Raw genomic sequence first — 120,844 nt, 5'->3', positions numbered from 1 at the left:
ACAGAGTCAAGTTAACTCTATAGCGCCTTTAAGTCATAACCACATTTTCAGTGTTATCCCCATTATCTATGCCCGCTTATCCACGCCGGCTATATATTCGAGCACCAACATCTTGTTGCCTTATTCACCCCCTGTAATTCACTAGTCCAACGTAGTTCGACTGTATACAAGGGAGACGCTGACAGTGTCAACGCAGAGTTGGCTCTCTGCCAGGGTTTTCAACCAGGTCCGATACCTGACCTGAAGGGGGAGGGGCGAACGCGCTGATACCAGTGGTTACAGCCGAAAGCGCCATTGGCTCTGTTGTACCGGGCCGACTCTATTTTCTTTTCACACGGCGGGGTTTTATACGTTCCCCATACGTAATGTCGAGGAACCGACTCGATAAGGGAACGTCTCTGGTTACTCAACGTAACCTTAGTTCCCTGAGAGGAGGGAACGAGACATTACGTAAACTGCCGTGTGAAACGCCTCCTCATTGCCTCAATAGCTCTCGTTCAGTCGAAAGATTCTGAGGTTTTTTTGGCGCCTGACATCGCTTTTATAGTGGCTGGGCCAGCCAATCAGGCGATTGCCAGGACGCCATTGGCTATTGCAAAGCAATAGAGTGATTCAATCAGGCTTCAGCATTTCGAGGAAAAGGGTTTCCCCATACGTAATGTCTCGTTCCCTCCTCTCAGGGAACTAAGGTTACGTTGAGTAACCAGAGACGATTTGTTACACGTGACAATTTAAGACTTTTTATTTCTGTTCTTTGGTTAAAAAAAATGTGTTTTTGTTTCCTTGTTTAACAAAATGAGCAGTGATCATTTATTTATCTATGATTGTACTGTTACACGAGTAAAGGTTTTTGGTAACACTTTACAAAAAGGTTTCATTAGTTAAAATGAACTAAGAATTAACAATATTTCTACTGCATTTATTGGTCTTAGTTAATTTTGTAATGTTGTATTTGTTACCATTAGTTGCACTGTGAAGTAACATGAACAAATAATGAACAACTGTATAACATTCACAAATATTAATAAATACTGCAACAAGTGTATCATTGTTAGTTCCTGTTAGTTAATACATTAACTAATGTTAACAAATTGTAAAGTGTTACAAGGTTTCTCAATGGCAGTGTTGATTTTTGTTAAATAAAATATTGTATTTTGCAGTGGTGTTGATTAGTCTCTGTTCCATTTGTGAGTCGGGTCGAAGCTTCTCGGTCCCCTGACTGTATAATGCACTGGGCCTCTTACCTCTTTTTTCAACAATATGTACGGCAGGGACTTACAATCTGATGAACAGTGATCAATGACAGTACATATAGACATGCAGTGGCCCCAAAAATGATTTGGACCCTTAAGCCACATTAAAAAAAAAAATTGTTTTATGACATTAAGTAAAGTAAATAATATAAAATATGTAAGGGAAAATAATAATAAAATGTACACTTCAAACATAAATGATGCGAACACACTTATTACAATTTTTCTGAACTTTTCCATGAACCCTCTTGTGGCCCGTGATGGACATCAGTTTTAAAATCCCTGAATTATATAATATATAGTTAAAAACGCTTTATTCAACTTATTAACAATAGACTTTTTTTCAAGTATCCAAATACTTTTGGATGCCACTGTTTGCTCATCAAATTAAGGCGTGAAATAAAACGTATTGCATCACAAAACATGGTTTGTGGATTGATTCTTTTTTTGGCTTATTTTACCTGGTTTATATCTGATTATTATATCGGATCATATTGCCCTTTGAAATTATTATATGAACAGTGAGTACAGAAAAGCATTTAACTGTTACCTGTAAAATTACTTCTAATGGACACTTCATGTAATTGACTTTAGGTGATAACGTAATTACCATTTACTACTATAACAGACTGAAAAGATAAAATGATACCGCTTTGAGTCTTTAATCCTAGAATGCCGTTTCGCATATACTTTGATTACATCCTAAATATGAACGTTAGTGAATGTATAATCTGCTTTAGTGAAAGAGGGCGGGTCACAATCTGGCAGCAACCGTCTCTTGTGCGGCGTGTGTGTGTGTCGCGGTCGCGAGGCTCAAGCGCAGTTTAGCTAGCAGCACAGCTAGCGCGAGGCTCCGTTGACTTCATTGAAAGTTAGCCGTTAGCTAGTTTTAGACCGAGTGATCATGGCGGCGGTGCGCAGCCTGCGGGTTTCTGTGAAGTCCGAAAGCGCGTCCGATCGGTCAGAGTCTGACTCGGACTCAGAGTCGGATCGAGATGCCCGCGAAGCGGAGCCCATGGAGGTGGAGGAGGGAGAGCTGGAGTCCATCCCTGTTCGCCGAAGTTTAAAGGAGCTGCTGCCGGTGAGTAAGTCTGTAGGCCTCAATTCAAACCACGGTCTCGCGTAGTACAGGAATCCGGCCGTTGGTAAGGCTAGTTCAGAGCGAGGTTTCGTCACCGCTCTTAGCCTGCTTCTGAACAAGATATGATAATGGATTTATGGTGGGTTATACGATATTTGCGTGATGTATAGAGATAGTCTTTTCGTAGGATCTTGTGAAAGTGATGTGAATCTCTGGCCCAAGTTTCCTGAGACTAACAGAATTCATTTGGCGCAGTTATTTCTGTACTAATAAATTATTCTGATTGTAACGTATGTGACCGTGCATAACGGTATTGTAGAAAAAAGTGCCCATCTAGAATCAATAACTGCCAAGTGAAGGCATTCTGCTGTATTTGCTGCTCGCATGCACCTCCGTATGATTAACGTTAACTGTGTTTCCTCAGGACACCAGCCGACGTTATGAAAATAAGGCTGGTACCTTTATTACTGGAATCGATGTCACGTCTAAGGTAAGTGCCAGCTGGAGGTGTGAATATAGAAGCCGACCTAGTAATGTACCTGTTGTTCACCACATTTGTACGTGTTCAGGAGGCCATTGAGAAGAAGGAGAAGCGAGCAAGAAGGTTTCATTTTAGCGCAGAGGAAAATCTGGCGCAGAGGAACGTTGTTCTGGACCGGGATGTGTTGAAGAAAGGTAGGAAATTTTAAACAGCTGTAGCCCAACAATTTGAGTATCTATCTATTTACTAAATGCATATATGTTTTATTGTAAACAATTAATATGTTCCCCTCCCCAAAAAAGCTATTGTATACCTTCAGAAAACTAAAATTATTGTGTGCAAATTGTATGACCTAACGTACTTGACCACTCTATATTTCTAATTTTGGAAAATAGCTGTGGGAATGTTCTTTAAAACATTTTTTGTTCCACCGGGGGGTGGGGGGGAGTCATTCAGGTTTGGAGCGACATGAACATTGTCATTTATGGCTTGTTTCCACCATGTGGTACAGTACTGTTCAGTACGGCATGCAATTTTTGCCGATCCATTGTCAGAAGTTGTGAATGGTACCCTAATTCTGTACCATACCACTTTTTTGACACCCTTCCATTGGGGTACTCAGCACAGTTGTTCGGTACTAAATGGTGGTGAAGCTAGACTCACTGCAGAACGTTGATTGGTAGACAGAATCGTCAATTGCACATGTTTTTCCTTGAAGCCTGCAGCCTTGGTTCAAACAAAGCGTGTTGTGACAACAACCATATGCTAAGAACCAAGAACAAGATCTGCTATATGTCTTCTGTTGTTTACTGTCGCTTTCTTCTTTGCGCAAGAATGATGTTGATTGCTAGCTACACCACGCCTATCAAGTAAGGGTACTGTTGGAGGTGGAAGCGCAAGCCGGATCAGGGTTTACAGTCCCGAATCATACTGTACTGAACCGTACCGCACTGGTCGGTGGAAACAAGCTATTACTCTCTCTAATTTTTTGTAAACTTTTAAACAAAACCTTAAGCTCATCTCTCCCTTTCTTTTGGACTGTGTACTCTCTCTTTAGCAATCCCAAAGGTGCGTCTGGAAGCTCTACACATGAGTGGAGTTGATGACATGAGCACTCAGGATATTTTTGGCTACTTTAAAGAGTATCCACCTGCCCACATCGAATGGATTGATGATGCTTCCTGTAAGTACAGCCTCACTGATATTCTTGCCCTGCTGTCATAATTATGCATGTTGAATGCATACAGATCTTGATTGAAAACAGGTAAAGTTTTGTTTAAGGCTGAGCTGTGGTGCTCATAGTCAAATCACACTGTTTCCAGGCAATGTGGTGTGGCTAGACGACATCACTTCAACCAGAGCTCTCATTAACTTGAGTCGGATGCCAGACAAAGAAGAGGTCACAAACGCAGACAACTCGAAACCCTCTGAAGTTCCAGTCCAGCCGGAGAAAGGTTTGTCTCATTATTTATGTTGTGTTATTTGAAATCGGCTGATTGAAATCGACTGTTCTGTTGCAAAACCAAAAGTGTCACTGTTGCTTAGCAGCTCGACGAAGCCGTGGCTCTGATGATGAAGAGGAGGAGGAGGATGAGGAGGAAGGCGAGGTAGATGATGATGATGATGAAGAGGAGGTGGTGAAAGTGGATAAGAGCAGAAGCAGTGATGGCAGTGAGGGTAAAGCTAGCGACATTGAGGAAGAGACGGAAAAGAAACCGCAGGACACTGCCGAGGTAAACTGGTGTCATAATTTAGTCAGATGGTTGTTTTCATATTTGTTTTTGGGATGTACCTTATATCTCATCTTTTTATCCTAGGCAAGCCTGCTATCCCAAGCAGAGCGAGAATCTCTCCTCCGGAATGATCTGAGACCTACAACCAAGCCCTTTAAAGGAAACAAGCTGTTCTTGCGCTTTGCCAACCATGGTAAGAAACATACGAGAGTGTCACCTATAGCGCCAAATCAAGAAAAGTTGGCACATTTTGTAAAATCAAGAATCTGGGATATGTAAAAGGGTCATGAAATCCCAAAGCACATTTTTTGAGATGTGAACAGATACAGTGAGGAAAAAAAGTATTTGAACACCCCAGGTTTCTGGCCTGTCACTGAGAAACGCATAGTTTGAGCTCCCTCCAAAGATTCTCTATTGGGTTTAGGTCTGGAGACTGGCTAGGCCACGCCAGAACCTTGATATGCTTCTTACAGAGCCACTCCTTGGTTATCCTGGCTGTGTGCTTCAGGTCATTGTCATGTTGGAAGACCCAGCCTCGACCCATCTTCAATGCTCTAACTAAGGGAAGGAGGTTGTTCCCCAAAATCTCACAATACATGGCCCCAGTCATCCTCTCCTTAATACAGTGCAGTCACCCTGTCCCATGTGCAGAAAAATGCCCCCAAAGCATGATGCTACCACCCCCATGCTTCACAGAAGGGATGGTGCTCTTGGGATGGTACTAATCATTCTTCTTACTCCAAACACGTTTAGTGGAATTATGACCAAAAAGTTATATTTTGCTCTCATCTGACCACATGGCTTTCTCCCTTGACTCCTCTGGATCATCCAAATGGTCATTGGCAAACTTAAGACGGGCCTGGAGATGTGCTGGTTTAAGCAGGGGAACCTTCTATGCCATGCATGATTTTAAACCATGACGTCTTAGTGTATTATCAACAGTAACCGTGGAAACTGTGGACATGCCCCTACGATGACAATTTCAGACCCCTCCATGATTTCCATGTGGGAGAACTTGCAAAACAACAGGATGTTCAAATACTTATTTTCCTCACTGTATGTAAAGGCTGCACTAAAAACACTTGTACATTTAACCAAGAAGTGGAAATTGGTTATTTTTGCGTTTTACAAATTTGTTCTTCTGGGTTGAAAAGCAAAATCGAAGCAATGGGTTTCGGTCAAATTCCAAGATCGGAGCCCTCTATCCTCTCGGGCAGCATGTCAACGCTTACTTTTTTAAAACTCAGTAATTCTGAGTTCAGTGTTTTTTTTTTATTGTTGATTTAAAATCTATAATTCAAAATGTGTATGGCAGTTATGAAGGAAAGGTTCAGCACCCAAGGCTCTATTGCCTCAACAGTGTCTTTTGGGAGAATTTCTGTGGCGGATTGTGGCCACATCCATTAGGATTGTTTGTGATTAGGTCTTAGTGAATTAGGAGTCCTCTTGTCTACTCCTAACGTTTCACAGATTTAGGATCTAGTTTTGGTGCTAAAATGCTTTGTGAAATACTCTTAGAGTAAAAATGTAGGAGTCCTAAAATTAGGACTGACACACCCATTATTTATTAAATTGGCAAGTTAGGAGCTACTTTTAGCCTTAAGATGTTTTGTGAATATGGCCCCAGATACATACAGGAGCAAATGTATTTCAAGTTTTAATGGACATATTTAATATACTCTAGTGCTCTAAACTTGGACCAGCACTTTGTATGCGCACATATTTAATCATATCTTCTTCAAATTAAATGTGTGCAAATACGGACACTGATACAGCTCTACGTCTGATCATGACCATGATGACCCAAAGGATTATTATGATACACAGAAGACAATGATGTGTAAATGAAGAGCTCTTGACAATTCCTTTGAAAACTCAATGTCCGTTCTTCCCCCAAAAACAAGCTGAAACATCGACTCATCTGACCACAGTACACATTCAAAGAAGAATGGGCAAAAAAGTAACTCAGCCTTTATTCTTTAATGTTAAACTGACATGAGTCGTTTGTCCAGAGACTGTAGTGCTCTTAAAGGTACTGAAAACATTATTAGACCTTTTAAATATTCTACCACAGTTCTCCCTCGTTTTGGCAGTTTGTTATATAGGGTAATATTTTTAAAGTGCATCAAGGTGCCCTCAACTCTGTTTTATTTCTCTCCATGGTGATATTAATATTAATGTGTCTGTATAATGAGTGTGTTGTAGGTCTGTTTTATTGGTTTGTCTCTCCTCTTGCCCCCTCTACACTCCCACTTTTCCACAGCTTTGCACACCCACTTGAGATACTTTTTTGCAACTACAGTTTTGTTCAAAATAATAGCAGTACAATGTGACTAACCAGAATAATCAAGGTTTTTCGTATATTTTTTTATTGCTACGTGGCAAACAAGTTACCAGTAAGTTCAGTAGATTCTCAGAAAACAAATGAGACCTGGGCAATTAGTTGAATTAGTTGAAAGGGGTGTGTTAAAAAAAATAGCAGTGTGGCATTCAATCACTGAGGTCATAAATTTTGTGAAGAAACAGGTGTGAATCAGGTGGCCCCTATTTAAGGATGAAGCCAACACTTGTTGAACATTCATTTGAAAGCTGAGGAAAATGGGTCGTTCAAGACATTGTTCAGAAGAACAGCGTACTTTGATTAAAAAGTTGATTAGAGAGGGGAAAACCTATAAAGAGGTGCAAAAAATGATAGGCTGTTCAGCTAAAATGATCTCCAATGCCTTAAAATGGAGAGCAAAACCAGAGAGACGTGGAAGAAAACGGAAGACAACCATCAAAATGGATAGAAGAATAACCAGAATGGCAAAGGCTCAGCCAATGATCACCTCCAGGATGATCAAAGACAGTCTGGAGTTACCTGTAAGTACTGTGACAGTTAGAAGACGTCTGTGTGAAGCTAATCTATTTTCAAGAATCCCCCGCAAAGTCCCTCTGTTAAAAAAAAGGCATGTGCAGAAGAGGTTACAATTTGCCAAAGAACACATCAACTGGCCTAAAGAGAAATGGAGGAACATTTTGTGGACTGATGAGAGTAAAATTGTTCTTTTTGGGTCCAAGGGCCACAGGCAGTTTGTGAGACGACCCTCAAACTCTGAATTCAAGCCACAGTACACAGTGAAGACAGTGAAGCATGGAGGTGCAAGCATCATGATATGGGCATGTTTCTCCTACTATGGTGTTGGGCCTATTTATCGCATACCAGGGATCATGGATCAGTTTGCATATGTTAAAATACTTGAAGAGGTCATGTTGCCCTATGCTGAAGAGGACATGCCCTTGAAATGGTTGTTTCAACAAGACAATGACCCAAAACACACTAGTAAACGGGCAAAGTCTTGGTTCCAAACCAACAAAATTAATGTTATGGAGTGGCCAGCCCAATCTCCAGACCTTAATCCAATTGAGAACTTGTGGGGTGATATCAAAAATGCTGTTTCTGAAGCAAAACCAAGAAATGTGAATGAATTGTGGAATGTTGTTAAAGAATCATGGAGTGGAATAACAGCTGAGAGGTGCCACAAGTTGGTTGACTCCATGTCACACAGATGTCAAGCAGTTTTAAAAATCTGTGGTCATACAACTAAATATTAGTTTAGTGATTCACAGGATTGCTAAATCCCAGAAAAAAAAAATGTTTGTACAAAATAGTTTTGAGTTTGTACAGTCAAAGGTAGACACTGCTATTTTTTTGAACACACCCCTTTCAACTAATTGCCCAATTGCACAGCCTTAAGAGCGTGCATATCATGAATGCTGGGTCTTGTTTGTTTTCTGACAATCTACTGAACCTACTGGTAACTTGTTTGCCTCGTAGCAATAAAAAATATACTAAAAACCTTGATTATTCTGGTTAGTCACATTGTACTGCTATTATTTTGAACAATACTGTATGAGGTGTGAACTTTATTTAACTGACAGAAGTACAAAGAAAATATTTCTCTATAAAAAAGTTTTCACTGATCCACTGGATTGAATTTTGTAAATATAAACATTTTGATTCCTGTTACACATTCCCCCAAAAAGTTGGCAGAGGCAAAATAAAAATGAAAAGTTTATAGAATATCCCAGTTAAGCTTTTTTCAGTTCACCACAATTAGGTGAATTGTTAATAGGTGAGGATATCGTGATTGACTCTAAAAGGCCAAATGTCTTAAGAGAATTGTCATACAATTCAAAAATAAAATTTCTCAGTGCAAGATTGCAAAAAAAGTAAGTCTTTCACCATCTAGCATACATAATATTGTGAAAAGATTCAGGGAGTCCAGAGAAATCTCAGTACATGCAGGGCAAGGCAGGAAATCTTTGAGCCCTCAGGCGGGCCCTGTTAAATATAGCCACATGTTCGGGAAAACCGTTATCACTTAACACAGTCTGTTGCTGCATCAAGAAATGCCTCTTGAATCTCTGTTACACAAGGAGAAAGCTATACATCAGTTCTATGCAGAGATGCTGCTGAGTTCTCTGGGTCCAAGCTCGTTTCTGATGTTCCAAAGCACAGTGGAAATGTGTGCTCTGGTCAGATGAGTCCATGTTTATGCTTGTTTTTGGGGAAAAACGGACATCAAGTTCTCAAAGGAATTGTGTCAAGAGCTCTTCATTCACCTATGCTGATTACTTTAATGAAGAACAGTCTGCTCACAACAGGGAAAAAGATCTTTGCATGTTAACACTCTCAACTGTTATTTTCCTTCAGATGACAAAAAGGAGTTGGGTGCAGCCAGGAGAAGTCGGTACTACATGAAATATGGGAATCCTAACTATGGTGGCATGAAAGGCATCTTAAGTAACTCTTGGTAAGAAAAAATAGCCCGCTGCTACATGATAAATAAATGTATTGCCTCCCAAAACAAAGAATCGACTCAACTGCCTTAAATCATTTTTGTTTCAAATCCCACTGTGTGATGGTTCTGCGTCATTAAAAAAAACATTTGTTGTACATTGTCTACCCATGAACAACTTGACACACCCACTGCAAACCCACAAATACCATTTTACTGACAACTGTTTCTCAAATCTCGGAGTTCAACGTGGGATTCGCAAAAAGCTAGTTTTGTGTTTTATATTGTGTAAGCTCCGGCTAATCGCTAACGTTATTACTGTCTTACTAAAATACTTTTGCTAATCAGCTGTGGGCCACTATTACCGTATTTTCCGGACTATAAGTCGCACTTTTTTTCATAGTTTGGCTGGTCCTGCGACTTATAGTCAGGTGCGACTTATATATCAAATTTAATTCATACTGACTGACAAGAATAAACATATAGCCGCGAGAATGCGCTCTATGCTGCTCCTGTAGCCTAATATTTACTTATAGACAACAACTTAGAAAGACTGAACACAAACAAAATGCCCCCATAAAGAAAATCTTATTCTGCAAAATACAAACAGCATGTAGTAAAACATGCAGCGGAGAACGATTCTCACAGCGTTCGTCTCGCGCGGCAGAGCCTCTCCCGGCAGAGAGTTCAAGCCTCTGTGGACTCGTTCCTTCAGCTCTGGCCATCTTGCTTACAGTCCGCAAGTAGATTTCTTTTTCTTCTTCATCACAATTAAAGTAACCTCTGCTTTTCGCCAGTCCTTTACAAGTTTCTCACTCACTTCAAACTTTCTTTCTTCTGCTCGGGTTATGCAGTGAAGCGAGCACGAGCGAGTGCACGCGAGCAGGTGCTCGCATGCGCGCGCGGGTGCTCGCGTGCTCGCATGCGCGCGGCTCCAGCTCTGCCCTAATGCGACTTATAGTCCAGTGCGACTTATATATGTTTTTTTCCGCGTCATGACGCATTTTTTGACTGATGCGACTTATACTCCGGAGCGACTTATAGTCCGGAAAATACGGTACCTAAAACTGTGTCTTTTAAAGCAGATTGTCTGTTCTTCTTAATACTTTGAGTAAAGCTAAAGGATGGAGCAAGATTTGTTTGCATCACTGAAAAACATCCTGCTCAAGTCGTCCTTGTGTTGGACATTCAGGTTCAATAACTAGTTCTTCCAATGTTCTGCACTCAGATTGATATGGTAAAATGGACGTCATCCTTAGTGTCTTTACAGTTTGTTCAATTGTTGAGGACTAAGGAAGCCTCCTGAGCTGAAGTACAGTTATGGTCATGGATGTTAGCTTCCGACAAGCAGTATACCAATTACAACAGATTGTGCTGTCTGGCCAATCAGAGCAGAGTAGGCTTGCGGAAAGGAGGGATTTAGAGAAACTGATTTGTTTGAGAATCATTGAACATTGTGGGCACATTGAGCATGTGCAATGCATATTATGAGAAAATGAGTGTTTTTGAACTTTGATGCATGTAAACCTGTTGTTGGAGACCTCCAAAACTAAATTAGGAAACTTTAAAATGGCAGAATAGGGATTGAATAGAAAGTTGTTGTTTTGTTATTGTAATTTATATTTCACAATGTTACAGGTTTTTGTGCTGTATTTTTGAGACATCTTTCAAAAACATTTAAAAAAAAAACCTTACTGACCCCAAACTTTTGAACAGTATTGTAACCACTTTTCTGAGACATTTTTGCTATTTAGTTGAAGTCCAAATTCAATGTGGGGTTAGTTAACATTTTCTGGAATTATGTCCATTTCTGTAGGAAACGGCGGTATCACACACGGAGAATCCAGCGTGACATTCTGAAGACCAAAAAGCCTCTGATTGGGGACAGTATGGGACACACCCCACCTTACACTCATCGACACTCTGGTAAAACTCTCTTCAATGATAAACATCCTTGTTTTATGTTTTTTTTCTTTGGTCTGTCAGTTGAGCTCTTTCTCTTTTATCAGCTGACCTAGTGAATCTGCCAGAAGAGCCTATTGAGGAAGAGGAAGAAGAGGAGGAGGATGGAGAAGAAGACATGGATGCTGATGATAGAGTGGTGGAGTACCGAGACAAGGAACGGGAAAGGGGGCCACGGCTTGGTGAAGGAGGCGTGCGTAGTCGCTTAGGAAGCCCGTCGCCCGCATCTTCAGATTCAGATGAGATGGACTACGATCTGGAACTGAAAATGATCTCAACGCCTTCACCTAAAAAGAGCATGAAGATGACCATGTATGCTGATGAGGTAGAAACCAACCTTCGCAGTCTCCGGTAAATCTAGGTTTCTTTTTGAGTGGGATTTGAGTTTTGGCCTTCATGTCTTTCAGCCTGGGTCTGCCCTCCTATGTACTTCCGCTCAATTTTCATTTTCCTTCAGTACTACGTCTGGGACTGCGGTGTATTCTTAGGTTTTCTCTTAACAAATTTTTACCAGTCCAGTTAGCAAACGGAGTGGCTGAGAACGATGACGTTGATGTTGTGCGCTAGTTTGAGTTGTAGTTCAGTAATGGCGGCGGAGAAAGATGCGAGCGAAACCATTCAGTCCGTTGTTGCACCTTGTGGTGATGTAATAGCTGTCCGAATCCACATCTCCGTTTTCAAGAATATATCTTTAAAATGCTGGCAAGTATTTATTTACAAGAGCAGTATATTTAATCACCGCTCAAACAAATTAAAATAAAAGCACGTAAACATTTGAATTGGTTCGTTATTTATAGCAGCATTTATTATCCTACCAAGCATATTACATTTTATTTACAGCATACAATCATGTTACGGGCCGCGAGAGCGGCGCGTTCCCGATCACAAAACTCCCTCCTGCACCGTGGCGTGAATAAATAACAATCAAATTGCACGAGTTTTATGTTTTATCCTATGGTTTTAACACTGAGGTCGCCTGCACAAGTGCACATTTATTTTGATGGATTTCCATGTGTGAAACAGGTAAAGGACGTATGACATACGTCACGACCAAACGTTAGCGATTGGTTATGGCAGATCCAATAGTTTTAAACTTCAAAAGAGTTCCCGCCTTCGCAGAAGTAAACACTTGTCAATGGAGAGTGGCCAGACTCTATGTACAAATGAAATGTACGAGAGTCTGGTAAGACCAGGCTACATGTCTTTATCCTTTGGATGTAAATGTTATCTTTATACTAAAAGGATTTCATGATGAGTTTGATTGTCTTGATAGTAATTGCACAATTGCACTTCTGCTTTCCTAGGAACTCTATACGGACCGAAACAAGTAGCAGTGTTAAGAGTCGCATTGGTGCCGGTGGTGGAGGAGGAGGAGGAGAAGAAGGAGCAGGAGCAGGAGGCTCGTCCAAATCTACATCAGACAAAGTGACAGATGTGAGGCAGTTACTGGAGGAGAAGAGGCAGGGACTCTCTCAACAGAGATCACGCCCCCCAGTGGCTACAAGCGGCAAGACTGGTTAGTTATTGAGAGATAAAAACATAAAAATCTTTTTTGTTTTGCGATTCATATTATATATTAAATGTATTTTTTTTTTTAAATGTAAATAATAATAATTAAGTCATTCTGCAGCCCCTTTGGGAGTTTGCTGAGGCCCCCTTTATTGAGAACCACTGATCTGCAGGTTTCAGGTTTGATAAATGGTAAAAACAAAAGTATTAATTATTGTTCTATTATTGCACGTTCAATGTAAAAAATACAGCGCTGTTGCTAGGGTTGGGTACCGTTCACGTTTTAACCTAGACCTTGGTACCTGAAATTTGCTACCGGTACCCAACGGTACTTTTCCAGCTACCACCAGACCAAGCTCAATTTAAAATGGCTGCTATGTATTTTCAACTGCACAAGAAGCGTGATAAACTAGCATAATTCAAATGACTCCTTTGCTTGCATAACTTCAAAGGACTTGGAAAGTCCTTTAACCAATCTTGTAATCCGATTGGTAAAAGGACTATCCAATTGCGTACAGTCATTTAAATTATGCTAGTTTATCACATCTCCTTGTGGTGTTTATCACACCTTGTGGTCTGATTGGCTGAAGGATTAGGCGTGATAAACGGGCAATGACCCATCATTTCTTTATCCGTCATTGCGTTAAATCCGCCAATAATGCACCAGGTGGATAAGCCAGTATGTGATTGGTTCCCGCAAGTGTAACAGAAGCAGTAGAAATGAATGTACATGTTTCCAGACTGAGTTGCAGGGTGAAATCAAATTGACGGCAATCACCATCAATAACTGTAAAGAAACTGTAAGTCATTTATAGAAGTATTATTGACATTATGCCAGAGACGACCTGGTCGCTGTCTGCCATTGTCTGTGATGTTTGTTTACTGTAATAATTACCAGTAAATAATAGGCTACTAGGTACTTGGTTAAATTCTTCAAAACAACCATATACATTTTTTCCCCCCTTTTTTAAATTAATTTCTATGAAAAGATTACCCACAAATTCTGTGTTGTGTATTTGCTGGTAATCAAATGAAGACACAAAACATAAATTCAGTTTATCTTTTTATTTAATTCATCTTTTTTGGCATAAAAAGTGCTGCTCAACTTAGCTTTATACGGTTAAAATGAAAACATGAAGAACATTTTTTATTTATTACTTAAAAAAGAGGTGACTGTTACATGCGTGAGTGAGGTAAATTAAACTGCACGTCTGCGTGATTCATTCGCACAGAGACACAAAGGATTCGTATTTAAATAGTCTTTAAATAGCTGTTTAATATTCACAGACATTAGTCTTTATCAGATGCGTTCTCAGGTACCGAAATTTGGTCCCGATTGATTTCACGTGAATTGGTACTCTGTAATACTGGCGTAATTCGGGCGGTACCTTTAAAAGTAGAATTTGTTACCCAACCCTAGCTGTTGCGCATTCTACAGGCATGCAATCAATGAATACCCACACATTTATGTCAAGCGATTGCTTGAATCATGGTGTTTGTACAGTAATATTTCATAGATGGTTGTAAGAGTGCATATTTTATTTCCCTCATCATTTTGAATAAGATGCTGGAAGTAGTAAAGCAAAGAAATTAAAAAATAAGAGTTCCCATGTGCCACATTACACTTCAAATATAATTTTGATTATGCAAACTGTATCTGGCATTTAATTTAATGTAAACTCTTGTGGCTTCTCTCTGGGCTGCTCTGTCACAGGAAGGAAAGTCTTGAGAAAATTTGAGTTTTGGTGCAACAATTTTGCTTTTGTCTTTCTGTAATCAGTCAACTATATTATTTAAATCCAATATTGAACAACCTATAATTCAGATGCATATATATATTACATATAAATATATATATTAGGGCCGGGACTCGATAAAAAAATTGATCTAATTAATTAGAGGCTTTGTAATTAATTAATCGAAATTAATCACATTTTAATTGCATATAAATATTTGACCTGAGAACAATAAGTAATTTTTCACATGGATTTTTATTATACCATTGAATAATGACTGAATACATAAGCTTAATCAACAAAATATTGTTTATTTATTTCAGCCCAGCAGCGCAATGTTTGCCATTAAGTGTAGCCAAAGCATTTTTGTGATATTTGAGGCTCGATGTGTTGCGGTGATACGCAAATTCCTTGTTGTATAGCTTGCACACAACCATGCTCTTGTCGACGCTTCCATCCTTTGGTTTTTTGAAACAAAATTTCCCATCCACAGGGCCAAGTAAAGCGGTCTCATCAGCTTCTTCGTTCATGTTCACTATGGTTTGTTGTCGTGACTCGTGAACGCTAGTTGGTGTTCCAGAATAATCGGTCCGTCGAAACTCACTCATTGAAAAACGTTCTACAGTGCAAAAATAAGTGTGGTTAAAATTGTTATTTATTTTTTGCGTAATTAATCTTAATTAACGCGTTAAAGTCCCGTAATTAATTAATCTTATTAACGCGTTAAAGTCCCGGCCCATATATATATATTGAATAAAACGTGTTTTTAAGAGTATATTTAATACTATTTAAGTTACCCTTATTTGCAGTTGAATGTGTGCAGGTAAGTAAAAGGATCCTAAGGTGCATGATTTATTTTGAGATGGTTTTGAGTTTGTTCTTTACAGATACAAGCTATGTGTGTTATTTGTGTGGGTTTTAGAAATCTTGTAACATAAGAAACAGATTAATTGAAATCCACAACATTGTTTTATGTTTAGTCATTTAGTCATCGAGCAAATGTGGGCAATGAAAGTATGCATCTGTTTGTTTTACTCTCCATAGATGTGAGGCAAAGATTAGGCAAGAGACCTCACTCTCCGGAGAGACGTCGCTCCGTCTCTCCCATAATCTCTAGAAACGCAGTATCTCGGAGGGAGCCTTTGACCGATGTGCGCAGCCGACTCGGTGTAGCTAAACATGATAGCCGTGGCCTCTACTCCGAGCCCTCCAAAGACAAGAAAACAGGTATTCGTGAAGTCTGCGCTCTTAGTTCTCTTCAGGTTCATTTTCTGATAGTAATAGTATTTGTGTTTTCAGGGGGCTTGTGGAGCCGTCTCGGCCCATCTCACAAGGACAGCAGAGACGACGACAAGACTTCTTCTCGGGCGTCTTCCTCAAGAGGAATAAGGCGACGAGATGACGAGGAATCTGACGGAGTCGATGACAACGAAGAAGATGACTCTCAGCTGCAGAAAGTGTGGGGAGCAATGATCAAGCAAAAGGAGCAGCAGTCCAACAAGATGAAGAAAAGCCGGCTGGACAACCTTCCCTCACTGCAGATCGAGATCAGTCGAGACAGCAGCAACGGCTCGGACAGTGACTCCTGACTGTCTCCTGCTTTGGGAAGTGTGGGAATGGGAGAAATGATGAATGCTGTGGAAGAGAGTTAGAGAACATCTCTAATAGCCTGGGCCAAGAGACCCTGACATGTACCTAAACATTCCCACACTCCCATCTCTTGCCTGTCTACAGACTTTGCAGATGTTCTCTTTAGTCCTCTCTGCAGGAACTGACTTGAGGGTGCTATTTGGAATAAGAGAGGGCAGATTGGATTTTTTGTTTTTGTCATTTCTAAGAAAGGGCAGTGGTTGAGTCCCTTATGTTTTGTTTTTCTTCAAAAGAAAATGAATGGATTGTATTTAACATGCATTAACGGGCCCATTTTAAATATACAGCAATGCACCAGGTTGACAAACAGTCCCATGATTTGATATACTGATTGGAAGCAACGTAATCCGATGTCTATTAGCAATACGTTTTCTTAATTTTGTCAGCGTGGTTGGTTTATGTTCATGTTACATTTATGATGATTGAAATATCACTGTGGATTTAAAGTCGAGAACATGAACATAATGCTGGTCTGGTTTTTATTTTTCCTCTGCTGCAAGCATTGTATAATGACCTGGACATGGATGAATCAGTGCTTCATTGTATACAGTCCTATGATGGGGGCAAATAATGTAGCCAATGTAATGATAATTTTTCCCAAGGGAATGGTCTGCATTCCCTAAATATATGTGGTCAGTGAAACATACAAGAATAAGCATTGTATGTTGAATAAAAGTCATTTTTTTACATTGGATCGGGTCTAGAAATTGATACCTAGCATGTCATTGTTCAGATTTTAAAATAGCACAAAAAAATATATACAATATTTTTGCTTATTACCTCCACTTGTAATATTTAAAATATAATTTGTATTTCTAGTCGGGACTTTGATTTTGAAATCTATCGGCTTCGCGGAACCGGAAGTGTTCGTGAAGTGCGCTAACACGTCCAAAATAGCAGTCAGAGATTGTAGACATTAACAACCTTTTGATCGAATTAAATGATTAACGACTTAAGTAAGTAACGTTACCGTTACTGGTTTGAACGTCGTTTCTTTTAGAGGTCGCCTATTAAACCGATGAGAGCCGGAGGTGAGCGAACGGTCGCTAAGAATGTAACGTTAACTCATTCATGATCCAAAGCCTCTTTTAAATCAGCAACTTCAACTCGGGCTGATAATCGAACAGTTTAGATACGCTGTCAACACATCACTGCTCTAGCAATGGCATGCGTAGCATCGGTTTTTAGCTGTTGACACATCTGGAGCTGTCATTGGTTCGAGGAAGATGCAACAGGTCCCGTACGGATCTGTGGACCGAGACAAGCCTCTCCTCCGTGTGCCTTTTACCTGGTTAGCGGTGATCACAGTGTGTCTGCCGCTGCTCGGCCTCATCGCCTGCGTCGTGCTGGCTCTACTCTACCATTACAATGATGCTACTTACACACACTGCGAGGTGAGAACCAGTACACAACGCTAGACTCAAACTCGATCCTCGTGTGACGTTACATTATCCCTCTTTCCCCCAAAATCGCGTCCTTAGATCATAAATATCAAACTTTCTAATGTCTAACATTAACATGATTTTGTGCTGAAGAAGAAAACATTGAACGGCAAGTTGTTTGTATGTGTATAGGCTATGGGTCATTGACAAATAAAGCATCAAAGTGTGTTTAAGTTTCAGTTGTTGAATAACGTAAATTATTTTTTGCCTGTTTTTATTTTATTTTTTATTATTATTTAGGCGGTACAACCAAATAATTGTATATACTGTAGTTGTACGTTACCACTTGACATGGAAGTGTACCAACCTACTTGAAATTATTATTTTTTTATCCATATTTGAGAGAGATCTAGAAACCTTTTCACTCTGCCTCAAGGATCGGTTTCCCCTGGATGATGCATTATCATATTTACTGTTACCATGTCAATTCATAATGATAGAGCCATGTTTGCAATTATTGTACCACATCTGACCAATTGCCGGACAAAAGTTTTTCAATGATCTCAACAACTTTAAAACAAATTTGTTTCTATGAAGGGTTTCAAACCTAAAATTATGCCATAGTATTTAGTTTGTAGCATTTTATTATTATTGACACCATTTTACAGTTAGTTACTAGCAGAATATAAAATATGTATTATTTACTAAAAATGAGTTCAAACTAAATCAGTTTTTTAAAATAAAGTTATATGTCATGAATTTAAAAATGAAATAAGTACATTTCATTGACCCATATATTTTAAGGTCCCCTTGAAATTAATTGAAGTCTTATATTTGCAATATTTATTATAAATTATTTAATAATTTAATGATATTTAGCCCATCATTATTATTTTTTAAATCTCGTAATCCCTCATAATCTTTCATCAAAATAACTTCCTTCTTGCGATGACTGATGATGTGTTACCGTAGCCTACTGTAGTCTCATTTAATTCATTCAAGCATGCGTTTATAATTATAATAATTAGATGTCACATTCTTTTTGGTCTGATTTGACCCATACTGAGCGAATAAAAAACATGTTGTGCGAATATGGAAAAGGCTGATTTTATCATTTCAGAAGAAAAGCTTCAGAGATCGCAAAAAGAAAATGCAGTGACGTTGCAGTAATGCTCTTTTAAAACCCCTTCACAGGTTGCTAACTACCTCCCGTCCATCAGCGCAGCCATTCGTCTGACTCCAGAGCGCTACATCTGGCGTTTCAGCATCGGCCTTCATTCTGCCCCGCGCTTCCTGGTAGCAGCAGCTTATTTGAGCTTTTACCGTGGACGTTTTCCCAGGAGGCTGACGGAGCAGCTTTTGAGTGGCCTCACATTCCTCTTAGCTTTAAGTGAAAATGTAGGGCTGCTCCTGCTCACCTACGTCTCCTCCACCGAGACCTACAGTAAGTGCCTTTTTGGACTGAAGCCTCGAGTCCTGTTTCAACACGCACGCAGATGCTGAGAGCTCCTGCTGGATCGCCAAAATGCGCTTTTTATTACGTTGTTATTGATTAGTTAAATGGGGTATATTTGTAAATGGGCGGAGATGCAAAAGTGCGTTCAGTTTTTACCTGTTATAATTGTATGATAAGAGTATGACAGAGCGAAAACTGTCAAGAAATGATTCACCTCAAAATCTAAAGGGGAAAAAATAAGAAATTATATTTGGTGTGACCCATATCAAAAATGGTATTGTTCACGCAGGATAGAATTTATTTTTATTTTTTTTCCATCTTGACTTTATTTTCTTTTAAAGCACACTCCTTCCCTCCCAATTCTCTGTATTGTGCATGTATTTTATTGCAAAAAAGATCTCTCTGTATTGTAATGCAAAAAAGTATGAGATATCATTTAGTTTAAAAAGTCGTTTTAAGTCGTTTTTTATAAGTGTACATCATAATATTTTAATTCTCTCACCCAGGCTGCATTTATTTGATCAAAAATACAGTAAAAACAGTAATATTTTGAAATATTATGGCAATGTAATTCCTCAGAAATCATTATATGATCACTTTGATGCTCAAGATTTTTTTTCTTCTAACTATTAATTTATCAATATTGCAAACAGTTGTGCTGCTTAATATTTAGTGGAATTTTATTTTTGTTTGTTTTTTGGATTTCCGATGTATAATATTTAGAAGATTGTAGGTTTCCGATTTATAATATTTATTAAAATATTATAATTGTAATACAAAATTAAAAATGTAATATTGAAATAGCTTTTCAATGTGAAGAATTGTCAAGAAAAACTTACAATACAAAAACACCCTTCTTTTTATTTCATCCAAAATATATTTTCAGGAAAAAAAGACTTTTTTTCTTTGGTCTAGATTAATAAAAGTATTAATTTCTTAAAAAATAAACTTCCTCTTATATTTTCAGAATTTCTTTTCTATTCCCCCTTTGGTCTAGATGATTTTGGTGTGAAATATGACTGGGTAAAACTATTATATTAATTTTACCTAACACAAAAAACACATTTTGCAAATATCTCTTTGGTTTGTAATGCTGTGTGTATGTAAATATTGTCCACAGGTGTCCATAAGAGCGGCTTCATCATGTTTATTGGCAGTTCTCTGTTCCACATGCTGTGCACCTGCAAGCTGTGGTCGATGATTGCGAAGTATTCCCTAAGTGCAGAGGTAATGAGTTTCCTTTATTCTGGACTTGTATACAATAATACACCATATTTGCCAACATCTGTTATAAATAGACCAGCAGGGGGCAATATAAATATCACTTAAGCTCATACATGCATCTGTAGTTCTATGCATAATACTATAAATAAATGTGTAATGTCAGCTACCCTGCCCTGTCCTGGTTTTAAGTTTCATTTCTTGCTTGTCCTTTAAAAAAACAAAATAGTGTATTATTGTAAGCCTTATTGGAAATATGTTGTTAGGTGTGTCATATAAAGAGCATTATCCCTGTGTTTTAATATTCATGGTTCCCTACTATATAGTAGTAGTGATGCCATAGGAAAAATGACAAAGTTTCAAATCAATAGTTAGTCTACATACCGCATGCGGTTTCGGACGCAGCTTAAGTTTAGCTTTTAAACGATCCAAAAACTGATGGGATGAAATTAATGTATGGCAGTTTTGCGATAAGCTGATATATTTACTCGTTGTAATTGTTCAGATAGACTCTTAACACGTGATTGATCTTGACACCACAAACACAGCTCTAATAAAAGGTGTTGCTTGTGCTGATGGGTGAGAATAATGGGAGTTAATGTGTCAGAGACCACAGTGTATCTTCATATATCTATTGCTGTAAGCGTAGCAGTGTTTGTGTGTTTCGGGGGAAGTGGTTGCATTACTGTGCTTTCACAGAACCTCAACCCCACTGCTTGCCCCACATCACGTTGCAGAAGTGAACTGATGCCATTGTGTCTTCTGTCCTCTTTTTTTCTCTTCTGTCTTCTCTCTTTCTTCACTGCATCTGCCCAAACCCTCTTTGACACCAGGAGATGATGTCATACCGACAGAAGCGCCTCCTCTTCCTCTTCAACGGTTGCTTCTGTCTGTTGGCTCTCTATTTCTACAGGCGGCACAACAGCTACTGTGAAGCAGGAAGTGAGTGCAACATCTTGGCCATTCTGTCATTCACCCCACCTTCCTCTCAGCAGTTGTTCCCTTTTGGTGATTTTACATGCTTAGCATGAACTCACAAATTCTTACCAATGATAATTAACAACCTGTGTTTGAGGTTTGATGTTTTTAAATAGTTCACCTAAAAATTGTGATTGTTTAATCACTTTTTGTTCCAAACTGATTATGCTTTTATTTTTCTGTAAATAATATACACCGATCAGGCATAACATTATGACCTAATCTATGTCCTAATATTGTGTGGGTCCCCATTTTGCATAACAGCCCCTGACCTGTCGAGGCATGGACTCCACTAGACCCCTGGAGGTGTGCTGTGGTATCTGGCACCAAGATCTAGCAGCAGATTTTTTAAAGTTCTGTAAGTTGTGAGGTGAGGCCTCCATGGATCAGACTTGTTTGTTCAGCATATCCCACAGATGCTCGATTTGATTGAGATCTGGGAAATTTGGAGGTCAAGTTAACACCTCAAACTCATTGTTGGGTTCCTCAAACCATTCCTGAACCATTTTTGCTTTGTGCCAGCATTATCCTGCTGAAAGAGGCCACAGCCATAAGAGAATACCTTTTTCATGAAAGGGTGTACATATTCTGCAACAACGCTTAGATAGGTGGTACGTGTCCAAGGAACACCTACATGGATGGCAGGACCCAAGGTTTCCCAGCAGAACATTGCCCAAAGCATCACACAGCCTCCGTCGGCTTGCCTTAATCCCATAGTGTATCCTGGTGCCATGTGTTCCCCAGGTAAGCGATGCACATGCATTCAGCTATCCACTTAATGTAATAGAAAGCGTGATTCATCAGACCAGGCCACCTTCTTCCATTGCTCAGTGGTCCATTTCTGATGCTCACGTGCCCACTGTTGTCACTTTCGGCAGTGGACAGGGGTCAGCATGGGCACCTTGACTGGCAGCCCCATACACAACAAACTGCAATGCACTGTGTATTCTGACACCTTTCTACCAGAACCAGCATTAACTTCATGAGTAATTTTAGCTACAGTAGCTTGATTTTTGATCAGACCACACAGGCCAGCCTTCACTCCCCACATGCATCAATGAGCCATGACCCTGTCGCCGGTTCACCACTGTTCCTTCCTTGGACAACTTTTGAAAGAAACACCCAACAAGAGCTGCAGTTTTGGAGATGTTCTGACCCAGTTGTCTAGTCATCACAATTTGGCCCTTGTATAATTTGCTCAAATCCTTATGCTTGCCCATTTTTCCTTCTAACACATCAACTTTATGGACAAAATATTCACTTGCTGCCTAATATATCCCACCCACTAAGAGGTGCTGTAATGAAGAGATAATCAGTATTATTTACTTCACCTCTGTCAGTGGTCATAATGTTATGCCTGATCGATGTTTATATGTGCTTATTTGTGTATGTGTATATATATTTCCATTAATGTATGTTACAGTGAGGAAAATAAGTATTTGAACACCCTGCTATTTTGCAAGTTCTCCCACTTGGAAATCATGGAGGGGTCTGAAATTGTCATCGTAGGTGCATGTCCACTGTGAGAGACATAATCTAAAAAACAATCCAGAAATCACAATGTATTTTTTAACTATTTATTTGTATGATACAGCTGCAAATAAGCAAAAATGCAAATTACAAACAATATGACAAAAATAGTGCTTTATTTTTCAGCTACATTAGGTCTATTTAACAGTAGCAAGTCAAGAAAGAAATTAAATAATCAAATATAAAATTGCTTAGTCTTCACTCTATAATTTAACTATACACTGATTCTTAATAAATATATTATAGTTATTTAGCCAAGCATGTGGTGGTTTTCTATCTTTCATTGGTGTTTTATTAACATTAATCACAGAATATTAGGTCTGGCTTAAGACCTGCACTGATCTAATTACCTCAGCTGTATACGCTCACTAAAGACATATCCGACTGTGTTTACCTGAATACTCTCCAGACCATGCATTTTTACATATGTTTGACAATTTAAACCCAAATAATAATCCGCGAAAGAACTGAATCGCATGTTTGTTGTCTGAAAGGCGCGTGCGCGTGCTTCAGGTCAGAGTCCGGCTCGAGCACGTCCCGCGCCACGCTTTTTCTTCTCATGGGCGCATATTTCTGTTGCTTTCTCTGTTATGTGCTGCGCGTATATAGGCTATTTAACTCTTCTAGTACTTCCAATGTTTATTGGACGGCTGAAGCAGAGCTCTGCACACACGCCCTGACACCTGCTGTCACACATCCACGCACATTCTTGAAGAATAGCTCATATTAGCGCTGTCCTCCTTAAAGTACCGGTACTGATAAAAGTCCATATCGTACCGTTTGTAATAGCAGGGTATCGCAATACTTTTCTAGTACTGGTATATCGTGCAACTAGCCTGGATGCCAGCCGAACCTAGCCCCGCCCACAACATTTTTAGGTTGTGCATTTCGGTCTGGCATCGCTCCATAGAGGAGTAATTATCTCCGAACAGAAACTTCGGACCAATGAAATCCTCAGGGCGGGCTTTAGACGATGACGGACAGATGATAAACAGTAACATAATCATGCACGTCATCAAAGGGGCTTGGATTATATTTATTCGATTGGACAAAAGAAAAAAATGTGATGACGTCGGGCGCTTTTCCGCTCAGAGTTGACTTTCTTTCAACTTCATACGCTCGGAGCGCTCCTTCAAAAACACGAGGCGCAGAGAGCGATTAAAACGCGAGGCGCCCGGGGCGCATAAGCAGTGCGCATAACGCTCTCTGCCAACCGAAATCCATTCATAAAAGGCGCCTCTCGCTGCAAAAACGTGTTCGGTGTGATCGGGGCCTTAGTCTGCCTTTAAAATGTCCACCTCCACTCCATTTATTATCCTAAATTCGATGCACCTGTTTGAGGTCATTAGCTGCATAAAGACACCTGTCCACCCCATACAATCAGTAAGAATCCAACTACTAACATGGCCAAGACCAAAGAGCTGTCCAAAGACACTAGAGACAAAATTGTACACCTCCACAAGGCTGGAAAGGGCTACGGGGAAATTGCCAAGCAGCTTGGTGAAAAAAGGTCCACTGTTGGAGCAATCATTAGAAAATGGAAGAAGCTAAATAAACATGACTGTCATTCTCCCTCGGACTGGGGCTTCATGCAAGATCTCACCTCATGGGTTCTCAATGATCCTAAGAAAGGTGAAAAATCAACCCAGAACTACACAGGGGGAGCTGGTCAATGACCTGAAAAGATCTGAGACCACCGTTTCCAAGGTTACTGTTGGTAATTCACTAAGACTTCATGGTTTGAAATCATGCATGGCACAGAAGGTCCCCCTGCTTAAACCAGCACATGTCCAGGCCCGTCTTAAGTTTGCCAGTGACCATTTGGATGATCCAGAGGAGTCATGGGAGAAAGTCATGTGGTCAGATGAGTACAAAATATAACTTTTTGGTCATTATTCCACTAAATCTGTTTGGAGGAAAAAGAATGATGAGTACCATCCCAAGAACACAATCCCTACTGTGAAGCATCATGCTTTGGTGGTGTTTTTCTGCACATGGGACAGGGCGACTGCACTATATTAAGGAGAGAATGACCGGGCCATGTATTGAGAGATTTTGGGGAACAACCTCCTTCCCTCAGTTAGAGCATTGAAGATGGGTCGAGGCTGGGTCTTCCAACATGACAATGACCTGAAGCACACAGCCAGGATAACCAAGGAGTGACTCTCTAAGAAGCATATCAAGGTTCTGGCGTGGCCTAGCCAGTCTCCAGACCTAAACCCAATAGAGAATCTTTGAAGGGAGCTCAAACTCCGTGCTTCTCAGCGACAGGCCAGAAACCTGACTGATCTAGAGAAGATCTGTGTGGAGAAGTGGGCCAAAATCCCTCCTGCAGTGTATGCAAACCTGGTGAAAAACTACAGGAAATGTTTGACCTCTGTAATTGCAAACAAAAGATACTGTACCAAATATTAACATTGATTTTCTCAGGTGTTCAAATACTTATTTGCAGCTGTATCATACAACAAAAAGTTGAAAAATCATACATTGTGATTTCTTAGAACTTTAAAAATTGTATATATATATATATATATATACATACACACACTACTTTTTAAGATGCATTTCTTTGATCAAAAATACAGTGGATACAGAAACAGTGTGAAATATTATTACCATTTAAAAATAATGTCATTCAATTTTAATATATTTTAAAATGTAATGTATTCATGTGATAGTGGCAAAGCTGTATTTTCAGCATCATTACTGCAGTATTTAGTGTCACTTGACACTTTAGAAATCATTCTAATATGCTGATTTGGTGCTTATGTAATAAACATTTATTGATATATTCTGCAACATTGCAGTCTGTGTCATTATATGGAAAAGATCAACATAAAGTGTTAGTAAGAAATGAATGTAAGGACCCATTACATTTATAAAAATATATTCAATTGTTACACAAAACATCTATTTTTAAATAAATGCTGTTCTTGTATGGGTCAAAATTATAGATATTTCTATCATGTTCCATGAACCATTCTGTAAATGTATTATTATTAGTAATATGCATTGCTACAGACTTCATTTGGACAACTTTAAAAGTGATTTTTTTCAGTATTTAGATTTTTTTTTATACCCTCAGATTCCAGATTTTCAATAGTTGTATCTCAAACAAATATTGTCCTACCGTAACAAACCATACATCAATGGATATTGTATTTATTCAGCTTCCATGTGATGTATTGACCCTTATGACTGGTCACATATCTCTAAATTAATGTCGGTTTATATGTTCAGATGTCTCAATTCACTTGTAGTTTTGTGTTTAATTTATTGAAACAAAATATTGCATGTAATATTATTTAAATAATTATTTGTTTTTCTTTTTCAATGACATTTTCTTCTGTGGCAGTTTACACACTCTTTGCTGTCTTTGAGTATCTGGTGGTGCTGTCCAACATGGCCTTCCACATGACTGCCTACTGGGACTTTGGAGGTAAGGAGGTGATGGTTGCAACACCTCCAGAGGGAAAGCGCTTCTGACACAGGAAGTGAATACTTGCGTCATCTCCTTGAAACTTGAGACATTAGGGCGAGACTGACTGATCAAAGCATGTACGGCAGTTTACATCTTCACATACAGTGTTTTAATTAATACCAGTGTTTGATCAGATCATCATCAGTGGTTTATTTTGAATTATTGCATTTGTTTTATTCAGGTGTAACTGGAAACGGCTGAGTATGTTCTCAAAAACTTTTAGTCATCTGTCCAGTATTTATACTGTCATTATTTTCAAATCTCCTCATAAACCAAAATGGGAAGTGGCTTGTCTATATCTTACTAATTGGTTGTCAGGATCAAACATTGTTAAGTTTGAAATTGATTTATGAAATTTGTGCATATGTAGAAGGGATTGAGGTCTGGAGACTTTGATGTCTTGTCAGATGTTTTTTGCAGCTGCTGTTTCACAAGTGCCACATCAAGTGTATACACATATTCAGTAAAAATGGTGTTCAGTTCAGTCACACCCTGCGTTTTTCTCTTCCTTTGTAAACGCCAGCTTAATTCATGTGAAAAGTCATTGTAAGCTGCCTTTTGCACAGCATTTGATGTCTTTAGTGGCTAAAGAGCATTGTTTACTAGTCTGTACATATTTCTATAGTGCAGTTATTGATCATGAACGACATGTGCCCTTAGTAAACGTGAACGTGTTGAACATGAAAACTGGTAAAGCGCAATATGACATCTCACCCATATCTCGTAGATCACCAGTGGGCGAGTTAAGCGTGATGTTGTGAACATGATTTCATATAAAAGTGCTTTTTACGATGTACCAAAATACTGTTTTAAATCGGTGTCAAATAAATATTTCAATGAGAAGTTAAGTGGATTATTTCTGAAATTAGCACATTCATATTTACTAGATACATTACCATATTGGTTGTTGGCTGATATTATTAGAGATTTTTATTTATTGGTATTGGAATAATAATTGTCTTGTGATCCCTAAATTCATTTTGTAGCATTTATAATAAATATTGTATTATGATATCTTCAATATAAATCTAAATATTTCATTCAATCATAAAGAATTTTTTAATTCAGACAAAAATGTTTTATTATAATTTATAGCAAAATAGTGCTGTCAAAAAGGATTAATCATGATAAATCGCTTCTAACATAAGTGTGTGTGTGTGTGTGTGTGTGTGTGTGTGTGTGTGTGTGTGTGTGTGTGTGTGTGTGTGTTAGAAGCAATTAATCACGATTAATCCTTTAATCGTAGCATAAAAATGTGTAATATATAATTACACATTTTTATGCTACAATTAATCAAATAATATGGTAACGCTACAATAAGGTTTCATTTGTTAACATTAGTTAGCGTATTAACGAACATTAACCAACAATGAGCAATACATTTTATTACTGTATTTAATCATCTTTGTTAATGTTATTTAATAAAAATACAGTTGTTCGTTGTTTATGTAAGTTCAGTGCATTAACTAATGTTAACAAATACAACTTTTGATTTTAATTATGTATTTTAAATCAGGAATTTAACATGAACTAAGATTTAAAAAATGCTGCAGAAGTATTGTTTATTCTTAGTTCATGTTAACTCATATTGAAACCTTATTGTGAAGTGTTAGTCAATGTAAATTTACATTTTTAAAGAGTTAATGCACTGTAAATTCAAATGAACTATTGTATTATTATTAGCTAACATTAATCAAACTTAATAAATGTTGTAAAAAATATAATTTAGATTGTTCACTGTTATTGACTGATGTTAACAAATGAGACTTTATTGGAAAGTGTGATCATTTTATAATCATTTTGTTACATATCCCTTGAGCTCGGATGTTGTAGACTGCTGTTGTGTCGGTTACATTTGTGTAGACAGAAATACAGTGTAATGTTGTTCTTTCTCATTTTTTCACTTCTTCATTCCAAAATAATGTCAGATATGTGAGCGAAAGATGCTCCACATATAACCAAAGTCTCTCTACAGCAGAGTATAGCAGAGAAGCTGTCAGTGAGGCTTGAGTTAAAACTTTACACAGGTACCAGCAAACAAATGAATGGAGCTAATCCGACAAAAGAGTCACTGTTAGCACCTGGAAAACAAACAGAGGTACCAGGAGCTCATTTCACAGTCAAATAAGAGCGGTTAGGCAACAGAGAGCTGGGCAAATTCTGATCATGCAGGAAAAGGCACAGAACAAAAATAGCAAATATTGGAAATCGCATGGAAATAGATGCAAGTTTAGAAAGAATAAGTGATATGCCCCGGTATGCGTGTAGAAATAGACACGATGACTAAGTTAAAACCGAACATCATTCTGATGCCAAATTGGGAGTGTTGTTTATTTACCCACAGATCAAGGAAGCTTGCGAGCTGAAGAGCACTAAAGGAAATCCCTTCCGCTGCATTCTTCATGCTCCAAATTCACTGGCCAGCTCTGGCCTTTTCAAGAAGATTTGAATCTAAAAAACTCTCTCATTATCTACTCAACCTCATAGCCTTCCTAAACTGTAGAACTTTTTTCTTCAGAGGAACAAAGAAGATATTTTGAAGAACAGTTTTTTGTATCAATACAATGACAGTCATTGGAGTCCAATGTTTACTGTAAAGAAATGACAAGAGAATTACATCTTTCTACTGAAATGTCATGTTTAATTCAATGCATCTCTTGTCTTTGTTTGTAACGATTTGTGAAGTTTAATAGCAAATCATATGCAAATTTTATCCAGTGTAGTTTTTGGACCCTATAGGTTGACTTTCATTGTATTGACGAAATAAAAAAATATATTTTGTAAATGAGTCATGGAGGTTTGGAACAACATGATTTTTGGTTTAAAATAGTACTTTTTATGGAATCTGTTGTTTGTCAAAATGGGTTTTGTGTGTGTGTGTGTGTGTGTGTGTGTGTGTGTGTGTGTGTGCGCGCGCGCGACCAGATATCAGGTTCATTTCATTTTGCGTCTATATGTTCACTATCAAAGTCAGATAGGGAAATGATCTGGCACACTGAATTTAAATACACTATATTTGCTTCCTCTTTTAATCTGTATAAATCAATGAATCAATATATTTTTTTAAAATTATAGTTTAATTCAATTGTTTCTAGTAGTATTATGAGCTACTTATTTGATAAGACCATTCACAGTTTGGGATCAGATAAAAAAAAAAAAATTAAATTAAATTTTAAATCAAGCAAGAACTCATTAAATCAATGAAAGGGGACAGTAAAGACATTTATAATGCTACAATAGATGTCTATTTATCATAAAATCACGATTTCCATGAAAATATATAAGCAGCACAACTGTTTTCAGCATTGATAATAATAAATGTTTCTTGAGCAGGAAATCAGCATATTAGAATGATTTCTGAAGGATCACGTGACACTGAAGACTGGAGTAATGATGCTGAAAATTCAGCATTAGCATTACAGGAATACATTTAAAATAGAAAACAGTTATTTAAAATGTTTTACCAAATAAATGCAGCCTATGTAAAGATTGTACTGACCCCAAACTTTTGAATGGAATAGTGTAGGTACACAACAAACCTGCATATGACACCACTGGCATTACAAATATAGAGGAATTTCTTAAAAAGCATGTGATAAAATTACTGTAGAAACATAATTTACAATTAGTAACTTAACATTGCTTGAAATGACTACAATTCAGAACTGCAGTAGGTTGTTAAAATAAAGCTGTATGAATTTTATTAGGATACAAATCTGAATCAAAACGCATTCTGAACAAAAATGTAATTCAATTATATAAATTACAAATTGATAAATATTTGATGTAAAACTGGCTTGGGGGGGGGGCGACAGGCAAAGACAGGCGCCTTTTGAATATTTAAAGGGTAATCTTATTTGCAAACAAAAATGCAAATAAGAAAATGTAAAAACTGGAATAAAATAAATACAATGAATGATTTGAGAAGTTGAGGCAAGACGTGGAGATTTCAGAATCGGAAAGTCCATAGAAGTGCAAATGATTTCCTCTGTTTTCAGGAGGAGTGAGGCATGTCAACGTCAGGTCACAGATGCGGATACATTTGTATTTCTTTAATGGGGCATGATGCTGTTTGTCCATGAGGGTCTCCTCCGGGTCCTGTTCCATCAGCCTGACTGACCTGTAGCATCCACACGACTCTCAGCTGAATTATTCAATGCTTGGAAAGTATTGCTTTCACATGACTGGGATTTCTCATACATGAATGGCCAAAAGCACACATACAGATTGAGCAACACATGTTATGACTTAAACATCATCATATGATTCATGCACAATGAAGTGTTTGTCCATGTGAATGCTTTAAGGAGACTCGAGCACTTGCATGTGTCCTTAATGAGCCACAATAATATCTATTTGATCTAATGCTAATGGTCTAAACATAACAGAAACATCATTAAAACAATAGTATTGTATCATTTTGACACACAACATTCTATCTGCTTACATTTGAGTTCAAAATAACCATTATAGGAAGGCACTGTAAAGTTCTACATTCATCTGAACCAAACAAATGAAGGTCAAATGATTCTCAGTTAGAGCTTTTTGATGAATCCCTGAGCCTTGAAATCTACGAGCTAAACTAATCTTTGTCCAACTGAAAGCTTCCTTCCTTTACATTTATGGCTCATTTAGGATTGTGCTATTTAAATCGAAACAAGCTGTTCTCAAATCAGTCACCAAGTGAAAAAAGTGCCTTGTTTTCCAATAAGGTTCTGAAGCCCCACCCTGGAGCGCTGAGGAAGAAAAGAATGAAGAGTTGAATTTGACGCAGAGCATGCTGGGACCTCTGTTTCCTGAAGGGTCTGCCAGACAGTCTTCCCACAACAAGGAAGTAAAGCCATTGAGCTGCCACAGCCAGGCAACAGCACCCTCCTCACACAAGTGGACACAGGATCAGGTATGTCTAAGGAGCCGCTTTACACAGAACACCTTTGAATAGAGTGCAACAGTCGGGCTCCGGGAGTAAACGACCCATTCGTCTTCTCCATGGGGGATCGATTTTCAGCGCTTACTTATAAACCATTAAAGGCAGACCTACTGTGAGCTATGAGGTGTTAATTAATTTTATATATCAGCCTGCATTGTTTCAACTTATTTTTTTAAGGAAACGTGTTCAACAGTGGAATTACATTACTCATTATTCTGCAAAGAAATCTCCACCAATCAAAGTCTCGACAAGTCCATCGCGCCAAAAAACATTCAAAGTCAATCTTCCTTATTGGCTCTCAAACTACTTAAATATTTGTACATATATGCATATTGTTCAATAAATGCAAAATATGTTGTTTCTATAGACACAATCGACTTATTTATATCAGTAGTTTTATATTTAACAGCCATTTTTATTACATAATTTGTAATGCTTCATGGGATTGTAGTTCTTTCCCTCATTTGTTAATTGTCCTTTTTCTTGTTATGATTTTCAAATAATTTATTTGCTTCAATCTCACCATGTTGCAGGTTGCTTTGGTTTATGGCTTATTACTTTTTAATAAATACTTTTTTTAAATCCATATGTGACCTTGGACCACAAAACTAACCATAAGGGTCTTTTTTTATTGAGATGTATACAGAATCTGAAAGAAATGAAATAGGCTTTCCAAATGAAGTCCTTAGCTATGCATATTACTAATAATACTACATTTTTGTAACATTTATGGTAGGAAATGTACAAAATATCTTCATGGAACATGATCTTTACTTAATATCCTAATGATTTTTGGCATAAAAGAAAATTGATAATTTTGACCCATACGATGGATTGTTGGCTATTGCCACAAATATACCTGTGAGACTTATAACTGGTTTTGTCACAGGGTCACATATGGGAAAAATACTAGGCGAGCACTGGTGCCGTGTTTTAAAGATGTCATGCCTAAGGATGTTCAACTCTTAAAAGAGTGACCCTGCTTTCTTTTAAATTCAGCTGTGCTTCGTGTTATTTAAAAGCAAGAACGCATTCTGTGTGAAAGGCTCGTAAGATATTATAGATATAGTCACATTATACTAAAGGCCTGTCCTCGAGGACACCCCACTCACAGAACAAATGCTGGCTTAAAAAATATTAGTACTATTTATATACACTTATATATATTCTCAGATTGTGTTTTTGTAAATAATAAAAGAAAAAAATGAATTAACCAATATTAAGAAGTCACTAAAATGGGCCCTTTTCACTGAAATATATTTAAGTGTTAACTTCCTCTATATTGTTTTATTCATTCCTGAGATACCATGAGATGGTATCAAACTGTTTAGTGGTCTTATGAATTATAAACCCCCCACCCCCTTAAAACACACTCTACACTTAAAACAAAGTATTTACTTAAATGCAACCCAAAAAAAAAACCTTCAGTAGGGATCTCACTACAGTGTAAACCTTGATATTTTACTTGATCTTGTATTTCTCTAATTTCACAGATTATGGCTGTTTCTCTTGGTCACCGTCCACTGAAAACCTATTACTCCAAACATTCAATAACATTCCCACCATATCTATGCATTCGTGAGAGTAATTCAATTAAAATACCTCTATCCTCACTGTATTTTCAGAGGAGTATACAGGGCTTCTTGTGAGACACAGGCTGAGGACTGAGGAAGGCACGCACTGCGTCTGCAAACACGTCCTTGATGCCGTCCTGGCTGAGTGCCGAGCACTCCAGGTACTTGACGGCGTGGATTTGGCGAGCCAGGGCATGACCCTGCTGGTTCGAGATGGGCGCCTGGTTCTGCTCCTTTAGCTTCTTCATCACATCCGCGTCATTGCGAAGATCGCTTTTGGTCCCCACCAGCAGGATGGGCACACTGGGACAGTGGTGCGTCACCTCTGGATGCCACTTGTGCTTGACGTTCTCGTAGGACGGAGGGCTGGAGATGGAGAAGCAGATGATGAAGACGTTGGTCTGAGGGTAGGACAGCGTGCGAAGGCGGTCGTACTCCTCCTGGCCCGCTGTGTCCCACAGATTGAGGCTGATAGTGCGGCCATCCACACTGACTTGGGAGCTGTAGTTGTCGAACACGGTCGGAATGTACTCTTTGGGGAACGCGCCAGTCGTGTACGAGATGAGCAGGCAGGTTTTTCCCACCGCTCCATCTCCCACCACCACACACTTGATGCTCTGCATGATAGAAAGGTGACTCAGCAGTCTGCAGAAAAAGAGACATCGCTCTATGTTAGAGGACAATATTTGACAACACTCCTTAGATGGCAAGAGTTTGTAGGACAGATGATGTTTGTAGGGGTGCACGATATCTAGGGTGACCAGACATCCCGTTTTTCCTGGGACAGTCCAGTATTTTTGCTCTAATTTAAGTGTCCTGACTTATGAAAATGTGTTTTGTCCCGTATTTCGTCTTTCCTAAATTGTCTTTGCTAGGTTATTGTATAAAAGCAAGTAGCAGTCTTCTGTCATGTGAGAATAGCCTCATCAAAGGGAGCCAAATTTTGTCATACTATAATTTTGGAGAACAAAATTACCACCCAATTGCAATATAATTATTGACATTAGAGAGCGTGGTGGAGATCAAGTCAGCGGTGAAGATGTCAAAGAACTATGTGTGTACATTTAACAACAATCTTCAAAAATAATTTCTCAACTTATTATGTGTAGTATGTTGTGAAAAATAACAACTCAATGTAGTATCACACTGAATGACACACACACCAGAAGTGCTCTCTTTTAGATGAGCATGGCCCCAAATTCAGTTCTCTTTGCGCCTGAATGGTCAAATACAGACATAGTTGTCATGTGTCCATCATGTGAAGTATCTCACATAAATACAGATAGTTATGGCTATCTTAAGTGGATTTAAACAGATTGGTGGAAACCGAATATGTGTCAGTATATTAGAATTCGGTCTTAAAGTGACAGCAGCCTAAAAAACCTATCTGCGTCATTAAAGGGGGGGTGAAACACTCAGTTTCCATCAATCTCATGTCAATCTTGAGTACCTATAGAGTAGTATTGCATCCTTCATATCTCCGAAAAGTCTTTAGTTTTATTATATTTATAAAATAAATATGGGCTGTACCGAGTCTTTCAAGGAAAAAAACGAGCGCCTGGAGGCGTATCGTGTGGGCGGAGCTAAAGAATGACGAGCGTGCAAAGCGGTGACATCCTCAAGCGTGGAGAAACTCAGATATAGATAATGATCCAAAATCATTCGGAAGCTGAAATAAATTGAACAGGAGAAACAGCAACAGCAGGATGTCCATCTCTGTGGTATGTACTGTATTTAGTGGCCTGTCAACATTTGTGTGTCTTTACTCGCAGTTTATGATGACATGATTCGGTTTATGGACTATTGTATGCGACTAAACCTTAGCAGTAGCAAGCAAAACGGTTTTGCACGTCAGACTAGTGTAACGTTATACATAGAACAACAATAGTCCGTTAGCGCATTTGAATGACGAAGCACGCGTATGATTTGCTGAAGTCCTGTAACAGCAGTGACCGTGGAAATCCGCAATGTTGTGAAGCTTCCCGTCATTTCTGCATTCAAATCGGTTCAAATGCAGCGCTGCCTTCCCGGAATGCCGTGCTGAAGCGTTGAAGTCGCTTGATGTCACTCATAGGAATAAAGTGGAGCGCGGCGCTTCATAAGTGTTCACGGATGACTGGATCTGCAGCTGAGCGAGTGTTTATGGGTGTGCATTTCCTCTCTCGCTCTAGTCACACGCGCGTGCGCTCACCCTACCGGGAGAAGAGCCCGTACGGCCCATACAAAGACCTTCCGCTCTTATTAACGTCAAGTCAACCGGAAGGAGTATTTTTAACACAGAAATACTCCATCAAACGTCCAACATTAGTTTTTGAAACTTTGTCTATGATTAGGATGGGAATCCAAGTCTTTAACAGTGTAAAAAGCTCAGTATGCATGAAACAGCATTTCACCCCCCATTTAATTTTTTAAATCTCAAAATTAATATTAACATTTTGATACTGTAAATTATAATGTTGTCAAGGCCTGTTCACACCAAAATGAATTTTTGACACAAAAATTTGGGCCAGAGAAAGGAAGTCAAACGATATTTCCATGTTTTCAAACAGCTAATCAGCCTTTTGTACTCGCTGTGTTTATCAAACAACACCAAATAAAAGAATACAGAGACAAAAGAGCCGTTTATTATTCTATTATAGTTCCCTTTCAATATCAATCTCTCAAAGACGCTATGGGGAAACACTAGCCTGACAAGCCAGACCCACATCAAGATGTTTGTTCTGGAAACTCACCATAGACAGGGCTCAATCCGAGGGGCGGGATAAACGGTTGTCTTTCAAACTCCCTCTGCATGGCGTGCACGCAATAGGTTAGCGCTACAAACAACCAGAGCAACGAAGGTGAAGCAGAGCTAGTTGATGAAAGTGCAACTCGGCCGTCATTATGTTAAGCCCCGCCCACCGTCTCTATACACGATGTGATTGGCCCGACCAGAGTTTGGCTTTTACAGCTCAGAAGGGTATTGAGAGTTGCTAGACGACACTCGCGATTAGATTTGCTGCCGCTAGGGTGCGTCTAGATTTCTAGGCCAGCGAAACACTTTTCTCCAATAGAATACTGAAGCCTGATTGCCATCACAATGTCCAATGGCATTCAAGCGCATGAATTAAGTAACTTATTTTATCTATAACGCAACGCTGGGCGAAATTTCCTCAGAATCATTCTCCTTCATTCAAGACTGTGACATCTATTGGAATTTTTGCCGTCAAGTCTTTGCCAAAAAGTGGATTTTAGGACTACAAAGATCTGTAATTCTGTGGCGTTTTTGTAATGTTTTATTAATTATTTGTTTTTGTTTTTTATATGTCTGTATAGTTTTATAAATTTTATTTCAGGTTTAGCTTTAGTTATTTTAGTACATGCAATTAAACTAAATTAAAATGAGAAACGTAGCTTTGGCAACTAGTTGAAATCAAATAATATTAAAGGGATAGTTAACCAAAAACGAAAATTCTGTCATCATTTACTCACCCTCATGTTCCAAACCTGTATGAGTTTCTTTCTTCTGATGAACACAAAAGAATAGATTTTGAATGTTGGTAACGAGACAGTTGACGGTAACCATAACCTATGGAATTCATTGGGAATTCAACATGATCTTTACTTAATATCCGAATGAATTTGGCATACAAGAAAATGGAATCAACTATGAAATTCATTGGCCAACTGTCTAATGGCCAATTACCAACATACAAAAAATCTTCTTCTGTGTCTTCAAACATTTAAAATTGTGTCAGAACTATCCTATAGCTATCCAAGGTTTTTTTTCAGTTAACTTTTATTTTATTTCAGGATAAGAAAATGAGCAAAACAAAATTAAAAGCAATTGGAGCACCTCTCTTTAAAAAAACAAAAAAAAACAAATCTGTTGCATTTACGGCTTGCGAATATTTGTGTCAATCGGAACAACCATTCATTCAGATTTAAACGTTTATCGCACCACATATTCATTTTTGTGTGAACAAGCTGATTTTAGTTTTAAGTGTTTTATTTGTAATTTATTTAAGCAAAATTCTTAATATCAGCCATAATATGAAAATAATTATCACCATATAGGTTTAAGCCATAATTAAATAAAAAAATAATATCAGTGCACCTCTAGATCTGTGACAGGCAAACATACATACATGGAAAAAAGATTTACACGCATGCAAAGAGATGGACAAAGTAAAAAGGTAACGAGAACATTAATTGTTTTTTCATGCAAATGCACAGCATGTTAAGGTCATTTGGGCTTTTATGAAACAATGTTTTGAATATACAGTCCGCCTCCTCCATTTCCTTCTACTTCCCCTTGCAGTTCTATTGATAAGCTGTGTATATTTGAACACAAATGATTTTCCACTTGTAAATGATGGGATTATACACATTCATGTCCTCAGATATTTATCTTTCTTTTTATCCTCCATTTGTGTCATGGAAATGTGACAAATTTGGGTCATGACTCAAATGGCTTTCTGTAGGAAATATGACACGTAAAGTGAAATTTTATACAACATGTACATGCTGGAAAACTTTGAAAACAGGTGCGGTTAGGTTTCAGTTAATGCTGAAGATATTTGATGTGAGAAGGGGACTGATTGAATACACATTTATTCAACATTATGGAAATTCAGGGCAAGGGCAATATGGGTAATTGCTGTTTTTGTGGAAAAAGGAGCTGGAAAGTAGATTTACTGACAAATTTGGCCTGTTACACTGGAGGCCAGTGTGAAGTGCTGTCAGCAAAGAACTTTCTAAAAATCATTCAACAGCTGTTTTCATGTTATTTTCTGTTATGAATTAAAAATTTTGTTTCATGATAAGCTGTTTCCTCAATAGTTTGATCATGACATGCAGGCCATCTTGCCTGTAGCAAATGTGAGACCGATTTTTGTTTTCGCACATCAACAAGAAACTGAGAGCTGTGGAGTCACGACCAAAAAACTCTCAGTTCTCTCTTCATCACTTATTCCAATAGTCTGGCAGATGTTTGACCCCAGGAGAAAGGAGTGAGACGGACTCTGCCCAATCTCCAGAGACGCTCAGAGAGAGAAATGTTCTGAGCACAGCCCACCTCTGCAAGGCGTTAGCCAATGTGGTTAGTGAACCAAGAGCTCAAAAGAAACAGCACTGACATCTCAGTCTGGGTGGAGTCTGTCCCGTCACTCACAACACACCATTGTCATATCACAATACCCATATTTAGCAGAAGAAGTGCTCAGTGATATAAAAAATGGAGAAAATCAAGTGCAATAGAATCCCATTTACTTTTTTGTATGCTGAATTCATATTCATATTCATATATGACTAAATGTAATATTTTAAGATTCCACAACCATTTGAAAATCCCATAATGGTTGACAAATAATCTTAATATTGCAGATTAAGGCTCTTGTTAAAGGATTATGTGTGAATTTATCACTCTTCATCAACGAACAAAAGGATGTAAATCGTGTAAGCTAGCATAGGAACAATAGGAGAACTTACACTAGATTGCAAAGTTTGCAGAAAGAAATCAAAACTAGAAGTGGTCAGTTACATTTATCCATCCTTTGCACTAGAGAATCTTTCATTATGAACCCCATTCAGTTCAGTTAAAACTGAAAGTGTTACTGTCAGATTAGGTTAGTCCTCTATATTTGCACACTTAAAGATGTGAAAATGAGAAGATCATGGGAAATGTCACCACAACTTATGACTTAGCAAGTCACCATCTTTCCAGTGACTCAGTGCAGGAAAGTGAGCCCTTCAAGATATTCAGCTGTTTTGTAATGTTATTTTCACATTAGGAAGTCGACAATGACGGCTTACTACTGCTTGTGGGTTGACGGATGAGTATGAAAGATCCTCTTATAGATGGGCTATTATCTTTACTAACTAGAGTGACTGTGGTTGGTTGGTAAAATATGCAAGCGCAAAAATGACTTCTCTAATTGAAGCTGCTATATGATTCTGAAATAAATAAACATCCCAACTTCTGCATGGCTCTGTTGGATTGCTTAAAATGAGGATGTTTCTCAGTTCCTCATTCCCTCTGGAAAACCCAACTGCCTTTTTTTCTTTTTCTTCAGATTTGCATATTATCCATTCATTCCCTATATAATGTTACAAAACGCACCACATTTCCACACAATAGTCTTTCAGAAAAGTTTTTATAAGAACAACATTGTTGTAACAACGTTGTTTCCATCCATTTCATTTGTCACAGTATCAGTCATGTGTTTCCAGAGTTTCAACTCATCAGTAATTTAATTCAAAGTGGTCAAAAGTGCCATGAATGCCTCAGCACTGCAAGGTTATCTTTGGCATCGTTAAATTTACTTGCACAAATCGAAGACAGAACCTCGAGGTTTAATATTAATGAGCGTAACGTTATATTGAATTGATATTTATTAGTATACAACGATACTCTATGGGAGTGGCCCATTCCTGCTCTCTGATTTAAAACACTGAAGACACTGCATAATCATCGAGCCGCGGTCGAAAGCGAGAACAGGATATTTAACAAAATATAACTCGCTCGGAATTATAAATCTGTAGCTGCGTAATTTCTCTTAAAATAAACGAAGTCAGAAATAAAACACAAAGGCTAAAAAGGATGTCTAACAAGCCACGCTATATATCAACTAGTATATTAGCTACTATTAAATAAACATGTCTTACCAAACATAGCCTATCAGATGCTCCTGAGGACCGTAATCCCGCTGCTGTGGAAGTTAGTTGTAGAGGTCTGTAGGACGTGAGTGTGTTCACCCCTTAGAGAGGAAGTAATGGCTTAACGGCACATTTGAGGAAGTTTACTGAAGTAAATGTGGCTATGACAATGTTTAAGAGGGCGTAACACTCGGTACACTGCAAGCAAGCGCGCACTCACCCACCAGCTCAATCAACCAGCTTGTTCTCTCGTGCACTGTCAACTTGATCAAATAGCTTCGTTCTGGTTCAAAGGGAAATCCCGTTATCATCACAGCCTCAAACTCATGTTGAAACTACCTGACCTTAGGAGGAGCCATGACCCGTGAGAATATTGAATCATACACAGAGCCGTGGGAGGTGCTCATCAGTGCAAAAATGGGTGCAAAAACTCCACATTGTATAAATATTTTCCACCAAAACGTGTTATTGTTACTAATGTAAAGGAATTGTTTACCTGAAATGAACATTTCCCATTTCCGTTTTAATGTATTTACCCAAGTCGTTAAACACCAAAACCTATTTTGTATGTTCAGACTGCTCTCTTCCACACACACACAAACTTGTTTTAAAAAATAAAAAAAGTCCACCAATATGTTATTTTTACCAATGTAAAGGAATTTTACATTTGGATGTTTTATCCAAATTAACATTTAATTTATTCACAACTTGTTACAAACAGCTTGTTACAAACATGTATGATTTTCCCCTTTTTCGGAGAACCAAAAAATAGAAGTTTAGAATAATGTTCAGACTGCTCTCTTCCACTATCAAAGTGGTTGGAGACGGCAATGCAACACTCCCATGCAGAACCTTTAACGTCAATGGAACCTTACATTCCACAAAAGGTTCTTTAGTGGGAAAATGTTCTGTAGGCTTTAAATCATAGTTTTCAATAAAATGTCTGTTATTGTTAGCAACTAATGTGAATTAATTGTTTATCCAAACTGAACATTTCCATTTTAATTTATTCACTCAAGTCATCCTCTTTTGAGGAGAACAAAAATAGAAGTTTTGAATAATGTTCAGGCTGCTCTCTTACAGTATCAAAGTGAATGGAGACTGACTGTAATGCAACACTCCAACAAATATAGGTTCTTTATTGGCATCGATGGTTCCATGAGAATCTTTAACACCAATGGAACCTTACATTCCACAAAAGGTTCTTTATAGTGGGAAAAGCAAAATGGTTCTTCTAGCTGTAAAAACCTTTTGGAACATTTATTTTTAAGAATTTGAAGTTGAAAAGATTTTATAGGCCCATTTGATTTTGTATTTAGGCCTATTGTTTGGAACAATGACTTCGTATGAAAAGGTTTGAATAGGCTTTGAAAAGCATGGTATACATTTCTTCTTTTGAGCTTCACAAATAAATATATCACATTGAAGTCATGAGAATGAGTAAGTAGGCAAATGACAATTTAAGTGCAGTGATAATATTCTTTAATAGCTCTTGATAGATAGATAGATAGATAGATAGATAGATAGATAGATAGATAGATAGATAGATAGATAGATAGATAGATAGATAGATAGATAGATAGATAGATAGATAGATAGATAGATAGATAGATAGATAGATAGATAGATAGATAGATAGATAGATAGATAGATAGATAGATAGATAGATAGATCACATTTTAAGTGTGTTGGTAAACAGACATGAAAACTGGGAGTGGTTTCTTCATTTTTAGCTGCATGCTTGAGTGTATCACACGCCACTAGATGGCTGTGTCTTTCTGCTTTTTGAGACCAAACCTCAAAACCTGACAATATATCCCAAGAAAAACTATCTTTGCTTTATCATTAGACATCCTCCAAAAGCAACACCAAGCGGATTCTTAACACCGATAGGTTTTGGACAACTCAGAAAATAGGACTTTGAAACAAAGAACCTCGAAATGTGATTTATATCCGGGACATACTTTAGTGTCTTACATTTGGAGGACAGCTCTTTATTTTGGACGTTTTGTTCCGAGCGCGTATTGGAGTGATGGACAAATATTTTTTGACAATATTTGATAGTATTGACAAGGCTGGCGTGTTTTTGCGGAAGCTATGAGGAGGATATGTGGGAAATGAATGTCTAACGTTTTTGTTGTGTTCTTTAAACTTATTGGACCATTTAAACGACAACATTTTCTCATCTGAGTTAAAACAACATCCTACAAATATCGGTTAGGCTACCTAATGGATCTCAGTCAGATCAGACGGAACCACATCTGATTTATCACGCGACTTCTGCAGTTTCCAACCTTTGGATTTTGACAGGTAATCTGACATTTTTAAAGCAATAACACGATGGGAGTGTATGCATCATGAGGACAACTTTGAAATAGCACTCGTACGTGTTACTTTTGCTTATTTCATAGCCTATGCCATCTGATATGAAAGGCTGCCTACAAAATAAACAAAGGCGGAACTGGATTGTATCACCAGTGGAGCTATTTTTTTATAGTGAATTTGAGAATTCTTTGTCAAAATCTATAAATATCAAAACTAATGTGACATGCCACAAGTACTAAAACGTGCAGCTACAATGGGCTTTTTAAAACAGGATACTCCAACTAACTACGCCATATGGTAACATGTTAACATTTAAACGAACGTTTCTATACTCGGTATAGACTGTTTGGTACTAGTCTAGAATGTATTAGTTAGGCTACTTGTAAATATTCAAAAATGTAGACAAGTAGCCTATTTAATCCAACTTTAGGCTACTAGAACTAATTAAATAGGTATATGTGTATATCGACATTGCATTTGACAACTGTAACTGCAATAATAAATGTCGGTAACTTAATTTTACAGCGTCCTGGTTACAGGTTAAATGTAGTTAGGGACTATAGTAGACGTATTACTATGAATTACATGCAACTAACCCTACAGCATGCCCTAATCCTAACCCTAAACTAAGCACATGGTAACCTACAATTATTATTGCTGCTCAGTAGGCTACTTAAATGTAGTTACAAGGGTTACCCCTTTTTTAATGTATCATTGTTACAGTGTAATTATATATTTCATTTCATTTAATAAACATGCCATGTAATTACTATAAGGGTTAGGGTATGATTAGGGCTTGGTTAAGGGTTAGTTTCATGTAATTATTATGCATAATTATTGATATTATATGGTAAGTACATGTAACATATGTAACAAGGAGGTCACTGTAAAATAAAGTGTTACCGAAATTTTACTTGTAATACCTGGGATGCTGGGAAAGCCTACTATAAGGAAATTTGAAATAGGCACCAGCAACATTTGAAATATATACTTATTGGAAGTGTCTATATTTGAAACACCATAGATTGAATAGAATAGCCTGCTTGTCACTAAAATGGATAGTAATTAGTAGCAAAAGAGTGATGTTTGTGACTAATTGAGTCACTATTTGAATAAGAACTAGCACTTAATAGTTACTAGTGAAATAAATAAAAAACTGCTAGATGCTTTTGGATTAATTATTAAAATAGCTATTAAAATAAATAATAACCTCAAAATAAGTGTGAAAAACTGATGTTAAAAACGACTAGCTGTACCTAACATTAATTTTTATGTCAGAATATTTCATAATGTGTTACTGAATGGCATATTAAAACTGTTCTTTTAAATGCTCTCTCTCTTTCTCTCTCTCTTTCTCTGTTTTAAGTTTAGCATGGATCTATTGAGATTTGCCAGACGCTGGATGTACATTGCATGGCTTGGTTTCTTATGGAGGAGTGCAGCAGATCAGCACAGCCTGACAGACCACCTACAGTCTGCCAATAGATTATCCGGTAGGAAATCATAATTCAGTTGAATCACTCAGCGTTATTTTCCATGTTTTATGTGTCTGTATAGTGTGCATGTTATGTGTTAGATAATACCAATGGAACATAGTGTTTGTTGTAGAGAGATGTGTCCCACTTTGAGAAATGGCGCATGATACACAGTTCTTGCGTGTGCTGCTAGATAAGATAAAGTGTTTCCCTTGTTTAATCAGAGCCTCATGGGAGATGATGTCAAACCAATCATTTACAACCCATATGCTGCATTTACACGTGCTGACCAAGAACTGAAAGAATTGACTTGACTGAAATATGTGTCAGGATGGAGGTTTAGTTTAGCAAATGCACAGAGCGACATAAATGCCTCCCATGAGGCAAATTGCTGGTGTATGTCACCCTCACAAGTTTTGGTGTCCATCAAAATCTCCTTTTGTGCTTTGCCATTAATGTTCAGTTTCCACTTAACAGACCAATGCTCATTCTGTGAAGCACTTTCACCATGGTTATAATCCACACATAGACCTGATGAAAAGTTTAGAAAAAGGAACATTATTACATATTCCACATATTCCACAATAGTCAGTTGAGTAAAGTGAGTTTTTGAAGTTCAGTATTGACTTGGGAATAACTTATCTTTTAGAAGGATACCTTCAGTTTTGTCTGATTTATAAGAGATACCTCACAGGGGTTTCCAATAAATTGCTGAAGCTTTCTGTTACTATTTTTATTATTTTAGTTATTAGATTACTGTGAGTCACTTGGATAAATGTTGTAATCAAGCTGCTTTTAAAGTGGGTGCAGAGGTCATCCATCCATTTTCTCAGGCCCTCTGCCTGACTGGGGTTCATTCTGATTGGGCATCTCTACACCTTTGTGGATCTCTTTGTATGTGTCTGGACAAGGCTCTGAATTGTAATTATTAGGTCCAGGGTTTTGTTGACTTTATCCCACTGTTTTAGAGCAGGACTTAGCATCTCAGTGCCTGGTGGAATGCATTCTCCAGAACATTTCTCCTTTTAAAGGAAATGGTGGGAATAATTAGATATTCAGTGTTATCTCCATTTTAGGTTGAAAACTGTAAAGTGGACCACTATGAAGATTATTTTATTGGAATGCAGAATTTAATTTTACTTTTGATTTTCCAAGTTCAATATAAATTATGCAGATTAATGTTGATTACCACAAAATTATTTTGACCCAACCCTTCTATTCTTTTTTTTAAAGCCAAACAATGAGGAACACACAATGGGGAAAATGTGGGCATTTTTTGAGGATTTAAAAATATAAATGGAAAGCTTGTACATTTTATATAAGCACCTACATTAAATGTTGAGCTGTAGAGCTGTTTAAATAATTTTTACAGTTGACATGGGAAATAACACAGACCAAGTATAAGCAAAAAAAATGATCGGGCTTTAGCATATCATTAAGTATTCTCTGAAGCAGGGGTGTATCAAGAGAAGCCAGGTTATCCTGGTATATTTTTCTGTTGATATGAAGAATCGGGTACTTTTAGCAATATAGCAGGTAAATAATGTATATGATGTACTATATATTACGATGTTATAATGAACTGTATGCCTTTCTCCACTGACGTTCTGTCATGTTCAAAGCATTTCTAAGGATGCTTATTTTTAGAAGGGAGACTGAGATGGCAAATGGGAACATGGTTTGTGTAACAATAGCAACACATTATTGGCTGTTTGATAACAGTCAAGCAAAAGGTTAATCTTATTAATTACATTTATGTGTCCGATGTTGTAAAATAGCGATACCTTTGTGTAGCGTTTACTAACTTGACAAAGTGGATCTCTGAGCTCTTGTTGTGAGTGAGTGGAGTTGGGGTGCATTTGCATATTCATTCATCTGCATATACTAACTGAAAATTACATATTTAAATGAAAAACATTTAAATATGTAATTTTGGTTATCAAAGATGAGTTTTTAGGAATAAAATAATTAACTACATTGGGATATTTTCTGCCCAATTTTAGTGCGTTACTTTCAATACAAATGTGATTCATATTTTAAAAAGTCTAATATAAATACAAAAAGATCATTTAAAATAAGAAATAACTAATATTTAAAAAAAAGTTTCGGCCCAGAATTTTCATTTCTGTGCATGCATAATTTTAAAACACCTATTGTCTACGTTTTGTGGCTATTCTATTGAAACTATCACATGTACAATTGACCTCATTCACTTCCATTGTAAATTCACTTTTCTTAGTGTAAATTAATTCAAATGTATTTTGTTGTAATCAACACTATACCACAAGTGCTGTCAATATATCTTAAATGGTACTGAATGCAAAATATCCCTTTAAATAGAAAAATCAATTTTAACTACAATATTTTCAGCATTACCATTGTAAAGCAGGTATCATTTCAAACCTCTTGTGTACATTGCGTAAATTACCAATTTGATCCTGACCCGTGTATGACTTCAGCTGGATGAACAGTCTTTTTACAACAGCTAAATCCTCAAGGCTCTGCAAACACTGACGGTCCTCTCAGATCTTTTTTTAAGGTCTGGTGAAGCAGACCAAACATCACCCCGTTTCATTTTTTTAAACTTTTTTTTTCTTTTCTTGATCCTATGCCTCTCTGTTTTACTCATTCTTCTACCAAGACATGCTCTAAGGAGATAAAAGAAATTGCTGAAATTGATTGTCTTAAAATGCTTTCATTGTCTCTGTGGGATTTTATCAAATACTAACAGCAGCTTGCTTAGCTGGGGAAGGTTCACAAAAATAAACTGCTATTATCGTCATTTACTCACCATATGCTGTTCCAAACTCATTTGACTTTCATTATAAATTGGTAAAATGCAATAAAACAAAATTGGGAACAAAATAATGCATTTATTTAAATATTATCGTATTCTGTTTAATCACAATGTTTTATGATAACTTGGAACTTTGGGATGGTTTTAAAACTTTTACCCTGTTCGCTTTCCATGGTTGAATGCACATTGTACACTGATGTTTAATGTCATTGACTGAGCGGTTGTGTTTGTTTAGAAGTTAGTAGCTTGTTATAGTGTTTACCTCTAACAAAAATAGTTTCTGGATTTGCCTCAAATTAGTGAGGTTCATGAGTACATGGTTTAATAAAAGAGTTTTGCTACATCTGCAAATAGCCAGGCTTGTGTCTTAAAGTTGGCCCAGATTAAGCTACAGGAAATACTTCAGAAATTCACATTTTGTGTTCCACAGAAGAGTTTGGTGATAACAGAAATGATAACAGAACCTTATGTTTATATGGCTATGTCAGACAAACATTAACGCAGAAATATCTGCTTCTTATGATCGGAAATTCGCTTCAACACATTGCGATTTTAAATCTTCACAAAAGCAGTAGTGATCATGCTAAATCATAGTAAACACTAACAAACAAATATGATATCTTAAGTGAAAGCATCCAGGGAAATCAAGGATTCTATATGAGGAAATTCCTGAGACCCTCTACTTTGCTGTTTATCGCATGTCAGATGCCATTTTTTCAGTAAAATAAATGACAAAAACTGCATGTTTTGCATCTTAATCTTTTTATGTGCCATTAACTAAACTTGTACAAGGTTGGGTTGTATCATGTAAATGTTAAATCCGGGTCGGGTGATCTCAGTTTAGCTAGCAAGCTAAACTGGATGTGGTGTCAATGTTTGCAAATGGTTCTCTTAAAGTCATAATGTTTCCAAATAATGCAGAAACCCACTGAATGCAAATATGTGTTTGTGTAATGTGTAACTGTAAAGAGTCGTGGTTGTGGCAAGTTTTTTGTGTGTGTGTGTGTGTGTGTGTGTGTGTGTGTCTTGTTTTTGTCACCTTGTTGCAGGCTGTGAAATGGGGACAAAAATAACAGTGTAAATCTTACAACTTTAAACATTTCTTTGTAATAAACAGACCTGCCTAAGAACACACCCCACTCATGGACTAGTAACATAAACGCTTTAATTATATCCACCATAGTAGTGCAATATCAGATGACCCTGGATTTTAAAAAAACAACATGGAATTTGGAAATCGGTGACTATTTATTTCTTATGTTAATAATACCTGCTTCATAATGAAGTCTTTTAATTCTGTAAGACAAAGTCCAGGACTCCTACCCACTGCCATGTTATAGCAATATCCACAATACCTCAACAGCTGTCTTGTGTATCTAAAAATAGTTTAAAAGTCACTCTATTGCTCATACGTGGCTGTGTTAGCATCACCCTCAGATTGAACTCTCCTGTGACAATGGGCTCAAACATTGGGCCCTTACAAAAGCACCGCTGTAGGCCCTTGTTTTTGGCTATACATCATTGCTAAGTGGTCGATTCCTCAGCCTTGCTTAGTTTCCATACTCTAAAGAATAGTACATTTAGCGTTTTTGCTGGGGAATAACAGATGGCGTTTACCATGTAAGAGTGGATGATGCATAAATATCACTGAAGGGACTGAATCTCAAAGTCATTTTCATCACAAGGTCATTTGTGTTTGAATAGGCCTTTTGTTGTCTCAGGCATTTATGTGCTCTTGAGGAAGGCCTTTTTAACTTGCCTTTTTGTTCAATTAATATATACAAGGCTCTGACTTATTTTTTGTTGGCAATTGTATGCTCTTAAAATGAGCAAGTTTACCCAGAATGCATTGCAGTGGGATGGTGTATATTAGCTGTGTTCCAAAACACAGTGACCTTGATCACTTATCTACTTACATGACTTATTTTCTGTATTTGTCCAAGTGTTCATACTGATGGGACACACTTAGCATAGTATTGTAAAAATGTTTAAAAAAAAACATTTTTTTAAGTAGTTTCAAATAAACTTGTTCAGTAGTTCCTAAGATGTATTTATTAATTGTGGCACTTCTAATTAAAGGGTTACTTCAGCGATTAGCATATGGCTTTGTATCAGTAGAAATCCGGGAGTATATTCAAATGATTGTGCTTTCCCCCCTCATATCCCCCTGAGACAAGATATTTATGCATTTTATTTCTGGAAAAATTCCTCCTATGATGCAAATTGACGATATTTGCATCATAGGAGGAATTTTTGGCCAAAGGCTAAAGACTACAGCCAGCAGAGGGAGCCATTTCCGCATGTTTTGAACCCGCGCATGGGGGATGGAGATCACACACAGAGCTCAGCTCGCAGCTACAGGCACTCATTTAAGCGGAGAAGCTATGGTGACCAATGTAAGTCTTTTAACTTCTCAAATTAATTTCTATGAAAGTTAAGCTTACAAAGGCATGAACTGAAACGCGCCAGACTGAACTCGCGTTGTGAATGTATGCCACGAGTGTAGTTGCGATTACCTCAGCTCTCATCATGAGACCTCATTAGCTCATTTATCAAACTCCTGCAGTTAGTGCTCAGTGCTGTGATACTCGCGCGGTGACTCACTCATTATATTGAACAGACACGTTCAGTTTTTAATTGTAGTGTCTTCTCCAACTCAGTCAAAGTAATCAAGTTGGTGGTTTTGGAAATGGCCTCACAGGGCAGCGAAGCATTCTAAGAATTGTAGTCTTTCATCCCCATGAGACAAAAATACATTTTCTCAGTCTAGAAAGCACCAAATTCAATGATGACCCAGTTTAAATACAGATTCATCTTCCCAGCGCTGAAGTACCTCTTTAAGTGATAAAAACATTTCCAGTGTTTCACAAAATACAGTAATACAATGTGCAAAACTTTATATTTTACTACCAAATTATGTCATAACTAATTAATTTAACTAACACTGGCAAGTTTTCCTCAACATTGTGCAATTTCAAGTCATGTGAGTTCCTAAACGAATGATGAGATAATGGGAAGCAGTATTAGAGATGGCGTAGATTTAGAGTGCGTTACGGGAGGTTTGGCATTTTCCAGACCTGGGAAAGTCTTGCACACTTGAGTTATGTTTAGTTTCATTGGGTTTTTTTCCTGTGTTTTGGTTTCCTGTATATCCTTTCAGTTTAGGGTTCTTCTCACCCTTGTTAGTTTACCTGCATCCCAATTCACACATTATCCATACTAAATAGTATTTGAAAATATAATTAGTATGTCCCAAATCTTAGTATGTTGAAAAGAGTATTCCAAAGATACCCGGATGGTTTACTATTTATATATTTAACAACTATCTATATTTAACCCTGACAAAAAATATATTTATTCAGTGTTGTCCACATTATATTTCACCTGCAGCAGCATTGTGAACTTTTGTAATGACACGTTTGGCCATGAACTTTTAAATGCATCATTTAATTTCAACTGCAAACACATGAGGAGAGTCTCTGCATTAAAGACCCACAAATGGCAGATCAACGTGCGGCTACATTTCTCTCCGATACGGTAGGAGATTAATCTGAATGTGGAGGATTTGAACTGTGATGAATCTGACAATGCCTTACATGGCAGGTGAAACGGGTGATGGGATGCACGTAACTAAGCACCAGAGTCTGTTAAAGATGGTGAAGTAGTATGTCCCGAAGCTTGCATACTTTTCTGCTACACACTCAAATGTATATACTTTTTCTTCACAAAAAGAGTATGTACTTTTAGAACGTAGTATATGTAGGCGAATTGGGATACAGCATTGGTTTCTCATGAGTCAATGATTAGATTCATCTGTCGTCTAATTAGTTACCTTGTTTTCTGTATAAGTAAGTAAGTAAGTTTTGTTAAGTTCTTTGTCTGTTCCTAGTCTCAAACACATTTCTGTTGTTGGATTAAAAATGATTTAGAGTGGATTCTGGTGTACTTCAATCTGACTTACTACCACACATTACAGACTCACCAACCCTAAAAAAAAAGAGTAGAAATACAGAATGCCTTGTACAAGATGGACAAACTCTGCCTGGAGGAATATGTTGAGGGCTATTAAAAACTTAACAATGAGGCGCAATGGGACGATTAGAACCTAAAAGAGCTTTACTGAAGCAGGATGGAGGATTTTCTCGGCCAGATGCTGCTATTGAGGGAGATCACCATCCTTTCGCTGAGTTTGAGGATTACACCTTGTGGAAATACGAATCCTCCCTCACTGTGGGAGGTGCAGAGAAAGACGTTATCATCTTTTCTGACTCCCATTCACACATTCCATAACCAGCAGTCATCTCTCTTCCTGCTCAAGAAAGGAGAAATGGCCCCAGCCCGGAGTGCCCCGGTAGAGCAGAGATATCTCCCGCAATGGATCCAGAGATGACGCCCATGCCCGCCACAAAATCAGAGCCTAAACCAGCTCCCGCTGTGGACCACAACCTTGAGCCAAACCACGTCGCCACACCAATCTCGAGGCCGGAGCCGTTTGCCAGATCTTCGCCCTGGAAAACCCTCTCCAGCCCATTACACACTACATCATAGATAATAATTTGTTAATAATTCGTTACATTTATATAGCGCTTTTCTAGGCACTCAAAGCGCTTTACGTAGAAGGGGGAATCTCCTCAAACCACCACCAATGTGCAGCATCCACTTGGAAGATGTGACGGCAGCCATATTGCGCCAGAACGCTCACCACACACCAGCTGATTGGTGGAGAGGAGACCAAGTGATGAAGCCAATCATTATATGGGGATGATTAGATGACCCGATCCCACCCAATATCCTGCCCACCCCATTGTCACCATCCTCACCGCTGACTCCATCTAATTCCTTGAAACATTGGTGTCTCGTACCTCCTTGGTTCATGTCTGGCTATCACCAGACTAAGCTCAATTTAAAATGTAACATTGGTCTGGTCTGAGTAGTCTGCTCTGTATTTTCTAGTGCACAAGAGGCGTCATCAAAGGGCATTTTTCAAATGATTGTATGCAATTGGATAGTCCTTCAAACAATCAGACCACAAGAGGCGGGATCAACAGGCAACAACCTATCTCTTCTCTATCTGTCATCGTGTTAAATCCACCAAAAGCGTGCCAGATGGATAAGGTCAGTCTGCGATTGGTTCCAGCAAAAGTGTAACAGAAGCAGTAGAAATGAATGTACAGGTTTCCAGACTGAGTTGCAGGGCGAAATCAAATCGCCGGTTTACCCAGTCTACCATGGCTCCTTCCTTGCCACTGACTAGCGGCAGTTTTTTGGCACTACCTCGGACCAATTCACCACCTGCTCGACGTTGTCAAGCGGATCTCCTGGCTGCACCTCGGGCTTCCAGGCCCATGTCTCCATCCCGACATGTCAGTCATTTAGCTCTGCGCTCCACTGCACCATTACATTTACATTTTACATTTACATTTATGCATTAAGCAGACGCTTTTATCCAAAGCGACTTACAACTCAGGAGAACAGGAAGAGATCCGTCAAGAAGAGGCAACGAAACACAAAAAGTGCCCTAAATACCAAGATTTGTACACTGCTCAGAGTAGCAAAGACCAGAAAAGGAAAGAAGAAAGGAGAAATAGAGGGGGAAAGAGTTTTTTTTTTTTTTTTTTTTTTTTTTTTACGTAAGATTAAGTGCTCATGGAAGAGATGAGTTTTTACCTGTCTTTTGAATGAAGCGAGTGATTCTGTTGTGCGTATGGAGGACGGAAGATCGTTCCACCAACCAGGAACAATGAAAGAGAAAGTTCTAGAGAGGGATTTCATGCCTTTTTGTGATGGTACCACAAGCCTTCGCTCATTAGTTGAGCGAAGGCTTCTGGTGGGTGTGTAGACTCGTAGGAGTGAGTCGAAGTATGCGGGTGCTGCGCTTGTGGAAGATCCATGAGCAAGAGTCAGGGCTTTGAATTTGATCCGGGCAGCGAGTGGTAGCCAATGCAGAGAGATGAATAGAGGTGTGACATGAGCCCTTTTGGGCTCATTGAATACAAGACGTGCTGCAGCGTTCTGGATCATTTGCAGCGGTTTGATTGCACAAGATGGAAGTCCAGCCAGAAGCGCATTGCAATAGTCAAGTCTAGAAATGACCAGGGCTTGGACAAGAAGCTGACAAAGGATCCAGCAGGCTCTCTTCTTTGGTCACTCATTACTCTGGTTTCGCTGCAGAATTCCGGGCCTCTGGCTGCGCCTCAGCCTTCAACCCCTTCAGCTTCACTGGGATCCTCCTTCCGCCTTGGTCCTCACTTCCTCCGGTGTCACCCCATTCTGCCAGGTCCCCGTCCTTGCCTCGGTCCCTTTAGCTGGTAGCATCGCCTTGGATTCCGGGCCTGCAATGTCATCCCTGTGTCGTCCAAATCGCAACCTCTCCCAGCTCCGCCTCCATTGATCAGCCCCTAAGGTTCCGTCCAGGAGAGCCGCCACTCTGCCTTGGCTCCTCCCTCTGTCAGCTCTGCCATGGTCCCTAGCGGCCTGTTACTTGTCCTCCATGCAGAGCTCCCTGGCCATTGGGGGGGGGGGGTTGGGTAACGTCAGAGTTATGTTTAGTTTCTGTGTTTTTGTTCATATGTTTTGGTTTCCAAAACATCCTTTCAGTTTTGCTTTCTACTCACCGTTTTTAGTTCATTTGGTTTCTGAGTTAATGATTAGTTACCTTGTTATCTCTGTGTATGAGTAAGTACTCCCTGTTTTGTTCAGTTCTTTTTGTCAGTGATCATTAGTATTATGTGTCGAAAGAAAGTTTTTTTTTCTGTGATTCGCCAATATGTGAAGTTAATAAACGTAATTTCGGGAGGAGTACGCCCATCTAATCTTTCAATTAATACCAAGGTATAAAACCAGCAGCTTACCTCTTCCCCTTTTTGGTTCCTGAAGCATTTGGCCTGCCCAACTGTGCTTGACTGGCTGCGCTGCTCATTTCACCTGTTGATCTCCAGACCGCCGGTCTCTCCGCTCCACATAACACCTCGCTCAAGAAAACCTCTCTCTTCTTCCATCTAGAATCATAACGGGGCTCGGTCGATCCTCATCGCGATGCATCGAGGTCTTCATCATCATCAACATCATCCTCTTCAGCAGTAACGTTAAGCCTCGTACCTCCTGCTGAGGAGTCCGTCGACGCGCTCAGGCGTTATCCAGCGCGGGTTTTCCATTTCACCCAGAGGAATTCAAAAGCGCAACTTCACGATCTGCTTGTGTGTTTTCACCAAAACTCTCTCTCACGCCGCATTCAGCGTTCTCGCAGCAACACGCAAACATCAACACAAACAACTGCACGATCTATACGGTCCGTTTCAGTTTCAGCCGGCAGCCGCAGCTGCCTACGCTTTCACGTCCGCCCCTTAATTCGGCCGGCACTATCGCGGCCGCAGACATTAGTTCCGCGTCTGCTCGCAATAGTTCCACGGCCTCTTCGACTGTTACCTTTCACCCTCCCACAGGTAAGTATAGCTTCTTCTGTTCTTCTTTCCACGCTTCCTATATTTCTGTGCTTTCTGGCTTTTATTCTCTGTTAAATCAAGAAAAGCTATATAATACATTTCTCCTCTGCTATTGGAGCAGGCCCAAAGCGTGAGGCTGCCTCCGCAAACGGTCCTGCCCCCCCCCCCCCCCCCTTAATTTCTTCTCTGCTATAGGTGCAAGACCCAAAGCGTGAGGCTGCCTCCGCAAACGGTCCTGCCCCCCCCCCCTTAATTTCTTCTCTGCTATAGGTGCAGACCCAAAGCGTGAGGCTGCCTCCGCAAACGGTCCTGCCCTCCCCCCTCCCCCTTAATTTCTCCTCTGCTATAGGTGCAGACCCAAAGCGTGAGGCTGCCTCCGCAAACGGTCCTGCCCTCCCCCCCCCCCTTAATTTCTTCTCTGCTATAGGTGCAGACCCAAAGCGTGAGGCTGCCTCCGCAAACGGTCCTGCCCCCCCCCCCCCTAATTTCTCCAACCTTATTCCATCCAGCTTCTGCTTCCTCTACAGTTTATTGCCTCCTTCTCAGCTGCATTGCTCTTACAGTTCCTACTACATCATTGCTATGGATCCATCACCTGTCTCCACCAAGCCTCCGCGCCTCAATCACCCCAGGTGGTTGGTCCCAGTATAGCTCATAAGCCCCGCCCCTCCGTGGTTTCTAATGGATACGAGTTGAACTAAACAATCAAATTACACTTTATATTTTCCAAGATGTTTTCTGTCTTAAGGCAGTTTTATCACTATGATTTTATTTCAAGTATTTGTTTTAAATAAGTTTAGCTTAGTTAGTTGTTTGACGCTATAAAAGTTGTCACTGAGGAACCAGCAGACTTTTCAGGAGAAGAGTGTTTTAAGAGAGTTTTTATCTTAATTTCTATATTTCCCAGATTTTGCCATAAATATTAAGAGCATTAGCCCGAAGGTGGACACCGTTCCAACCCCAGCATTGCAATCCTACTGGACAACTTGAAGAGCTTTTCAAACAATTCCTACAACCAACTTGTTTTCCCAAATTCTCCCTCTTTTTCAATTTTGATGTCATACGAGATGTCCACCCAATCTAGTACCATCAAAGTCTATCTCGGCTGCTTAAATTTCTAATCTACAACCATCCATCCGACCATCTATGATCTCTAAGTTTTAAATAAGAACACCATCCGTTTCCTCATCAAAAGCAATAAACGGATCAATTTAAAAACTGCCTTTTCATTCCTATCTTCAATCTCCCGACACCCATCCAGCAATATCAATATCTTTCCTTCTCCCTTGCCACAGGGAGGTGCTGATCTCCTCACTTCTCGACCCGCTGTTTTCTGATGAGAACAACCTTCCTGTCACCAGGCAGTGAAGTTCATTAAAAAGCTTCAGCAGATCCCCACCAACTCTGGTAATTAGGCTTACTTATATTCACCTCACTTCTTCCGCAATGGAGCAGACACCACCGCAGGCCAAAAAGACTGCTACACCATCAATTAAACTATTGGGTTGTTGGTCCTCAGAGGCCTTTCGATTTTACTTTGTTCGGACCTCAGCCTCATCAAACAAGCCATCTTCGCTTGACGCTGCAGTGCTCTGCCAATTTGATACTGCTGCTGCAGTATTTGGATTTACTAGATATCACCATTGTAGTCCTTTACTTAATGCCACAGTCCCTCGCTTGATGCTCCAGGGCTTCGCTTGCCACTACAGTGCTCCTCCAGTTTAATGCTGCCACTGCAGTGCCCTTATTATTATTTAATGCCGCCACTGCAGTGATCCGTCTTTTTTGACGCTGCCGCTGCAGTGCTCCTCCTATTTGATGCTGCCGCTGCATTGCTCCTCCAGTTTAATGCTGCTGCTGCAGTGCTCCTCCTATTTGATACTGCCACTGCAGTTCTCCTCCTATTTGATGCTGCCTCTGCAGTGCTCCTCCTATTTTGATGCTACAGTGCTCCTCCAGTTTAATGCTGCCACTGCAGTGCCCTTACTATTTAATGCTGCCACTGCAGTGCTCCGTAATTTTGATGCTGCCACTGCAGTGCTCCTCCACTTTGATGCTGCCACTGCAGTGCCCCTACTATTTAATGCTGCCACTGCAGTGATCTGTCATTTTGCCGCTGCTGCAGTGCTCCTCCTATTTGATGCTGCCGCTGCGTTGCTCCTCCAGCTTGAGGCTGCCGCTGCAGTGCTCCTCCTATTTTGATGCTACAGTGCTCCGCCACTTTGACACTGCCGCTGCAGTGCTCCTCTTATTTGATGCTGCCGCTATAGTGCTCTTCCAGTTTAATGCTGCCACTTGCAGGGCTCACCCCTTTTAATGCTGCTGCTGCAGTGCTCCTCCAGTTTAATACTGCCACTGCAGTTCTCCTCCTATTTGATGCTGCAGTTTTTCCCCCTATTTGATTCTGCCACTTCAGTTCTCCTCCTATTTTATGCTGCCCCTGCAGTGTTCCTCCTATTTTGACGCTAAAGTGCTCCTCCATTTTTGATACTGCCGCTGCAGTGCTCCGCCATTTTTACACTGCCAATGCAGTTCTCCTCTTATATTGATGCTGCCATTGCAGTGTTGCAGTGTTCCTCCTATTTTGATGCTACAGTGCTCCTCCTTTTTGACACTGTCGCTGCTGTGCTCCTTCTATTTGATGCTGCCGCTACAGTGCTCCTCCTTTTTAATGCTACTGCTGCAATGTTCCGCAATTTGACGCTGCTGCAGTGCTCCACCAATTTGATGCTGCAGTTCTCCTCCGGTTTAATGCTGCCACTGCAGTGCACCTCCTATTTAATACTGCCGCTGCAGTGTTCCTCCTATTTAATGCTGCCTCTGCTGTGCTACTCCTATTTGATGCTGCCACTGCAGTGCTCCTCCTTTTTTCGATACTGCAGTGAGCCGCAATTCGATACCGCCGCTGCAATGCTCCTCCAATTTTATGCTGCCACTGCACTGCTCCTCCATTTTTGATGCTGCCCTTCCAGTGCTCTACAATTTGATACTGCCACTGCAGTGCTCCACCATTTGATGCAGCCGCTGCAGTGCTTCGCAGTTCGATGCCGCAGTGCTCCGCAATTTGATTCTGCCACTGCAGTGCTGCGCCAATTTTATGCTGCCGTGCTTCTCCTATTTGATGCTGCTACTGCAGTACTTCGCTAATTCGTGACTTCCGCTGCAATCCTTTGCTTGATACTGCCGCTGCAGTGCCCAGTGCTCCACAATTTAATATTGCCACTGTAGTGCTCCTCCAATTTGATGCAGCCGCTGTAGTGCTTCTCAATTTGATACTGCCACTGCAGTGCTTCGTTATTTGTGACTGCCATTGCCATGCTTTGCTTGATACTGCCGCTGCAGTGCCCCACTAATTTGAGACCGCTGCTACAGTGCCCTGCCATTTTGAGACTGCCGCAGCAGTGCCATGCCATTTTGAGACTGCCGCTGCAGTGCCCCGCCAATTCGAGACTGCCGCTGCAGTGGGCCGCCAATTCGAGACTGCCGCTGTAGTGCCCCGCCAATTCGAGACTGCCGCTGCAGTGCCCCGCCAATTCGAGACTGCCGCTGCAGTGCCCCGCCATCTTGAGACTGCTGCTGCAGTGCCCTGCCATCTTGAGACTGCCGCTGCAGTGCCCCGCCATCTTGAGACTGCCGCCGCAGTGCCCTGCCATCTTGAGACTGCCGCTGCAGTGTTTTGCTCAATGCTGCTGCATTGCCCCGCCATTTTGAGACTGCCGCTGCAGTGCCCCGCCATCTTGAGACTGCTGCTGCAGTGCCCTGCCATCTTGAGACTGCCGCTGCAGTGCCCCGCCATCTTGAGACTGCCGCCCCAGTGCCCTGCCATCTTGAGACTGCCGCTGCAGTGTTTTGCTCAATGCTGCTGCATTGCCCCGCCATTTTGAGACTGCCGCTGCAGTGCCCCGCCATCTTGAGACTGCCGCTGCAGTGCCCTGCCATCTTGAGACTGCTGCTGCAGCGTTTTGCTCAATGCTGCTGCATTGCCCCGACATTTTGAAACTGCCGCTGCAGTGCCACACCATTTTGAGACTGCCGCCCCAGTGCCCCGCCAATTTCAGAATGCTGGAGGCTGCTGCAGTTTCCGCCAGTTTGAGAATGCTGCTGCAGTGCTTTGCTTGAAGCTGCTGCAGTGCCCCACCAATTTGAGAATGCTGGAGGCTGCTGCAGTTCCCCGCCAGTTTGAGAATGCTGCTGCAGTGCTTTGCTTGAAGCTGCTGCAGTGCCCCGCCAGTTTGAGAATGCTGCTGCAGTGCTTTGCTCGATGCTGCTGCAGTGCCCCGCCATTTTGAGAATGCTGCTGCAGTGCTTTGCTTGAAGCTGCTGCAGTGCCCCGCCAGTTTGAGAATGCTGTCACAGTGCTTTGCTCGATGCTGCTGCAGTGCCCTGCCAATTTGGGAAAGCTGCTGCAGTGCCCCACCATTTTTGAGACTACTGCTGCAGTGCCCCGCCAATTTGAGAATGTTGCCGCAGCGCTTTGCTTGATGCTGCTGCAGTGCCCCGTCAATTAGAGAATGTTGTTGCAGCGCTTTGCTTGATGCTGCTGCAATGCCCCGTCAATTCGAGAATGTTGCTGCAGTGCTTTGCTTGATGCTGCTGCAGCGCCTCGCCAATTCGAGAATGTTGCTGCAGTGCTCTGCTTGATGCTGCTGCAACCCCTCACCTATTTCATAAACTGCCACAGCAGTTACCTACCTCAGTACTGCTACAGTGCCATCTTCCATTCAGTCTATTTAACAATTTTGGGGGGTCTTCTGGAATAATTATGCAGACTCCTCCCGTAATCATGAGCTGTTCAAATTTCCATGATTCTTGCTTGCTGTCTATTTCTGCATTATGTTTTTGGGGGGCAATCGGAGCTCGGGTAGAATATCCTCTCCGAGCCCCTCTATAGCAGACAGCAAGCCAAATCTGTTTACCACTTTCACTAAGATTATATGGGCACACAAACTCGTGAAGTGAAGTTAATAAACGTAATTTCGGGAGGAGTACGCCCATCTAATCTTTCAATTAATACCAAGGTATAAAACCAGCAGCTTACCTCTTCCCCTTTTTGGTTCCTGAAGCATCCCTCCTCCTCCCCTGCTCCTCCTTTTGTACACCACATTGGTGGTGGTTGAGGAGAGATCCCTGACATGAGTGTAAAGCGCTTTGGGTGTACAGTAGTACATATGAAAGCGCTATATAAATGACTCATTCATTCATTATTTTATTCATTCAATTTGCCTGTTATAGGGGGGCAATCGGAGCTCGGGTAGAATATCCTCTCCGAGCCCCTCTATAGCAGACAGCAAGCCAAATCTGTTTACCACTTTCACTAAGATTATATGGGCACACAAACTCGTGAAATTTCTATTGTTGGATCAAATACAGTTTAGATTGACTTCTGAATAGACTGAATTCTGCTGTTCTTCCTATTGGCTTACTACCACACGTTACACATAAACATTTGTATACATCATTCACAATTCTTCATGAGATTGTACTTCTTTTCTTCTTTAATGCCATTTAGTACACAATTATTGTGCCTTTTTTTGCTTCCATTTTAAAGTTTGCAATGTTTGGATTCACCTTCTAGCTGGTTTGTGTGGTTAGTTTATAACTCTTTAACAAAGAGTTTCTATAGGAAAAATTCTTCTGCTGAGAAAAGGGAGTGTGCACTGTTGCACTCTATAAGCATGAAACTACACATATATTCCATTAAAAAATTATACATTATACACTCACCTAAAGGATTATTAGGAACACCATACTAATACTGTGTTTGACCCCCTTTCGCCTTCAGAAATGCCTTAATTCTATGTGACATTGATTCAACAAGGTGCTAAAAGCATTCTTTAGAAATGTTGGCCCATATTGATACGATAGCATCTTGCAGTTGATGGAGATTTGTGCGATGCACATCCAGGGCACGAAGCTCCTGTTCCACCACATCCCAAAGATGCTCTATTGGGTTGAGATCTGGTGACTGTGGGGGCCATTTTAGTACAGTGAACTCATTCTCAGGTTCAAGAAACCAATTTCGCTTCAAGGTGTGCATGTTGTGGTTTTACAAATGCTTTGCTGCATACCTCGGTTGTAGCGAGTGGTTATTTCAGTCAAAGTTGCTCTTCTATCAGCTTGAATCAGTCGGCCCATTCTCCTCTGACCTCTAGCATCAACAAGGCATTTTCGCCCACAGGACTGCGGCATACTGGATTTTTTTTCCTTATCACACCATTCTTTGTAAACCCTAGAAATGGTTGTGCATGAAAATCCCAGTAACTGAGCAGATTGTGAAATACTTACACCGGCCCGTCTGGCACCAACAACCATGCCACACTGGAAATTGCTTAAATCACCTTTCTTTCCCATTCTGACATTCAGTTTGGAGTTCAGGAGATTGTCTTGACCAGGACCACACCCCTAAATGCATTGAAGCAACTGCCATGCGACTGGTTGATTAGATAATTGTATTAATGAGAATTTGAACATTTGTTCCTAATAATCCTTTAGGTGAGTGTATAGACACATGGCTAGATTCCTTTAAACTATGCCTCTGTAGGCAGCCTGTTTTGTAACAGAGCAATTGTGTAGTTTAAGTGGACATTCTGTCTCATATCTCATTGTTTTCTCTCCTCAGAACTGTGTGGTATTGATGAGCTACTTTGCCAGGATGAAAATGCACTGCTAAGTTTTGAGGCCATCCGCAGCATTCATAAAGACATGGACGATGATGCAGACGGCAGCGTGGACGTGACAGAAACGGATGGGGTGAGGGCTGCAGAATTCATCTGTGGTTTCGTGGTCTGCTTTGTTGAGAGATTGATGTTGCAGCACTGTGAATGGTGCCCAATGTACAAACAAGTGCTAAGTTTGCTTACTTGAAAGGACACAGTAGCTTTTGGCTTGCTCACTGGAGACCGATTTCTGTCAAGCTGCTTTGAAATATGTATTGTGAAAAGGGCTTTACGAATAAACATAAACTTGACTTGACAGTGCGATACAGCAGCGCATTGAAGTACAACAAATGCGGTATACAGCTTTACTGGTGGTCTGTTTGTTGCAGAGCTTTTGCAGAGATGAGCACAAGTTACACATTGCTGTTATAGAAATTTTTAATCTGTAATAGCATTCAACTGAAACTTTATTATGATAAAATACATTGAGGTGGAGATATAGACTGTAGATGTAAAATATGTCTTGCAAGATTATCAAAGATACAAACAAAAATGCTGAAAATTGCTGCTTCATTTTTCATGTGAATGCCACATCTGAGCACTGAGTAAACAGCATTACTGCTGACCAACCGCGATCTGACCAAGGCTATAGACAGTCCTGTTAGTTATTGTGAGGCAGTTGAACCAGTGAAACTATCAGCATTTAAAGTTGTCTGATGCTCTAGTAAGACTACTTGATCACAAAGTATTACGATTTGAATATATGCCCAATAAACTGTTTACTGGCTTAAAGGTGGGGTAAGTGATATCTGGTAACCGTTGATGATATTTCAAATCACCAAAACAAACACGCCCCTACCCCCAAAAAGGGTCTCGGCCCTATTTTGATAGCTCCGCCCCACACATACGTAACCCAGGCAACGACTATAGCAGAATCTGTGTGTAACTAATCCAGGTCGAATATTCAATGAAAAAGTCCCCTCTTCTATCACAAAACCACAAACCGTTCTTATGACAACTCGATAGAACACGAGCCGACAGTCCAGCTGACGACATATTACAATTATGACCAGATTAGAGTTACAGCGATCACAAAACACAAACAGTTCTCATGAACAACACGATAGAACACAAGCTTGATAGTCCAGCTAACGACATATTTCAGTTATGACAGAATTAGAGTTATAGCGATTACAAAACACAAACAGTTCTCATGAACAACTTGATAACGTTAGTATACAAGCTCGATAGTCCAGCTAACAACATATTACAATTTTGACCGGATGGGTAATATAGATGAAAAGAGGAAACAAACATATATTAGGAGTATAGTATCTTATCTGTCGGACACATTTTTGAGCTGACACTTGAAACCTTGAAACACTGAGGGGATTTAGATGCTCCATACGGTGTGGAAATGAACGGGTCTTTATCATCGCTGAAGTGAGCGACAATACGATCGCAAATGGACAAACAAGTGAACATGACACGCGAGGATATTCAAGCAAAAGCCAGCATATATTAGTTCTTTCTTGGCTAATGTCCATCCTGTGTGACTCGTGTGTTTTGAATAATGACCCGCATTGAGCCTCTTGTCTCCCTATAGACACGCCCTTTACCTGCTGATTGGCTACAAGTTTGTTATTCCACTCGGACCGAGTCCTTTTACTAAAACGGTTTTGAAATAACACTTACCCCACCTTTAACATCTAATCTCTTGCAATTTGTTGACTTATGCAAATAGACAGTTCTGTAAAATGAAAATTCTCCTAGAAACTCAAATAATCAAGCCTAGACCAGCTTGTGATTGGAAAAATGGATTTTCGTTTCATTTTCTCCTCTAGATATAGTTACGCCTATTTATTTTACAATCCTAACTATACATGTTCATATGATTATACACCTGCTGCATGTGACCCTATCATAAAATTATATCAGTTAAGAACCACTGAACCATATGCTAAAATCCAGTCTTTGTTTCCTTAAACAGTTTCTAAGGGAAGACTTAAAGTACCATGACCCTAAGGGAAAACACAACAGCTTCCATAGAGCAGATCTGCTGATCACAGTGGAGGACATGTGGAACTCCTGGAAGGCCTCTGAAGGTTTTCACAGTTTATTTTAATTTGATATAAATTATACAACACTGAGAAGCAGTCAACCATTTTAGAGCAATTTCAAAGTCATTCCTGTTAGCCACATCATAAACTTGAATGCATGTAGACTTGTAAGAATTATAGAGCTGGAACTGAAAACACGAGCCTTTCAAAGTATACTTCGTTGGCCTTGAGTGCAGAAAGATGCATTCAGCATCTGGTGGGCTTTGTTATCAAGCACTCAAGTCACTCGTACATGCGCTCTTGTACACGCACAATCTGCACGGACACAAATATTAAGGGTGTACGTGGACATTGTGCGTTGATGTCCTCCTAATGACAAAAAATAGGTCACACAGGCAGTGCGCAGACAATCGGCCGAAGTATACTTTGTGCTTTAGCTTCCATCATTCAGAATGTCGGATCTTCCATGTTTATGTTCTCAGTGTCCTCTGACACCGTAAACCACAAGCATCACTTATGTGTTTTTTTGTTTTTAGTGTATAATTGGACAGTAGAGGAAGCAGAACAGTGGCTCATCCGCTGTGTGGAGTTACCTCAGTATGTTGATTCCTTTAGGAAGAATGACATCAGTGGCAAAGCTTTGCCCAGGTAAGATGGCTTATAATCAAGGGTTAGTTCACCCAAAAATTCTGTCATTTATTACTCACCCTCATATTGTTCCAAGCCCCTATGACCTTCGTTCATCTTCAGAAACCAAATTAAGAGAGCTTACGGACCCCTACATAGACAGCTATTTAATTACCACAGCACTTCCAGAACGCTGGCTTACCACTGGCCAACGCTGTTCACGTGAGCACCACGATGCATGCGCACATGTTGTTCTGCCGTAGAACTAGGAAGCACTTTACTGTTTGCACTACGTCAACAGCGCAAGAGTCTGACACGGGCTCTTGGATTTCATCAAAAACATCTTCATTTGTGTACCTAAGATAAACAAGGTGCTTACCGATTTGGAACGACATGAGGATGAGTAATTAATGACAGAATTTTCATTTTTGAGTGAACTAACCCATTAATGTGTATAAAACATTTTTCAGCGGTTGGACGGAAATTAATTGACTAATCAAAGTTATTGATTCACTTATTGACTCTGTGTCTGTTCCATTTACAGACTTGCAGTGAAAAATGCCACCCTTCTACTGTCTGTGCTGAAAATACCAGACCGCAGTCATGCACAGAAGCTGCAGCTGAAGGCTCTGGACACAGTGCTTTTTGGACCTCCACGTGAGTAGCACTCTGTACTAAGACTGGGCTTATATATCATTTACTGGGCAATATATTTGTAGTTATATATTATACGTAAATTGTCTCATGACTTTTGAGTTTGAGATGTTTTAATGGTCTCTTTTGGCAAGAGTTAGTAAGATCGATTTATTTCTGTGAATTAGTTAAAATGTCCATATGATTTAATCAGTTCTGATTAGTTAGCAAGCATTGGAAAGTTTGATTCATTTCTGTGAATCAGTTCAAACCGTCGCTTTGAATGAATTAATTCTAAAGGTGTGTTCGACTTCATGCAGCACTACACAGACCAATCAGCTGACTTTTAGTCAAGTCTGACTTTTGAAGCAGTGCATGCCAGTTAATCATTTTGTACACTGTTTTTGTGTGTCTTTAAATGCAAATGAGCTGCTGCTCCCCGTCCCCTTTTCAGAAAAGGACGGAGCCTTTACAGCTTGCACTAGTTTGGATAAACAACAACTTCAGTGTGGAGAACCTCACGCAGTGAGTAGAATTCGCAAAGATGGATAAATACCAACACTGTTGGACCAACTTTATTTTCAGAACATGAAAGTACCGCACGTTATATTTTGTGAATGTACGCAAATCACCTTTGTGAATGTGCTGATTAGGATGCTATTTGGTGGCTAAAGTTATACTATTGTCTCTGTTTTCACAGAGATCAGAGCTATGTTATTTACAGAGCTATGTAATAAAACATTAGTTTTATTTTTAAGAAGTAATAAAAGTGCGCTTCTGAATTGTACAGGCAGTGAGCATTTTTGGGTTAAAAATAACAAACTCTGGTCTTTGTGAATACACTAAGAGACAATTGTAACTTTAGTCGCTTTAGCACATTCAGAAAGGAGATTTGCAAACAGACATTGAAGTGCAGTACTTAAAGGACAACTCCGGTGAGAAATGAACCTAGGGGTAATTAACAGATGGTTACATTGTAGATCGTTCTCTAGGATGCATTTTCATGAAAATCGAATGTAAAGAGTTTTATCTTTAAAAACAGATTAGCTTATAGCGCTTGTCTATGGGGCACAGGGTAGACACAGGGTGGTAAAATTAAATCGCTAGTTAAAACCACTAACAAGGCTCAAAATAGCCTCACACTAACACAGTAGCATAATGAGGGTCCCTACATGCAAACCGAAGCATTGAGAACTTTGTAAGAGTACAAACAGTTTAATAAGAAGATACTTTATAAACATAGTGCATTACGCGTTCACAGACAGGCACCATCTTGGAAAACAGTCTCGACTCATCGAGCCACGAGCGCTGTGCTAAGTGATGAACTGTGACTTGGAATCTCATATGGTCCGTTGTTTCCGGAAGAAAACACTGAACACAACAGAGAAAATAAATAAATAAAAATAAAATGTCCATGTTATTACATTTCACAAACTTAATTCCTATCGACCAGCTCACTTAGAACAGCGCTCGCGGATCGATTAGTCGAGACTGTTTTCCAAGATGGTGCCTGTCCGTGAACGCGTAATGCACTATGTTTATAAAGTATCTTCTTATTAAACTGTTTGTACACTTACAAAGTTCTCAATGCTTCGGTTTGCATGTAGGGACCCTCATTATGCTACTGTGTTAGTGTGAGGCTATTTTGAGCCTTGTTAGTGGTTTTAACTAGCGATTTAATTTTATCACCCTGTGTCTACCCTGTGCCCCATAGACAAGCGCTATAAGCTAATCTGTTTTTAAAGATAAAACTCTTTACATTTGATTTTCATGAAAACGCATCCCAGAGAACGATCTACTCGGTAACCATCTGTTAATTACCCCTAGGTTCATTTCTCACCGGAGTTGTCCTTTAAGTGTTCTGGATATAAAGTTGGATTTCAACAATCTTTGAGAAGCAACTTTTGTGCAAATCCTGGGTTTACTGACACTTGTTTGCAAAGCAGTCCAGTGAACAATGATTCACACAAACAAATACGAATTTGTTGGGCAACTTGGGCACATTCCCTAGCCTCGAAAACTAGACGCACCCTAAATCTAATCTGCCCGCGAGTGTCGTCTAGTAACTCTCAATACCCATCTGAGCTGTAATCGCCTAACTCTTGCCGGGCCAATCACATTGTGAATAGAGTCGGTGGGTGGGGCCATAATGACGACGGCCGAGTTGCGTTTGCGTGCTTCTAGTAAACACAGAAACTGGCAAAAGGCGGTCTTTCGAATCAGCTTTGACCGCGACTCTGGAAGACTTGGAGTTAAGCTTTTCTCTGAGAAAATTACAAAGAACGGCACTGAAGTCATTTGGAGTTCAGAGTTTTGCCGAACCGCATACAGCGAATGTTTAATCAGTCAACGAGCTCCGTTTCACCTTTGTTGCTCTGGTTGATTGTAGCACTATCCTTGGGCTGCACGTTTTCAAGTTTTTCATTAACCGTTAACCGAGGCCCTTAGCGGTTAATACTTGGTTAACCATAGTGTGCGTCAGGGTTATTATTTTTAGTTTATTAATTTGACGACCGCCATCTCCGTAGTGAACGCGCCTATAGAGAGATATCAAACATCTTGATATGTCTGCGCGGCACCTATGATGCAAAGACAAACACACCTTTAGAAGTTTCTGTGAATCAGTTCAAACTGTCCATTTGATTACCATTATTGATTATTAGTTGTTTGGAACAACACACAAAAATAGTCATTGTCGAATCACTACTGTTTGTCTCTAGACAATATTGTTCATAGCTGTTACAGACTTTATTTTGTATTTTAGCGTGACTGAATTTCTGTATTCAGTAGACCAATTCTACTGAATTGTTGGAACTGTTTTCTTGATTCTTCTTCCTGTTTTAGAAGTTTTAGAAAACTACTAGTGTTGAAATGTTCTGCGAGCCATAACACGTTTTTCTGGATTGATGTTTGCAGAGGGTTTTCTGGATGAAGTCCATATTGCAGTATTCTTTGTGCAGTATTTATGTGCTGATTATGTGCTGAAATCAAGAACTGGTTTATTATGTTTTCTTTTCTTGTGAGCAAATATCTTCTGAAAATAGCCAGGCTTATTGGAGAACAAGAGCCAGACAGAAGAGGCATGTCCCATTAATGTCAGCCATTACAGCGTGATACTCAAGTACAGCTGGTAAAACAGAAAAAGAGAGGGATATTGTCAATAAATAGGTGAGATAGAGAGATGGATGGGGATGTATTGGTTGAGGGCATTTCATCATATGATTCAGATTTCACATGAATGTCTCTTCCTAGAAAATCAGCCAGAGTCAAAGGTATCAAAGATCACATTAGATAGACACAGCGCCATCATAATCCCAAAGACTGCATGATATTTGTTGCAGGAATTTCAGCTCACACAATGTCTGCATCCATATTTCTTCTCAGTGCTTTAGAAGGATATCATTGATCTCTTTTATGTGACCTGACGTTTAAAATTCCATTTTTTTCCTTTATGTGGACATGCATTTAAACTATGAGTTAATACTTGCTGATTAAACAAGATTTTTTTTAGGGTGTTGTGGTTGGTTACCAATATGTTTCTATGCAGTTACTTTTCAGAATAGTTTTTAGCATGTTGCTATTAGGGCTGCACAATATATTGTTTTAGCACTGATATCATCATGTATAGGGATCGTAGTTGATCCATACAGACCAGGCACCACATTTCGAAATGCATAATGATTCTCGGATTAATTGCAAAGTTTAACCATCATAGATGTTTTAGGCCCTGTCAGTTTAAACATTCAAGCGATTTTAAACCATTTAAACGCAAGAAGATGAGAAAGAGAACTTAATTTGGTTCTCTCTTTCGTCTTTTTGTTCTTGAATGGGCACATACATGCAAAATTATGCCAAAATGCCAATTTTTTTCCTGCTGCTCATTAATATTAATCAAACAAAAAAATATAAAGAGAAAATCACTTTTGTAGCTCTAACAAAGATTAATTATATCTAAAAGATCTAAAAGCCTTTGCTAACTTGATAGATTGCTCTGAGAGTTTGCTGGGTGGAAGACTCTCTTTTTGAAATAAAAATTGTTTAAAAATATTTTGAGCCTTTATGTTCTTGGAAAGTCATACTAATTGAAGGAACTTAGTGTAATTACTCTATATACTGTATATAAATAGACCAATACGTATGATTGGTTGATCCCTCCTGGTTCCAGATTCCATCTGGAGTCTCCTAATAATCTCAGCTATGGCAGTTATTTGCCTCTCCGGTCACTGTTTATACTGTCTGCAGTAGAAGGTTCTTCACTGTTGTAGACAATCTGACTATAGGGTCTTAGGGGGTTGCATTACTAATGGGAAAACTATGTCTATGTAAAATGTTCAGTTACAGCATTTGATGAAAAACTGTGCCATCCAACCTCCATAGACTTGGTCAAAGATTACGTGTGCAAACACAGCACTCCTTTATATACATTCAAAGAGCTCTTTTATCCAAACACAGTGCTATAATTGAAAAGGAAATCCAAGACATAAGTTTATTATGTGCCAGCCTCAGTAAACCCACAGGAGATTTAACCTGATCCCAAATCAAGCCGGTTAAGATACGGGAGCGTCAAGGTTGAGGGATTCAACACCCTCCACTCACAAATATTTTGGCACATCTAGATGTGCCATCACCTGCTATGTTCCTTAGCAGGATGTGAGCAGCGAAATCGCAGATGGAAATAGGTCTCACTAATCCAGATCCTCCCATTAAGCAGCTGATTGCGCCACCTTTGTGGGAAACGCCACTGGACTTATTTACTAAAACACTATGAAAATTAATAGCAGGCACAACAATGCCAGTATAATACAGATGGATCAAAATCAGACAGTCGGGTATCGGCTGCAGTAGTGATAATGCATTTCTGGACAAAGTTCAATCTTCACAGCTGAAGCTTGTACATTAAGAAAACTCAGTTTTCACAGGACAAAATGACTGTCTCAGTATGAACAGAAGATGTGCTTTCAAATGTATCCGGATAAATGTAGACGTTGCATAAACATGTCATTATTTTTAACACTTCTGGGACTTTTTCTAAGTAGATTACTCATTGTTTGTATTACTTTACTACTTGTTAAAAGCGGTATGTGTGTGTTTTATTTCACAGTGTTGTGCAACCCTCACATATGCTAGCTGCAGTTGTAGAGACATGAAGACAGTCAGACTGTGCAGACCCTGATTTGATGTATTACTCATGCCATAAAATCCTTGGCTCTTTTCCATTTACCTTCTTCCTACTCTTGGGTTTGTGATTTTGTTAGTTCATAGAAATTCAAGTCAGTCCACATTGCACATCCTGGTAAAATCAGTCTGTTTAAAAAGAATATTTGGGTTTTCTTAGTTGTATTTAACCACAATATGTATTTGTATTTTTGATCAACATGATGAAAGTGTCATCAACCCATCAGTCAAATACTTTAACTTTTATTTCAATCTGAAAAGCAACATTGGAAATAGACGTTAAAAGAAGATTGCAGATGTAGGCATTAGAAAAGAAAACATTCATTTGCTTTTGCCAATGTCAGGGTCAGCTGAGGTCACAGATGGAATGTGTGTTGAAAAAGAGTCATAATTCTCACATGACATCACTGTCTTTAGAGTATGTGATACGCTAGTGTATTACTCCATTATGTACAGTACATTTATTCTCTCCCGTTCATAAGTTTGGGGCCACTAAGATAATTTTTTTCTTGAAAGAAATTAATCATATATAGTATAATGTTACAAAAGATGTCTGTTATAAATAAATTATGTTCTTTTGAACTGTTATTTTCAACCTATTAGAATGATTTCAAAAGGATTGTGTGATACTGAAGACTGGAGTAATGATGCTGAAAATTCAGCTTTGTATCACTGGAATAAATTCTGGTTTTCTGAAGTCCAAAGGTCAACGCAGCCAAGGTCCACGCAGCCGTATACCAGGAAGTTTTAGAGCACTTCATGCTTCCTGCTGCTGACCAGTTTTATGGAGATGCATTTTAAAATATATTCAAACAAGACAGCAGTTCTTTAAAAAATAAATAATATTTCACAATATTGCTGTTTTAAAATGGTAGTGTAAAGGCACAGATCATAGAAAAACATATTTTAATCTAAGAATATAATCAATCGATATTGGATGAATTGTACATTTGGGGTGAACTCTCCCTTTTATTTTTACTCAGGTGTCATTTTTTGCTCTTTTTGGCAGCGAGACACAGTCACTTGAAGGACTTAATGCTGGTCGTGTCTATCGTGATTGGAGTTGGGGGATGCTGGTTCGCCTTTATCCAGAACCGAAATTCTAGGGACCACGTGGGCAAGATGATGAAGGACCTAGAAGGGCTTCAGAGAGCTGAGCAGAGCCTCCTGGACCTGCAGCAGAAGTAAGACGTAATCTGTCGCATACCCTTACTTTATCTTGCGTTTCGCACTTCTCACATGTGGCCGGTACTCTGACCGCCCACACCGGATCACACATGCTTTGATTTTATAAGCTGTATATGAACTGAATAGATCAGTTATCTGCATAATATGAGTGGCTCACGAATCAATGTTGGTACGTTCACCAGCGCATTTTCAAGTGTGATAAGATGTGAACAAACTGTTTCTGTAACAAAATGTGCAACCCATTTGAGTTCTTTTGAAAATTTAGTAAAACGCTATGAAGAAAGTCGAACATGATCTAAAACTAGCCACTAAAAAAACATCCTCCTGCAAACTTTTAAAACTACTAATGACCACCTTTACTAGAATTTATCACATTCTATTGTATTTATTGCAACTCTTTACAATGCGCCTAATAATGTCTGTCATTAAAGTGTTAGTTAGTTCACCCAAAAATTTAATTTCTGTGATTATTTACTCGCCCTCATGTCGTTACAATCTGTAAGACCTTCATTCATCTTCTAAACACAAATTAGACAACAAACACAGCTACTACTTTAGTGGTCCAGAAAGGTAGTAAAGACATAATTAAAAATATTCCAATATTATGTGACTCCAGTGGTTCAACCTTAATGTTTGTGTGCAAAAAAAAAAAAAACTTTATTGAAGAATTTCTTCTCTTCTGTGCCAGTCTTCTATGCAGGTTACATTGTGACCGCAGTGCTGCGCTTGTGGTTTGACTGATATTAAGAGTGTTCAGATATGTAAAACGTGGTGCCATTTTACAAAGATTTGCTGATTAGGTGGAATCATATATATATATATATATATATATATACATATATATATATATACACACACACACAGGTCCTTCTCAAAAAAATTAGCATATTGTGATAAAGTTCATTATTTTCCATAATGTAATGATAAAAATTAAACTTTCATATATTTTAGATTCATTGCACACCAACTGAAATATTTCAGGTCTTTTATTGTTTTAATACTGATGATTTTGGCATACAGCTCATGAAAACCCAAAATTCATATCTTAAAAAATTAGCATATTTCATATGACCAATAAAAGAAAAGTGTTTTTAAAGCAGCACTTGGCAACTTTTACTCTCGGGGTCCCCCTACAGTTTGGAAAAAATAATGTCCTCAACTACTGTCGTAAGCTCTGTCATCCTACAACAGGGGATGCCATCGCGAGTGCATTTGTTGACATGACAACCCTGATAGCCCTGAACTAGTGATGCGCAGGTCGTCTCATAACCTGCGGACCCCGTATGTCTATTTAATGGTCGCGGGTGCGGGGCGGGTTATAAAAATATATACAGTGGTGCGGTACGGGCCAAATAACTTCATAAAAGTGACGCCGTGGGTTGGTGCAGCACTAACAGTTAACCTGAACACTGCAAGAAGAGTTCACATGCAGGTTTTCTTCTGTTGGCGCGTGTGAAATGTTTTCATCCCAGGTACAGTCAGTGGCATGTTTCAGCATGTCATATGAATATAATTTCATGGGTTTTATTTTTTTCAAACGCCAAATAATCACGATGCTCATGTTTACAAGCCAGCGTCATTGTAGTAGTCTATTGGTTACCATTTTACAGAATCTATATAATACTTCAATGTTTGAGTGGTAGCTCACCATAACAAGCATGACAGCATCGGTCAGGCACGCCTCCTTCAGCTCACGCAGACGAGCAAACGCTGGTCGCATCATGATCCTCGTCCTGCCTTTAATCCCATCACTTTTTCGTTTCCTCTTATTGCTTAACAAAACCTTTTCTTTCTTATTTGTCTCTGCTGCTTCGGACATGACTATATTATCCGACGAACAAAGTTGGGCTCGCACGTCCGAATTTAAGGAAGTGTGGGTGTTGGTGGAAATGACGTATATGCCGTAAAGCAGTCGAATTTTGTAGTTCTTTTTGTTCTCGGGTTACTACCCGAAACCTGAAGTTTAAAAGAACGATTAAAAATGATACAGACCCCATCAGGCTATGGCAGACGTGTCATTCAACCTATTGTAAGTCGATTTATCATCACAAGAGTCTTAAAAAATATATTATGAAGGTTGAAAAGTTACCTAGTGCTGCTTTAATACAAAAAAAGTCAACCTTCAAATAATTATGTTCAGTTATGCACTCAATACTTGTTCAGGAATCCTTTTGCAGAAATGACTGCTTCAATGCGGCGTGGCATGGAGGCGATCAGCCTGTGGCACTGCTGAGGTGTTATGGAGGCCCAGGATGCTTCGATAGCGGCCTTAAGCTCATCCAGAGTGTTGGGTCTTGCGTCTCTCAACTGAAAAAAGTACTTTGGACCACTCAGCAACAGTCCAGTGCTGCTTCTCTGTAGCCCAAAGTGGCTTGACCTGGGGAATGCGGCACCTGTGCACGGTGGCTCTGGATGTTTCTACTCCAGACTCAGTCCACTGCTTCCGCAGGTCCCCCAAGGTCCTTCTCCACAATCTTCCTCAGGGTCCGGTCACCTCTTCTCGTTGTGCAGCATTTTTTGCCACACTTTTTCCTTCCCACAGACTTCCCACTGAGGTGCCTTGATACAGCACTCTGTGAACAGCCTATTCGTTCAGAAATTTCTTTCTGTGTCTTACCCGATCGTTTGAGGGTGTCAATGATGGCTTTCTGGACAGCAGTCAGGTCGGCAGTCTTACCCATGATTGCGGTTTTGAGTAATGAACCAGGCTGGGAGTTTTTAAAAGCCTCAGGAATCTTTTGCAGGTGTTTTGAGTTAATTAGTTGATTGAGAGGATTAGGTTAATAGCTCGTTTAGAGAACCTTTTCATTATATGCTAATTATTTGAGATAGGAATTTTGGGTTTTCATGAGCTGTATGCCAAAATCATCAGTATTAAAACAATAAAAGACCTGAAATATTTCAGTTGGTGTGCAATGAATCTAAAATATATGAAAGTTTATATATGAAAAAAAAAACATCGACTAGCCAATGGCGATTTTTTTTTTTTGCCAAGGTGTGCATAGAGGGTTGTATTGTGATAAAATATTATTTTATAATAACATATATTATATAACAATATTATATAACATATATTATTCATATAATTTATCATGGATAATTTGTTAGGGGAATAGATTTATCTTTAAAGATTTATATTAGAACTGTGGCATGTTGTAGCTCTATGTGTAGGTTGCTATGTTTCATAACAAATGCTAAAGGTAAAATGAAAGCAAAACATTGGACTAAGCATGGTAATGAGGAGATATCAATGGTCTTAATTGTAAGTATATCCGTATTGTATATACAGTTAAACATTTATATGTAATTTTTGTAATTGTAATTGTTTATATAGTTAAACAATTACAATAACTATTTTACTTATTCATAAGGCCAAGTTCTGGGGCCCGTTCTTCGTACCTCGCTTAATACATCCGAGAGGATTTTACAGATCCCAGATCTTTTAATACTGATAACTGATCTCTGTTTTATTTGGTTCTTCAAACGAATTTGCAGATTGGATTAATATATCTGGATTAAATTATCTGAGATCACTGCTCGTGCCTGTGTTCCCTGAAGAGGGCAGATGCATCGATACTCCAAAACCACGATCAGCAATGCAGCGATTGGCTGGCGTCAAGACAACGCAATGACATCATATTAAAAAAGCCACCTGGCAAAAAAACTTGTCAAAGAATTTTCTGGACCTTTATAAGGAAACAGACAAACGACCAAACCAACATAAAAGTTAGATAAATTAAATGTGCACTGTTTTGATGAACATGATTCCCAATAATTTATATTCACGATTTTATTATATTTGCACACACTTTAGATTTTTATTTTAATGTTGTAATTTCATTTTTAATTCAATTTGAAGAAAATTTGTTATGTGACAATATTAATTAAAGTTTCTTAACAGTCAAGATCATATGATCTGCATCTCTTGCGCTTCATCAAGCCACTCCCATAATATCCGTCATCACTGACATTAATGCACGACAAAGATTAACTGCACAATGTGTGTAAACCTCCAATAAAACTATAAAGTAATTATTCCGTCACAATTCACAAATAAATCTCTCTCAATCAAGTGACTGCCTCTATAGTATTATACACAAATTTTACACAACATTAAAATATTATTTTCAAATGAAATTTTATATTTATTATAATTTTTAATTATTATTGCCCCTGGTTCAGTAATGAACTCTTGTAATAAAGTAGCAGTGGCTGGGACAGATTTTAAGTATCACCTCAAGATCTAATCCTGTTTTACATGAAATAAGCCTGCTCCCGAGCAGGTTTAAGCTAACGGACCTGTTGCTATGACAGCAAGTCCAGGATGAGCTTCGAAGAACCAAACAATCCGAGATCAAGCCAAATCGTCAACAATCAAATCCAGCTAACTGAGTTAGCAACGTACAAAGAAAAGGCCCCTGGACCTTCTTTAATTGTTGACTAAATAATTGGTTTCCCCATGTGTTAAATGTGATCTGCTAATAATGTAATACATTTCAGATATTCCAAGAGAGTACTGAAATAAGTATAAGTCGGTTTTCTGTAAAGATAGTTTGACTTTCCATGGCACTTTGTAAACAAGTGATTGTTAACTATAAGCTACTTTATTGCAGTTGTTATCAAACTACTTTTCATGTGTGGACCATTTTGCAAAAGACCATTTTGCTAAAATAACCAAACCAAACCAAAAATAAAATAACAATAAACCTCACAACTGTGATGCGCATATTACAAGATTCACAGTAAAAAAGTGGAAAGAAAAGGTTTTAAATCAACTTTGTGAGGCAGGACTACTTTTGTAGGTAATTGCTGTAGGTGGAGTTTGAAGAACTCAACTCCATTTTCAACGTTCTGGATAGTTACATCACACCTCAAGCAAAAGAAAAAAAAACAAGGTTCACCTTTTAGCTGGTAATGACATCGATTTAAAGAGAGTACGTTTGTAGACACAGGATGCTGTCAGGTCTAGCCTCATGCTTAGTTCACATATGTATACTTTTCAAAAAATTTAGTCTGATTATTCAATATGGAGCAGTTATACTTAGTAGTGTCTTAGGCAATTTTGTCTATATTTTTTAGAATTGCTAGTCAGGTCCAGACACTTCAGAGATACAGAATAGAGGATTTGACAATGTGAAATATCTTTTTTTAGTGTTTTTGTCCAGTTAGAATAGTGCCATCACATTTAACTTACAGCACAGGAGGCTACATCACTTTTCTAATAGCATGATTCACCAGATAATTATATTATATTAGTAAGCAGCAGCCTAATATTACACTAATGAGCACTAATGTGTATTGCTTTATACTTCATTATTATAGTTTACTTTATTACACAGCTCTATGGAATACTTGATTCTGATTCGTCTATCACAGATTTCTTCTTGGTCATTTTTGGATTACCAAAAATGTTATAAATTGGCCGTTGTCCATGCCAGCTTGCCTTAATTAGATAAATAATACTTGAACAAAAGTTAATGCTTTATTGAAATATTAATGTTAACATACAGAAGTAATTACTATGAATACATGCTTATTAGGTCTAAAGTGACTTAATAATAAATGTAAAATACAGCAATGTCGTCAGTGTGGTTTTAGTGGATTTTTTTAAATTTCCTATTATCTTTGTCTGTTCAAGTCAAAAGACTCTTGCAGGGTGATCCAAGCATCCTTCAAAATTCCTTAAATGGAAAAAGGACGGGCAGTGCACTGAATCCGGCTCAGAGTGTTTCAGACAAGCGCACTATCGTGCTGCGTGCTCAGTTCAGCTGGCGCCCGCTGCGCTGAGGCAGAACAGAGAACGTGTCTCTGTCTTTTTTCAGAGGTCAGAGGCCTCGGAGAAGTTAATGATTCAAACATCCTTTCTTTATGGTGCATTAATTTAAAGCAATGGCCTTATTAGGAAAGAGATGCAGTTTGGTGATCTATATTGGTTTACTCAAGGAAAAGCTGTAGCGGAGGAATGTTTATTTGAGTCTAATGTGATTAAGTCACTGTGTAAGTATGGCCGGTGTAAAAGAGCAGCACATGGATCTGAATGTGTGGCACTTCTGTCTCGTCCCACACTCTAAATCCCGTTTCGAACAGAGATCAACCTTGTTTCCACTTTGATCCTCACCACGTGGGATGCAACCAAAGTTAAATCCCACTGTCTTTCTGTCTGCCTGTCTAGATCTATCTCTCTGCCTATCTGTCTGTCTAGAGATATATCTGTCTGTCTGTCTGTCTGTCTGTCTGTCTGTCTGTCTAGATCTATCTGTCTGTCTAGATCTATCTGCCTGCCTGTCTGCCTGTCTGTCTAGATCTATCTGCCTGTGCAGATCTATCTGCCTGCCTGTCTGCCTGTCTGTCTAGATCTATCTGCCTGCCTGTCTGTCTAGATCTATCTGTCTGACTAGATCTATCTGCCTGCCTGTCTGTCTGTCTAGATCTATCTGTCTGCCTGTCTGTCTGTCTGGATCTATCTGTCTGTCTGTCTAGATCTATCTGTCTGCCTGTCTGTCTGTCTAGATCTATCTGTCTGTCTGTCTAGATCTTTCTGTCTGTCTGTCTAGAACTATCTGTCTGTCTGTCTAGATCTATCTGTCTGTCTGTCTAGATCTTTCTGTATGTCTGTCTGTCTAGAACTATCTTTCTGTCTGTCTAGATCTATCTGTCTGCCTGTCTGTCTGTCTAGATCTGTCTGCCTGTCTGTCTGTCTGTCTAGATCTATCTGTCTGCCTGCCTGTCTAGATATATCTGTCTGTCTAGATATATCTGTCTACCTGTCTATGTCTAGATCTATCTGTCTTTCTGTCTGTCTAGATCTAATCTGTCTGTCTGTCTATCTAGATCTATCTGTCTGCCTGTTTGTCTGTCTAGATCTTTCTGTCTGTCTAGATCTTTCTGTCTGTCTGTCTGTCTAGATCTATCTGTCTGCTTGTCTCTCTAGATCTATCTGTCTGTCTAGATCTATCTGCCTGCCTATCTGTCTGTCTAGATCTATCTGTCTGTCTAGATATATCTGTCTGCCTGTCTGTCTGTCTGTCTAGGTCTATCTGTCTGTCTGTCTAGATCTATCTGTCTGCCTGTCTGTCTGTCTAGATCTATCTGTCTGCCTGCCTGTCTAGATATATCTGTCTGTCTAGATATATCTGTCTGCCTGTCTATGTCTAGATCTATCTGTCTCTCTGTCTGTCTGTCTAGATCTAATCTGTCTGTCTGTCTGTCTAGATCTATCTGTCTGCCTGTTTGTCTGTCTAGATCTATCTGTCTGTCTATATCTTTCTGTCTGTCTGACTGTCTAGATCTATCTGTCTGCTTGTCTGTCTAGATCTTTCTGTCTGTCTGTCTGTCTGTCTGTCTAGATCTATCTATCTGTCTGCCTGTCTCTCTAGATCTTTCTGTCTGTCTAGATCTATCTGTCTGCCTGTCTATGTCTAGATCTATTGGTCTGTCTTCCTGTCTGTCTGTCTAGAACTAACTGTCTGTCTGTCTGTCTGTCTAGATCTATATGTCTGCCTGTCTGTCTGTCTGTCTAGATCTGTCTGTCTGCCTTTCTGTCTAGATCTATCTGTCTGTCTAGATATATCTGTCTGCCTGTCTATGTTTAGATCTATCTGTCTGTCTGCCTTTCTGTCTGTCTATAGATCTATCTATCTGTCTGCCTGTCTGGCTGTCTATCTAGATCTGTCTGTCTGTCCATCTGTCTGTCTAGATCTATCTGTCTGTCTGCCTGTCTAGATCTATCTATCTGTCTGCCTGTCTGTCTAGATCTATCTGTCTGTCTGCCTATCTGTCTAGATCTATCTGTCTGTCTGCCTGTCTGTCTTTCTAGAAATGTCTGTCTGTCTAGATCTATCTGTCTATCTAGATCTGTATGTCTACTTGTTTGTATATCTAGATCTGTCTGTCTGTCAAGATCTGTCTGTCTGCCTAGATCTATTTTTCTATCTAGATATGTCTGTATGTCTACTCTTTTGTCTATCTAGATCTGTCTGTCTGTCAAGATCTGTCTGTCTGCCTGTCTAGATCTATCTGTCTGTCTACTTGTCTGTCTATCTAGAAATGTCTGTCAGTCGGTAAAGATCTACCTGTCTATCTAGATATGTCTGTCTGTCTGTCAAGATCTGTCTGTCTGTCTGTCAAGATCTGCCTGTCTAGATGTATGATTTTTCTGTCTAGATGTATGATGTATTTTTTTTTAAAACTATTTATTTGTATGCTACAGCTGCAAATAAGTATTTGAACACCTGAGAAAATCAATGTTAATATTTGTTAATATTACAGTAGCTTTTGTTTGCAATTACAGAGGTCAAACGTTTTTCTGTAGTTTTTCACCAGGTTTGCTCACACTGCAGGAGGGATTTTTGCCCACTTCTCCACACAGATCTTCTCTAGATCAGTCAGGTTTCTGGCCTGTCACTGAGAAACACGAGTTTGAGCTCCCTCCAAAGATTCTCTATTGGGTTTAGGTCTGGAGACTGGCTAGGCCACGCCAAAACCTTGATATGCTTCTTAGAGAGCCACTCCTTGGTTATCCTGGCTGTGTGCTTTAGGTCATTGTCATGTTGGAAGACCCAGCCTCGACCCATCTTCAATGCTCTAACTGAGGGAAGGAGGTTGTTCCCCAAAATCTCTCAATACATGGCCCCAGTGATCCCCTCCTTAATACAGTGCAGTCGCCCTGTCCCATGTGCAGAAAAACACGACCAAAGCATGATGCTTTACAGTAGGGATGGTGTTCTTGGGATGGTACTCATCATTCTTCTTCCTCCAAACACGTTTAGTGGAATTATGACCAAAAAGTTCTATTTTGGTCTCATCTGACTGCATGACTTTCTCCCATGACTCCCCTGGATCATCCAAATGGTCATTAGCAAACTTAAGACGGGATTGGACATGTGCTGGTTTAAGCAGGGGAACCTTCCGTGCCATACATGATTTCAAACCATGAAGTCTTAGTGTACTACCAACAGTAACATTGGAAACGGTGATCCTAGCTCTTTTCAGGTCATTGACCAGCTCCAGTCCAGTTCTGGGCTGATTTCTCACCTTTCTTAGGATCATTGAGACCCCGTGAGGTGAGATCTTGCATGAAGCCCCAGTCCGAGGGAGATTGACAGTCATGTTTAGCTTCTTCCATTTTCTAATGATTGCTCCAACAGTGGGCCTTTTTTCACCAAGCTCCTTGGCAATTTCCCCCGTAGCCCTTTCCAGCCTTGTGGAGGTGTACAATTTTGTCTCTAGTGTCTTTGGACAGCTCTTTGGTCTTGGCCATGTTAGTAGTTGGATTCTTACTGATTGTATGGGGTGGACAGGTGTCTTTATGCAGCTAACGACCTCAAACAGGTGCATCTAATTTAGGATAATAAATGGAGTGGTGGTGGACATTTTAAAGGTAGTCTAAAGCCTAGTTCAGACTGCACGATTTTCAAACTCGTCGGGTCACTGCTCTATTCACACTGCATGACTATCTGGGGCATCATTCAGTAACTACTGTGTTAACACTGCACGATGGTTTGACAACAGAGGAGTTCACACTGCATGACTGAACAAGAGGAAGAATCGCCGACAACTCTCTCTCTCCCCCCGGTGCGCAAACTACGTTTCCCAACTACACGTGCGATGTGCCGAGTAGACAACGCGAGATCACATGTGCGTCAGAGTTCTCGCGCGAGACTTTTAATTGTTATTTAAAATGATAAACTACACAACGTTTGCTTCAAACATAAACAATTTTGTAATGTGCTGCTGCTGTGGCTGGATGTGCAAATGTTTGGGCTTTGTTTCTGTTTGATAGAATTGTAAATATATCTATTAAAATACTGATATTCTGCTCTATAACTCCTCCCTGAATGTCCTGCTGCCCTGTATCTCACTCTTTCATTTGCTGTCGGTCATCTCCGATGTAATTTTCAGTCAGAACGCTGTTCACACAGCAGGAGTTTGAATTGCCGACAGGTCCAGATATTTAGCATGCCAAATATCTCACCGGCGTCGGCGACTCGTCGGCGATTCTCTCTGATCGCGTCTTTGATTATTCACACTGCGTGATTGTCACTCGCGTGCACGAGCACCGATTTGCCTGTGATCTCGGGCATTTGTCGGCGATTTTGCAAAACCTGTCGGCGACTCAAAATCGGGGGAAAAAATCGGGCAGTGTGAACTAGGATTAACAGGTCTTTGAGGGTCAGAATTCTAGCTGATAGTCAGGTGTTTAAATACTTATTTGCAGTTGTATCATACAAATAAATAGGTAAAATATCATATATTGTGATTTCTGGATTTTTTAAATTTAGATTATGTCTCTCACAGTGGACATGCACCTACGATGACAATTTCAAACCCCTCCATGCTTTCTAAGTGGGAGAACTTGCAAAATAGCAGGGTGTTCAAATACTTATTTTCCTCACTGTATATATGTCTGTCTGTGTCTGTATGTTTGTCTAAATCTATTTGACTGTCTGTCTGCTAAGTGTTTTCTTTGTGACCTTTTCTAGTTGTTCTCTGCTGTTCATTTCCTTCATTTTCATTTATCTTCTGCTCCCCTTCCCAGTAATGAGTGAGTGTAACATTCTGCCTTGGCCACTGTCATGTTATTGACAGTTTGATTTATACCTTACTTCCTGTTTGATCTTGGACTACGTCAGCACAAGAGAAGGCTGCCATGTGCATCAGCTGAAAGCCTAGGAAAGATCACACTGTGCAATATCATGGTTGCACTTTATTTTATGTATGTGCACTTATGTGTACTTACCTAAGAAATACTGGTAATATTTTGTCTCTAACTACCACAGCATAACTTCATGGGTTAAAGTTAGGTTTAGGGATAGGCTCAGGGTTAGTACCGAGTTATTACAGTTATTGTAATCACTATAGTAAGTACGTGGTATGTGCTGCCAATATCACAGATTATGTCAAACAAAACTGATTTTAATTATTTTAAATGGATTGAGACCTCAACACAGAACCACATTAGTCACATTAATGCAACTAAATTTAGCCATCCATGACCTAAAATCTCTATACGGTCTTCCAGTGTATAGCAGTGTACGAGAGTATACATTTTCCTGTAAAGCTGTAAGAAGGTTTTACCACGGAATTACCACATCGAACAGGCCACATCTTGTTCAACTGTCTTTTCATGAGGAGGAAGAGGTGTGGTAGAGTATTACAGATCCAGTTCCCTTTTCATGTCTACTCAGTTCTCCGGAGCTCCACCTTCTGGTGACTTAGAGGAAATATATATTAACTGTTTGTTAAGTAACGAGTCAACAGTGGTGCAGCCTGAGATTGATAGTGTGTTTGTGTCCAGGCTGCAGCTTGCACAAGAAGAGCACCACACGGTGGAGGAGGAGAAGGTTAACCTGGAGCGGCAGATGAAAAGGGAGATTGACGCAGCCAAGCAGGAGGCACAGAGACTGCGAGAACTGCGTGAGGGAACTGAGAATGAGCTGAGCAGACAGACATATGCAGAGCAGGAGCTGGAACAGGTACAGTATTACCTGAAAGCCTTCTTCCCTTCTTCCCATAGTGCAGCCTGGTGCCATGTGTTCCCCAGGTATTCTGACATTTTTTTATCAGAACCAACATTGACTTCTTGAGCAATTTGAGCTACAGTAGCTTGTCTGTTTAATTGGACCAAACAGGCCAGCCTTCAATGAGTGCATCAACGAGCCTTGGCCACCCATGACCCTATCGCCGGTTCACCACTGTTCCTTCCTTGGACCACTTTTGATAGATACTGAGCACTGCAGACCGGGAACACCCCCCGTAAGAGCTGCAAAATAAAATCCTTACGCTACTTTTTTCATGCTTTGAACACATTTGTCACTTACTGCCTAATATATCCCACCCACTAACAGGTGCTGTGATGAAGAGATAATCAGTGTTATTTACTTCTGTCATTTATATATATATATATATATATATATATATATATATATTTATATATATATATATATATATATATATATATATATATAAAATAAATGCCAACTAATTTAATTTTAGATTTAATTTAAATGTACATATTAATTTTAAAAGTAAAATAAATAAAATAGATATAAAAGAAAATGGGAAAACTAGCTATTATTAGAATGCAAAAAGTCTGCAGAAAGTCTGAAAAGAAAATTGTAAAGTTATCATTTATATGTCTAGTACCTTTCCATAAATTTATTTCATTTAGTTTATTTCAAAAAGGTTATGAAAAGGCCTCTTTTCATCATTCGCTCATCAGCAATATTTGAAGAACCTTGCAGTCTCCCACAGATTCCCCTTACATGTGTCTCATCACTATAGGAACTGCTGAAGAGGTTTTCCTCGTCAGAACACTGAAATTCAGCCAATATTTATGAGCATGCGTGTTTGTTTTAGGTGCGAATGGCTCTGAAGAAGGCTGAGAGGGAGCTGGAGTTGAGGAGCGGCTGGTCTCCTCCTGAAGCACTGCAAAAGTGGCTGCAGCTCACACACGAGGTGGAGGTGCAATACTACAACATTAAGAAACAGAACGCGGAAAGACAGCTCATAGTGGCTAAAGAAGGGGTAAGACGGTCACATACTCACAAAATTACAAGCTTTAACTGAATATCAAATTAGTTTAGCTTAGCATCCAGGTATTGATGTTAACTATGAAGTTGTGACCACCATAACAGGCAGAAAAGATCAAGAAGAAGAGAGGAACTATTTTTGGGACGTTTCACTTGGCCCACAGCCCTTCACTGGACGATGTCGATCACAAAATCCTGTCAGCCAGGTGAGTCGCCATTTTTGTATGCACTGTAGGGGCCGTTCACACAGAACACGTCTTCTTGTGGTAAGTGGAATTGTGTGTTGGGGCCGGTATTACAGACACTGTCACATGTCTCCACTGTAACTGTGTTAACCATGGGGTTTTGGCAGAAATGTGGTCTATTCATATTGAATACTATGGTATTAATATATATAATATATATTAATATATACTAATATATTAATAGTATTTCTATGAGTCTGTATTGTGTTAAATTTATAGATGTTACTGTTGTTAATATCAGTATATTTTACTGCTGAATATGCATTTGAGAATAATCCAGCCCTCAAATGAAGCTAATTGAATAGCCCTGGTCTAGAGATATGTTTTTTTCAACTTCTCAACTTCTTTTTTACTTGAGTGGCAAGCTTTTAGAACACCATGTCATGCACAAGATGTGAAATGCAAGTGCAATGGTTAAACACTTCCATCTAGTGCATGTCTATATAGAAAAACTATGGAAAAGTAGCATAGTGGATTGAAAAACACATGTTCTGTGTGAACAGCCCCTTAGTGTGAAGAACATTTTAATAATCGGAAGAACACTTTCCACTATAAAGGCTATTCCTTATTCTATTCCTGCATTGGAAATGTTAAATTGATATTTTAAGGTTCTTCATGAAACCATAAATGCCAATAAAGAACCTTTATTTTAAAGATTTTACAGCAACCAAACTAAGCCTCACCTCTCTATTACTTCTGCAGACAGGCTCTGGGAGAAGTGACCACTGCTCTAAGAGAAAAGCTCCATCGGTGGCAGCAAATCGAGACTCTAACCGGCTATAATATTGTCAATAACCCTGGCATGTCGTCTCTGGCCTCTGCCCTCAACCTGGACCCTGCTTTTCTAGGCATCCGCTCTGCTACACCCCAACACCTACTACTATCCGATGACCTAGATGACATGGATGAGGACATACTTTCCCCAGGAACCCTGCAATGTGAGTTTATCATGCACACAAGTGTGGTACAAGAAGTCAAATCTGATCATATTCATCCGTGTCACAATTTAAAGCTTCTCAGTTGCCTATAACCCTTAAAAAATGAGTTTTCTAACGCTAATACATGGCAATTAAGCTTTCCGTTGAGCTTTGCCTTTTTGTGGTGTGATATCATTGGCTAATGTCCGCAGATGCCGCCTGGCAGATGGATCGGCGCGTGAGCGACCTTTGGCCCATGGCCGCCGAGAGCCAATCCCCGTGGAAACATTCTGGTTGGCAGCAAACCCTTTATTCTCTCAGCCAATGCTGACACAAAACAAACACTTCTATGTGTGCAAACACTTCTAAAGTGACTTCTGTGTGAGCTGTGCCTCATGCATTGCTACACCATAGGCAATATATATTTTTTGCCGGCGAAATTATGCCAAAATGTGACCACACTTTTATATTGAAAAAATGCTGCAAAGCAATGCTCTATAAGTAGCGCACACGCTAGCTAACTCAAAGCTTTCTTTTTAATGTTATTATATATATATGGGCTTTTCATGCTGAAATTGTTAACCTTGGGTTCTGACATTAGTTCTGTGATGCTGTGTTTCTAGGTTAGTAATTCACAATATGCGTGTTTAACGCAGCAGCTAGGTGTTAGCATTGCAAACGCTAATTTGGGGTTAAAAACACATTGCTTACCCCCTTTTTACAACGCTTAAACTATGGTTAAATGTGGCCTTAGTCTTGGGTTCAAAGAAAGATTTTAACCCAGTGTTAACTGCAGGGTGCAAAGCCTATATGTAAACTTATTAGACGGCTCTTTGAAATATTCTGATTGGATGATGGCAACATTCTGCGCATAAACATTTTGTAAATTGGCTGTTGCTGCAGGCAGACAATGGGTCTCATTCACTAGCCTAGTATGCGTACAAACATTTTCAAGAACAAATCATGATTGACCAAAATCTTTCATACGGAAATGTATTCTACATTTATGAAAGAATAGAAACAACTGAAACCACATGTACACAACAAATCTTGGTGGCCTTATAAATGTGTTGATGAAATAGAAATTACTTGTGCATGTTTTATGCAAATGACTAACACGCAGTCGTTCATTAGAATACTCTAAATTCAGGTTAAGAACAAAGACATGCACCTACGCACTTGTTGTGAATTAGGCATACATTCTTAAACTTATCTTGTGCATATAGATACTAATAATCCCCTCAATTATTGGTGAATGAGACTCTTTCAAATCACTCCGTGGTTTTCTGACTAAATAATTTGACTCCAAACAATGTTTAATGTCAATGTAATCATTTATTTAAGTAGCCGTGTAATAAGCTGGATAATGTATAGTCATCCGGTCATTATCTACTTTAAATGTTTCCATGATTCATACAACTAACCAAGAGCTGCATCTCTGCAGTATTTTTGTCTAGACTGGATGCCGTGTATCTGTCATGAAACACACACTGATCTTTGCACTGCAGTCTTGCAATGCTTTTACACTTTTGCGTGTTCACTTCCTGTGCCACATCATCAGCTCTGTTTCCTCCCCAGCTCTGTTTTTCTTTATTAGCCACAATTAATGTGGTTAATCGTCCTCACGCATGCTCCTTCCAGCTGTGACTTTCAAATTGTGTTTGAGTCATGTGTTTGTATTGTGTTCGATCTTTTGCATCAAAGACAGGCGTGGCATTACCTACATGTAGGTTCTCAAGTTCCCCTTCATCAACATCATAGCAGAATATCTCATATGCACATCCTATTCATATAGCTTACTGTTCCACATGTAATCCTCTAGTTAAGTCATGACGTATTGAATACTGTTTCACAGTCCACTCAGTTTCAAGTGAGAATGCTAGCACAGAAGCTGAGCACTATTCATTTATAGCATACCTTTAAAGGGTTAGTTCACCTAAAAACTTAATTTCTATCATTAATTACTCGCCCTCATGTCGTTCCAAACCCATACAATTACGTACATTTTTTTAAAACAAATGAAATCGGAGAGATTTCTGTCTCTCTATTGACAGCTACACAAATACCACTTTGACGCTTTTAAAAAAAGGTCCTAAAGGGAAATAATCCATATAAATTAAGCGTTTTGATCTAAATTTTCTGAAGAGACACAATCAATTAATATGATGAACAGATTTAATTTAGGGTTTTATTAACATGATCATTAATCAACGCACACATCAGTTTTGTTAAACGGAAGATAAAGCATGTTCAGTTGAGCTTCAGCAAGAGGTTTGTTCTTGCGTGTCAAGTGGGTTTATGTTCACTTTGTCTGGACTAAACCGCTCGTATGTATCATATTTTTTACTCTCTCATTATGAACTTTTTTAAGCATCAAAGTGGTAGTTGTCAATGGAGGGACAGAAAACTCAGATTTCATCAAAAAGATCTTCATTTGTGTTCTGTAGATGAACAAAGGTCTTAAAGGTTTGGAACGATGAGGGTGAGTAATGACAGAATTTTCATTTTAAGGTGAACTAACTACGGTGGCCCAGTAGTGCAGCTTTACTAAATTAAACTACAACACAACGGAAATGCTTCTGACCACGAGTGGACTCTCAGAGTGAGGTAAAGTTAGTTTTCCTTGCCGTCTATAGATTTGCCTTGCAGAGATATAAACACTACGATCAGTTTTAAGTGTGTGACCCTTGTATAATGACATGAAATATCAATTCAAGATCACCTTCATGCATTACAGCTGCATATTTATACTCGTGAACGCTTTTACTCGCTATCACGGCGCTTGATGCCCAAGGGAACGTCTGCCAATTGCACTATGCCTATAATTATAATTGATACATATAATTAGTATGAATTAAAATTACTTTTAACATTTAAAAACAGACATGTTCAAATTTCACATCTTGGTTGTATTATAAAAAAACGGACTTAATAATGCACAACATTGGAATCTGAACATTTAAACAAAAAAAATATATATATATCAAAATTATACGTTTCAACAACTTGGTGGAATTGGCAGACGTTCCCTTGGGCATCAAGCGTTGTGATAGCTAGTAAAAGCATTTTCGAGTATAAATATTCAGCTATAATGCATGTAGGTTATTTTGAATTTATATTTCATGTCAATATACAAGGGTTACACACTTAAAACTGTTCGTAGTGTTTATATCTTTGTTAGACTTGCCAATCTATAGAACAATGGCAAGGAAAACTTTATTGCACTCAGAGAGCCCCTTTGTGGTCGGGAGCATTTCCGTTGTGTTGTGGCTTGTTTCCATTCCCAGACACCAATATGGGTTAGGGTTATCTTAAGATTTAATTGTTTGATCATCTCTCCCACATACATACAGTATCTCACAGAGACTGGATGATTTGAATGACAAACATCTGTGTGTGTGCCTCTCCTCAGCTACCAGCCTGGTGTCCCTGCGGCCGCGTCACGGAGACCCCATGCTGAACCTGGGCTCACAGAGGTTGGTAGAGGGCATTGAGAGTGAAGCTGGGCCCCTGCGGCCCCCCGTCCGCCCTTATGTCCGGCAAACTCGCAGCCACTCCATCGGTCACGTGGAGTTTCTCCCTGTCCCTTCACTGTCTTCCTCTCTGTCCCATCCCTCCATCGTCTCTTCCTCACTCCTCACTTCCTCTCGTTTTGCTGCGCTTCAGTACCGTTCCTCATACTTCACGTCAGTGGAGGCAGGTCTGCCGCCAACAGGGTTCACTGGTTCACGCAGCGATCAGAGAACCGAAAGCATCGGGTACCACAAACACACAGTTTGCTGTGCGCACAGCATGTGTGTAGGGTGTCCACAACCTCTGTTATGAATTAATAAATACTAATTAAGAACTGAAATATTCCTATTCTAAAAAAAATTGTTTACTAACTATTTTTTTTGTAAGCTTATGCATTAGTTGTAATGCTAAATAGTCATGAATATCAATTCTATAACTATTATATTTATATTTAATTATAATTTCACTTTTCTTGAATTATTCAGCTAATTTGTTTTAACTATTTAAATGTAAATGCAGCGAGAAACAAATGAATCAAGCATGCAGATCTTTGATTGTCTCATCGTTCTTTAAAGTCAACATGAAATCAGAATTGAATCCATTAACTTATAAAAAAGTTCCTATTCTTATTGTGCTTGATTCATCTATGGACATTATTGCAGTCGGAAAAAATGTCTTTATAATTCTGAACTTAAATAGATAGTTAAAAAATATAAAAATGTTATGTTTATCTGCTTACCTCCAGTGCATCCAACATGTAGGTGTTTCTTTCTTCAGTAGAACATAAATTAAGATTTTTAACTCAAACTATTGCTGTGTGCCAGTCATATAATGCATGTGAATGGGTAACAATTCTATGAGAGCAAAAAAACAACAAAACATGCTTAGACATGCTCAAAGAGCCCTGTGGCTCTTGACAACACTTTGATATCTTAAGGCTCAAAATGATCAGTTTGTGTGAGAAATCAAGCCGTGTTTATATAATTTTGCACCTCAAATACAACGCTATATCCAACAGCCTGGAACGCGTTTCACTTCCGGTAAGGTCAATATACAAGATCTGGCGTCATGTACTTGTAAAAACATCACTTCCGGAATACACGATCTGACGTAGCTTACGCCAACGCCAGAAGTGAATCTCGTACACAGCGCCATAGCGTGTATTGACCTTAGCGGAAGTGAAGCGCGTTCCAGGCCGTTGGATATAGCGTTGTATTTGAGTTAAAAAAACGATATAAATACGGCTTGATTTCTCACACAAACTGATCGTTTTGTGTCTTAAGATATCATTTTGTTGTCTGAGCCCTTTGTGCATGTTGTCGAAGCATGTTTTTTTCCGCTCTCATAGAATTGTTACCCATTCACATGCATTATATGACTGGCACACAGCAACGGTTGGAGTAAAAAAATCTTAATTTGTGTTCTACTGAAGAAAGAAACACACCTACATGTTGGATGCACTGGGGGTAAGCAGATAAATCAGATTTTCATTTTTGGATGAAATATCCCTTTAAATTTAAACTTGTTCTGCCTCTGAAACAACTTTTTAGGAAGTGACATGACATTACCCAAGTCATACAGACAGGGCAAATATTTTTTATATATTATATAATTTAAAAAAAATATATATATATTATGTTTGTTTAGATTTGTTTTAGGCATTTTTTACGTTGAAGATAATGTAATTATGCCGTTATTAAAGGGTTAGTTCACCCAAAAAACTTAAAATATGTCATTTATTACTCACCCTGTTGTTGTTCCAAACCCGTACAACCTTTGTTCATCTTCAGAAAACAAATTAAGATATTTTTGATGAAATGCGAAAGCTCTCTGACCACTCCATAGACCGCTATTAAACACTTTCAAGGTAAGTAAAGTAAAATCATTGTTAAAATAGTCCATGTGACTATGTAAAGAGTATACTTTTTGTGTGCAAAAAAACAAACAAAAATCCTTCAACAGTTCCTTTTAGTCTATGTGAGACTCTTTTGCTGTTGATTCAGTGTAAACAGCGCAGCACTTCCAGAACGCTGGCTTACCACTGGCCGACGCTGTTCACGTGAGCACCACGATGCATGCGCACATGTTGTTCTGCCGTAGAACTAGTACGTCAACAGCGCAAGAGTCTGACACGGCCTGGAAGAAAGAGTTGAATAAAGTTATTTTTGTTCAAAAAGGTCTTGTGGGTTTGGAACGACATGAGGATTTTTGGGTGAACTAACCCTTTAATGCAGTAATTTAATGATGGTTAATGTTACTCTATTTGCACAACATTATTCTCTTAATTAATATGCTTTCAAAATGTTTTTAAAGGTTTTCGTCATCTTAGTCAAAAGTTTTGTAGGAGCTTAAAGCATTTCATGAGGGTGGTATCCCATAATCCACAGCAAGATGTTGTTTGAGATCCAAATGAATCGATTGGATCCCCAATTAGAAATCCATACAGAATGGATCTCAATTGGAAGTACATCAATATATGGAAGTAAAATGGATTGCGGCTGCCTTTTCATGTTGACTAAGTTAAAAAATTGAAACTAGCAGACTGAAAGAAAAAATAAATGGGTAATTTCTGAAATCCTCTTCTCTCATTGTACCATTATCTAGGGATCTGAACCGGTCGGAATCGGATTCCTCCCTCTCTACGTCTCAGTACGGAGACGTCCAGCGCTGCTCCTCAAATCCACTCTACAGTAAACAGTCCAGATCCAATGGTGGTTCCTCCACCGACAGCCTTTTGCTGCAGAAAAAGACTTTTGGCATGGAGAAATGTGCCAGTCTCGGAGAGATACACTCTCAGAAGTCCAGCCTCAACTCAGCCGACTCAATGCGCTCTCTCAACTGCACCTCCGAGCTGGACAGCCTGTCATCACCGTCAGGAAAGGGATCCAGTCGAATCACTCAGATCACAGGCAAGAAGATCCTGGTGGATGAGGACAGTGGCTCCACAGGAGAAGACACTGAAGGTTCCAGCACGAACCACAAGAAACGCAAGATTATTCCCATAATCTTCAGAAGGCCGAAGAAATAACAACAATACTGGGAAAATGTCAAATATAAAACGACTAAGACCAGCACAATGGTACATTTTTACCATAAAGAGTTTAGTAAGAACATGTAATTTATGTGGAATTTTCAATTTATATCGCAATTGCATTGACCAACGGGAACGGGAAGAGTTATTTGTTGGGAACAGGTATGATATCACTGTACATTTATTTATTTACTTCCAACAAATAAGGGCACTAGATGGTAGTCCATTTTTGGTGTGAGTGTTTCTTCTGTTTTTAATTGTAGTTAGCATGAGGTTGAGCTTTCACTCTTAAAACAAACGCTGGAGTGCATGCAAAGGCTTCCAACCTCCGACTACTCAATGCTTTTGTTTTACATAAGATTTGCTTGGACTTCTTCCCTTTTCACACACAGCCCAACATTGTGTTGCCAGAGGAAAACATTTGGCCATAAATATTACCATGATGTGGGGCTGAATATACTCTGTTTTTTGCTTCTGATTTCTGCTGCGGCTGCTAAAACTCGCTTTAAAATGTTTTAAACTGTTACATCCTCATTGAGGAGATCGGTGCCTTTCATTTTAAGCATTGCCAAATGTCATTGCAGTTCTGCTCTCTGTATCTAATGGTTATAACTTTATTCATGCTTCTCATACTGGAGAAAAAATAAAACAAGATATTAAAAGGAAGGTTGTTTTGCGAATTAAAAGTTGTGCGCTAATATTTTCAATTTCTTTTCTTGACACTAGAACACAAAACTTTACATTTTAAAATAAATTTGTCACTATTACCCATTTCATTTTCACATTTTACTTTTTATAATAATTTTGGCAGTCTTCGTAAGGAAAAGTGAAAGGTCAAATTATTAATTGCATTTTTTTTTCATTTGACAGGGACAGTGATTTATAAAAAAAAAAATTCTAAATGAATGTCAAAAATGTATTTTTCTTTTTTGGCACATGCACTACCACTCAAACGTTTGATGTCTGTCAGATATAAGAAATACTTTTATTCATACACATGAAAATTATCAAGTGACTAAAGACAATTACAAAAAAATTATAATATTTTTATTATTTGCTATATAGTAAATATAAATCTTCTTTCGAGTTTTTTTTCCCAAAGAATTCTGAATCCATCACGGCTTCCACTAAAAAGGTTGAGCATTAGTAATACCAATGTTTCTTGAGCAGCAAATCAGCATATTAGAATGATTTGAGATCATGAGACGGTCATGTGACACTGATGACTGGAGAAATGATGCTGAAAATATAGCTTTCATCACTGGAAGAAATTTTTCTGACGGTTCTCAGAGCTGAAGAGGTTTCTAGAGTAACTTCCTCAGCATTGCATGTTTTAAAAACTCTGCGCAATGAAGCTGATGATGAATCTGTAAATGTCTTTTTGAAACCGTCAGAGGAAGTAGCTATTGTTACACCAACAGAGTATGCAAACCCAACACTACACAGTGTATAGATCCACCAAATTCTTGAATTGTTCATCCAGGCTAAGCTGAACATATACCACTAAGAATAGTTTTACAAGTTGTTCATACAAATTTGTGGTAGCACTTTAGTTTAAGCTCCAATTTTCACTATCAACTAGTAGCTTATTAACATGCATATTACTAGGAAATTGACTGTTTATTAGTACTTATAAAGCACATATTAATGCCTTTTTCAGGCAGAACCAACCATAAACAACACCTATGTTAAGCATTAGTTAATCTTTTTTATTCTATATCCCTTGGACCTATTTTAGTCATAGCTTGGATCGAATTTGATACCTAAAAATAAGAACTACTGTCCTAACATAATAGCTACATTTATGCAACTGGCCCCAGAGCTTTTTCCCCTGTGCACTCTGTACACATTTTTGCTGTGTATTTAATACATCCTGAAGGTTTGTTTGAATTTACTGCAGTAGAGCAGAACATTAAATGACAAGCACTCTCAGAGAAACCATCTAAATCCAGATAGCTCAATGTGTAAGTGTCCACAACAAAGCCCCAACAAGAGCAGGTTTACCATCGTAACCATGGTGCTCTGAATAAACAAACCTATTTAAGAGCCTACTCTGTCATAAGGAATTATGCTTCATTCAAGTATGTACAGCCTTGGTAGAACAAGCTGAATCTGCCCTTAGTCAACAGACCAAACAGCTTTTACCGAGAAAATATTATGAAAACATTTTGATTTTATTTGCTGGATGTGTGGCATTTCAAAAACAAATATGAAAATGGTAATGTTTTTATACATTTTAACATTCTAAAGAGGGTTTACAGTGCCTCTTGTACTACATTTTCTTTTCTTGTGAACAGTTACTATTTAAATTACGGGTTTTTTTTTTTGCACGTCTCTTAACGGCATTGTCCTGACATTGAACGTCATTGATTTTACCTGGCTCTTGTATACAATGTACATTTTACTGTAAAGGAAAAACAGATCATGTTACTTAAGACTGTTACCTTATACAATAATTATTTACACTCTTTGAGGAAAAGACTCTGTGAATGGCATTAAATTGAATCCTTAGGACATCAAGTATTTAACCAGAGATACTTTTGCATTTGTTGCATTTCTCATCTCAGATTTTGGCCTTAGGCCCAGTACTATTTTAAATGAGCAACATCATCATAAATAAAAGATAAAAAAAGGTGCTAATAAATGTCCTACTAGTCAGTAACAATTTCAGTCCAGCTGGACTGGTGATGAAGAGTGTACCGTTCTCCAGACACAAGTCTTCACCAGTACTTGTCCTTTTGAGAGGGCGCCGTTCCGTTCCGTTGGTGCAGTGTTACGCCTCGCTTATGCCCTCCCAGTTCATGGCGGTGAAGTCCGCTTCAGTTAGGTTAACCGTGAATGGTCCCTCTATTCTCTGGGGCTCCACGTGCTGCTCCTGAGAGATTGTGTTTATGGTGTTGACGCGCCAGGAGTTGAGTGGACGGATGGATTTCTTAAAGCGCTGAATGTAAGAGACATGGGTCAAAATGAATATCATACATGCTATATGTTTATTACAAAAATTAAACACTTAATTAGCTCATTATCTACACTGCAGCATTACCTCTTTTCTCAACGTCCGACCGGTTTGATAAAAGATTTGGTCGCTCTAAACACCTCCTTTCTGAGAGCTACTCTGCTCTTATTGGTCAGATGGCCCAGGCTGTTGTGATTGGTTTACCACTTACAGCATATGTCAGAAACAAAATATTACTGCGATATAACCAGTAACAATGTCGTCAGTTTTACCACATCAGTTCGAGTCCTCATCCCTTGGAAGTGGATACAAAGTGAATTTGCTTTCACTGTGCAGAAAACAGCATCTTCTCGACATGTTGACAACACAAACCAGGCTGGCAGTTCAAAGTAGATGTTCAAAGCAGCCATTGAAGACCATATGCTGGCATTAATGCTAATTTGTTACAGACCTGCAAAGGTTTTTGCAGGAACTGAGACTGGAATTACTGACAACTCCATCAGGAAGGTCAGAATCAAATCAAATCTCTACAATGACTTAATTTTTCGTTCACTTTGATCTTTGAAACTTGATATTTTATACTCACAAAGAGCTATATTAAAAACTACATAAAAGGGTAACACTATACAATAAGGTTGTATTAGTTAACAATAGTTAATGCATTAGTTAACACTACAAACACCTCTGTTAAGCGTTAGTTAATCATTGTTAACGTTAGCTAATAAAAATACAACTGTTCATGTTAGTTCACAGTGCATTAACTAATGTTAACAAACATTTTAATAATGCATTGGTAAATGCTGAAATTAACAAAGATAAATAAATGCTTTAAAAGTGCAGTTCATTATTAGTTCATGTTAACTAATGAACCTTATTGTAAAGTGTTACCCATAAAATATATCCTAAAAAAGCATAATAGGAGGTACAATGAATATATTTTTTTAATTATTTAAAATGTATTAACAGTAATATTGTGAAATATTATTACAATGTAAAATAACGTTTCTATTGGACTATATTTTAAAATTAAAATGATTGCTGTGCTGTCAAAGCTGATTTATTTAGCATCATTACGTCAGTCTTCAGTGTCATATGATCCTTCAGAAATCATTCTAATATGATTATTTGCTGCTTAAAGTCGACATGAAACAGGTGCCGACTAATCTTTTTTTCCCTATAGTGATGTACACCGATCAGGCATAACATTATGACAGGTGAAGTGAATAACACTGATTATCTCTTCATCACGGCTACTGTTAGTGGGTGGGATATATTAGGCAGCAAGTGAACATTCTGTCCTCAAAGTTGACGTGTTAGAAGCAGGAAAAATGGGCAAGCATAAGGATTTAAGCGAGTTTGACAAGGGCCAAATTGTGATGGCAAGACGACTGGGTCAGAGCATCTCCAAAACTGCAGCTCTTGTGGGGTGTTACCAGTCTGCAGTGGTCAGTAGCTATCAAAAGTGGTCCAAGGAAGAAACAGCGACAAGGTCATGGGTGGCCAAGGCTCATTGATGCACGTGGGGAGCAAAGGCTGGCCTGTGTGGTCCAATCAAACAGACGAGCTGTAGCTCAAATTGCTCAAGAAGTTAATGCTGGTTCTGATAGAAAGGTGTCAGAATACACAGTGCATCGCAGTTTGTTGCGTATGGGGCTGCATAGCTGCAGACCAGTCAGGGTGCCCATGCTGACGCCTAGCCACCGGCGAAAGTGCCAACAGTGGGCATGTGAGCATCAGACCTGCACCACTGAGCAATGGAAGAAGGTGAACTGGTCTGATGAATCATGTTTTCTTTTACATCACATGGATGGCCGGGTGCGTGTGTTGCTTACCTGGGGAACACATGGCACCATGATGCACTATGGGAAGAGGGCAAGCCGGCGGAGGCAGTATGATGCTTTGGGCAATGTTCTGCTGGGAAACCTTGGGTCCTGCCATCCCCGTGGATGTTACTTTGACACGTACCACCTACCGAAGCAGACCATTGTTGCAGACCATGTACACCCTTTCACGGAAATGGTATTGCCTGGTGGCTTCTTTCAGTAGGAGGTGTTTATGTTGAGGTGTTGACTTGGTCTCCAAATTACCCAGATCTCAAACCAATCAAGCATCCGTGAGATGTCCTGAACAAATGAGTCAGATTCATGGAGGACCCACCTCACAACTTACTTAAAGTATCTTCTGCTAACCTCGATGGGTCGGGGCTGTTTTGGCAGCAAAGGGGGGACCAACCCAATATTAGGGCAATATCCTATCATGGTCATAATGTTATGCCTGATGATCGGTGTATATCCAAGTGAAATTGCTTCTGAAATTCTGAAAAAAAATGTATGGCAGGTCTTGATTTCATTCATCGGGTATTGATTGGATCGTTTGGAATTTGAGTGTTGCTAACAAAAATCAAGGCGAACACGAGACAGACTGCGATAGCCCCACCCTTTCGCCATAACACATGACAAGTGCACAGATAAATAATTTATAATAAGCACTATTTCATAAAAATAAATATTTGTCTATTTTGAATTCATGGCGACTTTAAGAAACATTTCTTATCATCACGATTCAAAACAGTTGAGCTGGTTAAAATTTTTGTGAAAACTATTTATTTGAAATGCAAAAAATACTTTTGCTCCGTTTAATGCATCATTGCTGAAGTCAAATGATTAAAAGTATACTGTATATATGGAGGTTTGGCGGGACTTACATCTTTAAGAGTGCCAGACTCTTTACTGACAGCCACAATTGCCCAGATGAGAATCTGCAGACAGCAGAAGGCACCCATACACACGCCCAGTGCTTTGCCCCAGGTCGGAAATATGTATGAGCCGTAGGTCAGAGATGTGCGGTACATCTCGATGAAGATGTAGGTCAGGATAAACTGTACAGAGGAAACAATCTCTTAGCATTCTGAATATAAAGACAGACGCCTCTGTGAATGGGACCACCACTGTCAGTGAGATACAGTGTCCCAGTAACCCTGAATTATTCATTACACTGGATGCAGGACAGACAATGGTGTTTGATTCCACTTTACTGCAGAGGCAAGTTTCTCATCATAGTACAATTCTGCTCTGACCCTTAAAAGTCTGATACATACATTTTTCCATATTATATTAACAATTACATTACCGTTCATAATAAACAGATACCTCACAACATGCATCATTACATGTTAAAGCATGAGGCTGATTCCAAATAACAACCCAAACAAAAACCGGACACGCACCGTTAGCAGGAAGGGAGTGAAAACCACCCAGCAGGCTTTAAAGTACCACAGCACTTTTGTGCACCAGGGCGGACAATGACAGATCATGTCCACGATGTCCTGACAGAACTGGTTCACCCCTGCAATTACATCAGCATATGCAAATATAATATAGATCACAGAATGCAGTCACATGATGTATGAAAAATGTGACATTGTGGTTGATAACTCTTACTGCAAGAAATTGTAGTCATTTTATATAAAGCTTCTAAACAAACTCTGGTGCGGTTCGTGAATGAATATGAACACAACACGTACCAAAGACATGTAAACAAACCAAACACACGAAGATGAGACCCTAAATGCTCAAGAATGCTCAATCATTCTTTTTTTCTCATCATAGTCACGACGTTGCCCATCACAGTTCAGTACAGGCATCAGAACCGCGTCTCCTCACAGCAGATCTTTGTTTGTGTGCGTGATGAAGGGACTCCTGCCGCTGTTTTGACTCCTTTACAGATTTTATAAGCTCTTTGCGAGTTCTCAGCTGGTCAAAATACCATCATATGTCAGATACGCGCATACAACGAGTGCATTTAGCCCAGCACACAGCATTGTTTTGGAAGTTCAGCAAGTTCTGTCATGAAATATACATAATAAAAGCTGACTAGTCAGGTTGTGAACATAGGTTATACACCTTTGGTTCAGTGTTAAAATGCCAGTGTGAACGCTAAGTGGACACGGACTAAATGTTTTAGGGTTTGTTCACTCTTGTAGTTTGGTTCTCTTAGTTCTTTTTGTCCAAACCAAAAATAAGATTATATATTTAGTCTTGATTCACACAAATTTTTAAGACCGAACCTGAAGATACAAAACGACTTTTATGATGTATATTTTTGTGACTGAACTTACAGAACATTGAAAATGCTGTGTCCTAGAATAAACACGCTTGTTGTAAGTGCATACCTATGATGGTACTTTTACCATCTGAGAACTGAGAAGTAAAGAAGTAAAAACAGCACCAGGAATTCCTCTGTCACACACACACACACACACACACACAAACAGACAAAAATCTGCTGCAAAAAAACAGGTGTGCTTGAGCATATAGGGTCTGATCTTGTGACATTTTTGGTTAGTTTAGATGAATGCAACATGGACTAGACAAATTGCACCAGGGTCCATTTGCAAGTGGATCGAGACCCATCTTTTCAGCAGTCTTGATCCGCTTTTTGTGTGCATGAGGGTTCAGATGGCAGCACTCACACTTATTCAAATGAACCACACTGACAGAGCAATCGCACCAGAGTTCGTTTTAATCAAACCAAACTAGTGCAAACACACTCTTAAATTACTATATTACCATCACCCATGAGGAAATTAAAGATAGTGTACCATAGAAAAATGAGATGCCAATGCACATGAAGAGAGTAATGATGATGAGACCAAAGCTAGTGCTGAAGGAGTCTATGAGCGTGAACCAGTATATCCCACCCTGTGATGGAAAAACACAGGACAAAATGAAAGCATGAGACAACAAAACAATAATAATAGCGTGAAGATAATTCCAAATTGACAATATGAAGATGGACAAGATGATGAATTATGCTATTAAACATTTCATAAGCATTACTAAACTTTGGACATCTGTATTTATAAAAATGTCCAAAACTTAATGCTAATATCAGTTTATTTGCTCCTCTTACATCAGTGATAAGCAGCAGGCCCATCAGATAGAAGGCGAAACAAAGCAGCCCCAGGAACAGCGTCTTGTGCTTCAAATTGGATCTGAGCTCAGGAAACTCATCCAGCACTGCTGTACAGATGCCCTCCATGTTACCAAACTACAGGAAAGAAAGAGAGCGTCCCAATAGCAAGAATTAGACAAAGGACTGTGTCCTCTCTTAACCTGTCAGGAGTGTACAAACATGTCATAAGTTTCGCTGACATCCGCATCAACTAAATTAAACAGATCCTTGCTTTGCTGTTAGATCAACACAAGCACTGCTGTGTGCCATCATCTACCTTCATCTGTTTGTGCTCATGTTTATATTTATGCATTTGGCAGACATACGCCAAACCGACTTTCAGTATATTCAAGCTATATTTTACCATTTATATATAAAGATGTATGACTAATATGTAGCAAAACATACTCTGAAACTGAACTTAGTGACAATGAGAGAAAGGCATTGCTTTAAGACAGAGGAAGGAAAACCGCTGTGTTACTGCACATCCCATCGATGAGCTACAACACTCATTTCAGTAATGTGCGTGAAGACAGGATGTATTGTACACTGTTACTTCACACATCTCTTGACAAATCTGCTTTCTGAATACTGAGGTTCATGCAATAATGTTTCTAATCCAGAAACACTGAATCCTGATCACTTGAATTCATATCAAGTTCTCACGCTGTTTAACCAATCAGGTTTCCATGGCATTTCTAGTCATTTAATTTACTTTTAATTTTTATAGAAATAAATGGGCAGATATGTATTTTAGTTACCACTCTTTTAAATTCAACTGAAATACTTTGTTATTATGTATATACACATGTGCACAAAAATAATTTATACACTACCTTTCAAAAGTTTAGGGTTAGATTTAAAGAAATTAATACTTTTATTTTGTCTGGCTATCACCAGACCAAGCTCAATTTAAGATTGAACATTGGTCTGGGGAGTCTGCTATGTATTTTCTACTGCACAAGAGGCGTGATAAACGAGCATTTTTCAAATGACTCTGTACGCAATTGGATAGTCCTTCAACCAATCAGATCACAAGAGGCGTGATCAACAGGCAACGACCCATCACTTCTCAATCCGTCATCATGTTAAACCTGACAATAGCGCCAGGTGGATAAGCCAGTGTGTGATTGGTTTCTGCAAAAGTGTAACAGAATGTAGAAATTAATGTAAAGGTTTTCAGACTGAGTTACAGGGTGAAATCATATCGCCAGCAGATCGGGCTGGGTTTACCCACTCTAACTTTTATTAAGAATGGATGCAGAATATTGATCAAAAGTGACAGTAAAGATAAATTCTTTTTACCAACTCCAAACCTTTGAATGGTAGTGTATCTGAGCATGCTGTGACACTAGAAACAACATGAAAAATGGTCTGCAACATAAATAACTGTCAAACATAAAAACCTGAATGCACGGCAGGGTCTTACCAGTGTGTCCACTCCCAGCATAAAGAGCATGAGAAAAAACAGAATGGACCAAAACACTGATCCAGGGAGAAGAGCCAATGCTTCTGGGTAGGCAACAAATGCCAGACCAGGACCTAAAAGGTTAAATGAAAATTAATAAACTATGCAATGGCTTTGAAATTGCAAAGATTTGCAAGCATTTGAAGTGACTGTAAATCATAGAGCTGCTGTGTGCTGAGCTATGTGGGATTTCAATCATTTTCTGGGAAGTAACACGACAGGCTAAACAGGCTGTACCTGTGTCTGCCACCTGACCCACGGGCACTCCCTTCCTCCAAGCCATGTGACCCAAGATAGAGAAAATGGCAAAGCCTGCAAAAAAGCTGGTAGCGCAGTTCCCTATGGTGATAATCAGAGTATCCCTGCAGGAAAGTAATCATTTTGAGACCTTAAGTAATGTTTAATATGGCAAAAAGAAACAACAAAGTGTTTTCCCAGAGTAAAAAGTCTTACCTGATTACATTATTATCAAATTTATTGTAAGACGCCATTGACAGAAGGCCACCAACCCCAATACCCAAAGAATAAAAGATCTGCGACGCAGCATCATTCCACACCTACAATAAAAGGAAGTACAAAACTGAAGGAAATGGAAAACTGTAGCATTGATTACAATTTTTTTTTTACCATTTAGTAAATGCTACCTGTGCATTAGCCAAATGGGCCCAGTTTGGGGTGAGGTAGAAGGCGACACCGTTTAAGGAGCCCTCAAGGGTGGCTCCTCTGATGATGAGGACCACCAACACAAAATAGGGGAAGGTGGCAGTCACATACACCACCTTAGATCAGAGGAAAGATGGGAAATTGATTTCTGTCATGTAGAATATATATCTCCTTTACCCTGTAATGGCCTCATATGAGGTCCACAGACTCCACACCAGGGAAATTATAGTTAACTAAAGCCATGAAGAATTGAATAAAATATATTTTAAAAATATATAAATATTTTATTTTAGCTAGTTATTGAGACAATGAGCTCACATAATCTGTGAGTTTGGCCTCTAGTGCTTGTACATCAATAGAGCAACTTCTTAACAGAAAGTCTAATTTATATTTTAAAAACAATATAGAGTAGCGCCCCAAAAAAAGCCAGCTATTTGCCCTTCTCCATTTCATTCGCTTTCTTTCCCGCTCGCTTGTGTAAGCCACGTTGCCCAGGGTGATTTATTCTAATAGTAGGCCTATTCATGCATACTCTGTCTGAAATCCGAACAGAAGTTGTCAAAGGAGACGCATTTAAAATTAATGTTTTACCAGAAAACGGTACATGCATCTCTGACAACTCTGAATCATCAAAAACACACTTTTATACCCTGGAAACAGATATTCTGTCTCTCGCTCGATTTACAAGATATTGCATTTAATTTGCTATCTATATGCAGGTGGGATGTCTGTGATGTACTAAAATAACTGCAACTAAAATTAAAATAAATAACAGCTATACAGATGTAAAAAAAAAAAAAAAAAAAAAAGACAAAAACAAACAACAAAATTACTTAAAATATAATTTAAATAAAAACATTCAAAATATTCCTAAAAACGGTAGTAGTATGTTAATAATATTTAAATAACACTGGATATTTCTGAATATTTAAATTACACCCATTTCCTATTGGTAAAAATGCCAACTGGATCCACAATTGGCATCTCTATCTTACCTTGCCAGAGCTGCGAATGCCCTTGAGCATGCAGAGAAAAATGACGACCCAGGCTGCCAGCAAACAGAGAGCTAGAGGCCAACGCACTGGACCGGGATCATGCAGCCCTTCACTGTTAACCACACCCAGAACCTTTACACTGAACACACACAAAAAACTGTGTAAGCCTCAATTTCAACACTCAGTAATGTGCCATCGGCTAGTACTGTTTCAAGTGGTTGTGTGGTACATTAGCCTTAATCTCAACACACAACACTAGAACAGATGTTAGAGGTCTGTGTGTGTCAGTAAAAGCAGGACTTTGGACTTGGGACACATTTGCTGTACATTATCACATCTCTAACTGTGGTATTTTTAGATTCAAGGATGAAAACAAACATGAAACAGGGCAAACAAATTAGGTTATTAGTCATTAATTTATGCAGGTGAGCGTGGCAATACTTTTACAGCATTCATTTAATCTACCAAGTCTCATGCTCACCCAGGGTTTTTTTTTATCAAAAGTACAGTGAAAACAGTAATGTTACGACAATTTAATTAATTTAAATTTTCTATTGTAGTATATTTTAAAATGTCATTTATTCCTGTGATGAAAATGCTGAATTTTCAGCATCATCACTTCAGTCTTCAGAGTCACGTGATCCTTTAGAAATCATTCTAATAGTCTGATTTGCTGCTCAGAAACATTTCTAATTATTATTAATGTCGAAAACAATTGTGCCACTTAATATTTGTGATACATTGAAAGAATGATACAGAAAGAAAATTTTGTAACAATATAAATATCTTTAAAGACCCTTTTGATAAATGTAATGCATCCATGCTTGATAAAGGTATTCATCTAAAAAAAAAAAGTAATAATTCAACACATATTTAACAAATAAAACAGTTATAGGCATTAATATATACAAATAATTATGAATACTATATTTATAAATACACATTAATAAAAGCTGCCTTTATTTTTATTATTTCATAACACCTAATGCATACAATAATGCTAACAGATTTAACCTTATTGTAAAATGATACCCACATTTTTATGGAACTTTATGGAAAACAATTTGTATATAAACTGTCCCATTAATTTTAATGCAAGTTTACTTAAAGGTGTTTTTTTTTGTTTTTTTGTTTTTTACAGTTTGACAGAAATTTGTTCTGCTTGTGCTTCATATACAAGTTTAGTATTTCAAGCATTTTTACAAACTCCAACATTTACTGAGACACAAAATATAAATATAAGTGGCTTACACATCACATCAAAACTGTTCACATTTTATGGATTATCAGTTAATATATTAATATACTACTTTCAAAATCAATGTAATCAATGGTATTTATAAAGTAATATTTCATTTCATTGCATTTATTTATAAAAGACGGCAATTTACAGACTATTTTAGTAAATTTGTATAGAGAACCTGAGAAAACAAAAGAATAATTGAGAATGCGTACTTCCAGAAGACCTCAGAGGGACTTTGGCTGACATTAGTTTTGTTCTGTGGATAAAAAAAATTGGTAACATAGATGATAGGCAGTCGTCAATATGGTTACAAATTACAATTGTTAAGCATTTTGTGCTAACTTAGCAGAAAAGTAAAACTTACTTTACAAAGGGCAATGTTATGCAGAGCATCACATGACCAGGGCAGAGGACTTTGGAAAGAGCTGCCCAGGTAGTAGAATGTCCAAGCGATAATGACATTATAATAGAGACACACAAGAATGGACACACACAGCATCCCTATGCCAATCCCTGCAACGAGGCCAGGACAACACAATCATCTCCATTTGTTTAGCCCTGTATTTAATTATTGATTATTACAACACAGAAGGACCATTTATTCTTACTTCTTATACAAAGTGGAGCTACACGACTGAGTAATGAAAATAACTCAAAACTAAATTTACATAGTCTATTTACATACCAAAATCATGCTGCTGAACTGATGAAATACATGTGTTGTGGTACCTTTGAGGAGGGGACAGCACTTCCAAACGGTAATGGGACCCGCCGCGCCATACTGGCCCAGGCTGAGCTCCATGAGGAAGAGCGGCATACCCGTGAAGAAGAGCATGATGAAGTATGGGATGAGAAATACACCTGCAACCCAACAGACGATAACAGTCAATGTTCTATTTCAATCAATCAATAAACTTTATTTACATAGTGCTTTTAATGACAGTTGTTTCAAAGAAGTTTCATTTTAGTGTCCCCAACTGAGCAAGCCAAGCCAAAGGCGACAGTGGCAAGGAACCAAAACTCCATCAGGACATGATGGAGAAAAATAAAACTTGGGAGAAAGCAGACTCAGCCGGGGTGCCAGTTCTCCTCTGGCCTATTATCAAACAGTGTATGATTATTATTCTGGCAACCCTGCAAGTCATAAAACTTGTAGTAAATTTGTACAAATTTCAGAAATGTATACGCTTGTTTTGTTGCTCAAACAGTAGAGCACGGTGCTAGCAACACCAAGATCATAGGTTTGATTCCAGGGAAAAGTGAGAACTAATCAAATGTATACCTTGAAGGCAAAGCAAGTCACTTTGGACAAAAGCTTCTGCCAAATGATCAAAAAAATGTCCTGGTCATTTTTGGTTTAAATTTTTATTTTTGGCCTTTTTGAACACGTATTGTATTATACTATTGGTATTTTCATACCAATAGCAAAGACAAGACAGGAAATTAAGGGGTGAGGAGGGGTTCACCTGCAGAAGCACCACAGCTCAACATGTTGGAGCATGTACATTAACCACTGAGCCACAACCACAAATTATGTCTTTTGTGCCAGAGATTCCACACTACTAAATCACTGGGTTTTGTCAATAGGCTATTTTTCTCCTCAGGATTTGTTTTATTGATACATTTCACATTAATTAAGCCTCTTCAAAAATCCAGAACCTTAAAAACACAGCGTAGACTGCAAACAGTAAATATCCACCTCTGTATATGAAAACCTGAACCTTTGTGTTGTTCAAAACTTGTTAGAAAGATTGGGATAGCAGAACAGATTTCAGGAACAAAAATGTAATAAAACTTTAAAACTGGCCAAAAAAATACAACATTTGTATCATGTAATATATACACACATTTGTTTGTTTTGCTCTTTATTAGATTAACTATTAAAGTAATAAATTAAAAGTAGACATTAGGCTACCTATTAAGCCTTTGGGTAGCCTACAGTAAAGTAAAACAGGGGAATCACAGGGTACCTAACCTCACGATACATGGCTCAAAATACCAATAAAATCCCAATACAGAAATTCTATAGGCCCAGTTGTTTAATAATAACCTGATTGGATTTCAGCAATCAGATTGGCTCAAATATGGAAAATAGATTGTTTAAAGGTCCCGTTCTTCTCGATTCCATCTTTCAAACTTTAGTTAGTGTGTAATGTTGCTGTTAGAGCATAAATAATACCTGTAAAATTATAAAGCTCAAAGTTCAATGCCAAGCGAGATATTTTATTTTAAAAAGTTCCCTTTCAAAGCCTACAGCGAACGGCCGGTTTGGACTACACCCCTGCACTTCCTGCAGGAATGACATCACTAGAACCGTTTGTTGACTAACCCCCCGCCCACAAGTACACGCAAAATAGGGGGCGTGGTCTTGATGCTCTTCCACGTGGAGAAGAGCGTGCGTACAGCACTTGCATCTCCCCGTTATGGTAAGAGGCGGGACCTTTCCGGGGAAAGTGCGCTAAGCGGCTGTCCAATCACAACACGGGAAGCGCTGGCCCAATCAGAACTCGTTACGTGTTTCTGAAGGAGGGACTTCATAGAACAAGGAAATCATCAGGCCGTTTTTAGGACAGAGGAAACAGCGCTGTACAGATAAGTAAATTGTGTGAAAAATACTGTGTTTTTTTACACGCGAAACATGACCTCATGTTATGCACACTGTAAACATAATCAAAGCTTCGAAAACACGTGAAGAACGGGACCTTTAAAGAAAAATAAAATATTCTGAAATTGGATTAGACCACAAAATCCAATCTTGGTTTTGATCTGGATCAAATTGTCAGTTTGTGTTGTTCAAATCTTTTTAAAGGGGTACTTCAGTGCTGGGAAGATGGGTCTGTATTTAAACTGGGTCATCAATGTAGAAGAAATGTGAAATTATTTTTGAATTTGGTGCCTTCTACACTGAGAAAAGACAGAAAATGTATTTGTCTCATGAGGATGAAAGACTACAATTTCCAGAATGCTTCGCTGCCCTGTGAGGCCATTCCCAAAACCACCAACTTGATTACTGTGACTGAGTTAGAGAAGACACTACAATTAAAAACTGAACATGTCTGTTCAATATAATGAGTGAGTCACCGCGCGAGTATCACAGCACTGAGCACTAACTGCAGGAGATTGGGATACCTCTGATCCAAAAAAAATGAATTATACTGATCCCAGCAGAAGGGTGGATTTCAGGAACAAAAATGTAACAAAACTTTGTTTCATGTAATTAATGTCACACATTAATTATTTGATATCAAGTTATTATTGAAATAACTTGAATAAAAAAAAAGCCATATTTTTTACAATAGTTGTAAATATCAAACAAAAATATATTTAATTTCAAGTGATTTTATAACCTTTTATATTTAGAATCATAAAACATGAACCAGTCAAAAGTTCAAAAGCAAACAAAGTTTCTCGAATGAACACTACATCAAACTTTCTGAACAACCGGGCCTTCATGAACATTACTGAAACATCTAGATTCAAACACCCATGCGATCTTATTCCTAAAGGTCATTGATTCTCCTGTATTTTAAACCTTTGACGAAAACAATCCCAGCAAACATTCAAATCTGTGTTGGTGCGGCCGCTGAGAGAGCATCTTGTATAGACACAAAAAACAACTTCACAAACAACTACCACACAGAATCATTATTTCTGTCTTTTACAATAATTCAGAATAAATCACAGTAGTATTGGGATTAAAGTTTATAGTTTGGATATGGTAGCGATAAAAGAGAAAATCACCTTTCTGACACTGACAAAAAAAAAGATTGCATCAATTACATTGTTACACCAGAAGGTGGCAACAAGTGATAAATGTCATTGAATGTCACAAATGTCACTTTGACATTGAATCATTCATTCAAAAGATTTGTTCAAAAATGCTTTTTTATCTAGTAAATGAAACAAAAGAAGTCTTTAGTAGCAAATCATTGAATCATTCACTCAAACAGAATTTTAAAGAAAATAATTAATTCAAATTAACTACTTTTAAAAAATATATACTGAACTGTTTATTTGTCTATTCAGAATCGTGTGAGGATCGTTATCTCCATTTTAAACCAAAAAAATTGTGATTCTCAGTTTACCCAGCATCATGCAGCTGTGTATGTATGCATGCATATATTGGTGTGTAATATGTAAGAGAAAATGGAGCCATTTAGGCTTCCACTTTCAGACGCCACCGGCTCTTTCTTGCTGCGTTTCTATGGTTTCAAGTCTAGAATCTATTTAGCAACATTTCATTGTTCCAAAGCGACATTCAAAGTGTTGTTTAGCACAATCCATGAAATTCATGTTTGAAAGTCTCTTTTTTTTAAAGAATGTATACTATTGTAACAAAAAATAAAACCTCCTAGTGCTTTTCTACATCACCATCCCACAATCGTTGAACAGGTGTCTTTTCTACCTTTACTCTTTACATTGCAAATTTTTTTTTGAAGCCTTCTTGGTTTAGGAAAATGTGTTTCCGAGGTTTAAAGAGAAATGTGCCCTCCTACCTACTAGTCTACAGGGAAGGGTTTTGGTTTTGGTTGGTTGGTCAAGGGGGATGGATTTCAGCTTAGGGTGACTAGCGTCGTGGTTTACCGTGAAAGACCCATTCACAAAATCATGTAGGAATTTTGAATGGGGCAAAATCACAGGCAGACACTGATTGTTTTAGTTTTAAGGTGCTAGGTTGTATGACAAATTTTCACTAAATAATGGTGAATTAACCACACATGTATACTGAATTTTTACACCGTTTTGTTTTACAACTCAAAATAATCCACAATGTACATTCTGTTCATCCTAACAGATTCTTTTTCATACTGTTGCTCACCTCCTCCATTTCGGTAGCAGAGGTAGGGGAATCTCCAGACATTTCCCAGGCCAACACAGTAGCCAATACAGGAGAGAAGAAATTCATATTTGCCGCCCCACTGTTCTCTAGGAGGCTGAGCAGGAGAAGCCGGTGTAGAGAATGGAGGCTGATGCTCAGTTTGGGACTGGGATACAGGGCTGATGACATCATTAGAAGACACAATCCCATTCTGATGTGCTGGACTCTGCCAAGAAGATAAAATCTTATGAGCATGATCAAACAACCATAAAACAAATTAGCACACTTCCTTGTCTTTCAATAATGGCAGAAGATACAAAGCAGTAAGTTCTCAATTTGAATCAGGCCGTCAGCAGGCTTTAGGCATCACCCTGGCAACCGCCATGCCACACCCTAGCAACCATCTATCTGACCTAAAAACATTCTAGCTTTAGCTTCTTTAAACTTCAAACTATTCAAATTATACCTCAAGAATTTAAAGCTACTTAAAATTTTTCATCATGACTTTTTCATGCCAACATCAAAGTTTATCTGGACAAACACTTTCATCTAGTTTGCATAACTTCTGAGCTGAAAACTATACTCTATAAGCCTGTACTGAACTTCACTAAAGTCTAGGATGAGGAACTAACAGTCAGTTTGGTTTGTGCAGTGGGAACATTATAAAAGGGAAGTCATTTGATTGCTAATAAGTAGGCTACATGGATGACACACTACTGGACTAAGGTGATTGTATGTAAGGAAAATGTGACATTGTTTGCAGGCCTTTTTCATAATAATAATAATAATAATAATAATAATAATAATAATAATAATAATAAGGTGTTATTATTTTGTCTATGATATGCAGTTCAACATTACATTTTGAAATCATAGTTGTCATCTTCATTTACTTTTCCTTTCAGAAATATAGTAGCTTATTTCAATTTTGCAAATGAATTCATTCAAATTAATAATTTTCAAATTTATAATTTATTGATCTATTATCTACCAAGGGGATGCTGACGAGAAAACATTCACTTAAATTGTATGAAAAGAAGAAAGTGAACAGTGACTGAGGCTGTAATTCTCGTTTTAAATGCAAGTCAAATATGTATGGAACTAAATGAGGGTATTAGCATCTTGGATTAAATACTCCTTACCACAGTTTTAATAATACTAACTAAACTTTGAACTTTTATTAAACCTTTAAAAACAAAACTAGTGTTGAAACGCTGCCGTGAACAGGAATGAGGGCAGACGGGTTGTGTTACCTCGAAAGACCAATAAGCCAATAGTGTTCACACGAGTCTACGTTTCTTTCAAAACTCAAATAACATCAGAAACATGTTCCTTTTCTCGTGTAAAATAAGTATTCGCGTGTAATAGTATTAATAAGTACCTCTCTTGTAGCTGCTTCGTTCACAGTCACACCGTTTCCAGGTGCTGCTCTCGCCTCCTCACTCGGCATCTCCCCAGCGCTTTTCTTCTGATGCACGCTACATTGTTCACTTATTGGTTTCATCGAGAACCCTGGTTGACTGTTAAAACAGAATGCAGAGTTCTGGAGACTTTTAATAGAACCCTTAGAATAAAATAGAGTAACCCTCCTGACTGCAAAGCGCAGGTGGATTGCGATGATCCATGTTGTTGGTTGGTTGGGGGAGGAGGAATAGATGAAGGGAGGCGCCGGTGTCTGTTCCGCACACAAAGCGCACCTTCCTGCAGGTAAACCTCGTATATAATGCCCCGCCTAGGAAAACTGTTGGTCATTCCCATCCTCCATTATTTTTTACATATATTAGTGCATATATTAAGCTTTCAGTCTATCTTTGTTTATTGACAAGTCCTTTGTCTAGCCTACACGCCGGTGCGTCAAATGGTTTGCGAGTTCTGGCATTGAAAGCCTTTTTTTCGCCTGACGAAGATAACTTTTGGTTGTCAGTGCTCAGGCGATAAACGTATTTGTCTCGTTTCAACAGGAAGTCACTTCAGCAAGTTCACTTCAACAGCAGGAAACCGCAGTGTGTCTTGGCTTGGCATGACACGAACTCGTTTTAATAGCAACAGACAAAAAAAAATCAATTTTATTTATAAAAAATAAAAATGTAATAAAATTTAATTTAAGTTTTATTCAATCAATATATACAAATGCTATTTGTTTGTGTATTTATTCATAAAAATGTATTCAATATTCATTATTTATTTATGCATTTATTTTAATATATAAACATCTTCCACCAAATGCTTTTACAAAGTAGCATTAATTATCAGTTTTTATATCATAATCAGTTGTCTGCAAACTAATAAACAGCTTTGCAATCCCTAAATATAGTTGTATTTGTGAGTTCACATGTTATTGAAATAGGAGCTTGGTAAAGAGACAAAAAAATGTAGAGATTTTAATCTTTATAATTCAAACCTGAACCTATTGTTACATGGTCACAATCTAGATGAAGCTATTTCCATCACGGTGAAGTTTGGTAAAGTGTACTCAATCTTAAGTGTTAATATATCCTAACTATCAATGGGACAAATGAACAGAATGGTTACCAGTCAAACTAATTTAAACATCATGAATTTTGGGATGTACCATACTGTGCAAAAGTCTTAGGCACGTAGGTATTTTCACCCTCCAAAAATGCTTTTTATGCCAGTTATTTATAGATTTTGCAATAGTGTGTCAGTAGGTAATATCACTTTACATTTTCAAACATTCATTTCCCCATTAATTGTAATAATCCAGTCCAGTGAGATTTTTGTATGCAGAAGGAGTGTGCTGTTTGATCCACATGGAGATCTAATCTCACCATCATCGAGTCCATCTGTGATTACATGAAGAAACTGAAAGAACCGCAACAACATCTCCAAGACGCTTAAAGAAACCTATAACATACTGATTCAATACTACAATTTGAGACATACAAAATGCAAAACTACGAACATGCAAAAAGTTTATTAATGTCTGAACACACAAATCTTATTTGATCACTTGCAAATTATTGTGCGGATAGTCTGCCTGAAAGGATATGGTTTGAGAAAAAAAATCTGATTTGCCAGCAGCCTGAATATAGCCTAAGACTACAGTCCCTGACAAAGTCTTGTTGCTTATCTATTTTCTAGAAATACCTGATATTAACCTGACTTTTAATTAATTAATTGGTGTTAGAAATAGCTCATATGACAAGCTAAAACCCTCCCAAATTATGTTTAATGCACTGAAATAAATAATTTTCACAGAAAATATATTTATCATTTAATCAAGACAGAAAGGTCCAATTTTGGAAAGACTAAAGTTTTGTCGCCTATACAGAAATGGAACAAATTTACTGCAAATACAAAGATATGTCAGCAAATTAAGTTGTGGTGCTGTGAGATCCAAATTTAATATCTTGTATGACTTCCATGAACTTGAAGGACTGCATCCATGCGGTTTGGCAAGGATTCATACAATTTATTAATGAAGTCATCAGGAATAGCTAAGAAAGCAGTCTTGCATGCCTCCCAGAGTTCATCAATATTCTTTGGTTTCGCCTTCCATGCGTCCTCTTTCATCCTACCCCACATATGCTCAATGATGTTCATGTCTGGTGACTGGGCTGGCCAATCCTGGAGAATCTTGATCTTCTTCACCTTGAGGAACTTTGATGTGGAAATGGAAGTATGTGATGGAGCACCGTCCTGCTGCAGAATTTGGCCTCTTTTATGGTTAGGAATATAAGAGGTCGCTAAGATTTCTTGGTATTTTAGACTATTGATGTTGCCTTCCACCCTGCAGATCTCTTGCACACCCCCATACTGGATGTAACCCCAGACCATGATTTTTCCGCCACCAAACTTCACTGTTTTCTGGGTGAATCTCGGATCCATTCGGGCACCAGTAGGTCTCCTGCAATATTTGCGGCGACTGTGGTGTAATTCAACAGAAGATTCATCTGAAAAATCCACCTTCTGCCACTTGGATTTTTGAGCCAACAAACGGTCCTCTCGAGCAGTTGTCTTGCGGGGTCTGCCTGACCTGGGCTTGTCAAAAACATCTCCAGTCTCTTCAAATCTTTTTTTTATCCTCTGTACTTGATGCTGAGACACATTGAAGGTGTCTGCCACATCAACAGTGGATCTGGTCTTCAGCCTCTTGATAATCAAAACTTTAGTCTCAGGGTGAATCTTAGGCATGTTTGCAGAGGTCTAGTTGCAGTGGATGTGAAGGTCTAGTGTACTGGGGTTCTTTTTATACACACTTGAGACCTAATTGATCCATTATTAGTCACAGGGGAAGCTCATATGACAAGGTGACAACACTTATGTCTTAGCAAAAATTGACTCAATGGGCTTTACCAAGCTGTGAATATTAGAATACTTTTTGAAAGTTTAGTTTTTCACTGAAACATTATCACAAAAGCTGGTGGGATTAAAATGAGCCATTTCTTGTAAAAAAATCTTGATTAGAAATATATTTCAGTGGCACTTTAGGTCAATTTGTACACAAGCGACAAGACTTTTGTCAGGGACTGTATGTCTGGATTGGATTTAGAAAGATAATTAAAACATAGATGGAGTAGATCACTTCCAACACCTCAAAGTTGCACAGTCCTATACCTCTTCCTGGGTCACCATTTCATTTGGTAAATTTTGGCAGTTTTGATTTATATGCTGTTGGATGATTGTGTTATTTTACATGCGCACTTTCATGCGTAATGTCACCAAGCTTTTGTCGTTTGTTTCTAGGTTTCCTTTTCCTGTGTTTTGATCCAGATATTCTGTACTTTTTCAAAAGATGTGTAATATTGCCAGCTACCATATTACAGTGAAAACATGGATTGCCAGAAAATTCCATCAATGGCAGGGAAATAGTTAAGAGACCTTTAAAAACTGGGCAATGATAAATAACTACCAGCAGGAGTTAACTGACCCATGCAAACCAGGCAAACCCTGAACTTCTAGATATTTTTAGATAGCTAGCTGCAAAGTGTCACTACAGTTAAGTTAATTTATACTCTATATGGAAAAAAGTATTGAAGCACCTGACCATTTTACCAACAGGGACTATAATGGCTTCACATTCTAAATACATAGACATTAAGAGTTGGTCCCCACAGCTTCTAAAAGCTTTCCAAAAGATTTTGGAGTGTTTTTATGGGAATTAGTCATTTGTGAGGTCAGACACTTGTGTTGGACAAGAAGGCCTGGCTTGTAATCATCTCCATTTCAGTTCATCCCAAATGTGTTGATGGGGTTGAGGTCCGGGTCTGTGCAGGCCAGTCAAGTTCTTCCACACCGAACTTATCCAACGAATCTTATAATGGACCTTGCTTTGTGCACTGGTGCACAGTCATGCTGGAATAGAAAAGGGCCTTCCCCAAACTGTTCTCACAAAGTTGGAGGCATAGCATTGCCCAAAATGTTTTGCTGAAGCATTATGTTTTCCCTTCACTGGAAGTAATGGGCCTAAGCCTGACCCGAGAGAAGCAGCCCCATAGGTAACATTTTCCTGGCATCCGCCAAACCCAGACTCGCCCATCAGATTGCCAAACAGAGAAGCGTGATTCATCACTCCACAGAACATGTTTCTACTGCTCCAGAGTCCAGTAATGGTGTGCTTAACATCACTCCATCTGATGCTTGGTGTTGTACTTGATGTGCAGTTATTAATGAAACATCTGAAAGCCACACATGAGTAAAAGCATAGATATCTTACAAGAAAATTGTTAAAGTTTTTAACATCTGATTTTTAACATCAGAATTGAAAGTAAAAGTATAACTTTTTGTAGCACACATCAGCATCCACTAGGGGTTGGCAGTATGATGATCAGCCATTCAGTCGTATCTGATCCTATGGGCCATCTCTCACCATGCTTTCCAGTCTTCTGCATTCTTTTTCAGCTGTTCTATGCCTAGGCCTATACAGCCTTGTATCATGCCCCTCTTTGAACCATTTTGTATCACCATATTGTGTTCGGACAATTACTTCTTGATCTTTATAAAGCGATCAACAAGGTAAGATGTGCTGATACTCCCAGTTCTTGAAGTCCAATAGCTTGTCATGCTCAACAAAATCAAAAACTTGCTATAGTCAATGAAGCACATGTAAACGCTGTTCTGATATTTATTAAATTTTTCATTGATCGTGTGCCATGATCTCGGTGACCCAGCCTACTAATTATGGAGTTCTGCTTCTATTATTGGGTGTAGGCACTGCTGTAGAATTTTTGAAGGATTTTGCTTGTGTGAGAAATCAAGGTTATTGAACTGTAGCTGCAACAGTTCCTTGCATTGCCTTTCTTTAGTAGTGGTATAAAAACTGATATTTTTCCGAATCTTTTTGCCCTGGTTTCCAAGATCTTTTTGCAAATTGCTTTGATGGCCACAGATGGAATAGGGCTCAATGATTCTTCTGGGATACAGTCGGAACCAGGAGCCTTGCTGTTTGGTAATTGCCGCATCGCCCATATAACTTCTTCATTTAAAATTCCTGGTTCTATTTCCACTAAGTCATTGTTAGGTTGTTCTCCATTGCCAGTGCTTGCATAAAGCTCCCTAGTTTATTCTTGCCACATGCCTCTAATGCCTTGCTAGTCAGTCAAGACTCTTTCATTCTTGACTTTTATCATTCCTTTGCGGACTAGAAAAGGAGTTAACCTCTTCAACAGTTCTCCTCCGATTTCATGCAACTTTACTTACAGTATGTCTCTTTGTCTTTCCTTGCTGCTCTTTGAAATTCCACTCTTAACCTCCCAGTCTTGTTTCTGTCCCCTACAACTTTGGCTTCTCTTCTTTGTTCTGAAAATCAGACAGGCCCTTCTGATAGACATGTTCTCCTTTTCTCTCGTTTTTTGTATGGTATATGTTTCTGTGCTTTTTCGATAATTTCAGATTGCATTTCTTGCAAAATTCATCTGGTTGTTTCTCTGCATTGTCGAGCAGTTTGAACCTGTTCTTTTGGTCTATAAAGGCCACTCCATTTTTTCTAAGCTCCTGATAACCTAAATAATGCACTAAAAAGTCACCTGACAATTGTCTTTCCAGTGTAATTCACTGATTCCAAGTAAACCCATGTTAAGTCATATAATGTCTTATTTAACAATGTCCATTTTTCCTTGACTCATTTCACACATTCCATGTTGTAATTTTGTGTGTTTTCTTGCAGCGCAGATTCTTTCTTTCATTGCAGGCAGCATCTGAAACTGGGCCTCCAGGAGGATTTCCCCAATTTGCGTCATACATTTCTGGGTTACTTGCAAAGGATCCTTACATTTGCTCTTGCTCTTCCCAAGTTTCTGCAGTCATCGTTCTTCTTAGGTGCATTCACTTATTTTCCAGTCATCTTGAATGCTATTGAAAATACAACAAAATACTTTGGGAGAGCATCACATAAGCTGACTTCATCAATTTATGTTAAGTTCCTAAAATTTCTCACCATTATGGTGATCAGTGTTCCCTTTGGTTGGGCACTTAGAACTTAATTGATATTACTGTATGTCTCTTCATATTGATGCAGCAATGCAACACGAAATCACAGTTATCTGATTTTAAAGAAAGGGAAGTACACCTAAAGGATTTTTAGGAACACCGTACTAATACTGTGTTTGGCCCCTTTTCGCCCCCAGAACTGCCTTAATTCTGCGGGCCATTGATTCAACAAGGTGAATCAATGTAAATTAACATTCTTGAGAAATGTTGGCCCATACCGATAGGATAGCATCTTGCAGTTGATGGAGATTTGTGGGATGCACATCCAGGGCACGAAGCACCCGTTCCACCACATCCCAAAGATGCTCTATTGGGTTGAGATCTGGTGACTGTGGGGGGTATTTTATACAGTAAACTTATTTTCATGTTCAAGAAACCAATTTGAAATGATTCGAGCTTTGTGACATGGTGCATTATCCTGCTGGAAGTAGCAATCAGAGGATGGGTACATGGTGGTCATAAAGGGATGGACATGGTCAGAAACAATGCTCAGGTAGACCGTGGCATTTAAACGATGCTCAATTGGCACTAATGGGCCTAAAGTGTGCCAAGAAAACATCCCCCACACCATTACACCACCACCACGAGCCTGCACAGTGGTAACAAGGCATTATGGATCCATGTTCTCTTTCTGTTTACGCCAAATTCTGACTCTACCATCTTAATGTCTCAACGGAAATCGAAACTCATCAGACCAGGCAACATTTTTCCAGTCTTCAACTGTCCAATTTTGGTGAACTTGTGCAATTGTAGCCTCTTTTTCCTATTTGTAGTGGAGATGAGTGGTACCTGGTCGGGTCTTCTGCTGTTGTAGACCATCCGCCTCAAGGTTATGTGTGTTGTGGCTTCACAAATGCTTTGCTGCATACCTCGGTTGTAACGAGTGGTTATTTCAGTCAAAGTTGCTTTTCTATCAGCTTGAATCAGTCGGCCCATTCTCCTCTGACCTCTAGTATCAACAAGGCTTTTTAGCCCACAGGACTGCTGCATACTGGATGTTTTTCCGTTTTCACACCATTCTTTCTAAATCCTAGAAATGGTTGTACGTGAAAATCCCAGTAACTGAGCAAATTGTGAAATACTCAGACATGCCCGTCTGCCACCAACAACCATGCCATGCTCATGCCATGCTCTTAAATCACCTTTCTTTCCCATTCTGACATTCAGTTTGGAGTTCAGGAGATTGTGTTGACCAGGACCACACCCCTAAATGCATTGAAGCAACTGCCATGGGATTGGTTGATTAGATAATTGCATTAATGAGAAATTTATCAGGTGTTCCTAATAATCTTTTAGGTGAGTGTAAATATATCTACACAAAAAAATGTAATGCCAATTAATGATCTTTTAACATTTTATTGCTAACACTTTTGACAAACTTTTACTTGTGTTGATATAATGCCTCTATATTTGTGACAATATCCAACAATTGACCATGCTTGAGTCACAAACAGACTTCAACATTTAGCATGCAAAACACAACAATGGTAAAAAAAATTTTTTTACACGTAATAAGTCCATTACAAGTTCCTTTGCTGTCATTATTGGGGTTATACCGACAAAAGACAGCAAATAAAATGGTAAAATAAAGTCAAAAATAATAAAACGGAGTTACGATTGCCCTGTGATTAATTTATTTGTGCTGCAATGCATTTTGGGAATACACTTCCTCAGCTCACAGATAGAATTATGTCAACACAACTTAAATGGTTTAAGTAAGAACAACTTGTTGCAATTAAGTAAGGGATAATGTACATCCAGCCAGTTGTTATCGCAGAATAAACCCCGACAGCGTGATCAGGACCCCTACGCGAAGGGGTCATGCATTACTCTGAAGGGGTTTATTCCACAAAACAACCGGCTGGGTGTACGTTATCCCACATATTACACGGCTACTAGTCTCAAATAAATTTGACACAACGTATTGTCTTGAGATTAAATATTTTATTAGCTCTTACGCAAAGCTTCCTCGAAGAAAAACAATTTCAAACAGCTTTAAGCCTTTATCTATTGCTGTTAAATGTTGAAAATTAATGCTGAAAGGGTAAATTCACCCAAAAATGAAACCAAACCTATGATTTACTCACCCTCAAGTCATTATAGGTGTATATGACATTCTTCTTTCAGACAAATACAATCGGAGTTATATTTAAAAAGTCCAGGCTATCGTTAATCCTAGCAGTAGTTGTAGCTGTTTTTGAAGTCCAAAAAAAATGCAGCTGTCCGTCAAATAACGTGCTCCACGCGGATCTGATGGGTTAAGAGAGCCTTCTGATTCGAATCGATGCGTTTGTGTAAGAAAAATATCCATATTTAAAACTTTATAAAGGAAACCCGTCTTGAAGTCTTCCATTGTATGTTTAAGTATTTAACAGCCACAAGATGGTGCCAGCGTTAAGCATAGAAGTAGTACCGGTCAAGATAACTCGTAGTACCCAGATGAACGGTTGTTATCTGGAAATAACATACCGCTGAAATGCGCGATTGACCAATCAGAATCAAGTATTTCACAGAGCCATAAGTTTCACAGAGCTTACTTAATTTAGTGTTAAGTGCATTCATGCTAGGTGAACTACTAAAATTACAAAATTACGTTCACTTTACTTGAAGAAAATGTGGTCTGCTGTTACTTTAAGACTGAAAGCTTGGATCTAATACACTGCTGATTGTATTTACATGAGATACTCCTCATTATGGTAATTTTGACAACTATTTTGTCTGTATTTGACCATATACACAAAGAGAACTGAATCAGGAATTGCGTGCTGTCTGGGAGAGCGCTTTAAGTGTGCGTCTTTCAGCACGATACCACATTGAGGTCTTTTTTTCACAACTTATCGTGCACAACACTGTGCACAATAACTAGATAAACTCTTTTTAAAGATTCTCATTAAACGTACACACAACGTAAAAAGCAAGCACACAAAACATGCTTTTTTGACATCTTTGCCTCAGACCTGATCTTCTCCGCGCTTTCTAAAATCCTGCCTTTATTAAGAGGAAGTTAATTGTGATTGGATGGTAATTTTTTTCTCCAAAATATACAATAACAGATTGACTACCTCTCATTATAGGCTATTAAACGTTCTCCCTTCCCTTATTGAAACTATCACTCACATGATAAATAGTGCCTGGACTGAAAATAGCCATGATCACCCTATACTTAAAAAAACCTGGCCTTGATGACAGCCCTGAGTAACTTCAGACCAATTTCCAACCTTCCTTTATCGTCTGCAGTCCAAGAAAACTATTGTCTCACCTACACAAAACTAATCTGCAGGAACCATTTCAGTTTGGATTTCATCCTCTCCACAGACTGCTCTTCAAAAAGTGGTGAACAACCTCTTCTGACTTCTGATTCCTTAGCCTTCAGGTCTTAGACCTGAGTGCAGCTTTTGTTACCATTTGCAGTTCTATTACCTCTATCCCGTTTGTCTGTGATCTGTATTTCAGAAACAGTTTTACAATGGCTAAGTTCACATCTCTCAGATAGGCAACAGTTCATTTGCATTGACAAATTCAAATCTCATTCTGTCACCTTTTCACTTAGAGTGCCTCAATGATCTGACCTTGGTCCACTTTTAATTTTAATATACACACTTCCTCTGGGTCAGTTCATCCGGTACCATGGTTTTAATTTCCACAACAGTTACACTGACAATACATCTATTATACCCTACAGGCTAGTTCTGTTATTCCTCCCTCTTTAACATCTTGCCTACACAATTTCAAAATTGTGTAAGCAGGGCACTCACTAAATTGCAAAGATGCTGAAACTGTTATAACTTCATGTCTTGATTATTGTAACTCCTTGTTTTATGGTCTACCCAAAACAGTCCTAAATCGCTTGCATCTAATTCAGAATTCAGCTGCTTGGGCCATCACTTTTACCAAAAAATCAGCTCACCTCACTTGTGTCTTACAGCAACTATTGGCCCCCTGTTAGTTACCACCACATTCAGTTTAAGATTATTGTTCTAGTTTTCAAGGCACGTTATGGTTTAGCACCTTCTTATCTCTCTGAATTGATTCTCTCCTATGCCCCTGTCTGTACTCTGAGATCGAGCTTGGAAAATGTGCTTGCAGTTCCAAAGTTCCGTCTATGTGTAGTGTGGGTGCTAAGGCTTTCAGCATTTCAGCTTCTAAGCTCTAGAACAAACCACAAAACCTTTGTTGTCTCTTCACTCCAGACCTTTAAAACAGCTCTCAAAACTCACTTCTCAATTTTATGTCTCATTTCTTTCAGCTATATGCTTGCTTTTATAACTTTTCTTGTACATGTGCTAGTCATCTAATTAGAATATCATCAAAAAGTTGATTTATTTTACTAATTCATTCAAAAAGTGAAACTTGTATATTATATTCATTCAGTACACACAGACTGATATATTTCAAATGTTTATATCTTTTCATTTTGATGATTATAACGGACAACTATGTATCTCGCCTGGGCTAAAGACAAAAAGGTCCTGCTGAGTGGTCCAAAGTTATGTTCTCTGATGAAAGTAACTTTTGCATTTAATTCGGAAATCAGCATCCCAGAGTCTGGAGGAATAGAGGAGAGGCCCACAAAATTGCTTGAGGTCCAGTGTAAAGTTCCCACAGTTAATGATGGTTTGGGGTGCCATGTCATCTGCAGGTGTTGGTCCGCTGTGTTTTCTGAGGTCCAAGGTCAACGCATATACCAGGAAGTTTTAGAGCACTTAATTTTTCCTGCTGCTGACCAACTTTATGGAGATGCAGATTTCATTTTCCAACAGGACTTGGCCCCTGCTGCCCTGCACACAGTGCCAAAGCAACCAATACCTGGTATAAGGACCATGGTATCCCTGTTCTTAATAAACTTACCTGACCTTAACCCCATAGAAAATCTTTGGGGTATTGTGAAGAGGAAGATGCGATCTGCCAGACGAAAACAATGCAGAAGAGCTAAAGGCCACTATCAGAGAAACCTGGGTTCTCATAACACCTGGGCAGTGCCACAGTCTGATCGACTCCATGCCACGACACATTGCTGCAGTAATTCAGGAAAAAGGAGCTCCAACTAAGTATTGAGTGCTGTACATCCTCATACTTTTCAGTATTCTTTCAACCTTTCAACATTTCGTTAAAGATTAGAACATGTTTGACAAAAAAAATGCATGTCTAAGGAGCCCATTTTAGCTTAACCAGCCATTTCGGCATAAAATGATCCTTTTCACAAAAATCGAAGTTTCTTTTTTAAATTAAACTTTTTTATTTGAAAGAGCATGTCATAACCTTGTTCATAAACCTTTGCTTTGTTGGTAGGCTTACTTATAATTGCTTTAGTACCCTTATTTTTGATGGATGAAATGTACTATGTCAGGCTCACTTACCTTACTATTTCTCTGACAAGCTTCATGTAACTCTCTGCTCTGCCTACCATAAAAAACTCAGACCAATCAAAACTATTGTTACATGTCAACAAGTGTTGAAGTAACAATGTGAGATCAGTTACTGTGATTGGCTGTAATAAATTTAAGAGATATAATGCTACAACCTTATTTGGCCCATTTTACCTGATGGCCCATTTTAGCTGAGTTCACCCTAGTTAAGGGAAATGTATTGAAATAAAAGTCTACATTTTATTTAGGAAATGTATGGAGGAAAAGGAAAAAAAAAGTTTATTACTGTAACAAAGTATTATTACTTTGTTACATTACACCACGATGTGAGGCTTGGATGCAGCTGCACGGTTATGGAAACCCATTCCATGAAGATCCCGACAGTTTTTGAGCTGATATTAATGGAAATCTTCTGCTAACCAGACTTTTACGGACCATATGCGCCTCGGCACTCAATGATCTCACTCTGTGACCGAGTTGCTTTTTCGCTCTGTGACTCAGTAGCTTCTACTGAGTTGCTGCTGTTCCTAAACACTTCCACTTTCCAATACCACTTAGAGTTGACTATGGAATATCTACCATGATTCATGAACTGACTTATTGTAAAAATGGCAACCTATATCACAGCACCACACTTGAATTCACTGAGCTCTTCAGATTCAGACGTCATTCCCTCTTAAACTCAACATGAAACAGAAGGTGCAATATTCTTTTTTTCAACAAATATCCAAGTGAAACCGTTTCTCCTACAAGAAATAATATATGACGGGGCTTGATTTTGTCCATAGTTATTGATTGGATTGTGGTGGTTTGCTATTGCTGTGATGTCATGTGAGTAACAGATTGTCCCACCCTCGCGCCATTAAAAACGTCATCAGAGAAGAGTGTTGTAGCAAGAGAAGGGGGCTGCATCCGAGAATAACACTTCCCTACTATATAGGCGA

At 38.8% G+C, this 120,844-nt stretch overlaps 5 protein-coding genes across 10 annotated transcripts; 3 read left to right on the top strand and 2 right to left on the bottom strand.

Moving 5' to 3' along the window:
- The first annotated feature begins 1,992 nt into the window (after positions 1-1,992).
- On the top strand, positions 1,993-16,878 carry ncbp3 (nuclear cap binding subunit 3). 2 transcript variants are annotated; one of them, XM_067423019.1, is made up of 13 exons: positions 1,993-2,334; positions 2,759-2,824; positions 2,904-3,009; positions 3,873-3,998; positions 4,138-4,269; positions 4,361-4,548; positions 4,633-4,741; positions 9,245-9,344; positions 11,146-11,255; positions 11,339-11,642; positions 12,596-12,807; positions 15,581-15,763; positions 15,836-16,878. In XM_067423019.1, the coding sequence occupies exons 1-13, from the start codon at positions 2,158-2,160 to the stop codon at positions 16,123-16,125; spliced, it is 2,103 nt and encodes a 700-aa protein (XP_067279120.1). In that variant the 5' UTR covers positions 1,993-2,157; the 3' UTR covers positions 16,126-16,878. The 2 variants fall into 2 exon arrangements, with proteins under 2 accessions (XP_067279120.1, XP_067279121.1); XM_067423020.1 differs by having other exon boundaries at positions 1,995-2,334; positions 4,364-4,548.
- Positions 16,879-17,236: 358 nt separating this feature from the next.
- Positions 17,237-32,498, top strand: pgap2 (post-GPI attachment to proteins 2). 3 transcript variants are annotated; one of them, XR_010898889.1, is made up of 6 exons: positions 17,237-17,580; positions 18,763-19,012; positions 20,145-20,251; positions 21,079-21,187; positions 26,109-26,311; positions 26,416-27,077. XR_010898889.1 is itself a non-coding variant. In XM_067423021.1 (6 exons), the coding sequence occupies exons 1-6, from the start codon at positions 17,413-17,415 to the stop codon at positions 30,298-30,300; spliced, it is 786 nt and encodes a 261-aa protein (XP_067279122.1). In that variant the 5' UTR covers positions 17,237-17,412; the 3' UTR covers positions 30,301-32,498. The 3 variants fall into 3 exon arrangements, 2 of the variants coding, with proteins under 2 accessions (XP_067279122.1, XP_067279123.1); XM_067423021.1 differs by lacking the exon at positions 26,416-27,077 and adding an exon at positions 30,233-32,498 and having other exon boundaries at positions 26,109-26,192; XM_067423022.1 differs by having other exon boundaries at positions 26,109-27,077.
- A 286-nt stretch (positions 32,499-32,784) lies between these two features.
- On the bottom strand, positions 32,785-39,553 carry rhogb (ras homolog family member Gb). Its single transcript, XM_067423023.1, has 2 exons — positions 39,384-39,553; positions 32,785-33,383 (listed from the first exon to the last, which is right to left on the bottom strand). The coding sequence occupies exon 2, from the start codon at positions 33,359-33,361 to the stop codon at positions 32,786-32,788; it is 576 nt and encodes a 191-aa protein (XP_067279124.1). The 5' UTR covers positions 33,362-33,383; positions 39,384-39,553; the 3' UTR covers position 32,785.
- Positions 39,554-41,194: 1,641 nt separating this feature from the next.
- Positions 41,195-90,704, top strand: stim1b (stromal interaction molecule 1b). Of its 3 annotated transcripts, none has more exons than XM_067424491.1 (14): positions 41,196-41,684; positions 43,071-43,192; positions 60,033-60,163; positions 62,060-62,174; positions 62,666-62,777; positions 63,301-63,413; positions 69,574-69,748; positions 81,049-81,226; positions 82,110-82,277; positions 82,388-82,488; positions 83,230-83,465; positions 83,657-83,737; positions 86,857-86,920; positions 89,562-90,703. In XM_067424491.1, the coding sequence occupies exons 2-14, from the start codon at positions 43,072-43,074 to the stop codon at positions 89,983-89,985; spliced, it is 2,019 nt and encodes a 672-aa protein (XP_067280592.1). In that variant the 5' UTR covers positions 41,196-41,684; position 43,071; the 3' UTR covers positions 89,986-90,703. The 3 variants fall into 3 exon arrangements, with proteins under 3 accessions (XP_067280593.1, XP_067280592.1, XP_067280591.1); XM_067424490.1 differs by having other exon boundaries at positions 41,197-41,684; positions 43,066-43,192; XM_067424492.1 differs by lacking the exon at positions 83,657-83,737 and having other exon boundaries at positions 41,195-41,684; positions 43,066-43,192; positions 89,562-90,704.
- Positions 90,705-92,115: 1,411 nt separating this feature from the next.
- On the bottom strand, positions 92,116-109,046 carry slc6a7 (solute carrier family 6 member 7). Its single transcript, XM_067424493.1, has 15 exons — positions 108,467-109,046; positions 107,086-107,311; positions 102,996-103,127; positions 102,631-102,779; positions 102,479-102,522; positions 101,024-101,162; positions 100,010-100,144; positions 99,819-99,922; positions 99,603-99,727; positions 99,327-99,439; positions 97,856-97,993; positions 97,545-97,644; positions 96,171-96,289; positions 95,649-95,822; positions 92,116-92,929 (listed from the first exon to the last, which is right to left on the bottom strand). Exons 1-15 carry the CDS (start codon positions 108,587-108,589, stop codon positions 92,762-92,764), a joined length of 1,989 nt encoding a protein of 662 aa, XP_067280594.1. The 5' UTR covers positions 108,590-109,046; the 3' UTR covers positions 92,116-92,761.
- Between the last annotated feature and the right edge of the window lie 11,798 nt (positions 109,047-120,844).

Source organism: Pseudorasbora parva, chromosome 18, assembly GCF_024679245.1.
Source record: "Pseudorasbora parva isolate DD20220531a chromosome 18, ASM2467924v1, whole genome shotgun sequence".
NCBI lineage: Eukaryota > Metazoa > Chordata > Actinopteri > Cypriniformes > Gobionidae > Pseudorasbora > Pseudorasbora parva.
The sequence above is the reverse complement of the archived record's forward strand: the minus strand, read 5'-3'. Positions and strand labels throughout refer to the sequence as shown.

Excerpts from the sequence above, each read along its gene's own strand:
- pgap2 (XM_067423021.1), top strand. The coding sequence starts at position 17,413 with ATGCAACAGGTCCCGTACGGATCTGTGGACCGAGACAAGCCTCTCCTC. Across the intron at positions 17,581-18,762 it reads CTACTTACACACACTGCGAG|GTTGCTAACTACCTCCCGTC; the intron begins GTGAGAACCAGT and ends ACCCCTTCACAG. Across the intron at positions 19,013-20,144 it reads CTCCTCCACCGAGACCTACA|GTGTCCATAAGAGCGGCTTC; the intron begins GTAAGTGCCTTT and ends TATTGTCCACAG.
- slc6a7 (XM_067424493.1), bottom strand. The coding sequence starts at position 108,589 with ATGAAACCAATAAGTGAACAATGTAGCGTGCATCAGAAGAAAAGCGCT. Across the intron at positions 102,780-102,995 it reads GTGCTGTCCCCTCCTCAAAG|GGATTGGCATAGGGATGCTG; the intron begins GTACCACAACAC and ends GCCTCGTTGCAG. Across the intron at positions 99,440-99,602 it reads GGGTCAGGTGGCAGACACAG|GTCCTGGTCTGGCATTTGTT; the intron begins GTACAGCCTGTT and ends TTAACCTTTTAG.
- ncbp3 (XM_067423019.1), top strand. The coding sequence starts at position 2,158 with ATGGCGGCGGTGCGCAGCCTGCGGGTTTCTGTGAAGTCCGAAAGCGCG. Across the intron at positions 4,742-9,244 it reads CTTGCGCTTTGCCAACCATG|ATGACAAAAAGGAGTTGGGT; the intron begins GTAAGAAACATA and ends ATTTTCCTTCAG. Across the intron at positions 9,345-11,145 it reads GGCATCTTAAGTAACTCTTG|GAAACGGCGGTATCACACAC; the intron begins GTAAGAAAAAAT and ends CCATTTCTGTAG.
- stim1b (XM_067424491.1), top strand. The coding sequence starts at position 43,072 with ATGGATCTATTGAGATTTGCCAGACGCTGGATGTACATTGCATGGCTT. Across the intron at positions 43,193-60,032 it reads GTCTGCCAATAGATTATCCG|AACTGTGTGGTATTGATGAG; the intron begins GTAGGAAATCAT and ends TTCTCTCCTCAG. Across the intron at positions 83,738-86,856 it reads ATCCCCGTGGAAACATTCTG|CTACCAGCCTGGTGTCCCTG; the intron begins GTTGGCAGCAAA and ends GCCTCTCCTCAG.
- rhogb (XM_067423023.1), bottom strand. The coding sequence starts at position 33,361 with ATGCAGAGCATCAAGTGTGTGGTGGTGGGAGATGGAGCGGTGGGAAAA.